Source organism: Lissotriton helveticus, chromosome 5_1, assembly GCF_964261635.1.
Source record: "Lissotriton helveticus chromosome 5_1, aLisHel1.1, whole genome shotgun sequence".
Taxonomy (NCBI): domain Eukaryota; kingdom Metazoa; phylum Chordata; class Amphibia; order Caudata; family Salamandridae; genus Lissotriton; species Lissotriton helveticus.
Genome location: NC_136065.1, coordinates 826064345 through 826208523, shown reverse-complemented (window position 1 = coordinate 826208523; position 144179 = coordinate 826064345).

Sequence of the window (144179 nt, the reverse complement as noted above, 5' to 3'; positions counted from 1 at the left end):
GGTATTTAATCCGGCCTGACTTCCGGTCACGTGTCCGTCTTCGATACACGGCACCGGGAAACCAAGAGAGGGAGAATTATACTGACTAGGTAAGCGAGCCCCGTTCTTACGAAACTCAAAGTTATGCCAGACGCTATCCGTCCTTTTTAACATGAAACCTCCATCCTACATATCCCGTTGGCTAATCATTGCCATTTTGTACACATTCAGGTGAAACCGCCTTGTGGACTTAACGGCGTACCCGCCCAACCACGAACTCTTTTCTCCTCCCGGTTTTCACTCGACTCGTGAATAATCGAGGTAGGTTCTCTTCTAGTTATTCTCTCTCCCCTGACGTATCACGTATTAAACAAGGAAGGACACTGTGTTTACGATTGTATGTACACCTTATATTTTCTGCAGATCCGGTACAGCCCGTGTCTACAACCTTTGGAAATCCGAATTTAGGATTCCACGCAACGCCCCGACGGGGTTTTTTTTACTCAAACGTATTTTTACCTGTAACGTTTTCTACGAGGGTGAGTGTCATGTAATTTCATTAACATCTCTTCAACCATGACCACCGTTACAATCAATAGCGGATAACTTTAACAGGAAAGCCCCCTCGTATAACCTAGTAATCCAGAGCACTTTTGTTAGCACCCAGCTGATTCTTTTAATTTACCTCCCTTGTCTTAATTCTCTTTCATTCTCCATTTACTCTTGTAGACACTCAACAGAGTCTACACACTGACCGGCCATCTCCCCCAATTTCTTTTTCACAAAACGATTAAGGATTAGATATCCGAATGAATGCATCCAATCCTAGAAGTATCCTAGAAGTATTTTATTCCAGGTACGATATCTACACAATAGAATTGTCATCTCACACTAAAGTGAGACAAAAGTTCTTGGAAATAAGTGCACAAGTTTTCAGAATATACCTTTTGATAAAAGTAAATTATTTATTAAACAATGTGCACAATGTCGGACGCGCAAATGTTGGAAATTGAAATTTATACTACCATTCTTCCCTTTGCTTTCAACAATATCACGTACAAGTCACTTGGGATGCCGTCTTTTTAAAAATACAACACTTTTTCACCTTGCCACTTCACCTTTCGTTCCGGCCAGTGTTTTTCGTCCTTTGTTTTTATTTAACCCATTCTCTATTCACATATGTCACCAAGTTAGTGATTTCTCATCACACTGACACAGAGTCACTCAAATGGCATGCTTTTTGTCACTCCGGTTGACACGATTAAGTCACTACCTTTATATGTTCATAAATAGAACATGTTCGCAAATATGTATTTTATGTTTCTATCCAGCCCTGAAGATTCGCAGTTTGATCCCCGCGATGAAACACGTGTTGGCTTGTGAAATGGAACAATAAACAGGCTTGTGAAATGGAACAATAAACAGAAGTGACTACACCAAGAACAGACTGATTTTCCACCCGTGCTTCTTCATTCATATATACTCATTCTCGGAGTTCTACTAAATCTTTAAATTTGTCCTAATAACCTCCACCATTTTCTTATACAAACTTACATCAGTACTATCCAATTATTTATTGTGTATAGCGCAGGGGCATTGTTGTTTTTTCTAATTGTGTGGATCGGCTTGCTGGTCCATTTTGGAGCGGTTGTGAGGGATTACCGCTCGCCTCATTGCCTACACTGATTACCGTTTGAACTTATTACCTTGCGGCCACCCAGGTAGTGCGCCTAGTTATTCTGGAATACTAAAAGATCTCTAAGCTGCTGATTGTAATAACTGATTTCCAGAGAGGGCTGCCCCCCGCCAAGACTCCTCACCTGCACATATACCCAAAGAATATACGAATCTAAACGTCTCTATCATAACATGGATAGAGACAAAATAGCCGCGGACCTCTTCGAGAATTTAGCCAAAGGCATGCCCACACATACAGCAGCGGCCAATTCTGGTCCCCCTCGGATTGAGGGTTTAAAAGATAAATTCAAAAAACTTGAAAGACTAAAAAAGCAAGAGAACTCACGATGGTGGGATGCTACCACTTTAAAGCAATACATGCGCTTGAAACAAATACCCAGAGGCTTGCGCTCTCAAATCTTTCCAACCTATGACAATCTTGATGTAGACCTAATGAAAAAATGGGAAGACTCTGTCAATAACAACTCTTTTGTTCTTATGGACATTTTAATAGAAAGCGCAGATCGCAAAACCATTAAACTACAGGGAGAAATTGCAATCATAGAGCAAGAAATAAAAGACCTTAACCTGCCAGAACCTACTGTGAAAAACTACACCATCCTGGATGAGGTCTTGCTCAAACACCAGGAAGAAATTAAAAATCGAAAAGCGAGACAAATAAAAAGAGATGATGGGGACTACCGCAATGGTAGAGTTTTCACTTACGATCGTAAATACGATGCAATGATTCCATCCAATAACCCCAAGAAATCCGGGGGCAACACATCTGCCCCTAGCTCCATTTCATCTAGTAACACATCCCTTAACACTGTGGGTACAAGCGAATCGGAACTAGAAATGGGAGATATCCTAGATGCCAATAGCACTCCTTTCTTAGTGGAAATGGAACGCATTCGCAAAGGAAACAGGGTGCAATCCCAAAGAGGTGCACAAACTCTAAAACCCACAGAGGGAGCAGGGGTGGGCAACGAAGATTATCGCAAAAAACTAAGATCCGGCATAACAAAGAAATAGAAAATGAGAGCAAAGAGGTTCAAGTAATTAACCTATCCTCTTTTCCACTCACTCCAGATATGACTAATCTACTCGCAAATGGGCCTTAGTTTCAATCCATACTCCACAGGCGACATCTGCCAAACTAAAATAGATCTCTTTAAGTTTGTCCGCAACTTGAAAATAAAAAGTACTTTGCAGGAAAAATACCTGTTAGAAAAAATGTCAGAAATATTCCTGATGTATTGGATAATGATGTACACACAATAAAGGATATACAAGCAATTCATTTACTGTTGTCAATTACTGAACGGGAAGATAGCCCTATGGAAATGGGGCAACTTCTAGAAGAACTCAATATAGACACAGATTTTGGGGTTGCCAGTGGTCTCAAATCCAAGTCCACATGGACACCTACATTACCGGGTGGCAACAGTATTGACAATTTTCACAGGCATGTTCTAGAAGATCTGAACAAAATCAACACCAAAAAATTAAATGAAACATTTACATTCAAAGACAATCTAACAAAAGGAGAGCGTAACGCCCTAACCACACTGACCCTGAATCCCTCCATCATTATTCGTGAGGCGGACAAGGGAGGAAATATTGTGGTTATGAACGCAGACGACTACAACAACGAGATACTGAATCAATTAGCAGACCTAACTTGTTATGAACCAATTGCACAAAACCCTATGGGTGTACTGACAACTAATATTAATGACCATCTACTTAAATGGAAAGAAGATGGTCTCCTGAACGAAGATGAGTACATGTATCTTAAAATATTCAAACCAACATACCCATGGCTCTACACACTTCCAAAAATCCATAAGGATCTCCCTTTTCCACCATGTAGACCGATAGTTTCTGGAATCGGAGGTCCAACTGAAAGACTGGCAGAATATGTGGATGTGTTCCTGGGCCCACTAGTCAGAAACTTACCCTCCTATATACAAGATTCGAAACACATTCTTAGCCTTTTGGGTGACTTAGAATGGCAACCGGGTACTACTTTAGTCACCATGGATGTTGTCGCTCTCTATACCAGCATCAATCCGAGACTAGGTATAGAAGCAATCACCCGTGTTCTGTCCAACCGGCCGGCATCGCTTTGGGCACACACACAAATGCTAATTTCGATGATGAACTTAATTTTGAATAACAACTTTTTTATCTTTCATAAACAGTGGTATCAACAAAAACGAGGAGTAGCCATGGGTTCGGAATTCTCACCCTCTTTCGCCAACCTTTTCATGGGTGCGTTCGAAGCAGATCACATTTGGGGTATACAAGGCAGCCGATATACTGACTCCATTCTTTTCTGGGGTCGGTATATAGATGACTGCATCTTACTATGGACTGGCACAGATGAATTGCTACAGAGTTTTTTTGACTACCTCAACTTGAACAATTGGGAACTGAGTTTCACCATGAAATACAGTAAATCACATATAGAATTTCTAGATTTGGAATTCTATGCAAAAGAAAACACTTTACAGAGCAAACTATACAGGAAACCTACATCCTGCAATGCCATTCTAAGAGCTGATAGCTTTCATCCTTTCCATCAGATCAGACCGATACCCTTTGGAGAATTTCTCCGTGCAAGACGTAATTGCAGTGATGATGACGAACTCAAAATTACATTAGAAGACATGAACATGAGATTTGAGAAACGGGGCTACCCAAAGACTATCCTGTCCGAAGCAAAAAGGAAATTAAATAAAATCAAGAGACTAGATACACTGAAAACTAAGGACAACCAGACGGCGAAAGATAAAACAGTGAGAATGATCACGGAATATAACGCTCTTCACCATTCGATCAGGAACAGCATGACTAAACACTGGGGTCTGCTAAGAGATGACTCTACACTAAAAGAAATGATCCCTACAACCCCTCAGATCACTTTTCGCAAAGGGAGAACATTGAGGAATAGGCTCAGTCCTACGGTCCCACGCATTGACATGACCCCTAAGTGGTTAACCCAACGCAGCAACGGGTTCTTTAAATGTGGCTTTTGCACAATGTGCAAGTGGGCCAAACATAAAACCAAGCACTTCAAGGGCCCTTCCGAAGAACTATATGACATCAGAGTGAATATCAACTGCACCACGAAATACGTGGTTTACATCATAGAATGCCAATGTGGCAAGAAATACGTTGGTAGTACAATAAGGACCTTGAAAGACAGAATATCAGAACACATGAGGGCCATTCAAAAACAGGACCCTAAATACCCAGTAGCTCTACATGTAGCTAAATGTCAAGCAAATGTAGAAGACTTCCAAGTATCATTTTTTGGAATCGAAACTGTGCCTATCCATGTGAGAGGGTGGGAATCGAGAGTTAGCTTTGAGACGTAAAGAAGCTACTTGGATCATGCGTCTTCGAAGCATTGAGTGTGGGTTAAATTATGACCCAGAACTGCAATTCTTTCTGGGGAATTAGACCCTACCACCCTCTGAATAGATTTTCTTTTTGGGTTTCTTTCTTTCCCCATTAAGGACAAAATCAAACCTCTATGTCATTTTAGCACTTCATGTTTAATCGCTGTATAAACAGATATGCATAACATATGTATGCAACATGTGTCTAAAAAAAAAAAAATAATAATAATAATTTTTCCTCCATTTTGTAACGTCTGTTTTTATCTGTGTTCATAACTAGACACTGTCCGTGTATATCCATGCCACTTACTTGGTGTCCTTTTAAGATAAACCCTCTTGCTTGCGTTTTTTAGGCATGAATTATCTATGAAATTACAATATATAAAACCAAACAGTTTTTCTCGTTCTACAAAAAAGAAAGAGGGAAAATATATAATAATACCGAACAACATACACATATAAGACTCATGATTTTGAACAACATACACATGTAAGACTCATGATTTTGCAGTCCTACATTAGGTCCAATGACCTTTAGTTAACATTCCCCAAAGGGGAAATTACCAAGTCATTATTTACCCTCTTGTCCCCTTCAATATTCCCTTGCTGGGTGTCATTTTGATACAAATGTGCTCTTTTTTTAACTCACTCATCTCTTCATATTTTCAACTACCTTATGTGTCAATACTTTTTCGACACTACACAAATATCCTGGTTCATAGAACACTAAACATAAGTCTCCTCTTTGTATTTGTCGCCCTATAAACGGCTAACCACTAACTGTGTACATATTTTCCAGTCACGGTTTCGCCTTTATATTCGTAAACAAGGGTTAGCACTTTCATAGAAATAATTTGAAAGTGAAATACCCAATAATATACTCAATACTCTAGTGAGTATAGTATTTCTTCTTTAGTTTGCCAATTCTGGAGAACATACAATTTAGCCAACGTTCTAGCCCTTTTTTAGCCAGAACACCGGTATTTAATCCGGCCTGACTTCCGGTCACGTGTCCGTCTTCGATACACGGCGCCGGGAAACCAAGAGAGGGAGAATTATACTGACTAGGTAAGCGAGCCCCGTTCTTACGAAACTCAAAGTTATGCCAGACGCTATCCGTCCTTTTTAACATGAAACCTCCATCCTACAAATCCCGTTGGCTAATCATTGCCATTTTGTACACATTCAGGTGAAACCGCCTCGTGGACTTAACGGCGTACCCGCCCAACCACAAACTCTTTTCTCCTCCCGGTTTTCACTCGACTCGTGAATAATCGAGGTAGGTTCTCTTCTAGTTATTCTCTCTCCCCTGACGTATCACGTATTAAACAAGGAAGGACACTGTGTTTACGATTGTATGTACACCTTATATTTTCTGCAGATCCGGTACAGCCCGAGTCTACAACCTTTGGAAATCCGAATTTAGGATTCCACGCAACGCCCCGACGGGGTTTTTTTTTTTTTAATCAAACGTATTTTTACCTGTAACGTTTTCTACGAGGGTGAGTGTCATGTAATTTCATTAACATCTCTTCAACCATGACCACCGTTACAATCAATAGCGGATAACTTTAACAGGAAAGCCCCCTCGTATAACCTAGTAATCCAGAGCACTTTTGTTAGCACCCAGCTGATTCTTTTAATTTACCTCCCTTGTCTTAATTCTCTTTCATTCTCCATTTCCTCTTGTAGACACTCAACAGAGTCTACACACTGACCGGCCTTCTCCCCCAATTTCTTTTTCACAAAACGATTAAGGATTAGATATCCGAATGAATGCATCCAATCCTAGAAGTATCCTAGAAGTATTTTATTCCAGGTAAGATATCTACACAATAGAATTGTCATCTCACACTAAAGTGAGACAAAAGTTCTTCGAAATAAGTGCACAAGTTTTCAGAATATACCTTTTGATAAAAGTCAATTATTTATTAAACAATGTGCACAATGTCGGACGCGCAAATGTTGGAAATTGAAATTTATACTACCATTCTTCCCTTTGCTTTCAACAATATCACGTACAAGTCACTTGGGATGCCGTCTTTTTAAAAATACAACACTTTTTCACCTTGCCACTTCACCTTTCGTTCCGGCCAGTGTTTTTCGTCCTTTGTTTTTATTTAACCCATTCTCTATTCACATATGTCACCAAGTTAGTGATTTCTCGTCACACTGACACAGAGTCACTCAAATGGCATGCTTTTTGTCACTCCGGTTGACACGATTAAGTCACTACCTTTATATGTTCATAAATAGAACATGTTCGCAAATATGTATTTTATGTTTCTATCCAGCCCTGAAGATTCGCAGTTTGTTCCCTGCGATGAAACACGTGTTGGCTTGTGAAATGGAACAATAAACAGGCTTGTGAAATGGAACAATAAACAGAAATGACTACACCAAGAACAGACTGATTTTCCACCCGTGCTTCTTCATTCATATATACTCATTCTCGGAGTTCTACTAAATCTTTAAATTTGTCCTAATAACCTCCACCATTTCCCTATACAAACTTACATCAGTACTATCCAATTATTTATTGTGTATAGGGCAGGGGCATTGTTGTTTTTTCTAATTGTGTGGATCGGCTTGCTGGTCCATTTTGGAGCGGTTGTGAGGGATTACCGCTCGCCTCATTGCCTACACTGATTACCGTTTGAACTTATTACCTTGCGGCCACCCAGGTAGTGCACCTAGTTATTCTGGAATACTAAAAGACCTCTAAGCTGCTGATTAGAAGTCTCAGCAAAGCCAGGTTAATATCCGATTACTGGTTCCCCTCAGTGGATCGTCTTATCAAGGAGAAGGTTAGAGATTGCCATGCCTGTAGCCTCAGTGACAAATCCAAAAGTCTGAGGCGCATCCCTCTCATTCCTGTTGAAGTTCCCACGGTTCCTTGGAACAAGTTGGGACTTGACATAGCAGGACCCATCTACGCCATGGGTCCACAGGACAAATACCTATTTGTCCTCATTGACTACTATTCCAGCTGGATCACACACAAGTTTGTTAACATGATCAGCACTAAGTCCCTCACAAATTTTTTAAGTGATGTGTTTTCAAAGGAGGGGATTCTGGCCACTATCATGGCGGACAATGGGGTCCAGATTGTTTCAGAGCGAAAAGATTTTTTTTGCAGACTTGCCCATTTCACATGTGCGTACACCACTATACTGTCCTAAGGCCAATTGAAAGGTAGAAAGAGCTAGTAGGTTGTGAAAAGGAGTCTATACAATTGGCTGTGGCTTCCGGCAAACCCAAAGAAACCGTTGTAAAAGACATGCTTTGTTAGTACCATACTACACCTAGTAGCACCACGGGTCTCTCTCCCTTTGAATTGTTGATAGGGAGGAAGGCAGGATCCAAATTGACTCCTAATTAGCTCTTCCAGAACATGGAGATTACCATTGACCCGGATGAGGTGGGGATAAGGAGAGGAGAAGACAAATTGAGTACAAAGAGGGGTATGACAAAAAGTGGGGTACCAAACACAAGTCCTGGAATCAGGGGCAATGGGTTCTTGTCAGAAAACCCTTTGTGGCAAGTAACAAAGGGGACAAATTCTATGCTCCTGAGAAGATCAAGGTATTTAAAAGAAATGTGGTTATTCTAGTAAATGGGAAAATGTGGAGTATGGACCGCATTTCCACATATCCTGGTAACTTGATTCCACGGGAAGGAAAGGTGGAAGGTACCAGAAATTCTCAGTTTGGTCAAGAGCATGGTAATTGGGGGAGAAAGACTCAAGCAACCTCCTTTTTGGCACAAAGATTACAAAATGTCGTAGTCATTTACTGTTGTTATGTATACATTGATTTTCCACTTGCCCTTTGGGGGGTTCCCCCCAAGTTCTGAGGACTGTTCCTTGGCTCTCTTCCCTTCTTTTGTTTTTCCATTGGCTCTTGCCAGTAGCCCTTCCTTTCCCCCTTTCTTCACATTTCCCCATGTCCTTCTCTTCTTTTCTACCTCCCGCTCTCTGTTTCCTTGGGGAGGGAGATGTGCTATATCCTTTGCCCCTTGGTTCACTCCTGTTCTCCCCTCACCCTTCTCCTTCCTTGGTTCTATCCTAGAATCCTCCTGCGAAGGCTGTTTAGAATGTTGAGTTTCTCTCAGAGAGGTAGCTTGAGAGGACTGGCAAGCTGAAGGTGTATGGTTCGTTACTTGATAATAAAGAATTGTGAACCTACTTCGCCCTGTGTGTTCTATGTATAGCGAACTGACACCTAAGGTGGGCAAGAGTCATGCAACATTGCACATTTAATTTTTTTTACAAACTTTTTATTATAATTATAATCAAGGCACAAGTTGATCAAATAGTACATACAGATAATACATCCAGACATCGTTAGCAGTTTGGCAATAGTCGCAATTATAGTACACACATCGTAGTAAAGGACAGTATTCCATCAATGACATTCACATCTCCCCGTTATTGTCATCTTCAGACTCCCCCTCTGCCTGTGCCCTTGGTGGCTCACAAATGTACCCCCTGAATTTAATCCAGGCCCCCCCAGTCCCTACTCTATTTCTGCGGACAGCCTTGATTGATAAACACTGCTTTTTTGACCACCATGGCTGTATCTAGATCCCCACACCATGCAGGGAGTGTTGGCGACTCTCCCGCACCCCATCTTTGTGCTATGTGGCGCTTCGCTACCATTATCCCCAGTGTGGCCCACGTCTGTGCCAGGCGTGTAAGATCGTTCGGCTCCCACACGTTTAGTAAGCATCTTCTGGGCTCCGGTGTTAACGACACCTCCACCATCTGTGATATGGTCCTCATTACTTTCACCCAGTACTCCATGATCCTCGGAAACTCCCACACTGTGTGGAAGAATGTACCCTCCTCCCCACATCGTCTTAGGCAGTACAGGTGCAACGCTGTTCCTATTTTGTGTAGGGTGTGTCTCGTATAGTAAGTTCTATGTAAAATATTGAGCTGTACTAGTTTGAGTCTTGGGGGGATGCCCACCTCTTGCGGGGAGGCCAGCGCCTCCTGCCATTAAGAGTCTTTGAAGTCACCCACGTCCTGGGACCACTTTTCTCTAAGTGGCACATTTGGGTCAGGTAAATTGTTTACTAATTTGTGGTAGGTGAGGGAAGTCGCCCACTTCTGCATACAATCTGTCAGCAGTCTATCCTCCAGGGGGGTGGCCTCTGGAATATTGAAGCAGGATGGTAAGGCCGCCTGCAGCGCATGTTTTATCTGCATATACCTAAAGATTTCAAAAGGCGCTAACTCATACTGCGTCTGGAGACGCTTAAATGTCGCCACCTCCCCCTTGTACCACATGTCACCCACCGTTGATATACCAATTGCGTCCCATTTGTCAAACCCTTTGTAATTCCGAAGGCCGCCCAAGCGTTGCATGTTGCATAGAGGGGTAAGGTGAGTTATTATTCCCTTCCAGCCTAACTTAGCGTGTGCTTCATGCCACAGGTGGACAGTCTGCCTTGAGGGACCGACTACCGCTGGTGCACGCCTCCTGTTATAGAGTGCAGACATCATGCCTTCAACCCCCAGTCCGCTCCTATCTGCCTTGAAAGCAGGATCTGCCTGCGGGGCATGTATCCACTGGTTGACTACCTTCAGTTGGGCCACCCAATAATATAGCTGTATGTCGGGGAGTGCGATGCCGCCATCATACCACCCTCTAGTCAATTTGTGCTGAGCTATGCGCGCAGGTCTATTCCCCACAGCAGCCCGGAGACCTGAGTCACTATCTCTTTAAAATAGGCCGATGGCACTGGGTACGGGGTATTTTCTAACACATACAGGAAACATGGCAGCGCCATCACTTTAAAAAGCGCCGCCTTTCCCAGCAACGTCAGCGGCAAAGTCACCCAATGAGTTGAATCCCTTTTAGATACTCCAGGGGAGGCGCTAGATTTCTTTTAACAAACTCACCCCGGTCCGCTGTGATATAGACACCAAGATACTCAAAAATGTCTTCAGAGACCTGCAGCGGGCAGTTCTTTGGGAGCTGCGGTTGTGGACCATGGAGCACAAAGAGTATCGATTTTGACCAGTTTATTGTGTACCCTGATGCTCACCCCAAAAGTTCACATACATTCAGGAGTACCAGAATGGACCACTTAGGGGAGGCCAGAAACAGTAAAATGTTGTCCGCAAGCAACGAGATGCGGTCTTCCCATTCTTCCGTCCACCTAATACCTCGGATCATTAGCTCCCATCTGATCCATGCCGCCAGCGGTTCCAACACTAGGGCAAAAAAGCAGCAGTGACAGTGGGCAGCCCTGACGCGTGCCCTGGGTCAATGGAAAGTCGTGGGATATATGACCATTAGCCGTCACGTGCGCCCGTGGTTTTGTATACTAGAGACGCACCAATGCGCAGAACCTAGGGCCGAAGCCCAAGTGCTGCAGCACAGCAAACAAGAAGGGCCACTCCACATATCGGATGCCATACGAGCATCCAACGACAGGAGAACAGCCGGTTCCTGGAGATAGGGTATGCTGACCATCACTCCATGCAAACGTCTTAAGTTCAACGCCGTGTTTCTATTGGGCATGAACCCGGACTGGTCCAGGTGAATCAGGGTTGTGAGGTGTGGGGTCAGTCTGATCGCAAAAAGCCTGTAACCCAAAGGATCTAATAAATTTGGCCAGCTGGAAGACATATAAATTAAAAAGTGTGGGCCTCAAGGAGGAGCCCTGAGGAACCCCACATGGAGTAGGTATGGGTTCAGAATAGAACTGGTCCACTACCACTGTCTATCATCTATCCATCAGAAAGGATGATAGGAGCTTCAGGGCTGAGTCTGTGATCCCGATTCCCTGCAGGCGGTCAACCAGCAGGCTGGGATAGATGGTGTCAAAGGCTGCGCATAGACCCAATAGTATCAGCACCGCAGCCTGTCCTACATCCACCATGGAACTGATCATATTGACCGCAGATAACAGTGCTGTCTCAGTCCCGTGGTTACTCCTAAATCCAAACTGAGAGATCTTAGTGGGAACTGGCAACAAAGTAATGGACTGCTAGTTTTTCAGGTCGGACTAGTTCCGGTTTGTTTCTTTTTAACTGGGGATAACAGCCAGAGGAGATAGTCTTATTAAGAGTTGAAGTAAGGTGAGGAATAATGGTGTCCGCTCCCAGCTGTCTCAATTTGGGAGAGCAGGGTTTGAGTGGAGAGCCTGGCTTTACCCTTAGCAGATATTGCTCAGTCAATTCTTGGGTCAAGGGGGAAAATCAGACAAGCAGGAGTCCCGACTCTTGGACTGTGACGGCTAGGTGCTACATGATCACGTACTTGAGCAGCAATAGAGGGTTCAGAGTTGAGACTGTCCAAAGTAGAATAGGAATAGATCTAAAAAAAATGGGTGTGAAAGAAGTTAGCCATATGATTAAAAAAGGCCTGTAAGCTCTCAGTACTGGGAGAAGCAGTGGGTACCGATAAGACATTAATCAGTTAAAAAAGATCTCTAAAGGAGTTGGCTTATACCATCATCTTATTACAGTAAAGAGATTTCTTTAGCCTAATGGCTGCTTTGTGTTCTGCCAGGATGGCCTTAAAGCTGGCTCCGTCGAGCGGTTCATTTACGCTATGCATGCTCTTGATGGCGGCAGGTCTATTTGAGTATTCTAAATTTCTCTGATAACCAATGAGAGGTAGGCCTCATCCTATGTACATAGAATTCTTTAAGCGGGGCAAGAGAGTTAATGGCTGACGTAAGCCAAGAATAAAGCTCTATGGCTGCCAGGTCAGTGTTCATTAATAGTTCTTTAGAGCCCATAAAAGGATGCCTTACTAATGCATTTCCAATTCCTTTTAAGCACCTTATTACTACCCCCGAGACAATCTTGTGAATAGTGGAATTCAAAGGGATAAGGGGACAGCGTGGTGGTCAGACCATATGAGAGGAAAGTGTTCATCAAGCTCAAGACAATGGTCATTAGAAAAAATACCATAAAGAAATCAAGAATATAGCTTGATTCTTGGGTAGATGTCCTTACTAATTGTGCAAGTCCACAAAATAACATTGTATCTTTGAAAACCTGTGAATCTTTACACACCTCACTGTGTAGATGGAAGTTAAAATCTACCTGAACGGTGAGGTGTGGCTTCCCAAGATAGGGTATTATTAGGTGAGCAAACATCAAAGTGAAAGCAGATCTAAGTCCAGGAGGCCGATAGACAAGAGTCCCAGTAAATGATTTAGTCGGGCATTGTCTTAGAGCAAACTATAGTAATTCACAGGTTGGAAAGTGGCTACATGAAACAAGTATAGAGAATTTTGTATATAATGGCTAGTCCCCCCCCCATCTCTACCAGTTCAATCAAGGAATGTAATAGTGTAGCCTAGAGGAATGGCATTGACCAAGTCAGGACCCAATCAGTCCTTAGCCCAGGTGTTCATTACAAAGACCCAGTCCAGTTCTTGGGAAGTGATGAAATCAGCCTCCTCAATTTGATTTTTAACCTACGATTTGGCATTAATAAGAAATCCAAGGTAAGTAGTGTCAGCAGGAAAAGAGGCGGGAGAAAGCTAAAGAGGGAGTGACCAGCAGCAATATTACCCTGTTTACGAACATTAGGGAACTGTTACCTGGAGTAGTTAAGAGTAGAGGTCTTTTCCCTGATTAATGGACCGGGGGTCCTGGCACAAGGCACAGTCCAGGCGCAGATGGGCTTGGCTTTGACGCACCTTCAGCACGCCCACTGCGCACCAATACCGGCATGTGGTTTTCTGGCCATTTCCCTTAACAACTGGAGAGCAATATGGCACCACTTCCCTCTGCACAATTGGCACAGAGCGCCACGGTGGACCAATGAAGGAGCACCAAGCCAAGTAAATCTATTTAAAGTAAACAACACTCAGAGTGATTTTTAAAAAAAATAACACGGCGTATTTGTGAATTTTAGATATCTGGGGCAGCTCTATTCAGAGCACGGAACACACAAGTACACAGAAGCAACCAACCTGCAGGCTAACTTCTGCGTGCCTGTCCCGGCATGTGTTTTTATGGCCGTGTCCCTTAACAACTAGCCTGCTAACACAGCAGGAAGCAATATGACTCAACTTCTCTCTGCACAATCAGCACAGGGCAGGAGCACCAAGTCAAGTGAACTTAATTAAAAGTAAATGACACTCAGTCATTTTAAAAATGACACAACACAATTGTGAATTTAAAACATCCGGGGCAGCTCTATTCACAGCACGGAACACACGAGTACACAGAAGCAGCCTACCATACAGGAGCTGATATCATATTTGGATAAACAATGGCCAAAAGGGAGAGTCGAGGACTCACTGAAAATGTACAAGGAGATTATGGAAGAATTGAGTGTGTTTAGCGGCATAATGAGGTGGGCCAATTTACTGGTGGTGTCTCATGGTGTATGAGCAAAGGTATTGGAATTGGCAGATGAAGGGCATGTAGGTATGAGAACAATGAAAAGGAGAGTCAGAGATACTTTTTGGTGGCCAGAATTGGACAGGGAGGTGGAGCACTGGGTAAGAGTGTGCTGCATGTGCTCTGAGTGATTAGTCACAAGTGAGAGTGCCAAGTCCTGTCGAAGCAGTGCCGGAGTCAGATAGACTGGGGATTAAACTAGGCATGGATATTATTGGACCCATGAACATTCTGAGGGAAAGCCATAGATAATTTGTCAGAACTATACATATGTCGGAGGTGGTAAAGTTTTTGCATGAACTATCCTTGCCGGAAGGCGCTCCAATTGAGTTGGTGATGGGCAATGGTGTACAGTTTACTTCTGAAGAATTTCGTAAATTTGTGAATAAGTGAGGTGTGAAACATGTAACAACCTCTCTGTACCATCCAAGGAGTAATGGTCTTGTGGAGAGGTGCAACCGAGTGATTATGAACAAGGCACAATTGTCATTGACAAATGGATTACATTGGAACAAGGAATTGGAGGGTTTAATATGGGCCTTTCACACTACAGCCAGTGCATCACCCAGTAGGTCCCTCTTTGCATTACTCAAAGGAAGGGTAGCTGGGAACAAACTGGTGCCTCCATGGATCAATGGATTGGAGGTGTTCGAGGAAAAGAAGGTATGTGTTGGAGCTAACTGGGAATGTGCACATGGAGAATATGTCTCCAAGAACAAATGGCGGCGATTGGGAGTCATGCAAGGAGATTGGGTCAGAGTTAGATTGCCTGGTATAATTGCCAAAGGTCCTTCAAATTTTTCTGATCCCCAAAAAGTAGTATCTTTAAAGAGTAATGTGGTCAGGTTGGAAGAATAAGGAAAAGCAGGCTATACAAAGAGGCCCAGAGTTACTCGTGTTGGTGAGCCAGCAATGCGGCAGAAGGCACTTGTTGATGTTTACAATGCCAAGAATCATCCAAACACAAGAACTCCTGTGGAAAGGAAGGCAGCGGTGTGGTTACATGATTATGTATTGTGAAACTGCTCACATGTTACCTTGAAAAATGTGTTAATGTTCTGTATTAATTTTATTTTGTTGTATGAGGGAAAGATGTCCTGGGTCTTAGCGTAAGGCAATGTAGAATGTAGGAAGGAATGTAGAGTGTTAAGGTTTTCTGTAGGGTGGGATGTATAATGTAATGTTTTGAATACCTGATCAGTTGCTTCTCTCATGGCTGTCCTGCTGGCTGTATTACTGATAGTGGAACAATTAAACCTACGACAAAACCAATCCTGCGTGCGTGAATTTCTAAAACTGACACTTTGCAACAGGGAAGGCGACCATGAAACATCTGCCACTGTACTTCTCAAATGTACTTTGCAATAGTGCAAAGACAGAAACTTTGCTTGGAACTGAATTTGCCTTGGCAAACTGCAGTCACCACAAGCTTTTCGAAAAACGGGCATTAGGGATGCTCTCCACTCAACTAGCATCAGTGGGTGTGAGGTATGCACCATCTGGTTAATTCCATTTCCTTTATATCTCGCCTCCCATTGCATTGTATATGCTGCCATTTGTATGCAGCAGCATCGCTTCAGGTTTAAAACGCAGCTTTGGCGTTATGTTTCTAGGTCTCTCTCATTCCCAAAAACACAACCAGCTTTTCGACCCAACCATGCATTTCATGAACTAACAAAATTACATCTTTGCCACTGACTACAAATGTAACTCCAAATACCTGGCTTATTGAACCAAGGAAAATTGCCAGTTCTGAGACCCCTACGGGTCATGGCAGGATAATCCCTAGACTAGGTCAGGATCTGAGCACACCCCATCCATCTGTTTCATAAATGCCAACGAGTAAAGTGCATTTTAATATGCTGTTTCCATACTTCAGACAAACTAGGAACTGCTGTGGTATGTGCCGGACAGCTCGCTAGGCAACGGGATGCTAAATTGATCCTGACAGCTGACAGTTTACCAGACAATAATAACGAGGTGGATGCATCAGGGAGAGGGGCTTGGTGTTTTATCTGCTATTTTAAGCCCGCTTGTCATAGCCTCATCACATAGCCTAATTCAATGAAATGCACCAATCTGGAATGGCATGGAACAGCAAAGCTTGGCTAATGAGGCGAGGAGACGCATGATCGTGATGCTCTTGGTGACCTGTAAAAGATTACTCCCTCATTTGATCATTCCGCCAGGCCTGCAGCAGCGCTCTTCAGAGGAGGGCGTAGGCGACGACCCCTGAACAGAAAAGACGAATCTGCTTGAACTGAGAGTGAACCTTCGGTAATTGCCTGTGCCCACACTTTCACAATCTACAGACACCTCTTAAAGAACACAACAAAACGTCACCACTGCAGCCAAGCCAAATGATTGACAACTTTTAGGAACATGCCTGGAAGATTAAAACTTCGGGCCTTTTTATCCCATGCCACAAACTGAACCCGAAAAAGTCATTTGTGAATGGTCAACTGGAATTTCCGCAAAGGATATTGTCAAATCGTAAAAAGTGGAGCCATTGAACATGGCCGTTCGTCACTGAACAGGCAATCAGAGTGTTTAACAGCGATTGCCAAATCTTCTGAGCGCTATGGGTTGGAAAACAAACATAACCCTTAGAATAAGCATCTAAGGTGTAGAAAGTAAAAAAAAAAAAAAGACTCTAAAGGCAAAACAGCATATCTTTAAACGTTTTCTAAACCTAGTGCGACTCCTCTCGGTGTAGATAGATAGATAGGGAATGCCAAGTTTTAGCAAAAGCCAAGGAGAATGCTTTGTTACCGAAGGGAACTTATTTGTGGCCTTGTGTATGAAAACATTTTCGCATAGACACAGAATGGGTAAAACCCATTGATACATCTGGCCCTTGGTTTAGTGTACTTTGAGGATAGAAAAGCTATCACACCACAACGAACGGATAGGAGGGTGTCATTTGAGCCAGGCGGCAATTAAGGTTGGGGAGTTCTGATATATGGCGTTATGGCTCATGGTCATATGTCATCGTTAGGTTGATTTGACCAATCAACCTGACGATGACATGGAACATAGGGATGGAAGGATTGGAGTGATCCATTCACCAAATCTCATCTAATTGGCAGGCTGCAGCATATTGGATTATTTTGGTGTAGTTACCAGTGTCCAAATGGAATTGAATGAATGTGTTGACTACTGGGATATGTAACTGATGCTCAATAAAGAGCAGGGTTCATTTTAGGGGTTTACGCTTTAAGAAGCATGCAGATGCCACTTTAGTGTGAAGGAAGTGGCCCAACTAGGGCCACCCGGGTCACTCTCGCCTTCCAAGAATGAAGAGTCGATGGCGCAGTAGAGAACACAAGCAAAATAGTTTATTCACAAATCGCACTTCATTGGAGTCCAGTCTGACCAGCCTCCTATGATGGCTGACGAGGAGCAGACTCTAACAAGCATAACGTTACATTATGTATGTTGCAGAGCCCACAAAGACCCTCCTACTACGGAAAAACACTGGTAGCTGCCGTAATACAATGGGGGTACAGAACATAAGTTTCGATTCTGAAGCCTGGCACAAGTTATCTACTACCCAAGGTAGTCTGGCTTATCCTCCTCACTAGACAGGTGGGAGAAGGCCTCTATGTAACAAAAAAGGCATGCGATAATGAGCAAGATTTCAGCATCTGAGAAACGAAACTTACCAAGGACCATTTCTTATAAATGATCAAGTAACAGTTTCGATTATAATTCAAAATGGCATCTTCGAGAGCAAAGATGGTGGCCCAGATGTCAACCTAACTAACATAACATCTGTACTTATTAGTTGTGTATGCATACAGCAAGAATATATTATGAAATAGCCAATAAATGCTAACATAATATCAAGTAAAATACGAGTAGTATGGCAGTAATACATTTCAATTCTATCAAGTGGTTTGAACATCAATCAAAAAAATTTTGGGTGACATGAATGCCTAGATTACACAGGCATTAGCCCATTTCAATTGGCCCTGTACTGCTATGTTTAAAATGTATATACATTATTCTTAATTGATTAATATGTTAAAATATTATTGCTTAACAATGTTATTTTTTAAATGTGTTATTATTTTAAAATTATTTCTTTCTTTTTTTGGCTTTTTTAAAATAATGAAAACAGTTAAATTGTAATTAAATAACCAGCTAATATTTTTTATATATTAACATATATTGTTAATTTGCTTTTTGGTATTGTAGGAGTGTGGGGGTTGAGTGATACTGTTTATTTTAAATGTTATTGAATTAATAAGCAAAAAGGAAAAAAACACATGTTGGCTTTTCACTTATTTTTTCGCGTTTCAATTATTTGAAATTTTTTCTAATAAATGAATCAACTGCTAGTCCAAAGTTTTAATACATTACATGGCTGTTAACAAATAGTCTAATTGTAGGGATTGTGAAACGAGTAAATCAAGGTTTTAGCATCAAAATATTAAACTACTGAATAAAATATTCCTTTGAGACATCAACATATCTTTTAAAGGGTAAATTGAGTGGTGTTAGTGAATTGAAACTACACTTTAAGGTCTACTTGCCGGTTGGACAGCAAGTGAGTGAGTGAGTGAGTGCTGGTATTTGTAAAGCGCACTAATGCCGAGGCGTCTTGGCGCTATGCAGGGTAACGTACTGAAGTACTTGCCACTATCCTATCTAGTAAAAAGCCATGTTTTAATTTCCTTCCTGAACCGCAGATGATTGGAAATTTGCCTTAGCTGTTGAGGTAATGCATTCCAAAGCCTAGAAGCCAGATGGGAGAAGCTCTTCCCTCCCCAAGGTTGTCTATTGATCTTAGACACCAAAGCCAGCCCGCGAGAGGCAGACCTCAGCGGGCGGGTTGGCATGTACCCTGAAAATAGATGTTGAAGATCGGAAGCCCCCTCTCCCGCCAGTGCTTTGTGCACTAAGCACAGTGCTTTAATGTCAATCATCCTCTGGACTGGGAGCCAGTGTAGCTGCCTGATGGCCTGTGAGGTGGAATGATATTTGGGCAGGCACAGTAGCAATCTGGCAGAGGCGAACCATCCCTCCATCCTTCTTTTCTTAAGTAGGCAGGCAAGTATGTGTGTACAGGAATGGCATCTATCGGTGTATGGAAAATCTTTGGTTGCATGGCTTGTCTGCTTGCATGCTTGTTTGTTTGGCAGCCTACGTTCAGCACTTTTGTTTTGTTGGTTCCCTTGGGTGTCTATTCAGGTTGATTTGATTAATCTCTTAGTCTTTCAGCTACTATCCTTCCCCTTTGCTCCATCTGCTGTATTTGGCAGCTTTCAGGCTTCCATCCCCGACTTTGTTCAGTTGGCCCTAGGTTTGCAGTGCCCTGCTGAAGGAAAGATGATGACTACAAACACCAATGAAGGAGAGATTGGGTTACAGGATTTTAAGTACTATATATAGCACATGCTTACCTGTGATAATTATATCTGTTAACAGTGAGAGATAAGTACTTGATACTCAGTGATACTGATGTAGTAACCAAACAAACTCTACATAGAGGAACTGCTGTGAGTCCAGCAGTGTCTCTCTCCTTCTCTCTCTGTCCCTCTCTCATTTTCTCTCTCTTTATCTCACTGTAATCCATTCACCTTTCCTCCGGCAACTGCATCTCTGTCAGCTTACATTAATTAAGAGTGTAGACACACATACCATGGAGTGAGGTGGATTATCATCAACTGACAGGATCCAGTAAGAGAGATGGTTTTGCCTGATCCACCGAGCTCACTGGACCAGCAGGGGAGGAATATTAGTTGAGTGTGGATTCTCTCTAGTGTCTACCTTGAATGGATAGTTGTTGTAGAGCTAAAGAAATAATAAACTTGCAAGGTGCTTAGTAAAGATCCACAGAGGTGAATCCATTCTGACTGACGATTGTGCATAGTTTCAAGAATCTAGGATTCCTACCCTGATGACTGAGAACAAGGCAACCACACCCCTGAGACTCGCCGGTAGGAAGTTATAGTTAGGACCAAGTTTCCATAGGAAAAGTGGTTTTTTACTTGCCTATATCTTTGGCGCCTTTTGACAAAACTTCACGAAATTTACCATAACAATAGCACCAGTGACTCTAGTTGTGCATGAAAAGTTTCAGGGTGAACTGTCAAGCGATGGCAAAAATAAGGGAGGGGGGTAAAGAAAAAGTGTACTCCCCATGTTAATTCTCATAGGAGTTTTGAACACAACCACAGCCCAAACTACTGAACAGAATTACACCAAATTTGGCAGAAAGTTTGCTTTTGGTACACAGATTGTGCATTTTGTGTAAATCCGTTCAGTAGTTTTAGAGAAATTAAAATAATGACGGGCTCTTGCAGGGAAATACAGAGTTCTGATTGGCTGCCAACACTTCTGCCAGGAAGTGTTGGCAGCCACCTTGGGGTCCCACAAGAAAATGTAAAAAAAAAGAAACAGGGTCTGGGTAGGAATACCCCGACCCCAAGCCTTGGTGTCTAAGAAGAAATCCCAACAGGGCAAAAAAGCATTAAAAAAATGTTGCTGGGAATTTGTAGCAAAAATAAAATAAAAAACAAGCACAGGCTCCCGCTCTTGTTTTCCAAAGGACCCCCGGGTGGGCTCAGTCCCAGGGTGCAGTTTCTAAAAACTAGAGAGTCGCACACAGGCTCCCCCTCCTCATGCTATTTGAGTCATGGGAACCACCACCTCCTTGGAACTTTTTATTAATATAAGGGGGGCCCCGCAGACCCCTTCCAAGGTCTTAAATGAGCCCCAGGGACCACCACTTCCCAGGGGCCTTACTTAAAAAAATTGTGCGGGGAGGCTGCATGGACCCCCCTGGTCCCAGGGACCACCACCTCCCCATCCTGGTCTTATGTTAATAGGGTGCATGGGGAATTGTGGACCCCCGTGTCCTGGGGACAACCACCTCCCCAGGGCTTTCTTGTTTTTATAAGAAGGAAGGAGGCTGTGCAGCCCTCCTCCAGGGCCATTCTCAGCCCTGGGGACCACCACCTTCACAGGGCAGCCTTTGCAACTAGAAGGAGGGGTGAGTCATACATGACCCTGGGGACCGCCACCTCATAGGGTCAGCTCCTGCTATGTCCAGGGGTGCCCACCCCCGGACATAGCTCCAGCCGAGCAAGATCAAAGACTCCGGTTCCAGCGGGAAGGAGCTGTCAAAGTGCTCCTGCCCACTAGAAGCAGAGGCTTCAGACATGCAGGCAGGGAAAGAGATTAAACGATTGCTCCTGAACGGAGGAGGCTGCCTTTCCAGCAGCTCCCTCCGTGCAGCAGCAATGCGGGCTCCTACAGGAAGCAAGGAGCCGGCTGGGCCCAGAGGGGCAGTGACGTTCCCTCCGCGGTGTCGGAGAAAAGAAGCACAATAAACGTGAGAAATGAGCAGAAAGAAGTAGAACAAAGGTCAGAAACAAGCAGAAAGAGGCAAAATAGAGGTCAGAAACAGCAAAAGGCAGAATAAAGGTCAGAAATGATCAGAAAACGGCAGAGTGAAGGTCAGAAACAAGCAGGACGAGGCTCATTAAAGTTCAGAAGAGAGCAGAAAGAGTCAGAATAAAGGTCAGAAACTAGCAGAAAGAGGCAAAAGAGAGGTCAGGATCAAGCAGAAAGAGGCAAAATAATGGGATGAATGAACAGAAAGAGGTAAAATAGAGGTCATAACTGACCAACAAGATGCAAAATAGAGGTCAGAAGTGAGCATTTAGAGGCACAATAAAGGTCAGGAGTGAGCAGAAAGAAGCAAAATAACGGGCAAAACTAACAGAAAGAGGCAAAATAGAGGGCAGGAGCGAGCAGAAAGAGGCAAAAGAATGGGCAGAAGCGAGCAGAGAAGAGGCAGAAAAACAAGCACAGGAGGCACAAAACCAAAGGCAGCAGAGATTAGCGGACTGCAGGCAAGTCGGACAGGAGGATCTTCAAAGGGGTACTTATTTTTTATCCATCCAGAAACTCACGCACCCACTCACAGACTCACTCGAACACTCACACCCATTCACAGACTCACTGATGTACCCACTCAGAGACTCATGCACCTACTGTCAGACACACTCAGACACTCATGCACCCACTCACATATCCATTCAAGCACTCATTCACACACACAGACCCACTGAAAGACTCAGACACATTCTCACAGACCCATTCAGACACTCACACACTCACTCAAACAATCATGCACCCACTCAAAGACGCACTCAAAGACCCACTCAAAGACTCACACACCCACTCACAGACCCACTCAGACACTCACAAACCCACTCATAGTCCATTCAGACAGTAATGCACCCACTCAAACTCCCACTCAGACCCTACTCAGACACTCATGAGTCAACTCACAGACCCATTTAGAGACTGATACGCCCACTCACAGACCCACTCAGTCACTCATGCACTCATTTACTCACAGACTGACTTACACCCTCATGGAGGCACTTGCAAACCACAGACTCTCACAAGTTCTCACAGACCCACTCAGACATGTGTACACTCACTCACAGACACACTCAGGCTGTCATGCACCCACTCACACACCCACTTAGAGATGCATGCACCCACTCAGACACTCACGCACCCAGTCACAGACCCCACTCAGACACTCAGACTGGGTCTGTGAGTGGATGTATTGGCATCTGACTGGATCTGTGAGAGGGTGTGTGAGTCTCTGAGTGGGTCTGTGAGTGGATGCCTCAGTTTTTCCTTAAACTTCTCAACAACCTCTGAACAGATTTACACCAAATAACAAAACGCACAATCTTTGGAGCAAAAGCTAGCTTTCTGCCAAATTTGGTGTACTTCCGTCCAGCAGATCAGACTGTAGGCATCTCTAAAAACTCTATGGAATAACATTGGAAGCGCACTTTTTTTAAACCCCCTTTTTCTCGGCTCCCACTTGATGGATCGTCTTGAAACTTCTCATGCACAACAAGATTCACCGGGGCACTTTTTTGGGAAACATTTGTGAAGATTTGTCAAATAGCTCCAAAGATATAGACCAGTCAAAAAATGCTTTTCCTATGGAAACATGGTCCTAACTATAGAATATGGTCTTAACTATAACTACCAACTGGCGATTGCCAGTAGGTAATCTATCTCTCTGTCTCTCTCTCTGTCTCTCTATGTCTCTGTCTCTCTGTCTCTCTCTGTCTCTCTGTCTCTCTCTATATATATATGATTGTTTGCCGACATTTTGCTGAAATTAAAAGACTACCGATTTGCAAAACTTGGAGTTCGTGTACTTACTGCTACTGATGGTGACGGTATTGTGAATTGATATATATGTACACATAAATATACACATGGCTGCTAGGATGACCATGTTGATCGAAACGCGTCTGGACTGCGGGCATTTATTTGCGCTGCTGCTGATAGTATATCTGGTCCAACAGTCTAGGGCGGCTCTGGCGCTCTCCCTTGTTTGGTGGTGCGAGAATCACATGGCTGGACCATGCTGCTCCAATATTTCCCAACTCTTTTACTCACGTAGCAAAAAGAGGAGTCGCACTCTCAATTGTAGGATTTTCTCCATTTCATTTATTAAAACAGAGTTGCTGACAAAATGCACAATGCGTTTCCGTCCCCCTGTACCTTGATCATGGGTTAATGCCTTGCTGCCTCGCTGTTCATGTCCCTTATTATCATATTTTCCCATCATTGCTCTTTCTCATTTTTCGGATTTGTAACTCAGTCCTTAAAGTGCTCTAACATATAGTGAAGAAATTTAATAAACATTATTTTATTAGTTAGAGTGATATCAATGTGCATGCAAAGTTTATGAGGACAGCCAATTCAATTAATTGCTTTCTCTTGTTTTCATCGCTTTGATCAATTCTTCAATGTGCATCACAAGCGCTGCTCATGTTCTTTGGTATTCTATTCATTTTCAATGGCCTCTAATGTTTCTTGACATTCAATAAGCCTTTGAAAAATTGAACTCCAACCAATCTTTTTTGCAGGTCATCATGTGGTTTTTGGTTGAGGATTACCCTGGAATTTCATGCTGGTAGTTGTAGTGATCTAAGTATCCAGCTTTCTACACAGTGCCATTTCCACTGTTTTTATTTTCAGTTTTGGACATTCTTTATGTTGTAGTTGTTAGCGTAAGTTTGTATGCATTTCTTGTGTCATGGTCCTGCATGTGGGGGTGGTATTTGGTACCGTGCTGCGGTGCCACCTCTGATAACCTACAAACCACAGACATTTTTGAAAACTAGACAACCAAGGGAGTCCAGGGTAGTATGTGCTGCATGGACCCTACAAGGTTTTCTGATCCACAGTGCTCTACAAACCCTAAAATTCTGACACACATCACACATTTACCTTCCATTTCTGTGATCAAAACTCCCAGAATCCACAAAATTCCTACCACTTGTGCCAATAAATATGCTGCCCCACATGTGTGGCTGGGCCTAGTACCCACTATAGGAACGGCTCAAACCAAGGTCAATGGGAGCCCTTGTTTACAGACTCCCATCATAGACCGTGGTTTGAACAGTTTCTGTCACGGGCACTAGGCCTACCCAAAAAAGTTAGAGTAGTGGGAGGATATTTCCTTGCACCGGAATGGGCTTGGTCTGCCTTGCACAATGCCGTCACCACCCCCTGCCAGGAAGCTGCACCAGTGAGGACAGAACTGGTTTTGGCTGGGTACAGATATTCTCTGCAAAGACTTCAAGTTCTTCTGCCCTCAGCACTGGGTACTGTGTGTTTTGTGCTGCAACAGAAGAAAAGCAACCCAACACCATCTACAACGCCACTGCCGACGGCGTATCCTGAAGGCACCACAGAGGGCACCACCGCAATGCCGCACCGCAACCCAGGTCTCACCGACGACGCCTGCTGATGCCGCCACTGAGCCGCTGCTTACACCGCGACCTGTGGGCACCGCACTCCACACCGCCTCGCTTCACCTCTTTGCCCTGGTATCCCGGATGACGCCCCTTCACGCTGTCATCGACGCCCCTGCTTGCACCGTGGTTCAAGGACACCGCTCGTAAAGTTACACAAGCACCATCCTCATCCCACACCGCAGCCTTGGCCTACCGATGCCGACACCATCGACTCCAGTTCGGTGGCCGATGACAGCGATTCAGCAACGACATTGCAGCTGCTTGTACTGTGACATGAGGTCACAGCACACCGCACCGCTGCACTTCGCTTGCCGGCGTTCCTGACTTCAACCGCGAGGAGTTCGTTCTGCTACGTGTGTGACTTCAAGGTCCTGACGACTCCTGCACCGACTTCCAGAACCGACCCCTCTGGACACAGTGCTTTCGGAGCTCAACGAGAGGTCGCCGCACCCTGCATTTCTAAAGGTACTGTTTTGCGGATCTTCCCGACACCGTGACTGGCCCGTGATGCCACGGTCAGCCAGAACTGTTTGGAATTTGTTGTTCACCACGCCTTAATAGCCCCAGGGGGAGCTATTGACTTCAAGGAACTTTATTTCAAGTTTATTTGGATAACTGAAGATTTCTAGTACTGTATTGTGAATTTTTATCGTTTTCGGTCTTGTCTTAACTATATAAAAATATTGGATATTTTTCTAAACTGGTGTGGTGTCCTTTTGTAGTGCTCACACTGTGTTACTGTTGGTAATGCGCAAATGCTTTACACACTGCTTCCAAGATAAGCCTGACTGCTCATGTCAAGCTACCATTGGGGTCAGCAGGGGTTATTTTAGGAGTGTAACTCCCTTATCCTGACTAGAAGGAAGGGTCCCTACTTGGACAAAGGTGCAAACCTTTGCCAACTAGAGACCCCCATTTCTAACAGTGTCTAAGACACATTTGTACATGGGTGTTTGCAGTTTCCTAATTGCGAATTGCAAAAATTTGCAATTAGGAAATTACAAACTGACTTTTTTATGCATCTGGCCCATAGTTGTTCAAAATATCGTTTTTTGATTATTTCAATGTGTTTTAGTGCATACATTAATTGTATGTGTTCTTATTGTGTATATAACTGTTATTATTTTTTTTAATATAGTTTGTAATTTTAAGTGATTTTATTTTTTTAATTGCTACTAGCAATTTATAGTGTTGTAGCAGGTTGATGGATTTGTAGGGAGATAGGGTGGGAAGTTAATTAAGCACATCAGCACCATTTGATTAAGTACTCTCCACGACCTTTCTTTCTTTTGGTGTAGAACCAACAATACACTCAAACTGTTACATGGATTCCTTTCTGCTGTAACACTTTTAACTGCAACTTCTTTTGTTTAACCCGTTCGGTGCTGATGACAGTAAACAGCGTTTACAACGCAACTTTTACCACGCACTACCTTTACCACGCAACTTTTACAACGAAATTCGTTACAACAAATTGCGCTGGGGGGCGCTGTAGGATAGGTAATAGTTTAATTTACTATCCAACACCTTCCCTACTATCCACGGGGACTGGAGTTGGAATAGTAAATTAAACTATTCACTATCCAGCGCCCCCCAACGCAAGTTGTTGTAACGACTTGCGTTGTAATACCTGCGTTGTAAAGGCATGCGTGGAAAAAGCATGCGTTGTAACGACATACATCTGCTGATGACGGCTCCCGGCCATTATGAGTTACGGTGGGCGTGTGCTGATGACAGCCTGGAGCCATCATGGCCACGCCCACGATCGGAATGTCCCGCACAAGCACGGAATTCCGGCCGCAGCCAGGGGGTTAAACATGTTACACTCACTTTCGTTTGGTAAAAAGAAATGGTCCTCCTTAGTATTCTATATGACTCACACATTTTAATGGCAACTTAGATTTGCCATTGTTTTATTGTCAGTGAACACTCATTGAAACTTTGCCACTCTAAGAGTATTAATACGAAAGCGAAATATTAACTGAAGTGGAATTTAGTCAGCCACTATATTGCTAGGTCCAGTAAAAGTTTTCGGTAATTTAAACCTGAGCTCAACCTATGGTGCCCATCGCACAGAGAAGACAGGCTTGAAACATTTAATAGTTCCAAAACAGTTAAAGAGACGAACACAGAACAGAATAAAGTTCCCACTCCAACTTATAGAAATAGATTACAATTTAATATACAAAATTAACCCAAACAACAAAAATCCAATAAGGTGAACTAGAGACATGGATTTTTAATGATGTAAGAGAAAAAGCGCCAAGGAATAGAAGAGAGGGATATCATGCATGATAAAAGGCTGGTAAGTCTGTAGAGCAAAAACAACGCTTTCCTTTGATTTAGTGTCATTTCTGTCTTGCAGAAAAATGGCAAGTGTGCAACTGAGACAAGAGATATGGTTAATGAGAAAAGCAAACTCTTTAGAATCTAATACAAAATGGACGACTTTCAGGTTGGCTACATCTGAGTTTCGTATCAAGGAGCACTATATGGAGCACTGGCGTCCTAGTCCATCAGGTGCAGCCAGGGCAACAATGTGACGACACATGTTCAGCTCAACGCCAGCTGTCCAGGAAAACTCCATTGATGCTCTGACACCTGAAGTCTGTTCCATATTTCTCTAAAGCAGGAAGGGTGAGACTTCATTTTATAGCTGGAGATTGCTGGCCATCTTTCCCTGACCCGGTGACCTGTCTAGACATCCTGTTGGAACCATATTTTGATCTTTTCATTCCCTTGTAGATACAGTTTTCTTATACAATTGATTGCATGGTTTTTTCCTGATAGAGTTCATCTATGAATGCATTAAAATCTGAGATACTGATAAGACATTATGAAGACTTTTTTCCACAAAACAAATCGGTAAAAGACAAGGCAATAATCTTCTGTCAATTAAATTAACAAGCACATTTAAAGTTGATTCCGAAATTATTTTTGTCATAAGTCAAATGTTTCTTTTCTACCTTAGGTAATTAAGTAAATCAACATCATGAAATTATAGTTGATCGCTACGAATGGGAATACAGGAATCCACAGCTACATTTCAAAATTAAAATAAAAAGAAAGGATATATTTGAGGGTAAGTTCAATAACTTAATTATGGCATACAAACATACTGCATACATGAGCCCACTGCCTCACAAACCAATAGTGGGTGGCAAATCAAGAGCACAAGATCCTAAAACACAGATCTTACTGTTTTTTTTAAGTTCAGAATAAAATTTATTGAAAATAAAAAGGTGTCAATACAGTAATACAAATAATATTGAAGAGGAGCAAAATAAGCTGGTGAATCTTTGCATACATAATCAAATAAAATAAAAAAATAAAAAAATACAATAAATATGTACATCAGTCGAAAATCAAGGTAAAGCAAATATTGGGAAAGAAAATAGAAAAAGAATAGTAAATCTGTCATACATGAAAATGATTAGGAACGAATAGGTCAATCAGGGAGGTTTGGGAACTTCTTGCTGAGTTGGTAACAAATGAAACGATTTTTTAGCCGAGGCGTCAAGGTACGATGTTATAGGGAGCCATAAAACAGTGCGTTTCATCGCCAATTGAGGAGGAAAAACAAAGGCAGTGTCTAATCTATGGTTGTGACAAACATTATACCACCATGCTTTAATCGATATCTTCGTAAAATCTTTCCAATTAGCAGTAATTTGTTGGAATGCAACTGCTATCAGTAAATCAATAATTCGTATATCAAAAGTAACCTGGTCCCAGCACGGAGAGAGACTACCAAGAAAAATATGAGTAAAAGTAAAAGGGATGTGGGTGTGAAAGATATCATTAATTTGGGACCAAACCCGCTTCCAGAAGTCCTGAATAATAGTGCAGGAAAAAAGCATGTGGAACAAAGTAGCAGTAGGAGTAGAACAAGACCAACAGAGATCAGGGACAGAGGAGAATCTGTTATGAAGTAGATGCGGTGTAAAAAGGAGTCTATTATAAATGAAAAATAGAGTTTGGGTGAGAGTGGCAGCTCTGGAGGACTTGCGAAGTTTTATCCACAGCTTGTCCCAAAGCGAAATGGGCCAAGAAGTAGCAACGTCGCTTTCCCATTGCTCCTCTACTTTAGATTTTGGGCGAGGAAGAGATTTGGAGCGCAGGAAAGCATAGATAAGGGAAGCTTTGGAGTGGGTGGTCAGGAAAGAGTGAAGTAGTGAGGTGGGAGTAGGAGATGGAGAGAGGTTAGGAGAGTGCAGAAACTGGGCATAGATAGGCAGGATTGCTTCTTTCAGTAAGAGATAATTACGAGCAGAGGAAGCAGGTAAATCAAAGGAAAGGCGTAGCAAGTGAAAAGATAGAAAAATGGACTGAGAGAAAAGTTGAGAAACCCAAATCAAACCCCTCTGTCGCCAGGATTTCCAATAGAAAGGTCTGCCTTTAATAAGGCTATTGTCATTATGCCAAATAGTGGAGGATAAAAAATCAGCAACAGAGGAGGGGACGGGTGGAGGAGAGGCTAGAAGTAACTTGGATGTGAATTTATGTATGGGATTAGATGATAACTGTGGTTTCCGAGTAAAAGAAAGAAATTCAGCAAAAGTAAAAGGTGAAAGAGAAAGACGTTCCACATTAACCCAGAGAGGACAGGGTTCTTCGGGGTCTTGCAGCCAAAAGGAAGCCTGGCGCAAAAGAAAAGCTTTATGGTAAGTAGGAAAATCAGGAAAATTGACACCTCCTTCCGATTTAGGTCGTGTTAATCGGTGAAGAGACATTCGAGGCTTTTTGCCAGACCAGAGAAAAGAAGCAAGAATAGAATTAATTTTTCTAAAGAATTTCATGGGAATAGAGACAGGAATATTAGAGATGGTATGTAAAACAATAGGGGATAGCATCATTTTAACAGTATCGAGGCGTCCCCACCAAGAGAGATAGAGTGGGTGCCACTTGGTGGATATAAACTAAACAATGACAAATGCGAAATTTTACCCCTCACTAAATTTACTTTCAAACCTGATTTTGCTGCATCCAATTTCACCTGGAGCTCCTCTCACATCAAGTATCTAGGTTTACATGTTACTTCCTCCATCACAGATACGATTTCCCTCTGTCTCAATAAATGTATCCAGAAATTAAGTGATCTAACCACAGATCTTACTGTTAACACTTTCACTCATACCTCTTGGTTCTTTTCAATTCTGGCAAATATCATGGACTAATAACTAGCAACATATGGATCCAAGAATTTAATGGGAAACCCAAAGTGCAGAATAGATCAGGGAAATTGCTACACTCAGAGAGAGTGTGCCCATAGGTTATGTGCCTCTTGAAATTGTAATTCATGGAAGGTGGTAGGACTTAGAGATAATGCTGGCTTTTCTATATGTGCTACATACACTGCACATGAACCACAACAGACATCACTGTAGGCAGTGGCCTACTTAGATCAGTGTACCTCCCCATAGGTCACCACTTTAAGTAGGCCCATCACAGCAGTGTATACCCATATTCAACTATAATAGTTATATTAGCTTATAAAAGTTCACCACCAGATAAATATGTAATGAGGTCTTCTAAGAGGTCACTGGCATCAACTTGGGATGACCATATCCCTTATCAGTTTCATAAGAAGGGATAGCATTCTCTCACTCTGAAGCAACCAGCATCTGCCTTGATGCTGGATTTATTAGCTAGGATAAAAGATAGCAGTCAGTAGACCTGCCTAACAGCTCACATTAAGATGTCATCTTCAGGTAAAATGGTGTACTTGAATTACAGGTTTCATGCATACTTCCAGTGAGCCTATGTAAATATCCTGGTGTCTGTTGGCTCAAGTTCTGGGGTCTTTAGCTGCCCAAAGATGGCTGGAATGCCAAAAAGAGTGTGGCATTCTGATTAGCCATGGGGGTAAATACACCATTCTTGAATGACGCCCTGAAGCTTAAGCCTTGGGTCATCGTTTCTTTTCTTTCTATGAAAGCATGTATCCAATTCTCCCATCTATTTCAACTGATTTACTGTGGAGTGGTCAAGTGATTGAGCATCACAATCAAAGCAGAGTCTGGCATCCTGGGTGATGAGCACTGAGGTGCCATAATCTCATAACACATGTAATAAGGTCTAAGTCACACAGATGAAGAAGCAGCTCTGTGCAGGAAAAATAAATACTAGGAATCAGTGGTTAAAGTTAAATGGTTTATTGCAAATTAATGATCAAACCAAAATATGCGAATATCAAATGAATATTAAAAAGATACAAGATTGCAGTTGAGAAACTGAAATCTCGTAGTAAGTTCAGCCTCAGAAGGTTAAGGTATGAAATAATCACATCCACAACAATACAGAGAACAAGAAACAGAAATAGATGTTCCATAAAGGAACTCTGATACTCCCTACTACACATGGATAAGTTCAATGGCCATCTAATTGAGGTTCTACGTTTAGAATAAGGATGGTTTCTTAAGTAAAGTTTCAAGGGAATTCGGAATTTTGAGAAGGTGTCAGTGTAGTGAATAGTCCAGTAAAAGTCTTCCAGAATGGGTTTTGCATAAAGCTTCACACTTGCAGGAATAAAGAATGCAGAGTGGTATGTACACCTCAAAGTCCAGGGAAAATCTGGTCCAACTCCTAACAGTGTGTGCATTAATTTAAACATACAAAGACAACAATAGTCATATTTCTTCCCACTCCTCCAGGAGCCTATCATCTCCAATCTCATGTTGCACATTTGAAACATTACAAGACTTTCCCATCCCACAGAACTTGGACAGTTATTGCAACCTAGAATATCCCTATGATACTGATACATGATGAATAGGAGGATACATCTGCTCATTAGGTCTCCATGTTCTTGCCAAGATTTCTCTGTCTTACTATAAAGAAACTAGTGCAGACAACAATACTCCTTTTCTCAAGCTAACGAAGTCTTGAGATGGTACCTGAAAAGGACAGGACACGCTGACCAAGCAAAGTACATTTTAAAAGCAAGGGCTTTAGTCAGGCTAACTTTATTTAAGCATTGAGGGCTAGATGTAGGTAATTCTATTTTACCACTTCTTAAATACCGAATTTTACCGATTCGGTATTTAAGAAGTGGTAAAATAGAGGGGGGGGGTGTAGGTATTTTTGAATCGGTAAATACCGAATCGTTAAGATTCGGTATTTACCGATTCTGTAAATACCGATTCGGTAATGCCCATTGATTCCTATGGGCACTGAAGCCCATAGGAATCAATGGCCATTACCGAATCGGTATTTACCGATTTGGTAAATACCGATTTCAGCAAGGGTGCAGGGGGTGTCACTTTGACACCCTCTAGCACCCCAAATACAGGCATGTGTGCCATGTGGCACACAGACATGCCCTAAGGGCATGTCTGTGTGTCACATGGCATAGGTGTGCATGCACACATGTGCATGCACACCTAGATTCGGTATTTTACCACCAAAATACCGAATCTGTAAGGCCTGTGGGACTCAGAAGAGTCCCACCTACATCTTGAAGTTACCGAATCGGTAAAAATACCGATTCGGTATTTTACCGAATCGGTAAATTTACTGAATCGGTAAAATAGGGCCCCTACATGCCAATTCTTAAATACCGGACGGTAACGGCCGAAATCGGCCATTACTGACCGGTATTTTGGCTCCTACATCTGGCTATGAATGTGCAATTCAATTTCATGGTTATACATGCACGCGTGTAACTGATAAACTGCAAAAGAATTCATGTTCTTAAGCAAATGTAACTTGAGGTATAAATGTAAAACGTGAGTAACGAATACATGATTAATGTTAATTTGAACATTAGTGCAATTGTTTATAAATCTCTAAGCTCTACAGTGAATACTTTTCAGCAGTGTATTTAAATGTGCTACCCACATTAATATTATTAAGGCACACAGTAAATATAATGCTGGGTGCATGTATAGGATTGCACTCCTTGTGACACAAAGGTGGAGCCTAAATTATGCTGCTTTAAATCCCCTGCTGATGGCGATGTTAGCCATCACAATAAAACACACATGTAGCCATATCAGGTGAGGTAAAGTTAAATCCTTGAAGTTTTCAACAACGTTCGTCTAGTATTTTCAGATGTTTCATCTCATCATAAAATCTACACTGATTCTCCTCCAGTTCTACATCCACTACCTTTCTCTTTATTCCCCTCCTCTTTTGTATTTCTCTTTTTGCTTTCATGTACTTGTACCCTTTAAAGATTAAAAACAGAGATATTGGACAAAGGGCAAATATCACAAGAGGTCTCAAAATTGAACCAAATATTCCACTGTAGCAAATCTGTTGCCAATTGCTTCCCATGCACCTGTAGCTTCCAAATCGTCATCTCTCCTCAGATCAGTAATGTTCTTATTTTATATTTTTAGGTCCATACTCTTGTCAGGATATAGGTACAGCATTGCTGAACCTTTAACATACAACAGACTCCACCCTCTTTCACGCAAAAGATGTCTAACGCAAGAAGATTTTGCAAAAATATGGGTTTCATAGCTACCATTTCAATATCTATAGCCAACAAGGAAATTGCTCTGCTTGAAGACAATTTATCTAGTACAGTGGACAATTTTCTAATCTTGAAATCATTCAAAATTATACCTACATATGTAGTTATTGCACAAAAAAATTCTCCCACAATTTCAGCACCACTACTACCTCATTAAGTTCTGGGTTTTGTCTTCCACACAGGCTCATTCACATTTTCCACATGATAAATCTTTGGAAAAGCTACACCTAAATAACTTGTGCCATACCATCCCTTCAGCAATATAAAATCTGCATCCTCCCCACATATAAAATAAACTCCAGGAATAAAAGGATTTTGTCCTCCATTAAACAGAAGCCAAACTCCTAGATACTCGAAAATATAATTACAATTACTTTTAACCATGTAAGTTGTGCTAAGAGAAGATGTATCCCTACCCACACATAACTTACCTTTGTGTTGCCAATCTATAAGTAATGCAGGCATAACTCCTAAATCTCGATGTTTTGCGTCTTCCGCGTCTCACTGTTCTTTATGCTTCTGATCCCCTTAGTTAAAGACCATGTTAAATTGTGTCTATGAACATAAATCGTGGCCAGTGTCACTTTTGGCCTAAGAAGACTGCAAACTATCTCCATTGTCTTAATGTGATAATGTCTATTCAAATGTCTGAGCAAAGGGACTTCAGAAAGTACCAAATCATTTTTCAAATAATAATATTGGAAATGTCCCGATACTTAAACCAGACATAACATAAGGATACACGTAACACTGTGCATACGAGAAATATGGTGATAGGTAATTCCCTATGTATACAGACATAACAGTCTCTTGCATCCATAGTGTTAACATATTCGTAAAGCAACTTAAAGTAGGCATTTTTAAGCATAATCTCCTCTAGAAGTGTCTACATGCAAAGCCTTACAATCAAGTGCGTGCAAAAAACGGTCAGTAGGATTCAGGTTTTTAGGGGCAGCAGTGGGCTTAAGCTTGGCTATTGTGGAAATTGTAGGTGAAGACAACTCTACAAGAAGGGTGATTAAAACTAAAGTCTCAACTATTAATACTCCTGTTAATATGAACCTACACCTGTTCTGTTCATCAGTTTCCATGACTTATCTATAATCAGACCGTTTAAACAAAAGGTTGCAGCAAGCAGATTTCCTCAGTGTGCTTTTTACATATGCAGATGACAAACAACATCCATAAATCATGTAATACAATTATTTACAAAGTCTTTGTGAGTCTCCTTAGCCCTAATCTGTGTTCTTCTACCCTTACGCTCCTTCTGCAGTCTGGGGCCTAGGTAATCTTCTTAACTCTTTTTAATAAAGTCCATTCAGTTGTCCCTCTTCAACAGTGCATTTTAAAGTTCAGTTCAGAATTCAAGTTATTGATAGTTCGTATCAATCTGTTCCGAGGCAAAGTAAAGTCAGAACACAGTTCAGCCACAGGTAAATATTCACGGAGGCTCAGCTGGCATTGCATTTTGATTCTCCAAATCCCAAGGTTCTCTCTCCTTCATTTGCAGCAAAGTATGTCCATTCTAGGAATGAGCACCTCCAACAGGGGACTCTAGCTCTTTTTAATCTGCTGAGTACAGGTTGTTCACTTTTGCTGTCACTCAAGCCATAATCCTTAGTATCCTCAGGGACTGTACACAGTTCTTGTTCCGCAGGCAATCTTACTCTCTCTCTTCCTTGCCTGCCCTGCCAACGGTCCTCAGTTTCTACTCAACGTGACACAACACTAGACCCTTCGTCGGGATCTAAGTCTGGCTCACGTAATGGTTCAGGCCAAGACCCTTCAACTGTCAGTTCATCAAACCACCTTCAGGCAATGAATGTGCTGTTACAGACTCCTGCTGAGTCTCAATGCTCTGTGCACCCTCTCCCTGCGGTCTCTCAGTTGTGGGTTTCACTTCAGTGAAAGGTACTGTCACATCATCAAGAGAACACTCCACTCTGCATGCCCAGCGTGGATTCAGTTGGGAAGACTTCCACATTTCACAGCAGTGCTTGTCTCTAAGATGACTTGGTATGGTCCACACCATTTAGGCTCCAAACACACTTTCTTCACAAAGACCCAGTTGCCGGGATTGAGGTCATGGCACTGCTCCAGACTTGGAGAGGTGATACAAGGGTCAACCTGGCAGGACACAGAATTAACCACTAACAAAGCAGAAACGTTAGTTCTCTCATCAGAAGCCGCAACGGAAATGTATGATTAATTCAAGAGGCCAGACAATTCAGTCCTCATGTATCCACTACAACGCAATTGTTAAAACAACTTGAGTTTTTAAGGGGGAAAGAAATCAACCAGAGACTACACGCTACAACATTGATACAGTGTCACCAAGCCAAAAGAATTCCACGAGGCCTGCACATTGCCCTTAAAACAATGTTGTGCAAAACTAACAAAGCTTTTATGGAGAAATGATATTTAATATTAAATAAATGCTCCTTGTATGTAATTTTGTTAATCATAGAAGAATTGTCTAATTTACAGAAAACACACAAGGAGGAGATCCTAAACTATCAGAGGAGAATTATCTAAACAAACTAAGCAAAATTAGGAAAACCTACTCGAGGATTTGAATCAGAGTTTGGATAAATATGCTAAAGAAATGAATGACCAGAAAATTAGAAAATTCTTCAGAGACACCATCAACTATAAACTAGACGAGGTGTACCCATGGGCTGAAGTGTACAGTCAAGGAAAATGGTAAAGGCAGCCTAATTCAGGTTCATCTCAAGAAAGTGTTGCCTCAGATTCGGACGCCGCTCAAAACAGACCACCTTTGGGTAGAGATGAAAGAGTACCAGCACAACCGTCCACAAGCGGGGGTGGTCAAAAACCATCAAAGGCAGCTTTTTTATCCACCAGCCCAGTAGTCAATTATCAACCAAACAAAAACATGGAAAAATGCGCAGGACCAAAGAAACTGACATGGACATGGAGAAAAGAACTCTACGCAGCAAGACGAAAACAACTTTGTGATCAACAAATCAAAATCACTTTGACCCAAGCGCAGATAGCCTTGTTAAACAAGGGAACATCTTTCATCCCAGTGTGCCACAGCAATGTTGCTGAAACTAAAATTTCCATTTTCAAATTCTCAAGGTCAATGAGGCTCAAATATTTATTTAGCACAATGGAACCACCTATGAATCCTCCAAAAGAAACAGAATATAAGGAATTTAAAACTAAGAGCACTTTTTGTTCCCCCATTTCATACAACCATTGATGCTTTAGAACGTCTCGTTAAGATTGATGTGAACAAGATTGAATTTCAGGGAACCAGAGCCACTAATCTGTCACTTAAAGAATGTAATGCATGGTCTTCTTTGGCCAACAATAAACAGGTGTTTTTTCAAAAAGCTGGTAGTAATGGACACCAAATTTTATGACTCTAGTGTGTTCGCACATGTTCAAGACACAAGCATTTATTTGCAGTTAGAACAAGAACCCACTAAGGAGTACCAACACATTCTCAAGCAAATACTAGAAAGAGCATTGAACATGGATTGGATCAATGAGAACACCTTGACGTTCTTATACACAGAGTATCCACACAGGCCGCAACTTTATATGTTGCCCAAGAGACATGAGAATTTGACTAATCCTCCTTTCAGACCAATCATATCAGTATGTGAATCCATCTCGGAACCAATCGGTAAATATTTGGACTTTTTTCTTCAACCCATCGTACAGCAATGGGAAACACACATCAAGGACACCACTGCATTTGTTAACATGTTCACTACGCTGAGTATTGAAGGTATAGAAAATTTGTGGTTATGCACCATTGATGTTACGGCACTATATACTTTGATACCTCACAATGAAGGTTTAGAAGCAATGGAATGGGTTCTTCTAAAACAAGAAACCATTGGAGCCAATACAATCTCTCTTTTAGAATTACTGCATTTTGCGTTATTTCACAGTTATTTCCAATGGAAAAGAACTTCTATGCCCGATGCAACGGAACGTCTATGGGTTTTGCTGGAGCACCATCTTACGCAATTATATATTCATGTCTAAATTTCACCATGATCATATACTACAAAAAGAAACATGGCAAGAACATTTGGTAACCTACAAAAGGTATATTGATGACATCTTTATCATTTGGAAAGGTGATCGGAAACTTCTACAAGATAAAAGCATGGAATTAAACCAGTCCCATGATCATATCAAATTCACATATCAGATCAACAACCATAAAACTGCATTTCTAGATGTGTTAGTACAAATAGTTTTGCAAGGCATCAAAACCAATGGGTACACCAAAGAAATGGACAGAAACAACTGTTTACATTTCAAAAGCTTTCACCAATACTCACTCAAGCGTCATTTACCATATTCCCAATTTATCAGGTTGAAAAGAATAACATCTGATCCTTCAGAAGCATTGGATACCATACAGAGTTTTGCAAAAAGATTTACACTACGCGGATATCTGTGGAATATCATTGAACAATCCATTAATCAAGTGTCAACATTGGTAAACTGTTGCTACAAAAAACTCAATCAAACAAAGACAGTTCTATTATTTGAATACTAAAACATTCCACTAAAGCTCATCAAATCAAATCAATCATCATGAAACATTGGGCCATCATCCAAACCGAACCTGATTTACAACATCTATTCAACCAAAAAACTACATTTGCTTTTCAACAATCCAGATATCTCAAAGATCTGTTGACAAAAAAGAAAAAAGCAGAAACCAGCAATCATAAAGGATTTTAACATCCACAGTGAGAATGCCTCTATTTCTGAGGCTACAGTTTGCCTAGAAGACCTTGCCACATTGGATCTCTTGAAGATCAACAACGCCCCACCCACTCTGCAGGACATACTCTAGATCTTACCTTAACCAATTCTCCCGACATCATCCGTGGCGATACCTGTATGCTGACTTGGTCCGACCACTTGCTGGTGAATTTCTAACTATGAGTCCCAGAAATCTCTCCACCCCCATATCTCACATTACACGCTAGTACAGACCTTGGCACAAATTGAAGCTTGACCAAGTTTTGACTCCTTTCTACTCTTGGAACATTGATACCACCTCTTATAGTGTAGAAGAACAGCTAGCACATTTGAATTCCATTGTACATGTTACCATAGATAATGTAGCCCCAATGAAACCACAGACCCACCCTCCTACACTCATTCCTACTAGCTGGTATTCTCCTACCCTCAGAACTGAAAAGAGGCAATGTAAAAAATTGGAACAGATATGGTAACACTCACATAGTGTACCCGACAAAAAGAAATACAAAGTCGCTCTGTCCTTTCACCATAAAAATCTAAAGTCCGAACGAGGCTACATATTGCAAATCAGCTAAGGCTTGCTGGGAACAATTCTAGGACCCTCTACCAGATCTTGAAGACCTACACAAACCCTAGGGCTTGCGACCCTGCTGAAACTCCCTCACAGTCGCTGTGTGATAATATAGCTTCCTTTCTAACCGAGAAAGTCAAAGCCATTTACCATAAAATTAAAATCTCTAATGGAATTCCATCTTATCATAATACAGGACACCCTGCCTCCCCTACCAACACATTGCATCTTCAATGCTTTCCACCACTCACCCCGGTAGAGGTTGAATGTCTCCTTACCAAAATGAAATCTGGTTCCCCCCTAGACGTAATCCCTGCTAAGATCTCTTCCAGACTATCTAAACAACTAGATATATGCATCTGTACCATTCTCAATAGTTCCCTAAAGGCTGGCAGACTCCCCCCAGAATGGAAATCACCTCAAGTTGTACCCATTCGTAAAAACCTCAAGGTCCCCACCGCCGAGCTGTCCAACTATTGCCCCATCTCGCTGCTCCCCCTTCAGAGTAAGCTTCTGGAAAAACATATAAACAGGCATCTGTCCGAATTTGTTGAACCCTCACAATGCCTTGATTTATCCCAGTCAGGTTTTCGGGCCAAGCACAGTACCAAGTCTGCTTTGATAGAGGTACCTGAAACATCAGAATGGCCCCGGACAATGGTCAGGCATTTGACACCATCTCGCACCATATCATACTGGAGAGGCTTTGGGGCATTGGCGTGCAGGGGGATGCACTAAAATGGTTAACTGACTTTCTAACAGACAGAACCCAAACAGTCACACTGGGCACCTTTAGATCTATAGCCACAAAAGTTACCAAGGGAGTACTGCAGGGCTCCTGTTTGAGCCCTACTCTCTTTAACATTTATGTTACTCCCTTGGCCAAACTAATGAGGAACTTAGAGTTTAGCCTCATTTCCTACGCAGACGACACACAACTCCTCCTCACCTTTGACAAATCAACCCCTGATATACAACTCATCTTTTCAGAGGGCATTAAGACCATTGCTGCCTGGATGAGGACCACCTTCCTGCAACTGAATGCCGAGAAATTGGGGGTCATGTTGTTTGGAGGAGCAGCCATTATCTGGTATCCTAGGGGGTGGCAGAGGTGTTGGGCACAGCCCCCTCTCCTAAAGAAGTGGTCAAGAATGTAGGAATCCGGATTGACCAGAATCCTACGCTAAAACTCACGCCGCTTTCACAGCCGGTACTTGCTTTCACACACTCAGCCTACTCAGAATAGTTTACCCTTTGTTACCCTCCTCTACACACAAGACACTGATGTAGGCCCTGGTGTTAAGACATCTGGACTATTGGAATGCACTGTTGGCCTCGGCCAACGAGGTTTCCTTAAGCAAGCTACAAGTAGTCCAGAATACGGCTGCCCGACTTGTCACCATTGCCCCGCCTAGAACAGACTCGATTTCACTTCTCAACAAACTCCACTGGCTCCCTGTAAGAAAGCGGGTGAAATTCAAGATCGGCTGCATTGTTTTCAAAGCCCTCAATGGTTTGAGGCCCTCCTACCTGTCCAACAAACTGACAAAGTACATTCCCCCTCGGCCCATCGAATCTGGATCCAAGTTTCTCCTCTGCACTCCAAGAATTAAAAAATCCCGTAGGAGTGGCAAAGCATTCACCCATCTTGCCCCGATTTTTTGGAATGAAGTCCCACTCCAGCTTCATGAATGCCAAAGTCTTCCTCAATTCAGGAAGCTTTTAAAAACTCATCTTTTCTGAGGTCCCCTGGTCTGGCTGTAGCACACCGTCCTAAGCACGGAGATATCCCTTTTGGGGTGATTCGGGCGCTATAGAAATTAATAAACATCAAATATCAAATGCATAGGTGTCCAAATGGTGTACATTGTAACAATGTAATCCCCGGTAATCATTTCACTCATCCTACCAAAGGTTCTGTAATTACATGACAACACTCTAGCTCATATGATACGTCCAATGTCGTATATGCCTTGAAATGCCCTTGTGGAAAACTCTATGTGGGGAGACCTGAGCGAAAGATTCAAATGGGGATATCAGAGCATAAAATTAACATCAGAACTCAAAATGTCAAGTTGACTGTGGCAATGCACTGGCAGTAAGCTGGACACAATGTAGCACAATTGCGTTTCACCATTTTGGAAGCCTTAAACCCTAGACTAGACGCAGACCACCAGGCTAGATCCGAATTCTTCTGGATCAAAAAACGTAATGCCACGCAACAACATGGGATGAACAGCAGACAGGAATTCATCTGTTTTCTTTAATTTGTTTCTTTAATTTTGTATCAATCATTACGCAGGAGGATACATATTTGATGTGATGGTATTATCAGCTAACTTATGTTTTGATAATTCTGCTATTTATCGTCTCACAATTGGTATTTTTTCACACATTTCTGTTTACATGCATTATGACCTGTCATTTGAAACTTTATTGACCCCTTGAAGATTCATATAGCTTTCACCCTGAGATCTGAATGTTGTTAGTTGAAGTTTTTTCTTTTTTATTCATGTAACACTCTGTAATTCTAAACTTATTGTTTCTTCCAATGGTAACACAGTTTTCACCCTGAGATTCATACACGGTTAGTTATCACTTTAAGAACGCACTGTCTATGTACTTCAAGACACAGACCATGTAGCATATACTTTAACAACTAACCAGCAGGTTTCAACAAGAATGTTTCCAGTTCCGTAGCAGGAACGCATTCAGCATTGGTTAACAGGGTAAGCGTATCAGCGTAGGACTTTTTGCACGTTAGTTATCTTATTATCATCACGGCATGAAATCACATAACTTACACTTTTTATATGTTAATTTCGGTTAAACTAGACAATAAAAGCTCACCAGCTGTTTTTGCGTAGCAGCCTTGTTGTCAACCACTCGATTACACGTTGCATGTTTGCGGGTTAGAGTGCACATGCACAGTAGTGGTTTGTTCGGTTAAACATTTGATCTTAGAACCTCAGGAGAATTTGGGCACATTCCCAAATAATTAGTCACTCACCATTTCTATGAACGGTTGCACGTCTTTCACAGGCATCATGACATAGTTAGTTTTTCCGTTGTAAAATTTCATCACATCAATCACCACTACAAGCAGACGCATGGTTTACGGTTCACATCACTATTTGGTGTCTTCCTTTTCTTTTCTTTTCTTTTGCTTAGCTATTATCTGGTGTTCTAGATGGATTGAGTTACGATCTAAGCATTATGGTGAATATTTGAATTTTTGATTACTGAGGCCTGGATTGAGCTGTCTTTTATGTCATTTCATTTGTAGACTGTATTGAGAGATCCCTGATGAAGGGTCTTGGATGACCCAAAATGCATTGGGTTGGGAAAGTACTACAGTTCGAACCATAACACATACAATGCAGAATTCCGAAATACAATGAATCATCATTAGCAAAGGATTAAAAGATATGACAAATGATATGTGACTCATAATTTATTGGAAATACTATTTAAATAACCTAAAGATTGGAAAAAAAACTTGACAGTTTTATAGTTAAGTACACCCATCAGCCAGGCAGTGGTTCATCCAAACCTGGCATTCTTGCTACGTTTATCACTTTAGCGCTTTCAGACACAGAGCTAATGACAGGGGCACACACTGAGTAAATCTCTTGAAAAAAAGTGTACATTGCTGGGAATCGGAGTGCATCGAGGTATTCATTTTTAAGGACACAGAATGGACCACATCAGCTAGTCCCTTGCAATAGTTAAGAACAATGTCATCTGTAATGTTCACAAGCCCATTAGCAGGCACAGCAGGAAATCTCATTGCTCACCCCATGATTATCTTGTGTGGGGATAAACAGTTTTTTTGGTCAGGAACACTGTGGAGACTCATCAGCACAGGAGGCCATTAACCTGTTCCACAGTGCCAGAAGCCTCTGGCTGACAACTGCAATGCAATCTCTGCTCCACTTGCAATGCTGCACAGAACATTTTCAGGACCTCATTATTGAAATGAGTCCCTGGGTCTGACGCCAGCAAAGGTGGGAAACCAAACCGAGGTATGAAGTCCGTCAACAACAATTTAGCAACTGTGAGACTGTCATTTCTTCTGGTTGGGGAGGCTTCAACCCAACCTGAGAAGATGCACATAATCACCAGGACATATCTCAGCCTGTTGCACATAGGCATCTCGATAAACTCCAACTGTATTCTGGTGAATGGCCCTCCTAGTCTTCTTATCTGGCTCAATTTCACTGGAGTTCTTTTCCCTACATTCATCTGCTGACACACAAGACATCAGTGGCACAATTAGATAGTCACCAATCTAAATCATGGATTAAACCAATGCAGTTTAAACAACCATACTTTGACATCCCTCCAAATATGTGCTGGTCCATGGAAATGCCTTGCCATTGGGGAGAACATGCTCTCTGGCAACACTGGTCTGCCATCTACAGAAACTCATGTATTATCATCTCTCTCCACACATCCTGCTCTGATCCAACTCTGCTGTTCTGCTTCTGACAGTTCCTCCTGTAATCTCTTTACTTCCTCCCAGGTACCATTTGTTGGCAACAAAAGGCTATAGTTGGTATCATCTTCAGGTTCATTCTCATATTTACCACTGAACATTCATGACCCATGTGCACAGTATCGTGCAACCTCATCAGTGTAGCATTTCCCTACTGTTGCATGATCATCACAAAAACGCCATTTTGGAGGCAAAAAAACAATTTTTCTTCAACAAGGTGTAAAACTGAAATAATAAAACTAAAGATATTTTTAAAACCGTACGGGAGCTATCGAACCCCGATCGTGTAACCCCGCCTATTACAGCCACACAGAAACTATGCAATGATCTAAGCAATTTTTTCTTAGGAAAAATTAAGATCCATAGATACCAAATCCATAGATACCAAACACAAGGAGGTGGAAAATCGGTCTGAAAATTCCAACGTTATCATCATGGCCACCCTTCCACGTCTAAGCCAAGTACAGATCTTGGAATATATAAACAAATTAAAATCAGACTCCCCAAATGACGCCTGTCTCCCTGAAATAAAAAATCTATTTTCAAAGTATTCCCAGAGACCATTCTCTCTCTTCTGAATCTTTCCTTAACCCAAGGGACAGTTCCATAAGCTTTAAAAGAAGCAGGGATTATTCCACTTCAGAAAAAACAAGATGTCGAACCTCAGAGGCTGGACAACTATAGGCCGATATCCCTCCTCCCCTTCTTGGCCAAAGTATTAGAGACACGTGTAGCAAAATTTCTAAGCACCTTTTTAGAAGACACCAACTTCTTAGACTCAGATCAAGCAGTGTTCTGCGCAGACCACTCTACCGAGTCCATTATCCTATCCGATATGGATGACCTAAAGGGAAAGGCTGATATAGACAGCACTCAAGCTTTGATTCTCCTGGACCTGTCTGCAGCATTCAATACTATCAACCATGACATCCTGGTGGACCACATTGCTACAGCAGGTCTCAATGGTACTGCCCTAAATTGGTTCCAATCCTTTCTAGAGGATAGGAAAAAGTCAGTGTGGCTCTCACCGTACACATGTGACATTGTAAACTTGAAATGTGGAGTACCACAGGGCTCAACCTTATCCCGCACCTCTTTAACATATATATATATCCGCCCCAACATTGTCACACTCTTCCAGAAGGGAGTTCAGATCTACATCTATGCTGACGATATGCTGCTGTTTTCTCCATCAATGACTCCACAGACTCCAAGGAGTTCCTCAAGAACTCCATGCTGATCATCATGAACTGGATGAATAAAAACCAACTACAACTAAACTCCAAAAAACCTGATATCATCAACCCTAACAATAAACTTCAGCACTAGACCCCTGCCCATCGGCCTGATGAGCTAGCCCCCCACCCCCCACCAAAGAACTCAATAAAACCCCTAGGCATACATATCGACTCAGATCTCAACATGGACACGCAGATTGGAGTGGTCACCTCCGCCTGTTTTTTTCAACTGCGGAAACTAAGGAAAATCAGAAGATTTTTCAGCAGAGAGGCTAGCATTCAAATCATCATCTTGATCTTATCAAAAATTGATTATGCCAACTCAATCTACCTAGGCCTCCAGCGCAACCAGATACATCATCTGCAGCTGATATAAAACCAGGCAGCTAGAATTATATACCAACAAGGCAGACTCTATCACATTAAGCCACTGCTAAAAGAGCTGCATTGACTCCCAGTGGAGCAGCGCTCCATTTTTAAAACAGGCTGTATCCTGTTCAGAGCCTTAGATGGGACTGGCCCAAAGTACATATCCTCAAAAATGCATAGGTACAACCCTCAGCACACCTTAAGATCCATGCACTTGAATCTACTGGTGGTTCCGAGCATTAGACGTAAATGAACGGGAGGGTCACGATTCTCAATACTAGGACCCAAAATTTGAAATGATCTGCCACCCCCACTGAGACTAGAGTCAGAACTCCTTCACTTCAGGAAGATTCTGAAGACCCGTCTTCACCCAAGCTTATAGCTAGACCCAGAACTTCTGATTAGTGACCTCAATGAAAAACACCAGCGCCAAGAAATCTGTTGGTGAACGTGTACTCTTTAAGTTCTGAATAACATAACATTACATTGCGATGAGCAGGGCACTTCACAAAGTAATGTTTGCAGGCAGCTATAGTACTTCAAGCAGTCTCATTACATGATTCCCATTATGAATCAAAGATCCAGATGAAGTCATAAATCCTCTATGTGACCATGACTGTCTGAAGTCATGAACAACACCAAAGCCATACTGACCATCGGTAAATATAGTCACTTTCAACAACACAATTTCAAAACTTTATTCGACAGAATGTCATAAAAGCAAGAGAAATACATCACATCACAAAACATTATAAATAATACATATCAAGTACAATTATTAAGAAGTTATTAAATTCCTACATTACTGTCGTTTACAGGATAAAAAAATTTTAAAAAATCATTTTAGATCAGATAAAAATTTCTACATAAAATTGTGGCCATTTTTTTGTAAGAAACATCTTAGAGTTCATTAGCTAACATCTAGTGACTGTAAAGTGCGAGTGCGTATGATCCAGACCCACCTTAAGAATTTAGCTACAGCAACCGCTATACAGGGTGAGCAATCTGACTCTAATATCCTTAAGGCCTCAATATACCTCCGGGTGCCCAAGTTAGTACATGTTGGTTTTAGCCACTTGCGACGAGGGACGACATAAAGGGGACATACAACCAATATATGAGCTATGGTCTCAACTAAATCTGTACAATTGTGGCATTTGTCATCCCTTGTTGATGTCCATTTACAAGTGAAGGCTTTTACTGAGAGGGTCCCAATCCTAAATTGAAAATACAATTTGCGGTCTAGCAGACTCTCTATGGTGTCCCAGTAAGCCTAACAAAGTGGACGCGATATATGTTCAAGGAAACGGCCAGTTAGATTGGTATTAGCACTATTTCTGTGGGAAGTTATCCAGACCATTTCCCAATACGTTTCTTTCAGGTGTTTTTTTGGTGGGAACCTTGATGAGTCAGGATCTTCCCATAACTGGCCGAGTTCCAACTTTTTTAGCAGTGCCCTTATCTCTTTAAGCCATGGAATAGTGTGGAAGCGATCTGCCTTAATTACGTCTTTTAGTGCATGGGCATAGTGAACTAATTCAGGAGTGGTCCAGGTTCGTCTCCAATACAGTAATGGCCGTAACCGCGCTAGGTCCTCGATGTTTTTCCTACCAAGATCATGTAAAAGCGGTACGGTAGGAGTACTTTGGGGAACACCAACTAGACACCGTAGAAATTTTTTCTCCGCCTTTGCTAGTTGGTTCAAATTAGTAAATCCCCAAAGTTCTGAACCATACAAAGTGGCACTTATAACCTTCATATTGTAGATCTCCAAGGCAGGTGTAATTGGCTTGGTAAAAGATGCATTATGTTTGGAGGATAAGGCACCTGCAAGCTGATGGAATTTTAAAACAGCCATGTCTATGTGACCTTTCCAACCCATATTACTCTGGAGAGAAATTCCTAGGTACGTGAATGCCTCCACCTGCTCTAGTGGCGTTCCATTTAAATTGATTTTACCTTTAAAGGTTTTCCGCTGATTCAGGGACATGAACTTGGTCTTTGAGGTGTTTATCTCAAGTCCACGCAGATGACAAAATTCCCCAAAAGCATTCACAGCCTTCTGAAGCCCACTCGAAGTCCGGGAGACAATCAGTGTATCGTCCGCGAACATGAGGACAAGTACGCGGGCCCCAGCTAAAACGGGGGCATCAGTGGGGGAACGGCTAATATGGTCCACAATACCGTCGATATATAATGAAAATAGCGTAGGGGCCAAAACGCACCCCTGCCGAACACCACGATCGACGGGGAATGAATCAGTCACCTCACCCTGTGCCCCCCATCTAATTCTAGCGAAGTTGTTCTCATGTAGGCGGACGAGGAGGGTCAATAGCTCTGGGGACATCCCTGCTTCAGCGAGAACCCTCCAGAGTTTGGAACGGGGGACTAAATCGAAAGCCGATTTCAGGTCTATAAAGACTGCATAAAGTGACCCATTAGTTAAAACAACATTCCTCCAATAAAGTGCTATGAAATAAAAGACCTGATCAATTGAACTGGTTCATGGGCGGAAGCCGGCTTGAAATGGAGACAAAATATTATGTTCTTCTATCCATATTTGCAATTTGTTTTGCACTAGTCGACCTATAAGTTTTTGGGCTGAGTCTATAAGACTAATAGGTCTATAATTACTTGGTAGGGATTTGTCCACCTTTTTAAAAACCGGGATTATTTCAGCATCTTTCCACGAATGTGGAATTATAGCACCCCTGGCCACCGAGTTTGCTAGCAATACAAAGTACTGACACCAGGACGATCTATCACTTAAAAACACGTCAGCCAGGATACCATCCATACCTGGAGCTCTGCCCCCAGTCATGCAATCTAACGCTGTACTAACATCTTCATTCAATTCACTCAGTCACTTTCAACTGTTCAGAGACACTGAGAGCACTAGTAACAGCTATGAGTGCAGTCACTTGTGCAGAGAAAATCTCACGAAGGCCAGAGATTTCAACTACTCCTGAGACTGTGCAAACCCAATGTGCAGCTCTTAAATTTCCTTAATTGTCTCTTAAACATGACATCCACAAACACTATTTTGTCATTTTCTACTAGTGGCTCATCTCCTATATCTTGTCTTGGCTTGGTGCATAGTCTAGTGACATCCAGTCAATCATGCTCTACTTCCCCCTCATCATTTTCATTCTCTGGGAAAGGCATTAACATGGCAGTATTCAAAGTAGCACATCATTTGAGGGTGACGTCGAGACCGCCATCATGATCTGTTCATTTTTGGTCAAGCACCTGTTTGTTAAGTACTGTGTGCGGGTACGTGTCAACAATATTTCAATTAAGTGGGGTACAAGAACAGTTAGGGGATGTCCCATCTCAATACTTTCACATCTTTTGATGCTGACACCAGCTGCTGACATGGCTTTAAGGAAACCAGGCAGCCCTCTGGTTACAGGATCAAGAGTAGCAGAAAAATAAGCCACAGGTCGTCTCACATTTTCCTGCATCTGTGTAAGCAATGAGAGAATGAAGCCAACCCTCTCACCGCAGAAAGCAGTAAAAGCTTTATTGTAATCAGGCATTCCCAGTGCTGATGCACCACATAGACTTTCTCTCAGCTCTAGGAAGGCAATCAAGCAGTAGATGTCCCATGGTATCGTATCAGACACATTCTTGTGTCAGCCTCCGTAAAGTCTTGACCACTAGGGAAAAGTTGGGTATCCTGTGGCAACAGTAGCCCACTATTCCCAATAACATCCTAACTTCTCTCTGGGTGGTCGGTGGTTTTATTCCAATAATCACTAAGAGTCTTTCTTGTGACACCTTTCTCAATGTGATGTCCAAGATACAGGACTTCTTTCTGACAATACTGCAACTTTCTTCGTAGGACACCTTGGGCCAGATGTACGACCATTTGATTTTGAGCCTCGAAATTTGCGACAAATTGCGAGTAACAAATTGCGAGGCGCAAAATCAAATGTATTAATTATAATAATGACCCTCTCACAATTTGCAAGCCCATTGGGAATGACAAGCCCTCCAAGGGATGGTGGCCTGCTGGGCTCAGCAAACCACTATGTCTGGGACTGCTTTTAAATAAAGCAGTTTTTTTTAAAATGCAGCACGTTTTCCTTAAAGGAAACGGGATGCATTTTTTTAAAAAAATGAAACGTTTTCATTTCATTTTTTAAGGGCAGGTAGTGGTCCCTTAAAAAATAATTGCTCATGCATTTGCAAAGGGGAAGGAGTCCCCTGGGGACTCCTTCCTATTTGCAAATGCATTACCATCTACTTGAAGTAGGTGGTAATTGCGAGTGTTTTGCAATCGCAAAACATTAGTACATGGGTTTGAGACTCGCTATTTGGAAGGGAACGCCCCTTTCAAATAGGGATTCTCTAAACACTTTTTTGCGAGTCGCAATTTATTTGCGAGTCTCGCAAAAATGTGTTGGTACATGGCCATGACAATTTTAGCATGTACAAACTGGCTGCTAACACTTTTGTGCATGCTAAAATTGTTCGTACATCTGGCCCTTTATGTCTATGGTCAGCTCAGTGGTTCAACAATGCAATGGTTTCTTGTATACAATCTTCCTGTGGATCTGATGCAACCAATAAACCATCTATTTACAGAACTACGACTGATTTACAGAGCATGGCTAGAGTCTCAAGATTCTTTTTGAGGATCTGATTACATATTTAGGCGCTCTCTGTGTATAACCTTGTGGGATTCGGCATCATGCCAAAACATGGTTCTGAAACCAGAAGGCGAAAAGGTACTGGCTGGCCTTTTGCAAGGGTAGAGAAGAGAAGACCTGACACAAATCAGTGACAGTGAACTACTCAGCCTCACATGTCATTTGAAACAAAATTAGAGCTGTATTCTCTACCATGGGACAACAGGGAACAACTATGATGTTAATCTATCTCAGGTCTTGCAGTATGCTTTACTTACCGCTAGGCTTCTGCAAGCCCATAATGGGTGAATTACATGGACTCTGCATTATCTCCTTCAAAATGCCTTGTTGTATCGGACTTGATCACTGGAGTAATCCCAGCAATGGTTTCAGGGTGAGATTATACTGCCAGATTTCTCAGGTATTCAGAATTTGGTTTACCAATTGTGTGGACAGGATAAACTCCTTTTATGAGACCAATATAGTTTCCTTGAACATCCCAAACTTCAGACTTCATTGTATCAATGACATCTGGTGGTAAATCGTCTTTAATCATCAAAGTGTACAAACCAATGGTTAGCCCTTGACTTGTCTATTTAAAGGCAACATCTTCAGCATGGGTTTGAAATTCCACACCTTTCGGAGTATAATAGATAGTGCAGTTCAATTTGCACTAGAATTGACACCCTAGTAACCTCACTGGACTCGAATTATACACCACAAACTGGAGATTCTCCTCAAAGAACCCTATTTTAACAGGTACTTCTTCTGTTACAGGATTAGTAATTTGCTTATTTGAGACTCCTACAATTTGGATCATTTTTCCCGATAGGGGTAGGTATGGAATTTCCACTGTTCTGACAGTAGAACAGGTAGCAACAGAATCAATCAACAATTATATGGGATGGCCATTCATCTCACCCTCTACGAATGGACCACTCTTGACTACACTCAAGACAGCCCCAAGTACCCAATCTTCCTCCCCCGCATGCACTGCCTTTGGGATTGGGCTGTAGCCTTAATATGCCTCAAACACAGGAAATTGCTGAAACATATGCTGGTTTTGAAAGGAATTCGGATTGAAGTTTGGGACTTGATTTGAATTAAATCAGGGACCATTCACATGTTGCTTTTGCATCAAGGCCGTGGTACCTACATTACTGGAGCTTGAGGCACACTAGAATTTTGCATCCTCTGTCACGGTACATTCTGTGTCTATACAGGATTATTACTCTGGGGCTGGGTAAAACACATATTCTGAACCTGGTTATCATTCGTCACTCTGTTGGTTTTAGGACATTGTAATAGTGATAAGGATTCAATCTTTTCCAAGTTACCACATTAATCCCAGTACACGGATCTATTGGAACACCACGACCTCTTCCTTGTTGCAGGAACCAATTTCCACTTTGCATCAGAGGAGCTTCCCTACAAAAGGTTGACTCTGAATTTCTCTTTGTGATGATTTCATCTGCTCCACCATCAATTTCTCCTTTAATTGTTCCTGGTTCATTTTCAATTCGTCACTACAATATTTTACATACCTTAGAATATCATCAACCAATTTAGTGTGCCAACAAATCAAATACTGCTGAATCATCAAACTAAGCTCAGGTCTCAATCTCATCACAAACCAAGACAAAACAATTCCCATGTCTTTATCTTCGAGAGTCGTCATTCACCATGCAGCTTAAACACCTCTCATAATAGGCCTGCACTGACTCTTTGGGCTCTTGAGTCATCCTGCCAGTCTTGACCCAATCAATGTCTTTTGTTGGTATTTTCCCTTTCAAAAAGGTCATCACCTGTTGATTCTTTTTCATCACCAGCGAGATGGGGAATGCGTTATCAATTTCTATGGGGGTCCTTCTCTGGCCATTCTATAGCCACTTTGCATTCTGCCCACAAATCACTCAGTACCACAGTGTCAAAGAAAGTATTCAAATCCGCTCATAAGACTTGTGAAATCTTCACAAATCTCTCAACCTGTGTATACCATTCCACTGGATTTTATCTCAATTTTGGGAAATCATTAGTGAATGACGCAAGATCATGCCTACTCCAAGACACATGGACATAACCTCCACCAAGCACTTCACTCAACGAAAAATTCAAAGCATTCTTTCCGTCCATGACAGACAGAGGCGGATCTCCCTTTGGTTTCTTTTGATCTTTCTTCTTCACCCATCTGCTTCCCATTTATCTAGCCCACTCTATTTTAGGATGCAACTAATTATTTCCTTAGTTTCCATGTTCATTACTGGTGTTCACATACTGCAAATATCATTCTCATCAAAACATACAAAGTACCTTTTCTGCAATTATTTTGTTCTGCCTAAATCTACATCATATGTCATAATCATAATTCAGACAATTTATCATGAGCATGTACTGCATGTTTACTGATTTCTTTACACATGAATACAAGTTTGTTCTCTTGATAGCTATTGAATTGGGAAAGATCAAGGGTTCCTAATATCGTCTCATCTAGTTCTAACTTTAGTTTGACCACATCCACTGCATTTTCCCTCACCGGGCTCTAGCTTGTTTCTTTGCCTGATCCTGAACCTCTACTTTCTCTTGGGGACCTTTTGAAAAATCTAACCAAATCATTTAGTTATTGGGATTTAATACCATTCTCTACTACAGAGGTATTGGAGGCTACCCCTTCCCTGGGACCCCTGTTGATGGCACTCTGAGGTGAATTCCAAAAAGACATGTGAAGGTTTTGCTATTTTTGAGTGGAATCTCCTATAAGAGAAAATCCTGTCCAACTCATGGTTGATGCTGTAGAGACATCACAAGAGGTATTCACCTGAGTCGGACTAAGGGAGTGCCTCCCATCTCTGAAACCACAGTAGAATTAGCTGATATATCTACTCCAGTAGGGACTGTCAAAGTATGTGTCGTGTTTCCTGTCGACTAGGGTTTATAAAAAAGGAACTGAGGCATCAATAGTGACCGGAACAGCAATTGCATCAGGCCTTGGGAACAGTGGAGTAAACAGGGACATTATCCCTGAACTCCCTCCCTTCCAATTCGTACTAGTGTTTACTGGTGTGGTAGCTATTCCAGAGTTTACACCCGTAAATGCTCCATTTGTTCTTGCAGGTTGGGCCACAGGATATGGAGATGGACATGTTGATTTTAATACATCTAGGAAATCATCGCTAGAATCACTACCATGGCCTTCCCATGTGCTCTCTAGGTGTTCTGTCTTATTCTCCTTCTTCTCCTCTTTTCTTTCTTTCCTTTTCTAAGGTTCCTCACTCATTAATGTGGGACACAGTCTAGTTCCCTCGATTATATCTGTTCTCCATTGGTGCTGCTCTGCATTCCACATACCTTTGACAAAGCTATGCACTGCCTTTCTGACTTTTCTCTGACATTTTTCCCTTTGCCTAACATGAGCTGCATGCTCCCAAGCAATAAGTGCTCGTACTGTGTAGGTCTAGGCGGTGTCTTCATTTCATACAATACCCTTCACAAATGTTCAATGATTGTCAAATGAAATGTGCCATAGCATGGCAACATCAATGCACCTTCTTTCTCAGTGTTCTTGTGCCATTGACTCAGCCAAATACATGGGTGTGTAGCCCCACAATAATGACCATATTATGACCTAAGTGGTACAAAAGGGGGTGGTGATGGACGGAGCATATGAACCACTCAAACACTCACACCCAGTCAACAGATCTGGGTTTAATCCATCACCGTTCTTTAGCCCACTCTGCCACCCCAGTTCAGACATTGCCATATGCAAATAAGTCTGACCCTGTGCCTTATGGGAACAGTCCAGCCCGAACTGCCAAGCCATGCCTTCCCTGGACCGGAAACAAGTTTCCTAGGACCGGTTTCTGGCATTCCAGCCGTCTTCAGCTAGGCTTGCTTGAATCCAGTGGCAAAGTGAGCAAGGGATTCATGTCTGAGCATACCCTGCCAACTTATGGCGAACAAAGCAGTACAAAAGGGGGTGGTGATGGACGGAGCATCTGAACCTATCAAACACTCACACCCAGTCAACAGATCTGGGTTTAATCCATCACCGTTCTTTAGCCCACTCTGCCACCCCAGTTCAGACATGGCCATATGCAAATCAGTCTGACCCTGTGCCTTATGGGAACAGTCCAGCCCGAACTGCCAAGCCATGCCTTCCCTGGACCGGAAACAAGTTTCCTAGGACCGGTTTCTGGCATTCCAGCCGTCTTCAGCTAGGCTTGCTTGAATCCAGTGGCAAAGTGAGCAAGGGACTCACGTCTGAGCATATCCTGCCAACTTATGGCGAACAAAGCGGTACAAAAGGGGGTGGTGATGGACGGTGATGGATTAAACCCAGATCTTGACTGGGTGTGAGTGTTTGGTTGGTTCAGATGCTCCGTCCATCACCCCCCCCTTTTGTACCATATTATGACCTGGCGCATCTTCGGGTGGTGCTTCTTTTCCCTCTCGAACAGATATTCTCACATCTCCCCTAATCAGATTTCGTGTGGCCTTGAAGAATTTTATTTTCCAACAATAATGTCAATACTCACAAACAGAGTTTAACTTCAAACATGAAATAATTTCTTTTTGCCCGCAATTCTTGTTCGAGGTTAACAGCCAATTACAGTGTGACACAACCCCCAACTGCCCAATCCCAGTGTAGCACTGTAAAACATAACAACCAATGACAGTGCAACACAAACGCCAACGAACCAATCTCAGCACAGCACACTGCGACGTCCTTCTCACTCCATGCACTCTCACCCTCTGTTACAATTCGCAAAGCGAATTCAACAACTTTGTCTACTCCACTTTATCCAAAGGTGGTACGAGGAAGGAGCATAGGTCGCTCACGGCTCCAGACGCATCATTTGGGCCCTTATCAAGGAAGCTCTTTCTTTCCTTGGAGTCGCCATTATATTTGTGACCTTCCGCTACTCTGACATGGTCCAGTCTCACAAGGAGACCATTTCTACTACGGATTTCAACGTCAACTCTTGATACAAACACACGCCCTGACGAAGTTCAATTCCTTTGAACGAAACGCGTTGGCTGAGGCTTATTGCACTTATTTGTTGGATCACAGAATAAAGAAAAATGTTCAAAAAAAGAAAACAGACCATTCGTTGCTACTGAAACAGTCGATTGGGGTAGTGCACCACTCCATTTGTTCACAATTTCTATATATCTGCTTGGCAGTTTGCACCTCTCAACAGCAGGTGCAGGAACAGTTTGTGCACACCAAATTGTGATTTCATCATTACTAACAACGGGAACGTAGCCAAGAGGTGCGGCCACTATAGTCCGCTGTTGACCCTCACTGTCAAGGTTTTATTCCAAACTCCCAGGATTGGCGTGTTGCTCAAATGGGTCCACTCCTCAAACGCTCCATCCTCTAATGCTATAACAGCGCAGAGGGTAGGAAGGATGAAACGAGGGAAGGAAAGGATGGGGACAGCGGGGAGGAAGACCTACAACACAAAGAACACAATTAATGGACTGATCTAATTTCTGTATCAAATACTCTGAGATGCTAAACATATACTAAAGCTGTAACTACATGTAAAGAAAAAGAACTTGCATTCCTCCCAATCAGTCTTTGATGTTGAGATCTTATCAGTGGAAGGCTCTTTATATGCAAAAAGAAGAAAATACGCCATTCCATAAGTATCGAACACACCATGGGCAAGCACAACACACAGACTTCTCTCATACCACACGTTACCCAACAAAATGTTTGAAGGAACTTGCCTCACAGGGGGGGTTGCTACCCGACACACCATAAGCCCCTGCTAGGAAGAAAGAATCACAAGAACCACATGAAGTCTTCAGGAATAAGTATCGCCATAAACGAATAAACTGCACTGGCATTAACCTCTCATGCCTTGCCCTTAATTAGCTGTTTACTCACAGCAATTGTCACGAGTGGAGAATCCCATAAGAAATCACATCTCTGCTTAATCGATATGTAACTGATATTACACACACTGGAAAACATTGGAGGTATGGGAGTTTCCCCACCTGGTTGTAAGATTCAAAATAAAGAGCAAATTGTTCCCAGATCGCTTTCATTTGAAGTACTATTACAAGCTCATGAGTGGTGGCAACGTCACCCTTACCGCACTAGTAGGGTGCATCCAAAATGGCAAGGATTACTTCCAGCTTTGCTCTCTCCCTCTCCGGCGTATACTACTCTAGAATTCGCAGCACCACAATACTGCCGCTGCCCGGATTAAGAGGCTTCTGGATAGGTGCGTCATCATTGCACACGCGCGCCTACCCAGAAGTAGGGATCATGGGAGTTGTAGTTCAGGCGTGAAACGAGACGCTTCAACCGCATTCGTTTCACGCCAGAGAATTATTTGGTGTTCCGATGCAGGGGAAGTGTGACAAGAACAATCAAACAATTCAATCTCTGTGAAGCCATTTGGCCACACAATAAGGACTAGGAATTGGTGGTTGAAGTTAAATGGTTTATTGCACATTAATGATCAAGCCAACATATGAATAACAAAAGAATATTAAAAATGATATAGGATTACAGTTGATAAACTCAAGTCTCATAGTAGGTTCAGTCTCAGAAGGTTACGGTATGAAATAATCACAGCCACAACAATACAGAGAACAAGAAATAGAAATTGATGTTCTATTCGATCACTCCACCTTCCAAGATACTCTCGCTACTACACGACCCACTTTGTCCTCTAAAATTGAGACATCTAGCGACAGTTTCGGAAAGTGGATTAACCAGGCCTTAGACAAGTGCATTCTAGCCAAATGAATTTATCCTAAGAAAGCTCAGTCTCATGATTGGTTTGATGAGTCACTTACAATAGATAGGAAAAACTGTAAAGTTCTAGAATGAACATGGAGATGTGCTTATAGGCCTACTGCCAAACTAGAATATAAAGTCTATCACAAACGGATTCGGAAAGCTCGAGCCACATATTTTGCCAATATGATTAACACCGGCAACAACCCCTCTAAAACCATCTTCTCCTTATTAAAGGACATGGTGAAATCACCAATGACAAATGTAAGCACTATCACCTCCAATGCCCAATGTGAAACTTTGGCAACCTATTTAATTAATAAGGTTGCGGGAATCTACGACAGCTTCCAACCGAAGAGTGATGCCTCATTCTCGATGAGGGAAGATCCCACCGATAGTGAGATCCACTCCTTCTCCGCCTTTCCAACAATTACAATGGATGGCCTCAAGGCCTTGTTCACCAAGATAAAATCAGGGTCTCCAGAAGACCATCTCATACCAGAACTCTTTGTTAAATTCCAAGATTGCCTTCTTCCTAGTTGTCTGGAACTTATCAACCTTTGCCTCTCCTCAGGGACCCCGGAAACCTGCCAAAATCCTTTACTAAAGAAGCCATTGTTATATGCATCTAGGCCGGAGAAGTATCGTCCGATTTCTCTCCCTCCGTTTTTGTCCAAAATAATGGAATCCTATGTGAATACCATTCTAACACAGTATTTGGAATCTTACTCCATAGTGGATTCATTGCAAAATGGCTTCCGATCGAGACATAGCACAGTGTCAGCCCTACTGGCAGTAACGGAGCAACTCAGAGCATCTATGAATGAGCGCAGTATATCGGCATTTATCCTGTTAGATCTCAGTGCCGCCTTTGATAAGGTCTCGCATAACATATTGCTCCTTCGGTTGCAGAAGATCAGTATCAATGGCAAAGCTCTCACTTGGTTTTCATCCTTTCTGTCCAATAGGTCTTTTCAGGTTATTTCCCCCTCCTTTCACTCACAGACACACTCACTTTGATGTGGTGTTCCTCAGGGACCGGCATTGAGTCCGACCCTGTTCAAAGTCTATGTTCGCCATTGACGGTGCTGGCAAAAACCCACAATATTTCCCTGGTGTCATATGCGGATGACACGCAGTTGGTCCTTTCCTTCATCAAGGACCCTAGCCGGGACACTGCTAGATTTCAGGAGGACCTGACCACCATAGCTGGTTGGATGGAGGCGATTTGTCTCCAGCTAAATTCATCAAAAACTGAGATCCTTCTATTAAACAAAGACTCTCATCTTTGGTGCAACAAATGGTGGCCGCCAGAGCTGGGCACCCCTCCTGTGCCAAAAGCAGTTGTAAAAAATCTCAGCATTCGGGTCCACAACGCCCTTTCTTTTGAGAATCATGCCAAGTCCATGGCAGGGACCTGCTTCGGCCTACTGCGTGGCCTCAAAACCATTTTGGGTCTGTTTGAACCCCATACTCACCAGCTGGTAGTCAAATCCACGTTTTTGGCCAGGTTGGACTACTGCAATAGTCTACTGCTCAGCTCAAATAAATCTGTGATTAATTGGCTACAGCGCACCATGAACCCGCTGGCTTGAATACTGTTTGCCCTACCGAAGTATAGTTCAGCCTCGGGTTTGCTGCGCCACCTTCACTGGCTGCTTATAGAGCAGAGAATCCAGTTCAAAGTGCTCTGTATCACACCTAAAATACTGGTGTGCTAAGGTCCAGCGATTCTCAGCAACCTGTGTCCCCCACTACATTCCAACCCGTACTCTCCACCCTGCTGACCTTCATCTGACGCGCGTGCATTGGTTCCGCAGATCCCGGGCTTGAAGGCGCTTACTTAAGGTGCTTGCACTGTCTCTTTGGCACTCATAACCGCTCTCTATCAGGAACATTTATAGCCTCCTGTCTTTTAGAAAGGCAGTGAAGACCTGGCTGTTTTAGTGATTGGTTGCCTCTCTTGCACCCTCTCCTTGGACAATTAGTGCTGGGACGTCCCTTTGTCGGGACAGCCATGTGCTTTATAACTTTCATGACATAACAAAGAAACTCTGGTATTCCCTACTAAACATGAATAAGTTCTAGGGTCATCTAATTGAGGTTATAAGTTTAGAATAAGGATGGTTTCTGAAGTAAGGTATCAAGGGAATTCAGAAATGAGAGAAGGTGTCAGTCTAGTGAAGGCTCCAGTAAAATTATTCCAGAATGGGAATAAGTGTTTTGCATAACGCTTCACACTTTCAGGAATAAAGGAAGCAGAGAGGTCTGAACCCTTCAAAGTCCAGGGAAAATCTGCTCTAACTCCTAATAGTGTGTGCATTATTTAAAGATACAAAGACTTCAACAACAGTTATATCTCTTCCCACCCCTCCGGGAGCCAACAATCTCCAACCTCACGTTGTACATTTAAACCATCACCAGACTTTCTGCAACCATGAATTTCCCTTCGTTCTTTATACACGATGAATAGGAGGCATCATCTGCTCATTAGGTCCCTTGCTCTTGCCAAGAAGGCCTAAACATTAAGAAGCTAGTACAGACGACAATACTCTACGCTAGTGGAATTGTATACACAGGTTGAGAGATTTTTTGAATATTCTCTAGCTAACGTAGGCTTGAGAACGCACCTGCAAAGGAAAGGTACGCTGACCAAGCAAAGTACATTTTAAAAGCAAGGCCTTTAGTCAGCCTAACTTTAACTAAGCATTAAGGAGCATATTTACAAAAGATTTGCATGGGTCAGTGCACCAAGTCTTTTTGCCGCACCGCCCGATGCCAATTTGTAATAGCAGGAATGGACCCTATTTGCGAAATACGGTGCATTCCTGTCTTTTTCTGATATCAGTACAGATGGGAGGAGGGCAGCCATAAGGAATGTATTGCAGTCCCAGCATCCTCCACTTCCATCATCAACTTTAGATTTCAAAGTGTAGTTTTATGTTTGAGAGCCCAGAGTTACACTAATATACATGGGTTATAAGGTCTGGCTTGAAAGTGCAACTGCTGCCTCAACGTATGTGATTACCAAAAAACAACTTTTAGAGTACCACTGAGAGAGGGGCTTAGGGTCCACCCACATGATGGTTATCCCGAGTACCGGATTTGATTTGGCTGAATATGTAGGCTTCCACTAAAAAGAGAGTGCTTGTATGGCACTTTTTTCTTGTGGTAAAAGGTTTACTCCATACAGCAGAGCTCAGTTGGTTATGGTGGCAAGATAAAGAACATGGCTCTAGGCCTGATCTGTTTATTATGACCTGTTATGATAAAGGCACTCGGCCTGGTATATTTATTGTGAAAAGCAGATGTAAAAGTCAATAGGCATTTAAGTGTGAATTGTTATTACTCTATATTAAAGCCAATGAAGGCTGGTATGCATGGGCAAAATGGGGGTGGTCCCACCATTCATGGGAGGAGAAGAAGGTTGGAAAAAACACATGGGCATCTTGCATAAAGTGCTGGCTGCTTTGTGATGCAGCAGGATGTAGATTGATGGGTTTGGTGTTTCAGTTGCGCAGGCCTGGGTCGAGCAAAGGTTCACTTGCCCTTTAAAAAAGGCGAGAGCACATACGTAAATAGTGGGGCGTGGTATTCTACATTGACGTGGAGAATGTATGCCTGGGGTGTTTAGCCCTTTGGCCCAGGGCAGAGTCAGTGTCAGATTAGCAGATAAGGTAAGCCACTAACCTTCCGTAACAATCCAGCAGGGGTGATGTCTAGATTCCCCACTCCCTCCTGCGCAGACCAGCAGGGAGAGCGAGTGTATGGAACTCCTACCGCTAGACCGCACACAGGGGAAAGGGGAAAAAGGGATAAAATAATAAGCAACGGAGGATGTCTCTCCTCTCTGATCACTCTGGTGTGTAAGCCTCGTCACTGGGAAGGATATATCAGCAGTCATGAGAAGGAAGAACAAGACAGGGCGATTAATCAGGCATCACGTGTAAGCAGACTGATACAAAATAGATCATTCATTCTTTCCCTGGACCCACTCACATCCGCTCTCTGTAAGGATAAGGCAAAGAACAATCCAAGAAATGAGTCATGAGGGAGCCAGACCCAGGAAGTCTTGTGATGTTTGGAAGGCCAAATGATAACTAAAATGCACCAAGCTATAACAAAAATGGACGGAACAAAAGAATAATATCCTGGGGCTCTGCCGCCCTTGCTATTACTCCACAGCCAAAGAGGCATATTCCCAATGCATCCAGGAAGGGCTGGTTGAAAACACCATAGGAAAGGCACGATCCACCAGAATCGGCAATCAATCAGCAAACATCGCAGTAGAACTGTACAAGTGGCGTTGAGCACCGCTGATGCGACTGCTCCCATGGAATTCACGGGAAAGAAAACAAGGTTGCTTAGGATTCCTTCCGTAGCGGTCCAGAAGCACCGCTGTCCTGAGGTTACAACGGCCCACACAAACAAAGGCTCTTGCCGTATCCACAGTGAAGCCCCGGTCCAGGAATTCCCACTCGGTACAGCTGTAGGATGAAGAGTGCGGAAAATGCCCGGTTACTCACCGGTAATATTCATTACTCCGAGTCCTGGTCTTCCCGTCCCATTCCTGAACAGTGAGCAGCTAGTCTGCTCCCCAGAAACCTAAAACCTAGCAGAGCTTTTCAGCACTTCTCCCAATATGGCGCCACCAATCCGGTGAGGATAAAGGGGAAGTGCGACATAGAACATCCTGAGAATACCAAAGAAAACCCAGAAAGCAAAACAATCACCAAAGACAAAAACCAGGGAGGAAGGGAAGGGCTCAGGAATGGGACGGGAAGACCAGGACTCGGAGTAATGAATATTACCGGTGAGTAACCGGGCATTACCTCCTCGTCCTGTCTTCCCGTCCCATTCCTGAACAGTGAGCCCATACCCAAGAACACGGTGATTGTAGGAACAAAGACCCGAATAGAAGCAAAACAGGTCAAGCAACTCAAATGAAAGCAGTACAAAACAAACATCATGTACAGCAGACAAAACATGAGAGCCAAAGGCCGCCAAGGCCGCCAACCCCAACTGAAGAGAAAAATGCACGGGGAGAGGCCCAAGAGACAGCATCACAAAAGCCACGCAAGGAGGGAGAAAACCCCTCCCAAGGCACCAGGAGAAGGCACTCCAACAACGATCAAAGACCACAAGGAGGAAGGGCGGACAGACAACCAGACACTCCGTGCCACTTCGACAGAACAACCCTGCTCCAACAAAGAGCAAGTGCCACACCCCCAGCCAGAGGCGGTGCAGAGAGAACACCCGGAGCAGAGGTGTCCGCAGAGGGGACGGCCACAGAGGAAACAGCCAAAAAGGGTAAACCGAGGACAACAGAAGGTGAACCAAGGCCGCCTGATCCAACCAAAGATCCCGGAGGACCCGGGGATCAAAGCAAAATGCGGTAAGGCAAGCAGAAGACCCAGGGGCCAAGGAACTGTGAAGGCGTTGAACGCCCAGGCTAGCCGAGAAGGAACCAGGCCGCAAAAAGGGAAAAAAGGGAAAAAGGGCCGACGCTCCAGAGGCAAACAGACCCAGCCCGGGAAGGCTGAACCGGAGGACAAACCAACGGAACAGAAGAGAGGACAGACACAGCGCCCCAGAGGAATAGAACACCCTACCCAGGGAGTCCGCAGGCCCATTCACCATCCCCGGAAGAGACACGGCCGACAGAGACAACAGACTGCGCACGGCCCAACGACTGACCGCCCTGGAGAGGAGCCACAGACCAGCACAAGCCCTCTAGGCAATTGACATAAGCCCGAACAACCTGGTAGACGGACTGCACTGAGACAGCACGACCCAGAAGAACAGGAGCAAACCACAGGAAAGCCAACCAAACCGCCCACAACTCCCTCCAGAACGATGAGTGGCAGTACACGAACATGGATCACAGACCCCAAGCCTCGGAAGGACCCAAGACCGCCTCCCAACCAACGGCACTGGCAACCACCAACAAAACAACCACAGCCGCAGGTGGAAGAATGTCGAAGCCCCAGGAGAGAGACTGAGGGGACAACCGCCACTGGAGGGCAACCCGAATCCCAGGGGTGACAGGGATAAGGAACCTCGTAATCCAGAGAGGCAGGATCCCAGTGGGCCAGAACGTGATGCAGGAGAGGTACAAAGGCAGCAGGGCCCAAGGGAGGAGACGCAAAGTGGAAGCCAACGTCCCCAGATCCCGTACCCAGAGCCGGGCAGACACCTGGGAATGAGGCAGAAACGAGGAAAGGCAACGGTACAAAGTCAACTGCCGTGCCCTGGAAAGGAACACCAACTCCAGATCCATGCGGAAAAGAGCTCCCAGGAACAACAGAGAACGGGAGGGCATCAGGGAGAACCACCGGAGGAGGACGAGGAACCCAAAGGATCCCAGAAGACGATACACCAGGCCACAACCAACCGTCATGATAGGGAAAAAATCCAAAGACCCCTGGAAAGGAGAAAAACCACCAGAGGGGCCAAGATAAAACAAAAAGCCCCGGTGGTGAAGAAAGGCTGAAAGGAAGCACCCGGAAATGGAAATGCCGGGAAACAACAGCAAATCGGAGAAACACCCGATCCACAGGACAGACGGGGACGTGCAGAAAAGCAGACATCAGGCCCAGGTATGCAAGGAAGCACCCCTGATGCACATCAGGGAAAGAAGAGAACAGACCTCCAGAGACCTAAAACAAGGCATAGAACTGAAGCATCCGGCCCGAAGACTAGAAAAAGAAACGAATAAAAACCCTCGCCCGAGTCCAGAGAAGGAATCCCCCATGACAGCCGCCTACCACAACAGAAGGCGCACACCTCCCAGCAAGGCCACCCCCGAAGAGGACGACGGGGCAGAGGGCCACCTAGAAGACTGGGGGGGGGGAGAGGTCCAAGACCTCACGGACACAGGATGCAAGGCCCAGGCAGTCGGAACCGGCAACCACCGGGGCAGGCAAAAAAACAAAGGCGACCACCAGCCGGGGTCCGACCCACCAGGACCCCACAAAGGGCCGCCGAAGGAGGACCGATGACCGAGAGGACCGAGCCAACCAAGAACGCATCCAGATAGGACACCAGGAAAAGAAGAGCCTGGGCCTGGAATCCGGTAGCAGGGACTGGACCACGTAGATGAAAAAGGACGCAGCCCAACTGCAACGAGGCAGTGCAGGAATGCTCCACCGCCCCCTCCACCCCCCGAGCCACAGCGTCAGAGGGAAGGGCACCATGGAGAATCCACTGTAGCAGTCCACAGGAATGCGTCTAAGAGACAACAGATGAGCCATCGTAACACAACTCAAAGGAACACATACAAATGACCCCAGACGGATGAAAGGCTGAGCGGACCCACCGTGAGCAGAAAAAATCCACAGCATCCGGCACACCCAGGCAGACTCCCAACCAGAGACCAGCAAGAGGCCTGAACCACTTGGCCACCGTGACATATGCAAATGAAAACAGGAGTTAACAGGGTGTAACGGCCGCAGCCCTGTGACCATGAGGCCCAAAACATAACATAACATGTGTATAAGTAAAGCGCACGTTCACCCATTGTACTCAAGGCGCTGAATAACATATGACCAAAGTCACCCAACTCAATTGTACTCACTCCATCGACCACAGGCGGATGAATGGCTGAGTGGACCGGCCGAGATTCGAACCAGAGACCGATTCGAACACAGGTCCCTGCAGTGGAGGCATTAGCCCACTGATCCATCAGAACCGCGCACAGCGTCCTGCAAGGGCAAGGTCCGGCACAGGAGGAGTGAAGTAAACCAGTCAGAGAGCACTCACAATCTGAAGAAAGCGCCACACCAACACCCCCTACGACCCCACCACAGCAGCAGAAGGGGCAGGCCAAACAAGAGGCCCACCAGGCACCATGGCCGGAGGGCCGACCACTTCCTGAGAACAGGAAGAAGGAGGTAGCAGTCAATGGAGGAGAAGCCGGGGACTGAACCCGGGGCCTCATACATGCAAAGCATGCCCTCTCCCACTGAGTCACTTACCCAAGGGGAGGCAATAAACCCAAAGGACGCTTCGCGCCGCAGGTAAAGAACAGAGGGCCCCCGCCCGCTAAAGCAGGGCGTGAAGGGACCCCCGTGAGAGGAGCGGCCGTCAAAGCAGGCCGTGCACAAGAAGACGAGGGGCCGGGAAAGGAACAAGCACAAACGGCCGCTACAGCAGGCCGCAAGAAGGCAAACAAACTAAAGTGCACATTTCCCAGCACCAAAACCCAAACATAAGCAAAACAGCGGCCACGACAGCAGGCTGCCAAGACAAAGAAAAACAGAAGGTACACTTACCCGACCCACAGCTCCGCTAGGAAAAAAGGCAACTGACGAAGGCAGAAAAAAATGAACAGGATGTTCTATGTCGCACTTCCCCCTTTATCCTCACCGGATTGGTGGCGCCATATTGGGAGAAGTGCTGAAAAGCTCTGCTACGTTTTAGGTTTCTGGGGAGCAGACTAGCTGCTCACTGTTCAGGAATGGGACGGGAAGACAGGACGAGGAGGTAATGAGTCTCAACTGCGGCCGGAAGAACGAGCACATTATCGCTCGTCGGCACCAAACCCAAAGATTCCAGAGAGTGCGTGAGATGCATGAAGACTGCAAGTCAGATTGACAAGCACCAGCTTGAGGAAGGGGAGTTGCTTAAGTAGTTCAAGCTCCTCCCTCCTGCTGATACGGTTTCCACCATGATGGTGACTTAAGGGGGATGTATGCCACCTGTTACATACACTAACCATTCACACGGGTGTGTAAGCGCGGAGAGGTTGCCTACAGTGTCCCTGCCCAATGAGAACCATGACAGTAAGCACTGCAGAGCACCATAGCAGCATGTATAAGCAAGGGGCAAGGCTCATACATGCTGTGAATGGTGATAGGCAGTGAGGTTGGATGTTGGGATGGGTTGGGGAGGAGTCAGCAGCAACCTTATTTCCGGACTTCCTTAGCGCAAACATGTGCAGGCAGTACCTGCTGGCACTTGGACTTTCAGAGGAGCACTCATTGAATAGCCGGTGAGTGTGCCCTTTCTGCCATACCACTGCCTTTCAGCTCCTGTTTATGGACCAGTGCAGTCCGTTTTTTTGCTTTAGGATTGAATTTGATTGAATTTGACGTTCGGACTGAAGATGTGTTATGGCCAAGATACCGATTTTGGAACTAAGAGCCAGTGTTGACGTCTGCTCTACAACCTTTTATCCTGGGCAAATCATGTAGGGCCTTATTACGAGTTCAGTGGTCCATAGGACTGCCGAACCAATGGTGGTGGTCCGACCGCAATATTATGAATGTGGCAGTCAGACCACCACAGGACTGCAGCAAGTGCAGGGGATCAAGGAACATGCTGCGGTCGGCCAGCAGTCAGGAACACTAATATCCTGGTGGTGCCGCTGTGGCACCGTCAAGCATATTAGGAGTAGCCTGCCCACTGCCCTTTACAGGGCGGTGAGCCCACCATGAAAAGGGTGGCGGAGAGGCAACTAGGGCCCTCGGGCGCTCCTTGGGCTGGGGATGCGTGCAGGGAGAGACACATGTAGTGCCCCCCTGGCTTTGAACTCCCGTTCCTGCATGTTGTGGCATGTATGCCACACTGTGCAGGAAGGTGTGGTTGGCGCTCTGTGAACAGCAGTCTGCATGTCAGGATCTTCAATGAGCCTTACAGATCGCCACCTTAGACCACTACAGCACCACCCGCCAGATCAGGATTTAACTCCTAAACTGGTGGGCGGCAGCACCACGGCTTTGGTGGTTTTGCAGCAGACGGTGTAGGACCGCCAAAGTCGTAATAAGGCTCTTAATCTCTCTTGTGCTTACAACGAAATGAACGTGTCCTTGCATAATGTAACTTGCATAATGTAACTGGTACTTATTTAAAGTGCTCCAATACCTTTGGGTCGAGATAGTGCAATATAAAAACTGCAAAGAAAGAAAAACCTAGCTAAAAAGAATATGGCAGCTCTAGATCCGCTGCCAATTGACCATGTCAGCATCAGAAACTCCTGCTGGAGAATATAGAGCCCTGTTATGGATACAGAGAACTTGATACAAGTGTCAGTAGAAATAGTGGAAACACTAGAGGCAAAGAGGGAACAGGAGATGTGGAGGAAGCAGTAGAGTGTCCCCAATTGTGTCTGTGACTCGCCCAGCCTGTCTCTCAGCATCCATTTAAAGTTTTACACACTGGGGCCATAAGCAGCCCCAGGCGACATGGGGCTTTGCTACACTAAGGCCATGATAGGCAACTAAGCTGCCTTACAGCACAACAACCAGTGTCAGATTTGAACAAGTGGCCTAAAAATGGCTTTGCTGCTGGGGCAAAGGGTGTGCACCAACAACAGGATGACATTTGTCTGAAGCTCCAAAAATCCTTGCCCCTCAGGTTGGACCCGGGGAAGCAATCCAGGCACATGATTCTGTTCTGCCAGCCTTTTTTGGAAAGAGACATTATATGCAATGCTCACGATTACAAAGAGGGGTGAACATTAATAGCTAAATAATACTTTTTTTAGAGACAAAAAGGAATCAAACAGATGCCTTGGAAAGGCATAGCAACGCCACCAGTAACATAAATCATGAAATGATCTTTTGGTGAGTTTCCGAAATAGTAAAATCTATAAAGAGTCATTGTCCAGTAAAGACCAGTCTGTGATCTCCAGAGTGGACTGTCCATCAACCCCTAATTCTTGCATTCTTGGGTCCATTGTGACGAAAGCACACTAGCCATCCTGTGCAGACATAGAACCAGCCCTGGTAAAGAAAGACATTATTGAACTTTAATATGAAAAGTTCTAGCACAATAATACACAATCACAGTGCTGGCATATAGTATTGGATCTTTCAAACACCACCTTTAACTGACAGAGACATCCCTGCGTATAGGATACCATTGTTCTTTAGGGTGAGAAACTGACCTATGGAGTGTAGGATGGAAGAAATCTGCATAGTTCAGGGATGTTTGTCACTTCCTTGGTCATTTGTTTTAGACCAAATGTGAAGGGGAGACATATTCTAGCATAATTTTGTTTGTACGAGGTCCAAAATATACCATTGAAGCCCATGTTTTTCAACATTTCTTGTATGGGATAATGCCCTTCCCACACCTCCTTTTCAGTTTAGGCTTGCTCACATTTTCAACTCGTAACTCATCTTTATGCCCAACCACCTTTAAAAACCACCAGCCGGCACTTATTAAAGCCTACTAATAGGTATTTTGTTACAAATTTTCTCCATAGTATTACCGCTGCTGTCCCCAATCTGTTATGAGGTATGATCAATTTCTCCTCTTTGGATACTTTACCCTTAACTTTGAGGATCAATCTGACACTGTGAATGTCTAGCTCAAGTATGAGCTACAGATCTTACAACTAACACAAAATATATTTGGTCTCACTCACATTGCTGCCCATACTTTAGATTTACCGTTTACTAACACATACACTATGGGAATACATTGGTCAATCCTGTTACCTGGTCGGGACCTATTTCTATAACTTCGGAAAATGGCTGGTCAAACAGCTGCAGGCCACTACCATGGTCAACTTTAGATCCTGGAAGACTGTTAACTGCCAGCTGTGGTAGAGACCACCTCTGTTAATAGTGCAGTCTCCAATTTTTCTTGTGCAGTTTCCGAGGCAATTGCTATCTGTGCCCCTCTGAAGATGGCAAACTCTTCCAGACATCTAGTCTCGACTAAATGGTACTCTGCGCAGTTAAGAGACTATCAAAGGAAGTGCAAGCAGAAAGAGTTACGTTGGCGCTCCATTAAACCTAATGAAGACAGAGGCTCTCAAGGATTAACACAGACAACAGTATTTTGCTAGGAGAATTAAGGAAAATAGTGGTTCCTCCAGGGAATTGTTTAAAATTGTCAAAGAACTAGCCAACCCTACTGAGATGACTCAGCTGGCCTAGGTTTCCGCATCACTTAGGGCCAGATGAAGGAGCCCTAATACCGGTCAGAAACGGACGATTTCGGCCGTTTCCGACCGGTATGAGGGTTTTCAGATGTAGGGGCATGTTATTTTAAGAATCGGTAATTTTACCGATTCGGTAAATATACCGATTCAGTAAAATACTGAATCGGTTTATTTACCGAAACGGTAAATCCATATGTAGCTGACACTCTTAAGAGTGCCACAAGCCCTTAAGAGTCGGTATTTTACCACACAATCCTATTGTGTGGTAAAATACCGATTTCAGGTGTGCATGCACATCTGTGCATGCACACCTGTGCCATGTGACACACAGACATGCCCTTAGGGCATGTATGTGTGCCCCATCTCACACAAGCCTGTACTTGGGGTGCTAGAGGGTGTCAAAGTGAAACCCCCTGCACCCTTACAGGAGTCGGTTTTTACCGATTCCGTAAATACCGAAGCGGTATTTCCCCTTGATTCCTATGGGCTTCAAGGCCCATAGGAATCAATGGGAAATACCGATTCGGTATTTACGGTACATACAGAATCGGAAAATACCGACTCTTACAGTATCGGTAATTGTAATATTAAAATTACCTACATCTGCCTCCTTCCAATTTACCTACTCTTAAATACTGATTCGGTATGAGTCGGTATTTAAGAGTAGGTAAATCGGAATTACCTACATCTGGCCCTAAGTGAGGATTTGGCCTTATTTATCTGCAATAAAATCTCTAAAATTCACTTGAGTTTTTCACCCCAGCCACTTGCTGAGGTGAGCTCTTTTAGTATGAAAATTCCACATCCCTCATCCACAGCTAATTGGGACTTTTTTGATAAATTAACTAATTCAGTAGTAGAAGAATAAATGTTGAAAGTGAGTTTTGGTTCCCCTTTAGATCCCTGTCCACACTTTATTTATTCTTGTCTCACCTCCAATCTTAGTCCATATCTAACAGAACATTTGAATGAATCCCTTAGTGAGCCAAAGTACCCATCAGATTGGCAGCATTCTTTAGTATTGCCTCTGCTGAAAAAACATGGTGCTGACACATCACATTTGGAAAACTGTTGTCCTACCTCCCTTCTTCCCCGCCCTGCAAAGGTTCTGGAAAAATTAGTTAATTCCCAGCTCACTCCCCATTTGGAAAACAACAATTTGCTGGGTTTTTCCCCAAACCGGTTTTATAGTTGATAATAGCACAGAATCAGCTCTGCTAGCAATATCGGACAACATTAGGCTGATGATGGAGGAGGGTAAATCTGCTGTCCTCATCCTCTTGGACCTGGCTGCTGCTTTTGATAAAGTTTTCCATTATCTACTGCTACTAAGTCGCAATGAGATCAGACTCCACTCCGTCACTCTGAAATTGTTTTGCTCTTTTTTGAGCAATCGGTTTTAGTCTGTCCAGCTACCTCCATTCAGATCTAAGCCTGCGGCGGTCAGCTGTGGTGTTCCCCCGGGTTCTTCTCTGAGTCCTATGCTTTTTAATATCCCAGAGCATGGGGGTTCGAGATTGCCTCATATGTTGATGACACCCAGTTATTCTTCACTATTGACGAGAGCAGTGAAGATACTAGGGGGACTCTTGTGAAATGTCTCCCAGAAGTGGCTTACTGGATGCGCTCTCATTGTCTAAAGCTCAATGGGTAGAAAACAGAGATCCTATTATTCAGGAAAGCCTACAGTCCTTAGAATGATTCATGGTGGCCAACGTTACTGGGCCCAGTTCCGAAGCCGAAAAAGCAGTTAAGAACTCCATTGCGCCGTCAAAACGTCATTTTTTGTGACCTTACCTGGCACAGGAGCCAGCTGCATATTTACGAGGCAGCACTAAGCCACTTTTTTGGACTAAATGCTGACTCGTAAATATTGTCCCCTTTAATGCAGTTTTCTGCATTAAAGGGGCATGCAATGGGTGTTGCTGGGGGCTTTCCCAGCAACATCCATGGCATTTTGAAACAGCCCCAGAGTTACGAAAAATCGTAAATTTGAAGCAGCGTCAAATACTTACGCCCCCCCAGGGGCGGTTTTAGGAAGGCACAACAAGGAGAAATATGCGTGCTGCAGAATGCAGCACACATAGAAAAAGGAAAAAGCCTCTTGTGATGCAGGCACCCTTGCACCATGGTGCAAAGGTGCCTGCGTTTGCTCACGGCAGCCCATTGTGCGCTGGCACAGGGGAAAAGTACAGGAATGCGTCGTATCTCATAGATACGGTGCAATCCTGCCCTTTTCTTTTACCGTAGGGTAGTGCCGCAGGGAGGTCTAAGGCACTACCCTACGATAAAACCTCATAAATGAGGCCCTTAGACTTTCTGACTGACAATTCTCTTTCTATGAAGGATTATGTCAATACTGTGAGCGGGAGCTGTTTCGGTTTTCTATGTTCACTCTGCAGGATTATCTACTGGATTGCAACCTGCTGGTGCAAGACTATCATACATAGTCAACAGGATTATGGCAATGCTCTGTATGTAGGAATGGCCGAATATCTATTTACTTTGCAATTTTATGACAATGCCTAATGGTTTCATTGTTGGAAAGCTTACACTCACTACAGTAGGCCTGAGTTGATTATGGTGACAAGCCAAAGATAGCAACTAAAGGCTTGATTGGTGTGCAGGGAGCTGTAAATCCAGATCCCATAGGCCTGGCCTGCTTTATAAATAGGAAATACATAGGCAGTAGGCCTGGCTTATTTATCGCTAAAAGCATATGGTAAATCCAAAAGGCATCTAACGGTGGGTTGTTGTCACATTATGTTACAGACAATAGAAAGGTTTTTAGTTACATGTAATCTCAGAGATTACCATATTAGGTAAGGGTTTTGGCATTGGGCATTTACTTCGTAATACTGGAAGAAGAATTTCTCTGTAATGATTCTTGTTAGGTCTATTGAGGTAAGTTTATACACACTTCAATAGGCATGTGTTACATACAGTCTCAAGGCATTGGTAAAGGCTACAGGCCTTATCAGTATACTGGGGAAATCTCTGTTGGGCTCCTTAGGTGTGATCTGTTTATAAGGAAACGGTATGACAAACAAATTGGGCCTCACTTTCTTATTGGGAAAAGCATGCGTACTACTTATTGTGAAAAGCATGTGTGAAACGTTTATAGGCTTTTAAGGGTGAATTGTTAATGCAAACTGCTAAAGCCTGCAGGCAGATATTTTGTTTCATGGAAACTCGCAGATTACCTTAATAGGCAACAATTTTGGTGTTTGCGACCCACCCAAACAAACCATGGGGATAGATGATTTGCACTATAGGAATCCATATTAGGCTCTATTAGTAGGGATTTTCTGTTGTTTTTGATAACTGCATTGCGTACATATTTGTAATATTATTATGGTATACCTGGTGGTTGCCTTGTGGAAGGCTTATAACCAACACAGCAGGTTTGCGTTGATTATGGTGACAAGCCAACGATAACAGCTAAAAGCCTTATTGGTTCACATGAAAACTTATTTCCAATGCCATAGGTCTGATCTGTTTATAATGAAAAGTAGTTGTGATAAACACAGTAGGCCTGACATATTGATTATAAAAAACATATGTTAAAATCAATGGGCATTTAAATGTGTAACCCTATGTTTCCGTATTAAAAACTACAGATATGTATTTTATTAAATGAAATGTCACTGATTACCTTTGTAGGGAAGGATTTTGGTGTTGATTACCACCTCTGTGTCGTGGTCCCTCGGAGGCCTCTCAGGATCGGCTCGTTGCTTAATGGGGTCCACCTATTGACAACCTCAATTCCGAATTGCGGTAATGGCAAGGAAGATCAAGGGGGTCAATCGGGGGAAGGAAATGATGGGAACAGCAGGGAGGGAGACCTGTAAATGAAAAAAGGTTATTTAGACACACTGCACTAACAGTCACAGTGGCCAATTCAAGCTATCTGGATTTTCTTCTATCACAAGTCTACCTGTAAATATAAAGTAACTCAGTTCTGATAACCGCAAGAAGAAGGACGATTGGCAATCATCAAGACCTTCTCTTGGGCTACCCTGTATTGGATTAGTCTCAGGGCAGACTCATATGGGTGCAGGTGGAGCACTGGAAACAAAGGAACAAGGAAACATAAAACAGTGCACAAGGGAAGATGACATATGCACCTCTGTAACCACTATACTACATACAGTACCCACCAGTCAGTGTATGGGTGCGGGCCTCACAAGGGAAGAAGGATATGCTTATGTGGCAGCTACCTCTCTGCGTCTCTTGCTAGAAGATAAGCACAAACACACACTTATTGCACATTAAACATCTTTGCCAATACAGTTAACCGCTTTTATCCAGTTTCAAACCGTGGTACCCGTAGCAATATTCCAAGTGCTATCAATACCAGTAGAATGTCCCGGAATGTTGAGGAAATGTTAGCGCTCACTTAGCGCAATTGCTTTTCACAGAGAAATGACTTGTGGCGGTGTCACCGACACCCAGGAAAGCTAGCACTTGCTAGCGCAACAAAGTATCACAGACAAATGACTCGTGGCGGTGTCACCGACACCCAGGAAAAGCTAGCACTTGCTAGCGCAACACAGTATCACAGAGAAATGACTCGTGGCGGTGTCACCGACACCCAGGAAAGCTAGCACTTGCTAGCGTAACAAAGTATCACAGATAAATGACTCATGGCGGTGTCACCGACACCCTTACCCACCGGGAATGGTAGAAGCCCAAAACTCCGTCTACTGCGTCTTACAGCTAAGCCGGGATAATATTTTTGTCCACCCTAAGCGTGGAAGGGTATACTCAGATGTGAGTCCCTTGCTCATTGCACCATCAGGATTCAAGCAAGCCGGGCCGAAGACGGCTGAAATGCCAGAAACCGGTCCCCGGAAGCTTGTTTCCTTCCCAGTGTAAGAATTGGCTTTTGTAGTCTGGTCTGCCCTGTTCCCATGATGCACTGGGCCAGGGACAGACTAATTTGCATACAGCCAGATTCTGAAACTGGGATGGTGCAATGAGCTAAAAACGGTGTTGGATCTAGCCCTGATCTCTTGACTGGGTGAGAGTATTCTGCTTAATTCAGAGACTCTGTCCATCACCACCCCTTGTTGTAAATATTTTTGTCCACCCTAAGCGTGGAAGGGTATACTCAGATGTGAGTCCCTTGCTCATTGCACCATCAGGATTCAAGCAAGCCGGGCCGAAGACGGCTGAAATGCCAGAAACCGGTCCCCGGAAGCTTGTTTCCTTCCCAGTGTAAGAATTGGCTTTTGTAATCTGGTCTGCCCTGTTCCCATGATGCACTGGGCCAGGGACAGACTAATTTGCATACAGCCAGGTTCTGAAACTGGGATGGTGCAATGAGCTAAAAAACGGTGTTGGATCTAGCCCTGATCTCTTGACTGGGTGAGAGTATTCTGCTTAATTCAGAGACTCTGTCCATCACCACCCCTTGTTGTAAATATTTTTGTCCACCCTAAGCGTGGAAGGGTATACTCAGATGTGAGTCCCATGCTCATTGCACCATCAGGATTCTAGCAAGCCGGGCCGAAGATGGCTGAAATGCCAGAAACCGGTCCCCGGAAGCTTGTTTCCTTCCCAGTGTAAGAATTGGCTTTTGTAGTCTGGTCTGCCCTGTTCCCATGATGCACTGGGTCAGGGACAGACTAATTTGCATACAGCCAGATTCTGAAACTGGGATGGTGCAATGAGCTAAAAAACGGTGTTGGATCTAGCCCTGATCTCTTGACTGGGTGAGAGTATTCTGCTTAATTCAGAGACTCTGTCCATCACCACCCCTTGTTGTAAATATTTTTGTCCACCCTAAGCGTGGAAGGGTATACTCAGATGTGAGTCCCTTGCTCATTGCACCATCAGGATTCAAGCAAGCCGGGCCGAAGACGGCTGAAATGCCAGAAACCGGTCCCCGGAAGCTTGTTTCCTTCCCAGTGTAAGAATTGGCTTTTGTAATCTGGTCTGCCCTGTTCCCATGATGCACTGGGCCAGGGACAGACTAATTTGCATACAGCCAGGTTCTGAAACTGGGATGGTGCAATGAGCTAAAAAACGGTGTTGGATCTAGCCCTGATCTCTTGACTGGGTGAGAGTATTCTGCTTAATTCAGAGACTCTGTCCATCACCACCCCTTGTTGTAAATATTTTTGTCCACCCTAAGCGTGGAAGGGTATACTCAGATGTGAGTCCCATGCTCATTGCACCATCAGGATTCTAGCAAGCCGGGCCGAAGATGGCTGAAATGCCAGAAACCGGTCCCCGGAAGCTTGTTTCCTTCCCAGTGTAAGAATTGGCTTTTGTAGTCTGGTCTGCCCTGTTCCCATGATGCACTGGGCCAGGGACAGACTAATTTGCATACAGCCAGGTTCTGAAACTGGGATGGTGCAATGAGCTAAAAAACGGTGTTGGATCTAGCCCTGATCTCTTGACTGGGTGAGAGTATTCTGCTTAATTCAGAGACTCTGTCCATCACCACCCCTTGTTGTAAATATAGGGATAATCTGCAAGCTGTCTCTGTTCGGCTCCAGTTTACGTAGCCGGCCGGAAGCTTATTGACGCATTACATCCTGTGCGCGTTTCTCTTTACCCGCACAGGGAGCTGGGAAGTGTGGTTCGGGATCTCCGGCCTTCCAAAGGTCACGCATCTCGCGGAAAATGACGGCAGCCCTGGTCCACAGGTCCCGTCTTTCGTACTGGCCAGGAGGACGTGCAGCGGTCGAGGCTGTGCACGTAACACTCTGACAAACTCTTGGGGGAGAAGATTTGCACTGTAATAATTTGTATATGATAATGGTACATTTTCCCAGAATATTACTCATATGGTGTGCTGTATGTCACCCTCAATTTGTATATCCAAATCATATAATCTATCTGGTGGGCCTATGCACCGATTTGGGGTTTCAACTGTAATATATTCACCAGTTGCATTCGCCGCCAGAAACTCCTGGTGATTCTGGCGCATTATAGTGATCTGTGCCTTGCAGTCAAGGAGAGCCACTGCACACCTCCTGTTCAGAAGGAGAGTTGTCAGTGCTAGTAGCATATTTTGTGGTTAGAACCATGACTTTCTTTTTCTAAAATTGGGGTTTAAACTGAGGAAGTTTCTCTTTCCGATAATTGTCACATCAGATGAGCAATGTGAGTCCTTTTTCGGTTTCACGTACTCCTCATGTCTGTGCTCAGAGCGCCCACCTCTCTCATATTGTTTATCTGGTGAGTCCTGAAAGTAATGAGAAGGACGAGTATCAGAAAACTGATACCTATCAGGTGGCTCCAACTATGTGCAAGCACGCAAATTATAGCGTGTTTCAGAGGACTCCTGTTGCGAAGAGCTTCCTCGAGACCAAGCTTTCTCTTTAGATTTGGGTTTGTCACATTGTTTTTTCACTAAACTCTGGGTTCTTCTCTGCATTGTCCTTGTCTGAACTAGGTTTGCTAAGATGTGGTCTATTTGGCTTGGAACTCCAAATTATAGCGACTTATAGAGGTGTACACCTCAGCATTAATAATATGTAGCTCAGATTTCTGGTCAACTGGTGCAACTGGTGCAACCAGTGCAAGCTGTTGGCTTATAGTCAAAGATACGGATTTGCCTTTGATGTTGGCTAGAATCACTGAGGAGACCGTGGGAAAATGTCCCATTCATTTCATCCCCAAGTCCAGGGCAGCTGCCAATTGACCCTGTCAGCATCAGAAACTCCTGCTGGAGAATATAGAGCCCTGTTATGGATACAGAGAACTTGATACAAGTGTCAGTAGAAATAGTGGAAACACTAGAGGCAAAGAGGGAACAGGAGATGTGGAGGAAGCAGTAGAGTGTCCCCAATTGTGTCTGTGACTCGCCCAGCCTGTCTCTCAGCATCCATTTAAAGTTTTACACACTGGGGCCATAAGCAGCCCCAGGCGACATGGGGCTTTGCTACACTAAGGCCATGATAGGCAACTAAGCTGCCTTACAGCACAACAACCAGTGTCAGATTTGAACAAGTGGCCTAAAAATGGCTTTGCTGCTGGGGCAAAGGGTGTGCACCAACAACAGGATGACATTTGTCTGAAGCTCCAAAAATCCTTGCCCCTCAGGTTGGACCTGGGGAAGCAATCCAGGCACATGATTCTGTTCTGCCAGCCTTTCTTGGAAAGAGACATTATATGCAATGCTCACGATTACAAAGAGGGGTGAACATTAATAGCTAAATAATACTTTTTTTAGAGACAAAAAGGAATCAAACAGATGCCTTGGAAAGGCATAGCAACGCCACCAGTAACATAAATCATGAAATGATCTTTTGGTGAGTTTCCGAAATAGTAAAATCTATAAAGAGTCATTGTCCAGTAAAGACCAGTCTGTGATCTCCAGAGTGGACTGTCCATCAACCCCTAATTCTTGCATTCTTGGGTCCATTGTGACGAAAGCACACTAGCCATCCTGTGCAGACATAGAACCAGCCCAGGTAAAGAAAGACATTATTGAACTTTAATATGAAAAGTTCTAGCACAATAATACACAATCACAGTGCTGGCATATAGTATTGGATCTTTCAAACACCACCTTTAACTGACAGAGACATCCCCGCGTATAGGATACCATTGTTCTTTAGGGTGAGAAACTGACCTATGGAGTGTAGGATGGAAGAAATCTGCATAGTTCAGGGATGTTTGTCACTTCCTTGGTCATTTGTTTTATACCAAATGTGAAGGGGAGACATATTCTAGCATAATTTTGTTTGTACGAGGTCCAAAATATACCATTGAAGCCCATGTTTTTCAACATTTCTTGTATGGGATAATGCCCTTCCCACACCTCCTTTTCAGTTTAGGCTTGCTCACATTTTCAGCTCGTAACTCATCTTTATGCCCAACCACCTTTAAAATCCACCAGCCGGCACTTATTAAAGCCTACTAATAGGTATTTTGTTACAAATTTTCTCCATAGTATTACCGCTGCTGTCCCCAATCTGTTATGAGGTATGATCAATTTCTCCTCTTTGGATACTTTACCGTTAACTTTGAGGATCAATCTGACACTGTGAATGTCTAGCTCAAGTATGAGCTACAGATCTTACAACTAACACAAAATATAATTGGTCTCACTCACATTGCTGCCCATACTTTAGATTTACCGTTTACTAACACATATACTATGAGAATACATTGGTCAATCCTGTTACCTGGTCGGGACCTTTTTCTATAACTCCGGAAAATGGCTGGTCAAACAGCTGCAGGCCACTACCATGGTCAACTTTAGATCCTGGAAGACTGTTAACTGCCAGCTGTGGTAGAGACCACCTCTGTTAATAGTGCAGTCTCCAATTTTTTTTGTGCAGTGTCCGAGGCAATTGCTATCTGTGCCCCTCTGCAGATGGCAAACTCTTCCAGACATCTAGTCTCGACTAAATGGTACTCTGCGCAGTTAAGAGACTATCAAAGGAAGTGCAAGCAGAAAGAGTTGCGTTGGCGCTCCATTAAACCTAATGAAGACAGAGGCTCTCAAGGATTAACACAGACAACAGTATTTTGCTAGGAGAATTAAGGAAAATAGTGGTTCCTCCAGGGAATTGTTTAAAATTGTCAAAGAACTAGCCAACCCTACTGAGATGACTCAGCTGGCCTAGGTTTCCGCATCACTTAGGGCCAGATGAAGGAGCCCTAATACCGGTCGGAAACGGCAGATTTCGGCAGTTTCCGACCGGTATTAGGGTTTTCAGATGTAGGGGCATGTTATTTTAAGAATCGGTAATTTTACCGATTCGGTAAATATACCGATTCAGTAAAATACAGAATCGGTTTATTTACCGAAACGGTAAATCCATATGTAGCTGACACTCTTAAGAGTGCCACAAGCCCTTAAGAGTCGGTATTTTACCACACAATCCTATTGTGTGGTAAAATACCGATTTCAGGTGTGCATGCACATCTGTGCATGCACACCTGTGCCATGTGACACACAGACATGCCCTTAGGGCATGTATGTGTGCCCCATGTCACACAAGCCTGTACTTGGGGTGCTAGAGGGTGTCAAAGTGAAACCCCCTGCACCCTTGCAGGAGTCGGTTTTTACCGATTCCGTAAATACCGAATCAGTATTTCCCCTTGATTCCTATGGGCTTCAAGGCCCATAGGAATCAATGGGAAATACCGATTCGGTATTTACGGTACATACAGAACCGGTAAATACCGACTCTTACAGAATCGGTAATTGTAATATTAAAATTACCTACATCTGCCTCCTTCCAATTTACCTACTCTTAAATACCGATTCGGTATGAGTCGGTATTTAAGAGTAGGTAAATCGGAATTACCTACATCTGGCCCTAAGTGAGGATTTGGCCTTATTTATCAGCAATAAAATCTCTAAAATTCACTTGAGTTTTTCACCCCAGCCACTTGCTGAGGTGAGCTCTTTTAGTATGAAAATTCCACATCCCTCATCCACAGCTAATTGGGACTTTTTTGATAAATTAACTAATTCAGTAGTAGAAGAATAAATTTTGAAAGTGAGTTTTGGTTCCCCTTTAGATCCCTGTCCACACTTTATTTATTCTTGTCTCACCTCCATTCTTAGTCCATATCTAACAGAACATTTGAATGAATCCCTTAGTGAGCCAGAGTACCCATCAGATTGGCAGCATTCTTTAGTATTGCCTCTGCTGAAAAAACATGGTGCTGACACATCACATTTGGCAAACTGTTGTCCTACCTCCCTTCTTCCCCGCCCTGCAAAGGTTCTGGAAAAATTAGTTAATTCCCAGATCACTCCCCATTTGGAAAACAACAATTTGCTGGGTTTTTCCCCAAACCGGTTTTATAGTTGATAATAGCAGAGATTCAGCTCTGCTAGCAATCTCGGACAACATTAGGCTGATGATGGAGGAGGGTAAATCTGCTGTCCTCATCCTCTTGGACCTGGCTGCTGCTTTTGATAAAGTTTTCCATTATCTACTGCTACTAAGTCGCAATGAGATCAGACTCCACTCCGTCACTCTGAAATTGTTTTGCTCTTTTTTGAGCAATCGGTTTTAGTCTGTCCAGCTACCTCCATTCAGATCTAAGCCTGCGGCGGTCAGCTGTGGTGTTCCCCCGGGTTCTTCTCTGCGTCCTATGCTTTTTAATATCCCAGAGCATGGGGGTTCGAGATTGCCTCATATGTTGATGACACCCAGTTATTCTTCACTATTGACGAGAGCAGTGAAGATACTAGGGGGACTCTTGTGAAATGTCTCCCAGAAGTGGCTTACTGGATGCGCTCTCATTGTCTAAAGCTCAATGGGTAGAAAACAGAGATCCTATTATTCAGGAAAGCCTACAGTCCTTAGAATGATTCATGGTGGCCAACGTTACTGGGCCCAGTTCCGAAGCCCAAAAAGCAGTTAAGAACTCCATTGCGCCGTCAAAACGTCATTTTTTGTGACGTTACGTGGCACAGGAGCCAGCTGCATATTTACGAGGCAGCACTAAGCCACTTTTTTGGACTAAATGCTGACTCGTAAATATTGTCCCCTTTAATGCAGTTTTCTGCGTTAAAGGGGCATGCAATGGGTGTTGCTGGGGGCTTTCCCAGCAACATCCATGGCATTTTGAAACAGCCCCAGAGTTACGAAAAATCGTAAATTTGAAGCAGCGTCAAATACTTACGCCCCCCCAGGGGAGGTTTTAGGAAGGCACAACGAGGAGAAATATGCGTGCTGCAGAATGCAGCACACATAGAAAAAGGAAAAAGCCTCTTGTGATGCAGGCACCCTTGCACCATGGTGCAAAGGTGCCCGCGTTTGCTCACGGCAGCCATTTGTGCACTGGCACAGGGGAAAAGTACAGGAATGCGTCGTATCTCATAGATACGGTGCAATCCTGCCCTTTTCTTTTACCGTAGGGTAGTGCCGCAGGGAGGTCTAAGGCACTACCCTACGATAAAACCTCATAAATGAGGCCCTTAGACTTTCTGACTGAAAGTTCTCTTTCTATGAAGGATTATGTCAATACTGTGTGCGGGAGCTGTTTCGGTTTTCTATGTTCACTCTGCAGGATTATCTACTGGATTGCAACCTGCTGGTGCAAGACTATCATACATAGTCAACAGGATTATGGCAATGCTCTGTATGTAGGAATGGCCGAATATCTATTTACTTTGCAATTTTATGACAATGCCTAATGGTTTCATTGTTGGAAAGCTTACACTCACTACAGTAGGCCTGAGTTGATTATGGTGACAAGCCAAAGATAGCAACTAAAGGCTTGATTGGTGTGCAGGGAGCTGTAAATCCAGATCCCATAGGCCTGGCCTGCTTTATAAATAGGAAATACATAGGCAGTAGGCCTGGCTTATTTATCGCTAAAAGCATATGGTAAATCCAAAAGGCATCTAACGGTGGGTTGTTGTCACATTATGTTACAGACAATAGAAAGGTTTTTAGTTACATGTAATCTCAGAGATTACCATATTAGGTAAGGGTTTTGGCATTGGGCCTGCACTTCGTAATACTGGAAGAAGAATTTCTCTGTAATGATTCTTGTTAGGTCTATTGAGGTAAGTTTATACACACTTCAATAGGCATGTGTTACATACAGTCTCAAGGCATTGGTAAAGGCTACAGGCCTTATCAGTATACTGGGGAAAGCTCTGTTGGGTTCCTTAGGTGTGATCTGTTTATAAGGAAATGGTATGACAAACAAATTGGGCCTCACTTTCTTATTGTGAAAAGCATGCGTACTACTTATTGTGAAAAGCATGTGTGAAACGTTTATAGGCTTTTAAGGGTGAATTGTTAATGCAAACTGCTAAAGCCTGCAGGCAGATATTTTGTTTCATGGAAACTTGCAGATTACCTTAATAGGCAACAATTTTGGTGTTGGCGACCCACCCAAACAAACCATGGGGATAGATGATTTGCACTATAGGAATCCATATTAGGCTCTATTAGTAGGGATTTTCTGTTGTTTTTGATAACTGCATTGCGTACATATTTGTAATATTATTATGGTATACCTGGTGGTTGCCTTGTGGAAGGCTTATAACCAACACAGCAGGTTTGCGTTGATTATGGTGACAAGCCAACGATAACAGCTAAAAGCCTTATTGGTTCACACGAAAACTTATTTCCAATGCCATAGGTCTGATCTGTTTATAATGAAAAGTAGTTGTGATAAACACAGTAGGCCTGACATATTGATTATAAAAAACATATGTTAAAATCAATGGGCATTTAAAGGTGTAACCCTATGTTTCCGTATTAAAAACTACAGATATGTATTTTATTAAATGAAATGTCACTGATTACCTTTGTAGGGAAGGATTTTGGTGTTGATAACCACCTCTGTGTCGTGGTCCCTCGGAGGGCTCTCAGGATCGGCTCGTTGCTCAATGGGGTCCACCTATTGACAACCTCAATTCCGAATTGCCGTAATGGCAAGGAAGATCAAGGGGGTCAATCGGGGGAAGGAAATGATGGGAACAGCAGGGAGGGAGACCTGTAAATGAAAAAAGGTTATTTAGACACACTACACTAACAGTCACAATGGCCAATTCAAGCTATCTGGATTTTCTTCTATCACATGTCTACCTGTAAATAAAAAGTAACTCAGTTCTGATAACCGCAAGAAGAAGGACGATTGGCAATCATCAAGACCTTCTCTTGGGCTACCCTGTATTGGATTAGTCCCAGGGCAGACTCATATGGGTGCAGGTGGAGCACTGGAAACAAAGGAACAAGGAAACATAAAACAGTGCACAAGGGAAGATGACAAATGCACCTCTGTAACCACTATACTACATACAGTACCCACCAGCCAGTGTATGGGTGCGGGCCTCACAAGGGAAGAAGGATATGCTTATGTGGCAGCTACCTCTCTACGTCTCTTGCTAGAAGATAAGCACAAACACACACTTATTGCACATTAAACATCTTTGCCAATACAGTTAACCGCTTTTATCCAGTTTCAAACCGTGGTACCCATAGCAATATTCCAAGTGCTGTACCACGTAGTGGAAAGAAAAAAGAAATATACCACCTGGCATCAATACCAGTAGAATGTCCCGGAATGTTGAGGAAATGTTAGCGCTCACTTAGCGCAATTGCTTTTCACAGAGAAATGACTTGTGGCGGTGTCACCGACACCCAGGAAAGCTAGCACTTGCTAGCGCAACAAAGTATCACAGACAAATGACTCGTGGCGGTGTCACCGACACCCAGGAAAAGCTAGCACTTGCTAGCGCAACATAGTATCACAGAGAAATGACTCGTGGCGGTGTCACCGACACCCAGGAAAGCTAGCACTTGCTAGCGTAACAAAGTATCACAGATAAATGACTCATGGCGGTGTCACCGACACCCTTACCCACCGGGAATGGTAGAAGCCCAAAACTCCGTCTACTGCGTCTTACAGCCAAGCCGGGATAATCTGCAAGCTGTCTCTGTTCGGCTCCAGCTTACATAGCCGCCGGAAGCTTATTGACGCATCACATCCAGTGCGCGTTTCTCTTTACCCGCACAGGGAGCTGGGAAGTGTGGTCGGGATCTCCGGCCTTCCAAAGGTCACGCATCTCGCGGAAAATGACGGCAGCCCTGGTCCACAGGCCCCGTCTTTCGTACTGGCCAGGAGGACGTGCAGCGGTCGAGGCTGTGCACGTAACACTCTGACAAACTCTTGGGGGAGAAGATTTGCACTGTAATAATTTGTATATGATAATGGTACATTTTCCCAGAATATTACTCATATGGTGTGCTGTATGTCACCCTCAATTTGTATATCCAAATCATATAATCTATCTGGTGGGCCTATGCACCGATTTGGGGTTTCAACTGTAATATATTCACCAGTTGCATTCGCCGCCAGAAACTTGAGGAAAATGATATTTTGCCTGACCAAATATGTCCACTACATAAACCACTTTCTGAATTAATGTTTTCATGACTCTTGGCATACTGAGCTGCAGTCACGTCAGCAAGAAGTCTGCCAAGACAGTATTATGAATAACAGTTATCCGTCTGCTGTACAGAGTGGCATCCCTGCCCGGTGAGGAAAAGTAAACAGAACCCGTCCGATAGCCATTCTGTCTCCATTTAAGTGAATTACAGTGCTTGCACCCATAGAAAGCTCATGCAATGAACGAATAAATATGCCCTCTCTGTCTTTTAGTGACGAACAACCTTTTCTTCAGATAATACATCCCCTGACTCTAGATATCAGTTGTACTAGACGTGCTCAAGTCGCCTTGACACAAGAGATCTCTCTACTAGGCTGAAAGTCAGCTCTCCTCCCAGTTACACGTCAATTGCACGTCATGCTCAAAGTTGCACAAGTAGGGCAGAGTTCCAGCTGGTCATGCAAACTCCTCCTAAGTACCCACCCACCTATGACACCCACCTATGACACCTACCTATCACCTACCTATGACTCATCAAAGTACACACCCTCATGTACACCCACATGTTCTTATCTCATTTTCGTCCTTGCTCTGCTTAGCCTATGTACAAGAAATGTATATATACTATGTTCAGTAAATAATTGTTAGAAGACTCTTCCTGAACCTCAGAGGTGATGGAACATATTCTCCCTTTGACTCGAGTTATTGGAATAAAGCCCATTTTAACTCAGATACCACGGACTCTGCTTCTCACTTGATGCATGATACTTTGTTAATGCCTAGAAATTCTGCCAGGGTAATTATTTATTTACCACATAATTTGGCGCCCTTACAGGGACATATCCCTTTCCCCACTCGCCGGAGTTGTGGGTCTAGTCTTTGCCCCCTTCTACAGCCGTGACGGACTTCAAAGTGCGCACGCCATCGGGATTTCCCGCTACTCCCTCAGGCCCAGGAGGAGGACGGACTGCGACCAGGCATCCATGTGAGGCGGTGAGGAACGCGGATCGTCTCAACCAGAGGCCCAGCCTGTGAGAGAGCAAGGTCCGAGGTCTCCAGAGGTCCACCTGTTCCAAGGCTCAAGCGTAGTCAAGTCAAGTTTCCGAGGCCTTCAAGTTTCAAGTTCTGCTTTCCCGGTGAGTACCACTATGGGGAATGTATCAAGTTTCAAGACGGGCTCATTTTAAATGAGAACGGTCAAGACGGGCCCACGGCAAAACGTGGGAATGGTCAAGACGGGTCCACGGTTAAACGTGGGCCCGGTAAAGACGTGTCTCATTTCTGGGACCGGTATGGTTGTACTGTATTTTCAGTGCACAAACTGTTTTTCAAGTACATGTTTAACTCTCTGTATCAGTTTAGGTTGTATCTGTATCTGTTTCAGTGTTTAAATTGTTTAGTGTGAATGATTGTTGATTGTTACAGTCTATTTTTTGTGTATTGTGTTTCCATTGTGTTGATTTCAAACATGCCACTGTTTTCAAAGTTACGTCAGATAGGGACCAGAAAAGGTATACTAGAATAGACAGTTAATATCCGGCCTAGAGACACACCTGGTCATGATATGTGTTAAAAGGTCAAGACCCTCTCAGAAAGACGCTATTGAGTTATGGCGCAAAGAGTGACACAGGAGATCAGAGAAAGAATTCAATAAAGCAGAGAGAACTAAAACAAGCAGAGAAAAAATAAAGCCAAAGAAAAAGATCTACGGGATAAGGGGGAACAGGTCAAGACAGAACAGACTGTTAGAGAAAGAAATTCCGTCATTACTGGTATTTATCCCACCCTGTCAGAAGAACTAGTTCAAGTGACCACCTCAGAAAGACCCAGTAGGTAGAGAACGCCACCACCTGTACCCTTTAGAGTATGTAAAATAAGTCGACAGCATCTGAAGAGTTCATTTCCTTGTATCTAGACGAGTCCCTTCTGAACTTCGAAAGTGCCTTGTGAGTAACTAGTTGGTTTATTTGTAAATAGCGCCTTGTGATTAAGACTTGTGAGTAGTTTGTTGAATTTTCTTAAGTATAGCTCCTTGTAAATATGCCTTGTGAATAGCGTGTCATTTTTGTGACTTGTTGAGTTTCTTGTAAATATGGCTTGTGAATAGCGCCATGTGGTTATGTTTTGTGCAGAGCATGTTATCATCAGGTCCCTAGCCATTACGTTAGGCAGGAGAGAGCTGGATCTCTTTCAAGTGCTTGGAGAAAATGTTTTGAAGATGTGCGTATGTGTTATGTGATAACGTGGAGAAATGAGTTCATGACTTTCCCATGTACTGCAGTCATTGGGGAAAGATTGTGCTTCAGCTGCCGAAGAGTTAATATCTTGTACTGAGTAGGCAGTATTTGTTTTAACATGCTGATCAACAAGGTGTTGAGGGATTTTGGCGTTTTTTTTCTGTTTGCGGGGGGGCGTGTTTTTGAGCGGAAATTCGTACCCGTTCCAGTGGAGGGATTTGGTTGCTTTTTGGTGAGGATTTAGGGAATAGCTTGGACTACTGTGATGCCAAATTTGAAAAGGATCCGAGCTGTGGAAGTGGTGGAAAAAGCATGTTTTGTGTGGAGGTGCGATTTGCCATGTTATCCAATGGGCGTATTTCTGAAATGTGAGATAAGGGTTTGCACAAAGAGTGCTTCAATGTTTTCACGGTTGGAAAGAAAATATGAAACAGACCCATTAGAGAATGTGCTTTAAATTAGTGTAATGCAACAGTGTTTTTTGTTTAAATAGGAATGTTCCTACAGAATATTTTTCCCAATGCAAGCTGCCCTTTAGAATAGCGTTGTGACAGTTAATAGACTCAATTAGAAAACATGGGGTTTTTTTTGTTTGAAAAATTATGAATCTGGCCCTTTTGATAGGTAGAATAGAAGAGCTTGCACACTTGCTTAGGATAAATGGCTATTTGTAAATTAATGAACGTGGCCCTTTTTGATAGCTACAATACACTACCATCTTAATGCATTGCTAAGAGTCCCCTACATTAGTTTGATTTGCATTCATTTAGTTTCAAGGCTCACCTATGTACTTTGACAGGCTGCTGATAGAAAGGTATAATCTTGCACGGTAAAAGCAGTGTTCATTAAACAAGACTTGGAAAATAGGATTTATTATGTCTGATTCAGGGCTACAATACTTACACAGATGGTTTCAGATCAACATTTAGTGGAGAGGCTCAATTGATATATGCAGAGAACAGTCCCAACGCAACAGTCCATGATAATTCGTTTTTTTTTCTCTCAACAGCAAAGTGCTTAGCATTGTGTGCAGAAGCAAATTGTCCCTTTCCTTTTATGTGTGCTAATTTGCATGCTAAACAAATGCCCATGTTTCAAATGTCTTGCCTTCTAGCTGAATTAGTTAGACAAAAGTGTTTTTTAGAAAGTGGAGCTTTTAAGTAGCAGTACAGAATTATTTTAAAATGCTAGCATGTCACTCAGTTACAGAAAAATACATGTCTTTATTAATTTACTTTTTAACACGTTTTAAATTCGCTTCAGTTAGTTAGAGAATAATGGTTCTGGCCTGGGAAGAGATATGTTATGACGTACAAGGAATGTGTTTTTTAACCTTGAGACAGTCCGTCCGAGACCGAGATGGCCTGGCTCCCAGTAAATGTTTATGTAAAGGGAGGGCTACTCCCTCTTGGAGCGAGCAGTGCCTGTCTTGTTGATATTGGCCATACTCCAATTCTTTCCGCGATCCCTTTGTTTATGTAAAGGGAGGGCTACTCATCAGACTTACACTAGCTTCCTTCGAATGTGGAGGGAGGAGGCTTGCAGCTCACTCTTTCAGAAACTTGGCAGACGCTTGACTCTTTCAATGAGCTCAGCGTTGGCAGCGACCCAATTTTAGAGAAGCAGAGACGAGTGAGAGGCTTGTCTCCTCTTAGTGATGTTTGACACTGAGCCAGTTCCTGGCTCTGAGAGGAGGGGGAGGTGAGCAAGGAGTGAGTTTGTAGCGAAGTTACCTCCCCAGCCCCTCTGGCTTGTGTACAGAAAAATTGTTCTTCCTTACAGTCAACACTAAAAGCTTCATTGACTTCAGATAAATTCACGCTTGCAAATGAATAAGTTTTTCCTTCAATAGTGTAAACTGCAGAGCTTTTGGAACGAGGCTCCACTTAACTTAGAGGTTAACAGAGGTTTGTGGGCGTCTGTTTGAGGTTCCCCCAAAATAAAAATTGTGGTTTTGGATTGGAAATTCATTTTCATTTATTTCTTTATTATTATGTAATTCATTTTTGCTGGATTGATGACATAGGGTCCTAGCATTTGCAGTCAAGCATTAAAGCGACAGCTAGTCAGTGTTTACATGCCTACCTGCACAGCGCTGATACAGTACATAAACTACATTCTAATTACAGCAAGATCAGAACCAGACTGTGACATTGCATCTCTGACAGTCTTACACTTTCTGTGAAAAGCAAGTGGTGTACAACACTTGCTTTCCAAGGAGGGTACACCAGGTATACAGCTAACATAACCATTTATTGGCCTTACTCCTTACTGTAGGCAATGGATTCCCCAGTATGCATATCTAGCCAAACCACTCATACAGTTAACTACACAGGAGGCAGCCATTTTGACTGTACTCCCTAGGACACAAGAACACACCTTGGCATTTGAGGAATTAAAAAGAGCATTATGTCAAGCGCCAGTTTTAAGCGACTCCATGTTACAGTAAACATTTTATGCTTTTTTATGCTTTTTTATTTTTATTTATTTTTACATTTGACTGTAGCGAGACTGACAGGATATGGACTGACATTATTTCAACCACACATAGAGATCAGACGTTGTAATATTCTGAATCCTGCAACACTTTTGCCCTCAAGTACAGTAAATGCACCACCACATGACTGTGTGGAAGTTATGAATATAGTGACAAGACCAAGACAAGACCTGACAGATATTGTACTCCCAGACCCTGACCTGACACTCTATGTGGATGGTTCATGCATGAGAACAAGTGCAGGAGAATCAGTAGCAGCCTATGCTGTGACCACAGGAAATAGACACACTGTCTGCACAAGCAGCAGAGCTCATTGCTCTGACACAAGCCTGCATAAGAGCTAAGCACTTGAAAGTAAACATTTATACTGACTCACAATACGCTTTTGACGTTGTTCATGATTTCGGGGTTCTGAGGAGAAAGAGAGAGGTTTCTTGAGACCTCCCATCGGACCAAGATTCAGCACAGCCAGCTTATTCAGGCCCTGTTAGAGGCCATACATTTACCTACAGCCATTTCTATCCTGAAATGCAAAGCTCATACCAAAGTTACAGACACCAACAGACACGACAAGGACAGAGGTACCATTACTGACATAAAGTATGACAGTCAGGGATCCTACACAAGATGTACTCGACATACAGACATATGCCACCACAGATGAGATAAAGAAATGGACTGAACAAGGAGGGGTCCAGACTAACCAAGGTTGGATGACTAAGGGAAAAAGCACATGGTTTCAGATTCTATGGTACAAGTAATCATACATACAACACATAGTCCCGCACACTTAGGAGAGAAGGCAATGCTAGACAGCTTACAGAACATTTGGTTTAACAAGCAGCGAACATGTATGATCTATTACCAGTTCAATCCAGGTAAAGGCATTCCGGTGGAACAAGGCGGATTTCATCCTCCTGACCACCCTTTTGAAGTTCTCCAGATGGATTATATCCAAATGGACAGATGTAGAGGTTTAACAAGTATGTCCTAGTAGTTGTGTGTGCACTGTCTAGATGGACAGAAGCATATCCAGTTCCAGATTATACTGCTGTTACAACAGCCAGACAATTAGTGCGCAGTACTTCCCCAGCTATGAATCACCTCATGTGATCTACCTCATGTGATCTATTCAGATAACGATCAGCCATTCTCCTTTAAATTAATGAAACAAGTGTCCCTTCTGTTAGGTTACACATGGAAATTCCATTGTGTCAGACACCCAGAAGCCGCAGGCCTTGTAGAAAGACATAATCAGACAATTAAGACAAAGTTGCTGAGATCTGTACAGACAAAGGCGTGGATTGGATGGTGGCCTTGCCGGTTGCCCTCTTTTACATGCGTATGGTAGCTCATTCCAGAACAGGCCTATCTCCTTATGAAGTGGTTTTCAGTAGACCAATGAAAGAATTGGCTAGGCACACCGTTTCTATCTATACACACTGATTATGCAATATTTGTACTATTTAACACATGCGTGCTGCTTAGGTGAGCACAGTGTCCATACTGTGCTTTCAATGAACAGAAATACTACAAGCGAAACCGCTTGTCCTAATACGCACAGTTGCTTATCCAGCTGGATTGCTGCTATTTACATAAACTTTCCTATTCAACTGATATTATTTAACAATGCATTATTCAATCAACTTTAATCATGTAGAAATAAAACAAAAGTGTTTTCAAAGAGACTTTTCAATTCAGTTCTTTATGCTTTAGGCAATAAGGTTCACATAAAATACACCAATTGTATGCATCATTGGGTTATATTAACATTATCTCAGTTCACATTTACTATACATATACATTTCTATGTATTTCTATGTAGTGCCCTATGCATTTCGGGCCCTTGGCCCTTCTTCGGGGGCAGAATCTGAAAAAAACCCAAAAACAGTTGCATTTTATTTAATTCTGCTCGATTGCAGTGAGGGATAAACAGTCATGTACATTAATTCAACTTAAATATTGGTTGCCTTAACATTTACACATGCGTTGTTGAGAGTCCTAGTGTTAACTTTAATAAGGTGACAGGTCAACAAAGAAGAAGATGCTGTGAAGAACTCAGGAGAAACCCAGAGAATGTGCCGAGGAGATGAAGAAGCGAGAAGTGAAAAAACAGGAAAATAAACGACCGTCTGTCTTAGTGAGTCTGTACTCTAAGCCGCCTCTTAGTGAACAATGGTGCAGCCAAAGCTTATGCGCCCAAAGTGAAAAGTGAAAAGTGAAAAACAATCTAGTAATATCCTGGTCACTGACCTTGTGATCTCTAGTTTTTACATCGGATCATTACAAGAAGCTTTCATTTGTATACTGCGTGAAAGCTGAAACAATACAAGCTAAGTATTACCAAGCCTTACTTCTAACCTAGTCCACAGCGTTTATTGAAAAACGGTACTGACTCCTACCTCACAGGATTGTTGTGAAGTCGTCGCGTGGTTTTAAATGGATAAAAACTTCAACCGAGTAAGTTCTGCTGTTAAAGAGACAAAACGAGCGGGGCTATTTAGTACTAGAGAACGGAGGCATACTGAAGAGCAAACAAGGCTCTTGCTGTTAAAGTAGAAACACGGAATTACCTCGCACGGGCTTAATGTCCGCTATGATACTTCTCCAGGGGGTACGGCTGGTCTCTATGGTGCGGGATACCGCGCATGCGTATGGCCGATTTAAAAAGAAAAAGTGCTAGAAAACGGACTGGCTTAGTAAAGGGACGTTAAATTGCGGATAGATGGCGGCCATTACTAGAAGGCTACGAAGCTGAACGCACAAGTAAAAAAACTTAAATAGTGTAAAAGAGAGACAGAGTCAGTATACGGGTGAAAGGATGATTAGAAAATTTGTGATATAATAATTCCTAGTTCAACAATATTCATAACAGGAAATGATATTTTTAGGCATTTATACATGGCATGTCAATGCTGGTGTGTAACAGATTCATTACTAAACTAAGATCTGAACTCTAAGATCACACGCAGACGGTGGGGCAAGATCATAAATAACACCCTAAATCTGCTCTATCATTGATCCCTTTGGGATCTTGTGTATCAAGTCTTTTTATCCAAAAGGTTTCGCGTTGGAGTAATTTTTTGGTAGTATCTTTCCCAGGAGTGGATTTGACTACTTCGAGAACCTGGAACTTGAGCTGTGCTATCGTGTGTCTATTTGTGGTCCAATGTGTTGCCAAACTGCTGTGCGGGTTGTTATTACGAATAGTGCTTTTGTGCTCTGATATTCGTGTCTTGATTTTGCGTTCAGTTTTGCCTACATACAGTAGGCCACATGGGCATTTTATGGCATAGATGAGATGGGTGGAGTTACAATCTGCATTGTGCTTGGTTTTGAAGGTTTCTCCAGTATATGGGTGTTTGATGTTATCACTAACTATGACATTATTGCATTGAACACAGTTTAGACATTTTCTGGTGCCACGGTACACTACTTGTGTGCTTGCTGGTGGTGCTTTCAACATTTCCTTAACATTTCTAGACCTTTTATAGGCAAAAATTGGTTTGTCTTTAAACAGCTCTTGGAAGTCGTTTTCATTACTGAGAAGGTCCCAGTGTTGAATAATGCTCTTCTTGATTTCTCTGGAACTTGTCGAGTATTTAGACACAAATACTTGGCGGCTCTTCTCTTTTTTCATTTTGGTTGCTAGCAGTGACGCCCGATCCTTTCCTGCCACTCTCAATTTGGTGTTGTCTAATAAAACCTGTGGGTATTTCTTCTCCAAATATTTGTTAGCAATAATTCCAATATTGCGTTCTAATGTGACAGTTTCTGTGCATATCCTTTTTGCTCTCAACATCTGCGAATATGGTAAATTCACAATCAAATTTTTTGGATGGAAACTGTTAAACATTAACGCTGTGTTCTTGTCTGTAGCTTTGTGGTATATCTCAGTTTGAATTTCATGATCTTCTAGTTTCACTAGTACATCCAGAAAAGGAATTTCTCTGGGCTCTATTGTGCTGGTAAACTGGAGATGTTCATCAAGTGTATTTAGTTGGGTTATTTTCTCTTCGAGCTTTGCCCTGGTATTCTGCCATATGAGAAAGATGTCGTCTATATAACGACAATACATGATTGCATTGTCATGCCATTCAGGATCAGTTAGTAAATGCTCTTCCTCAAATTTCGCCATATACGTATTGGCGTATGCCGGTGCTCCCGAAAATCCCATTGATGTCCCTTTGTTCTGTAGAAAGAACTCATTTTTGTGTTTAAAATATCCATGATGGAGACAAAAATGTAGTAATTCTAGTAGAAATACCTTATCAGCTCTCATAGTTTCTTGTTTCAAGAGGGCCCACTCAACAGCTTCAATCCCTCCGCTATGGGGAATGGATGTATACAAAGCTTTTACATCAAGAGTGCATAATAGAAGTCCTTCCTTGAACTGGACTGTAGTCAGTTTTTGTAGAAAATGTGTTGTATCCTTGGTATATGAGTACCAGGTTTGTACGAATGGTTGCAAGAAATGGTCTAGGTATTTGCCCAGGGGTTCGAAGATCGTTCCACATCCTGCAACTATTGGGCGAAAAGGAGGTTTCTGAAGGTCTTTATGGAGCTTGGGTAGCATGTAGATGTTTGGTTGTTTGGGGTGCTGTACTGTAAGAAATTGTCTTGTCTTCGTAGAGATCCATTTCATGTTCTCTGCATGGTCTAACAATTGATTCAAAGTTTTCACAAGATCCTCGGTGGGATCTTTATCCAGTTTCAGATAAATTTCGGTGTCATTTACGTGAGCTTGTACACTCTCTTCGTAAAATTGTTGATCCATAATTACAATGGCTCCGCCTTTATCAGCTCTCTCAATGTGAATATAAGGATTTTCAGCTAATTCTTTCAGTGCTTGTCTTTCATGTATGGAAAAGTTTGTGGTTCTCTTTTTCGAAGTGTTGATTTTCTTAATATCATTAAGTACTAGCTTCTCAAATGCATCCAGAATCTTATGTGAAATTGGGGCCATGAAAGAAGACTTAGGTTTGAACTCCTCAAATTCAGTGTGAGTCAAGGTGGATCCAGTATCTGGAATGTTTTTGAAAAAGTATTTCAAGCGCAAGATTCTCATGAACTTAAAGAAATCGATTTCTGTCTCAAGTTGGTTGGTGTTATAAGTGGGCACGAAGTTGAAACCTTTGTTTAATACTTTGGCTTGCAGGTCGGTGATGGCTTGAGCTGAAATGTTCACCACTATGTTTGTTTTGTGCTCCTCAGATTTGGTTTTGTTGTTTCTTTTCCCTCTCCGGGTTTTCCTTTTTGCTTGCCTGGTGGTTGGCTTGTGTCTCCGTCCTGTGGAGAAAAAGACGTTTTAGCGCCTGTCGCTCCTCCAGTGCTTACTGCTCCTGATGTTCCTGCAGCCGTTTGTATGATAGGAGGTGTTCTGTTCGGGTTTGTCTCACTCTCAGAGGTAACACTCTCTTGAGATGAAGTGTTGGTGGTCTTTTTGAAGTATGTTCTCCTCTGGGCGTATACTTCAGCCCAGGTATATACCTCGTTCAGCTTATAGTCCAAGGTGTCCCGTTTGTATTTCCTTCTTGACTTACTTCTACTATTGATAGAAGAATTAGCGGTAGTGATAAAAGAAATCACAGAGGAGATTGATCTAATAGAAGCAGATTTAGAAAGCCGCATGGATTCCACTGATTGGACCCAATTTTTGGAAGAAATGAATAAGAAGTTAGATGTATACACCAAAGACATACAAGAGGGTAAACTAAGGAAATACAAACGGGACACCTTGGACTATAAGCTGAACGAGGTATATACCTGGGCTGAAGTATACGCCCAGAGGAGAACATACTTCAAAAAGACCACCAACACTTCATCTCAAGAGAGTGTTACCTCTGAGAGTGAGACAAACCCGAACAGAACACCTCCTATCATACAAACGGCTGCAGGAACATCAGGAGCAGTAAGCACTGGAGGAGCGACAGGCGCTAAAACGTCTTTTTCTCCACAGGACGGAGACACAAGCCAACCACCAGGCAAGCAAAAAGGAAAACCCGGAGAGGGAAAAGAAACAACAAAACCAAATCTGAGGAGCACAAAACAAACATAGTGGTGAACATTTCAGCTCAAGCCATCACCGACCTGCAAGCCAAAGTATTAAACAAAGGTTTCAACTTCGTGCCCACTTATAACACCAACCAACTTGAGACAGAAATCGATTTCTTTAAGTTCATGAGAATCTTGCGCTTGAAATACTTTTTCAAAAACATTCCAGATACTGGATCCACCTTGACTCACACTGAATTTGAGGAGTTCAAACCTAAGTCTTCTTTCATGGCCCCAATTTCACATAAGATTCTGGATGCATTTGAGAAGCTAGTACTTAATGATATTAAGAAAATCAACACTTCGAAAAAGAGAACCACAAACTTTTCCATACATGAAAGACAAGCACTGAAAGAATTAGCTGAAAATCCTTATATTCACATTGAGAGAGCTGATAAAGGCGGAGCCATTGTAATTATGGATCAACAATTTTACGAAGAGAGTGTACAAGCTCACGTAAATGACACCGAAATTTATCTGAAACTGGATAAAGATCCCACCGAGGATCTTGTGAAAACTTTGAATCAATTGTTAGACCATGCAGAGAACATGAAATGGATCTCTACGAAGACAAGACAATTTCTTACAGTACAGCACCCCAAACAACCAAACATCTACATGCTACCCAAGCTCCATAAAGACCTTCAGAAACCTCCTTTTCGCCCAATAGTTGCAGGATGTGGAACGATCTTCGAACCCCTGGGCAAATACCTAGACCATTTCTTGCAACCATTCGTACAAACCTGGTACTCATATACCAAGGATACAACACATTTTCTACAAAAACTGACTACAGTCCAGTTCAAGGAAGGACTTCTATTATGCACTCTTGATGTAAAAGCTTTGTATACATCCATTCCCCATAGCGGAGGGATTGAAGCTGTTGAGTGGGCCCTCTTGAAACAAGAAACTATGAGAGCTGATAAGGTATTTCTACTAGAATTACTACATTTTTGTCTCCATCATGGATATTTTAAACACAAAAATGAGTTCTTTCTACAGAACAAAGGGACATCAATGGGATTTTCGGGAGCACCGGCATACGCCAATACGTATATGGCGAAATTTGAGGAAGAGCATTTACTAACTGATCCTGAATGGCATGACAATGCAATCATGTATTGTCGTTATATAGACGACATCTTTCTCATATGGCAGAATACCAGGGCAAAGCTCGAAGAGAAAATAACCCAACTAAATACACTTGATGAACATCTCCAGTTTACCAGCACAATAGAGCCCAGAGAAATTCCTTTTCTGGATGTACTAGTGAAACTAGAAGATCATGAAATTCAAACTGAGATATACCACAAAGCTACAGACAAGAACACAGCGTTAATGTTTAACAGTTTCCATCCAAAAAATTTGATTGTGAATTTACCATATTCGCAGATGTTGAGAGCAAAAAGGATATGCACAGAAACTGTCACATTAGAACGCAATATTGGAATTATTGCTAACAAATATTTGGAGAAGAAATACCCACAGGTTTTATTAGACAACACCAAATTGAGAGTGGCAGGAAAGGATCGGGCGTCACTGCTAGCAACCAAAATGAAAAAAGAGAAGAGCCGCCAAGTATTTGTGTCTAAATACTCGACAAGTTCCAGAGAAATCAAGAAGAGCATTATTCAACACTGGGACCTTCTCAGTAATGAAAACGACTTCCAAGAGCTGTTTAAAGACAAACCAATTTTTGCCTATAAAAGGTCTAGAAATGTTAAGGAAATGTTGAAAGCACCACCAGCAAGCACACAAGTAGTGTACCGTGGCACCAGAAAATGTCTAAACTGTGTTCAATGCAATAATGTCATAGTTAGTGATAACATCAAACACCCATATACTGGAGAAACCTTCAAAACCAAGCACAATGCAGATTGTAACTCCACCCATCTCATCTATGCCATAAAATGCCCATGTGGCCTACTGTATGTAGGCAAAACTGAACGCAAAATCAAGACACGAATATCAGAGCACAAAAGCACTATTCGTAATAACAACCCGCACAGCAGTTTGGCAACACATTGGACCACAAATAGACACACGATAGCACAGCTCAAGTTCCAGGTTCTCGAAGTAGTCAAATCCACTCCTGGGAAAGATACTACCAAAAAATTACTCCAACGCGAAACCTTTTGGATAAAAAGACTTGATACACAAGATCCCAAAGGGATCAATGATAGAGCAGATTTAGGGTGTTATTTATGATCTTGCCCCACCGTCTGCGTGTGATCTTAGAGTTCAGATCTTAGTTTAGTAATGAATCTGTTACACACCAGCATTGACATGCCATGTATAAATGCCTAAAAATATCATTTCCTGTTATGAATATTGTTGAACTAGGAATTATTATATCACAAATTTTCTAATCATCCTTTCACCCGTATACTGACTCTGTCTCTCTTTTACACTATTTAAGTTTTTTTACTTGTGCGTTCAGCTTCGTAGCCTTCTAGTAATGGCCGCCATCTATCCGCAATTTAACGTCCCTTTACTAAGCCAGTCCGTTTTCTAGCACTTTTTCTTTTTAAATCGGCCATACGCATGCGCGGTATCCCGCACCATAGAGACCAGCCGTACCCCCTGGAGAAGTATCATAGCGGACATTAAGCCCGTGCGAGGTAATTCCGTGTTTCTACTTTAACAGCAAGAGCCTTGTTTGCTCTTCAGTATGCCTCCGTTCTCTAGTACTAAATAGCCCCGCTCGTTTTGTCTCTTTAACAGCAGAACTTACTCGGTTGAAGTTTTTATCCATTTAAAACCACGCGACGACTTCACAACAATCCTGTGAGGTAGGAGTCAGTACCGTTTTTCAATAAACGCTGTGGACTAGGTTAGAAGTAAGGCTTGGTAATACTTAGCTTGTATTGTTTCAGCTTTCACGCAGTATACAAATGAAAGCTTCTTGTAATGATCCGATGTAAAAACTAGAGATCACAAGGTCAGTGACCAGGATATTACTAGATTGTTTTTCACTTTTCACTTTTCACTTTGGGCGCATAAGCTTTGGCTGCACCATTGTTCACTAAGAGGCGGCTTAGAGTACAGACTCACTAAGACAGACGGTCGTTTATTTTCCTGTTTTTTCACTTCTCGCTTCTTCATCTCCTCGGCACATTCTCTGGGTTTCTCCTGAGTTCTTCACAGCATCTTCTTCTTTGTTGACCTGTCACCTTATTAAAGTTAACACTAGGACTCTCAACAACGCATGTGTAAATGTTAAGGCAACCAATATTTAAGTTGAATTAATGTACATGACTGTTTATCCCTCACTGCAATCGAGCAGAATTAAATAAAATGCAACTGTTTTTGGGTTTTTTTCAGATTCTGCCCCCGAAGAAGGGCCAAGGGCCCGAAATGCATAGGGCACTACATAGAAATACATAGAAATGTATATGTATAGTAAATGTGAACTGAGATAATGTTAATATAACCCAATGATGCATACAATTGGTGTATTTTATGTGAACCTTATTGCCTAAAGCATAAAGAACTGAATTGAAAAGTCTCTTTGAAAACACTTTTGTTTTATTTCTACATGATTAAAGTTGATTGAATAATGCATTGTTAAATAATATCAGTTGAATAGGAAAGTTTATGTAAATAGCAGCAATCCAGCTGGATAAGCAACTGTGCGTATTAGGACAAGCGGTTTCGCTTGTAGTATTTCTGTTTTCAGTAGACCGCCAAATATGTGGGGTACGCCTATGCCAAAGAAAATAACTGATGTTGACAGTAACATGCTGACAGATTACCTGGCTTCCTTGATTTCTGCACTACTCTCTTGTTGTTCACAGGTTGCTGCTGCCTTCCCTGACAACACCCAGGTCAAGGAACATGCCATAGCACCAGAGGATTCTATACTTGTGTCCGGATTTTTGATCGTTCAAGTCCCCTTGAGCCACGTTGGAAGACGCCGAAGTTGGTGGAAGGACGTAAAGGCCGAACTCACCTTCATCACTATTTGGAACTTTGGAACTTTGGAACTTTTATAAAGAACACTGACCTTTGCTAGAAAATACCCCTCAGCAAGAGTATAGGTCTAGATTAAGAACTAGCAAGTCAGATGTAGTTTAATTGTTTAAGCCCACCCGGTGGTGAATCGGTTAGACTCGATTCTGACATGTATAAGATCACATATGAGAATAGCAAGAAGAGAGATAAGAAGGAAAAGTACTGCAAGCTATTACGCAGTAGATGTATAGTTACTTTGATCATCCTTTTTATTCTGTGCATTGTTATAATTGGTGTTAGTTTATTGCTACATGTTTTCTTTCCCATTTCCTCACATATACATTCTTCCAGTAACAGTACCATAGAGCATACATTTAGTGAACTGCCGCCTCATGAATTGTCATATCGACTTGCACTGCGTAACAATACTTTTATTCGAATGTTACACCATTCTCATCAGACCAGCAATGCGACCGATTGCTGGGTATGTGGCCAAATGCCACCTTATCAAGAGACGAAGGGAGTCTTGCCCTTCTACCCTTTACCGTTCTCACACAATGGTTCGTGTGGAGAATGGTTTGCCTTAATGACCTCAATAGATAGAAGGTACATAGCTTATCCAGGTGGCTGGATATATGGAAACCTGAATAAAGTAATGAATGAAGCATGCTTTCCAGACAAAGACGGATTCCCCCAAAGAAAGGGATCCGATTTAGAGAATGAAGAGTACGAACAGGGAAATGCATCTGTTAATTCTATAATGTTAAACGTTCAGCCCAAGCAAAACACAGGTCCTCCGTTTATATCAGTCCTGCCAGCAAAAGGTGATTTATGTGTTAGTAAGAAAGGCTCAGTACATATGGGACACAGCAAGTGTAACACTGTAGTAGAGTTTGATGATAACGGACTTTCTTCTTTCAAAACATCACGCCATACCTATTTCATTTGTGGTCAGACAGCCTATGTACATCTGCCCTTAGACTGGGGTGGGACTTGTTATATAGCATTCTTATTGCCACCCGTTTTTCTTGCCCCATCAAATTATCATAGAGATTCACAACTAGAACATGTTAGACAAAAGAGAGAGACAGATTCCGCAGGGATCGATCAGACTGAAACAGCTTGGGAGCAATATACAGATTTCAACAGAGGATTCTTTTTCTTCATAGGTCCCGTCCAAAACAGTAAACTGATACGCAGGTTAACAAGGACTCTTGAAACAGTTGTAAATGTAACTGCATCTGCCCTGGCGAACTTGACCCAGGAACAGTCTGCTATTAGACTTGTCGTTCTTCAAAACCGCCTCGTTCTAGACGTCATCTTGGCGGATAGGGGCGGAGCTTGTAGAGTCATCCGATCTAGTTGTTGCATTTTCATCCCAGATAATGCACCATCTGTGTACGAAGCAATAACAAGGCTCCACAAGATTGCTCATGCCATACATCAAGATCCAGGCACATGGACTTGGTCCAGTTGGTTCTGGGGTGTAATATCTGCATGGGGATGGAAAGTTATGTCCTTCCTAGGAATGGCCCTACTTATGGTATTTGGTTGCTGTCTCTGTCTGCAGTGTGGTCCGGCGATTTGCGCCTGTGTGCCACTGCCTGTGTTCCCCATCCACGTAAACAAAGAGTTAAAGATGAACAAATGGAAGGAGGAGCCTAGCTCGCGACCGAGATGGTCGCGCTTTAGCTCGGCTCCGTTCGCCCGCCTGTGTTTTTCACATTTATCCTGCATTTATCCTGCCCCGGGAAGCCCTCCTTGCTGTGTGGTACTACTACGACGCACTGCAGGCACTTACCGCTTGTTCCGGTTGTCCTGGCTGCTGTGGGTCCGGTGCAGTGCCCCCGACCATTCCCGGGACTCGAGAGCGGACTGGCCTGGTTCTTCGTCCCAGCTCCTGGGCCGGATGCAGCCTGCGGGCTTGCCCTTCGGGGCGCACTTGAGGTGATCGGAGGGCCGCTGTTCGTGTGAGCCGGAGGTTCCTGGCTGAGAGACTCCTGTGTGGCGGCGGCCTTGGATGGTGACGCTGCCCTTCATTATTGGGGTTCCTCGTGTGTTCAGCTTCCTCCCCCTTTGTTCTCCGGTCCGGCCATTTTGTTCTTTGCCGCCCGGACTCGGAGATCGGGACTGGCGACATTGGGGGGCCGGCGAATCCCCTTCTTCTGGTGGCCCCCCTTCCTGTCCGGGGTGTTCTTCTGCCTGTCGGCGGGACTTCATCTGCTTGACTGCCGCCCCGGCGGAGGTTGTTGGCCGTGCGGCCTGTTCGGGCTCTCAAGATGGCGACCAACCCCATTTGTTTGGGCCGGGCCCGGACGAGCACTGGGGGCCCGCCGCAAGGCCCGGGTGTCGGATACTGTGAAGGTTTTCCTGCACTTAAGGGGATCTTCAACATCCTGCTATCCTGGCGGCTCTCGGTGGCCGCGCCACTCCTGGCTCTGGAGTCGGTTCCTCACTGCGGGCCTCCCGGGCCCCCACGACCGGATGAGGCATTGATATCGCGGGGTGTGGCTGGTACTCTCCTGGCGGACTCGGTCCCGGCTGCCGCCCCGGAGGTGCGTAACCTGCTGGCGCCTTCTCCTCCTGTGCTGCCTCCTCTGCCCTTGGCCCGGGAGCTGGATTTTGCTTTGCCGGACTTTCATGATTCTCCTGGTCCCTCTCAATCACCACTGCCCGATGACGTCTCCTGTGCCGGCCCGGATGGGTCGGTTTTTATGGATATATCCTTGGAACTGTGCCTGCATCGTTTGCTACATTCTGTGATTTTCCTGGATCTTCCGTGCTTTTCTTCCTGTGACTTTTTTGGACTGCCGTTGGACTCTCCTGCTGCCTGCCTTTTGTTCTTTCTGGCAGGGTCCTCGTTGGATCGGACCCTTATTGCTTTGGATAAAAAGGGTCAGGGCTGATGAAAACTGACTCTTATATGCGGTAGCTCATGAACGGCTTGGATGATCTCTGTGTCCTGATATGGTTCTGTGTAACTGGTTAGTGCTCCTGGACTTTGGCCTGATACTCTTTGGCTTCCCGAGGACTTGGACCTTTAACCCGGGCGGGTGGATGGGTGCGTTTACTCCTGTCTTTGGCCCTCCCCCGTGTGTATGTTTGTATGTCTTTACTCCCTTCTTTCCTTCCCTTCCTTCCCCCCCCCCTTTTTTTGTCTTTTAATTCCAACTTTTCTTGCTCCACTATATTTCGGGTTCTACTTAGGGCGACAGGCACGCTGCGGGGGGGGTAGGCCGTAGCCTTCTGCAGGGGTGCAGGGTGGGCTTAAGGGTGGGTGGGGGGGGTCTGTTTGTGTCGGGGGGTCTTTTTCCCCCCTTATTTTCCCCTTTTTTGTTCTATGGCTCTTGTGTATTTACTTTTTCGGGACTCTGTCACCTCGTATCTCCCCCGGGGGTTTTCTGTCCTTCTTCCGGTGTGTGGCTGATTGTGGTTCGCTGCCTATTCTGGTATCGTGTTTCTGTTACATCGCATGCCGGTTTTATTGTCCTGTTTTTCCCCCTGGGGGTGCATGATCTGGCGGGTGTTCCTTTTGTTGTCTTTTTCTCCCTCTTTCCCTTCCTCCTTTATGGAGGTTCCCTTTTTCCGTTGGGGTGCGTATAGTGTAGTCTTTGTGATGGGGCTTTTTGACCACGTCTTTTTTGTTCGGGTAGGGGCGGAGGTGAGTGAGCTCGATTGACTGTTGCCACTGTCGCTATTTGATGGTCTGATTCTGTTTCTGTCCTTTGCTAGATTTGATTATATGGTTTCATTTTCTTACGTTGTGTCTATAAAATGGCGGCTTGCCACGGTCCCTCCCTTGTACTCTCATATACGGCCCGTTATTTCTTTGGTCCCCTCCCCGTGCTAGAAAATTAACCTTTATTATCCTGCTCTTGCTGAACGCTCGATGGTTTTTATTGCTTCACCAGTGCTCCTGATGTTATATCCTGTGCAGAACTTCTTTTTTATGCTGGTTATTTGACCATTCTGTTCTGGCCAGCCCGTGGGGTTGTAGGCCAGTATTTGTGAGCTTTCGTTGTTCAATAAAGGTTTTAAAAAAAAAAAAAAAAAGATGAACAAATGATTCTGTATGATGAACTATACGGTCTCATGAATATAGATGTATCCTAAAGGGTTATGTAGGGGACAAGGAGGGAATGAGGAAAATGATATTTTGCCTGACCAAATATGTCCACTACATATACCCTATGTTACATGTCATGTGCATGTCATCCATGCATATTTCCCGTAGTGGCCTGAATCACTAGGCCTCTGCAAACATGTCCACCAAGTCAAGTCATCAAGTCTCCCAAACGTTAAGCTAAAATGAAGGCCCATGTATTTGCATTTTGCATTGTGCTCTTTAAAATAAATATCGTACTGGTTGAGCCTGAAACCACTTTCTGAATTAATGTTTTCATGACTCTTGGCATACTGAGCTGCAGTCACGTCAGCAAGAAGTCTGCCAAGACAGTATTATGAATAACAGTTATCCGTCTGCTGTACAGAGTGGCATCCCTGCCCGGGGAGGAAAAGTAAACAGAACCCGTCCGATAGCCATTCTGTCTCCATTTAAGTGAATTACAGTGCTTGCACCCATAGAAAGCTCATGCAATGAACGAATAAATATGCCCTCTCTGTCTTTTAGTGACGAACAACCTTTTCTTCAGATAATACATCCCCTGACTCTAGATATCAGTTGTACTAGACATGCTCAAGTCGCCTTGACACAAGAGATCTCTCTACTAGGTTGAAAGTCAGCTCTCCTCCCAGTTACACGTCAATTGCACGTCATGCTCAAAGTTGCACAAGTAGGGCAGAGTTCCAGCTGGTCATGCAAACTCCTCCTAAGTACCCACCCACCTATGACACCCACCTATGACACCTACCTATCACCTACCTATGACTCATCAAAGTACACACCCTCATGTACACCCACATGTTCTTATCTCATTTTCTTCCTTGCTCTGCTTAGCCTATGTACAAGAAATGTATATATACTATGTTCAGTAAATAATTGTTAGAAGACTCTTCCTGAACCTCAGAGGTGATGGAACATATTCTCCCTTTGACTCAAGTTATTGGAATAAAGCCCATTTTAACTCAGATACCACGGACTCTGCTTCTCACTTGATGCATGATACTTTGTTAATGCCTAGAAATTCTGCCAGGGTAATTATTTATTTACCACAAACTCCTGGTGATTCTGGCGCATTATAGTGATCTGTGCCTTGCAGTCAAGGAGAGCCACTGCACACCTCCTGTTCAGAAGGAGAGTTGTCAGTGCTAGTAGCATATTTTGCGGTTAGAACCATTACTTTCTTTTTCTAAAATTGGGGTTTAAACTGAGGAAGTTTCTCTTTCCGATAATTGTCACATCAGATGAGCAATGTGAGTCCTTTTTCGGTTTCACGTACTCCTCATGTCTGTGCTCAGAGCGCCCACCTCTCTCATATTGTTTATCTGGTGAGTCCTGAAAGTAATGAGAAGGACGAGTATCAGAAAACTGATACCTATCAGGTGGCTCCAACTATGTGCAAGCACGCAAATTATAGCGTGTTTCAGAGGACTCCTGTTGCGAAGAGCTTCCTCGAGACCAAGCTTTCTCTTTAGATTTGGGTTTGTCACATTGTTTTTTCACCAAACTCTGGGTTCTTCTCTGCATTGTCCTTGTCTGAACTAGGTTTTCTAAGATGTGGTCTATTTGGCTTGGAACTCCAAATTACCGCGACTTATAGAGGTGTACACCTCAGCATTAATATTATGTAGCTCAGATTTCTGGTCAACTGGTGCAACTGGTGCAACCAGCGCAAGCTGTTGGCTTATAGTCAAAGATACGGATTTGCCTTTGATGTTGGCTAGAATCACTGAGGAGACCGTGGGAAAATGTCCCATTCATTTCATCCCCAAGTCCAGGGCAGCTGCCAATTGACCATGTCAGCATCAGAAACTCCTGCTGGAGAATATAGAGCCCTGTTATGGATACAGAGAACTTGATACAAGTGTCAGTAGAAATAGTGGAAACACTAGAGGCAAAGAGGGAACAGGAGATGTGGAGGAAGCAGTAGAGTGTCCCCAATTGTGTCTGTGACTCGCCCAGCCTGTCTCTCAGCATCCATTTAAAGTTTTACACCCTGGGGCCATAAGCAGCCCCAGGCGACATGGGGCTTTGCTACACTAAGGCCATGATAGGCAACTAAGCTGCCTTACAGCACAACAACCAGTGTCAGATTTGAACAAGTGGCCTAAAAATGGCTTTGCTGCTGGGGCAAAGGGTGTGCACCAACAACAGGATGACATTTGTCTGAAGCTCCAAAAATCCTTGCCCCTCAGGTTGGACCCAGGGAAGCAATCCAGGCACATGATTCTGTTCTGCCAGCCTTTCTTGGAAAGAGACATTATATGCAATGCTCACGATTACAAAGAGGGGTGAACATTAATAGCTAAATAATACTTTTTTTAGAGACAAAAAGGAATCAAACAGATGCCTTGGAAAGGCATAGCAACGCCACCAGTAACATAAATCATGAAATGATCTTTTGGTGAGTTTCCGAAATAGTAAAATCTATAAAGAGTCATTGTCCAGTAAAGACCAGTCTGTGATCTCCAGAGTGGACTGTCCATCAACCCCTAATTCTTGCATTCTTGGATCCATTGTGACGAAAGCACACTAGCCATCCTGTGCAGACATAGAACCAGCCCTGGTAAAGAAAGACATTATTGAACTTTAATATGAAAAGTTCTATCACAATAATACACAATCACAGTGCTGGCATATAGTATTGGATCTTTCAAACACCACCTTTAACTAACAGAGACATCCCTGCGTATAGGATACCATTGTTCTTTAGGGTGAGAAACTGACCTATGGAGTGTAGGATGGAAGAAATCTGCATAGTTCAGGGATGTTTGTTACATCCTTGGTCATTTGTTTTATACCAAATGAGAAGGGGAGACATATTCTAGCATAATTTTGTTTGTACGAGGTCCTAAATATACCATTGAAGCCCATGTTTTTCAACATTTCTTGTATGGGATAATGCCCTTTCCACAACTCCTTTTCAGTTTAGGCTTGCTCACATTTTCAGCTCGTAACTCATCTTTATGCCCAACCACCTTTAAAATCCATCAGCCGGCACTTATTAAAGCCTACTAATAGGTATTTTGTTACAAATTTTCTCCATAGTATTACCGCTGCTGTCCCCAATCTGTTATGAGGTATGATCAATTTCTCCTCTTTGGATACTTTACCCTTAACTTTGAGGATCAATCTGACACTGTGAATGTCTAGCTCAAGTATGAGCTACAGATCTTACAACTAACACAAAATATAATTGGTCTCACTCACATTGCTGCCCATACTTTAGATTTACCGTTTACTAACACATATACTATGAGAATACATTGGTCAATCCTGTTACCTGGTCGGGACCTTTTTCTATAACTCCGGAAAATGGCTGGTCAAACAGCTGCAGGCCACTACCATGGTCAACTTTAGATCCTGGAAGACTGTTAACTGCCAGCTGTGGTAGAGACCACCTCTGTTAATAGTGCAGTCTCTAATTTTTCTTGTGCAGTGTCCGAGGCAATTGCTATCTGTGCCCCTCTGAAGATGGCAAACTCTTCCAGACATCTAGTCTCGACTAAATGGTACTCTGCGCAGTTAAGAGACTATCAAAGGAAGTGCAAGCAGAAAGAGTTGCGTTGGCGCTCCATTAAACCTAATGAAGACAGAGGCTCTCAAGGATTAACACAGACAACAGTATTTTGCTAGGAGAATTAAGGAAAATAGTGGTTCCTCCAGGGAATTGTTTAAAATTGTCAAAGAACTAGCCAACCCTACTGAGATGACTCAGCTGGCCTAGGTTTCCGCATCACTTAGGGCCAGATGAAGGAGCCCTAATACCGGTCGGAAACTGCCATTTTCGGCCGTTTCCAACCGGTATTAGGGTTTTCAGATGTAGGGGCATGTTATTTTAAGAATCGGTAATTTTACCGATTTGCGAAATATACCGATTCAGTAAAATACCGAATCGGTTTATTTACCGAATCTGTAAATCCATATGTAGCTGACACTCTTAAGAGTGCCACAAGCCCTTAAGAGTCGGTATTTTGCCACACAATCCTATTGTGTGGTAAAATACCGATTTCAGGTGTGCATGCACATCTGTGCATGCACACCTGTGCCATGTGACACACAGACATGCCCTTAGGGCATGTATGTGTGCCCCATGTCACACAAGCCTGTACTTGGGGTGCTAGAGGGTGTCAAAGTGACACCCCCTGCACCCTTGCAGGAGTCGGTTTTTACCGATTCCGTAAATACCGAATCGGTATTTCCCCTTGATTCCTATGGGCTTCAAGGCCCATAGGAATCAATGGGAAATACCGATTCGGTATTTACGGTACATACAGAATCGGTAAATACCGACTCTTACAGAATCAGTAATTGTAATATTAAAATTACCTACATCTGCCTCCTTCCAAATTACCTACTCTTAAATACCGATTCGGTATGAGTCGGTATTTAAGAGTAGGTAAATCGGAATTACCTACATCTGGCCCTAAGTGAGGATTTGGCCTTATTTATCAGCAATAAAATCTCTAAAATTCACTTGAGTTTTTCACCCCAGCCACTTGCTGAGGTGAGCTCTTTTAGTATGAAAATTCCACATCCCTCATCCACAGCTAATTGGGACTTTTTTGATAAATTAACTAATTCAGTAGTAGAAGAAAAAATGTTGAAAGTGAGTTTTGGTTCCCCTTTAGATCCCTGTCCACACTTTATTTATTCTTGTCTCACCTCCATTCTTAGTCCATATCTAACAGAACATTTGAATGAATCCCTTAGTGAGCCAGAGTACCCATCAGATTGGCAGCATTCTTTAGTATTGCCTCTGCTGAAAAAACATGGTGCTGACACATCACATTTGGCAAACTGTTGTCCTACCTCCCTTCTTCCCCGCCCTGCAAAGGTTCTGGAAAAATTAGTTAATTCCCAGCTCACTCCCCATTTGGAAAACAACAATTTGCTGGATTTTTCCCCGAACGGGTTTTATAGTTGATAATAGCACAGAATCAGCTCTGCTAGCAATATCGGACAACATTAGGCTGATGATGAAGCAGGGTAAATCTGCTGTCCTCATCCTCTTGGATCTGGCTGCTGCTTTTGATAAAGTTTTCCATTATCTACTGCTACTAAGTCGCAATGAGATCAGACTCCACTCCGTCACTCTGAAATTGTTTTGCTCTTTTTTGAGCCATCTGTTTTAGTCTGTCCAGCTACCTCCATTCAGATCTAAGCCTGCGGCGGTCAGCTGTGGTGTTCCCACGGGTTCGTCTCTGAGTCCTATGCTTTTTAATATCCCAGAGCATGGGGGTTCGAGATTGCCTCATATGTTGATGACACCCAGTTATTCTTCACTATTGACGAGAGCAGTGAAGATACTAGGGGGACTCTTGTGAAATGTCTCCCAGAAGTGGCTTACTGGATGCGCTCTCATTGTCTAAAGCTCAATGGGTAGAAAACAGAGATCCTATTATTCAGGAAAGCCTACAGTCCTTAGAATGATTCATGGTGGCCAACGTTACTGGGCCCAGTTCCGAAGCCCAAAAAGCAGTTAAGAACTCCATTGCGCCGTCAAAACGTCATTTTTTGTGACGTTACGTGGCACAGGAGCCAGCTGCATATTTACGAGGCAGCACTAAGCCACTTTTTGGACTAAATGCTGACTCGTAAATATTGTCCCCTTTAATGCAGTTTTCTGCGTTAAAGGGGCATGCAATGGGTGTTGCTGGGGGCTTTCCCAGCAACATCCATGGCATTTTGAAACAGCCCCAGAGTTACGAAAAATCGTAAATTTGAAGCAGCGTCAAATACTTACGCCCCCCCAGGGGCGGTTTTAGGAAGGCACAACGAGGAGAAATATGCGTGCTGCAGAATGCAGCACACATAGAAAAAGGAAAAAGCCTCTTGTGATGCAGGCACCCTTGCACCATGGTGCAAAGGTGCCTGCGTTTGCTCACGGCAGCCCATTGTGCGCTGGCACAGGGGAAAAGTACAGGAATGCGTCGTATCTCATAGATACGGTGCAATTCTGCCCTTTTCTTTTACCGTAGGATAGTGCCGCAGGGAGGTCTAAGGCACTACCCTACGATAAAACCTCATAAATGAGGCCCTTAGACTTTCTGACTGACAATTCTCTTTCTATGAAGGATTATGTCAATACTGTGTGCGGGAGCTGTTTCGGTTTTCTATGTTCACTCTGCAGGATTATCTACTTGATTGCAACCTGCTGGTGCAAGACTATCATACATAGTCAACTGGATTATGGCAATGCTCTGTATGTAGGAATGGCCGAATATCTATTTACTTTGTAATTTTATGACAATGCCTAATGGTTTCATTGTTGGAAAGCTTACACTCACTACAGTAGGCCTGAGTTGATTATGGTGACAAGCCAAAGATAGCAACTAAAGGCTTGATTGGTGTGCAGGGAGCTGTAAATCCAGATCCCATAGGCCTGGCCTGCTTTATAAATAGGAAATACATAGGCAGTAGGCCTGGCTTATTTATCGCTAAAAGCATATGGTAAATCCAAAAGGCATCTAACGGTGGGTTGTTGTCACATTATGTTACAGACAATAGAAAGGTTTTTAGTTACATGTAATCTCAGAGATTACCATATTAGGTAAGGGTTTTGGCATTGGGCATGCACTTCGTAATACTGGAAGAAGAATTTCTCTGTAATGATTCTTGTTAGGTCTATTGAGGTAAGTTTATACACACTTCAATAGGCATGTGTTACATACAGTCTAAAGGCATTGGTAAAGGCTACAGGCCTTATCAGTATACTGGGGAAATCTCTGTTGGGTTCCTTAGGTGTGATCTGTTTATAAGGAAACGGTATGACAAACAAATGGGGCCTCACTTTCTTATTGTGAAAAGCATGCGTACTACTTATTGTGAAAAGCATGTGTGAAACGTTTATAGGCTTTTAAGGGTGAATTGTTAATGCAAACTGCTAAAGCCTGCAGGCAGATATTTTGTTTCATGGAAACTCGCAGATTACCTTAATAGGCAACAATTTTGCTGTTGGCGACTCACCCAAACAAACCATGGGGATAGATGATTTGCACTATAGGAATCCATATTAGGCTCTATTAGTAGGGATTTTCTGTTGTTTTTGATAACTGCATTGCGTACATATTTGTAATATTATTATGGTATACCTGGTGGTTGGCTTGTGGAAGGCTTATAACCAACACAGCAGGTTTGCTTTGATTATGGTGACAAGCCAACGATAACAGCTAAAAGCCTTATTGGTTCACACGAAAACTTATTTCCAATGCCATAGGTCTGATCTGTTTATAATGAAAAGTAGTTGTGATAAACACAGTAGGCCTGACATATTGATTATAAAAAAACATATGTTAAAATCAATGGGCATTTAAAGGTGTAACCCTATGTTTCCGTATTAAAAACTACAGATATGTATTTTATTAAATGAAATGTCACTGATTATCTTTGTAGGGAAGGATTTTGGTGTTGATTACCACCTTTGTGCCGTGGTCCCTCGGAGGCCTCTCAGGATCGGCTCGTTGCTCAATGGGGTCCACCTATTGACAACCTCAATTCCGAATTGCCGTAATGGCACGGAAGATCAAGGGGGTCAATCGGGGGAAGGAAATGATGGGAACAGCAGGGAGGGAGACCTGTAAATGAAAAAAGGTTATTTAGACACACTGCACTAACAGTCACAATGGCCAATTCAAGCTATCTGGATTTTCTTCTATCACAAGTCTACCTGTAAATAAAAAGTAACTCAGTTCTGATAACCGCAAGAAGAAGGACGATTGGCAATCATCAAGACCTTCTCTTGGGCTACCCTGTATTGGATTAGTCCCAGGGCAGACTCATATGGGTGCAGGTGGAGCACTGGAAACAAAGGAACAAGGAAACAAAGGAACAAGGAAACATAAAACAGTGCACAAGGGAAGATGACAAATGCACCTCTGTAACCACTATACTACATACAGTACCCACCAGTCAGTGTATGGGTGCGGGCCTCACAAGGGAAGAAGGATATGCTTATGTGGCAGCTACCTCTCTACGTCTCTTGCTAGAAGATAAGCACAAACACACACTTATTGCACATTAACCATCTTTGCCAATACAGTTAACCGCTTTTATCCAGTTTCAAACCGTGGTACCCATAGCAATATTCCAAGTGCTGTACCACGTAGTGGAAAGAAAAAAGAAATATACCACCTGGCATCAATACCAGTAGAATGTCCCGGAATGTCGAGGAAATGTTAGCGCTCAGTTAGCGCAATTGCTTTTCACAGAGAAATGACTTGGGGCGGTGTCACCGACACCCAGGAAAGCTAGCAATTGCTAGCGCAACACAGTATCACAGAGAAATGACTTGTGGCGGTGTCACCGACACCCAGGAAAGCTAGCACTTGCTAGCGTAACAAAGTATCACAGATAAATGACTCATGGCGGTGTCACCGACACCCTTACCCACCGGGAATGGTAGAAGCCCAAAACTCCGTCTACTGCGTCTTACAGCTAAGCCGGGATAATCTGCAAGCTGTCTCTGTTCGGCTCCAGCTTACGTAGCCGGCCGGAAGCTTATTGACGCATCACATCCTGTGCGCGTTTCTCTTTACCCGCACAGGGAGCTGGGAAGTGTGGTTCGGGATCTCCGGCCTTCCAAAGATCACGCATCTCGCGGAAAATTACGGCAGCCCCGACATTTTCCCCCGACAGGTCCCGTCTTTCGTACTGGCCAGGAGGACGTGCAGCGGTCGAGGCTGTGCACGTAACACTGTGACAAACTCTTGGGGGAGAAGATTTGCACTGTAATAATTTGTATATGATAATGGTACATTTTCCCAGAATATTACTCATATGGTGTGCTGTATGTCACCCTCAATTTGTATATCCAAATCATATAATCTATCTGGTGGGCCTATGCACCGATTTGGGGTTTCAACTGTAATATATTCACCAGTTGCATTCGCCGCCAGAAACTCCTGGTGATTCTGGCGCATTATAGTGATCTGTGCCTTGCAGTCAAGGAGAGCCACTGCACACCTCCTGTTCAGAAGGAGAGTTGTCAGTGCTAGTAGCATATTTTGCGGTTAGAACCATGACTTTCTTTTTCTAAAATTGGGGTTTAAACTGAGGAAGTTTCTCTTTCCGATAATTGTCACATCAGATGAGCAATGTGAGTCCTTTTTCGGTTTCACGTACTCCTCATGTCTGTGCTCAGAGCGCCCACCTCTCTCATATTGTTTATCTGGTGAGTCCTGAAAGTAATGAGAAGGACGAGTATCAGAAAACTGATACCTATCAGGTGGCTCCAACTATGTGCAAGCACGCAAATTATAGCGTGTTTCAGAGGACTCCTGTTGCGAAGAGCTTCCTCGAGACCAAGCTTTCTCTTTAGATTTGGGTTTGTCACATTGTTTTTTCACCAAACTCTGGGTTCTTCTCTGCATTGTCCTTGTCTGAACTAGGTTTGCTAAGATGTGGTCTATTTGGCTTGGAACTCCAAATTACCGCGACTTATAGAGGTGTACACCTCAGCATTAATAATATGTAGCTCAGATTTCTGGTCAACTGGTGCAACTGGTGCAACCAGCGCAAGCTGTTGGCTTATAGTCAAAGATACGGATTTGCCTTTGATGTTGGCTAGAATCACTGAGGAGACCGTGGGAAAATGTCCCATTCATTTCATCCCCAAGTCCAGGGCAGCTGCCAATTGACCATGTCAGCATCAGAAACTCCTGCTGGAGAATACAGAGCCCTGTTATGGATACAGAGAACTTGATACAAGTGTCAGTAGAAATAGTGGAAACACTAGAGGCAAAGAGGGAACAGGAGATGTGGAGGAAGCAGTAGAGTGTCCCCAATTGTGTCTGTGACTCGCCCAGCCTGTCTCTCAGCATCCATTTAAAGTTTTACACACTGGGGCCATAAGCAGCCCCAGGCGACATGGGGCTTTGCTACACTAAGGCCATGATAGGCAACTAAGCTGCCTTACAGCACAACAACCAGTGTCAGATTTGAACAAGTGGCCTAAAAATGGCTTTGCTGCTGGGGCAAAGGGTGTGCACCAACAACAGGATGACATTTGTCTGAAGCTCCAAAAATCCTTGTCCCTCAGGTTGGACCCGGGGAAGCAATCCAGGCACATGATTCTGTTCTGCCAGCCTTTCTTGGAAAGAGACATTATATGCAATGCTCACGATTACAAAGAGGGGTGAACATTAATAGCTAAATAATACTTTTTTTAGAGACAAAAAGGAATCAAACAGATGCCTTGGAAAGGCATAGCAACGCCACCAGTAACATAAATCATGAAATGATCTTTTGGTGAGTTTCCGAAATAGTAAAATCTATAAAGAGTCATTGTCCAGTAAAGACCAGTCTGTGATCTCCAGAGTGGACTGTCCATCAACCCCTAACTCTTGCATTCTTGGGTCCATTGTGACGAAAGCACACTAGCCATCCTGTGCAGACATAGAACCAGCCCTGGTAAAGAAAGACATTATTGAACTTTAATATGAAACGTTCTAGCACAATAATACACAATCACAGTGCTGGCATATAGTATTGGATCTTTCAAACACCACCTTTAACTGACAGAAACATCCCTGCGTATATGATACCATTGTTCTTTAGGGTGAGAAACTGACCTATGGAGTGTAGGATGGAAGAAATCTGCATAGTTCAGGGATGTTTGTCACTTCCTTGGTCATTTGTTTTATACCAAATGTGAAGGGGAGACATATTCTAGCATAATTTTGTTTGTACGAGGTCCAAAATATACCATTGAAGCCCATGTTTTTCAACATTTCTTGTATGGGATAATGCCCTTCCCACACCTCCTTTTCAGTTTAAGCTTGCTCACATTTTCAACTCGTAACTCATCTTTATGCCCAACCACCTTTAAAATCCACCAGCCGGCACTTATTAAAGCCTACTAATAGGTATTTTGTTACAAATTTTCTCCATAGTATTACCGCTGCTGTCCCCAATCTGTTATGAGGTATGATCAATTTCTCCTCTTTGGATACTTTACCCTTAACTTTGAGGATCAATCTGACACTGTGAATGTCTAGCTCAAGTATGAGCTACAGATCTTACAACTAACACAAAATATAATTGGTCTCACTCACATTGCTGCCCATACTTTAGATTTACCGTTTACTAACACATATACTATGAGAATACATTGGTCAATCCTGTTACCTGGTCGGGACCTTTTTCTATAACTCCGGAAAATGGCTGGTCAAACAGCTGCAGGCCACTACCATGGTCAACTTTAGATCCTGGAAGACTGTTAACTGCCAGCTGTGGTAGAGACCACCTCTGTTAATAGTGCAGTCTCCAATTTTTCTTGTGCAGTGTCCGAGGCAATTGCTATCTGTGCCCCTCTGAAGATGGCAAACTCTTCCAGACATCTAGTCTCGACTAAATGGTACTCTGCGCAGTTAAGAGACTATCAAAGGAAGTGCAAGCAGAAAGAGTTGCGTTGGCGCTCCATTAAATCTAATGAAGACAGAGGCTCTCAAGGATTAACACAGACAACAGTATTTTGCTAGGAGAATTAAGGAAAATAGTGGTTCCTCCAGGGAATTGTTTAAAATTGTCAAAGAACTAGCCAACCCTACTGAGATGACTCAGCTGGCCTAGGTTTCCGCATCACTTAGGGCCAGATGAAGGAGCCCTAATACCGGTCGGAAACGGCCGATTTCGGCCGTTTCCGACCGGTATTAGGGTTTTCAGATGTAGGGGCATGTTATTTTAAGAATCGGTAATTTTACCGATTCGGTAAATATACCGATTCAGTAAAATACAGAATCGGTTTATTTACCGAAACGGTAAATCCATATGTAGCTGACACTCTTAAGAGTGCCACAAGCCCTTAAGAGTCGGTATTTTACCACACAATCCTATTGTGTGGTAAAATACCGATTTCAGGTGTGCATGCACATCTGTGCATGCACACCTGTGCCATGTGACACACAGACATGCCCTTAGGGCATGTATGTGTGCCCCATGTCACAAACGCCTGTACTTGGGGTGCTAGAGGGTGTCAAAGTGACACCCCCTGCACCCTTGCAGGAGTCGGTTTTTACCGATTCCGTAAATACCGAATCGGTATTTCCCCTTGATTCCTATGGGCTTCAAGGCCCATAGGAATCAATGGAAAATACCGATTCGGTATTTACGGTACATACAGAATCGGTAAATACTGACTCTTACAGAATCGGTAATTGTAATATTAAGATTACCTACATCTGCCTCCTTCCAATTTACCTACTCTTAAATACCGATTCGGTATGAATCGGTATTTAAGAGTAGGTAAATCGGAATTACCTACATCTGGCCCTAAGTGAGGATTTGGCCTTATTTATCAGCAATAAAATCTCTAAAATTCACTTGAGTTTTTCACCCCAGCCACTTGCTGAGGTGAGCTCTTTTAGTATGAAAATTCCACATCCCTCATCCACAGCTAATTGGGACTTTTTTGATAAATTAACTAATTCAGTAGTAGAAGAATAAATGTTGAAAGTAAGTTTTGGTTCCCCTTTAGATCCCTGTCCACACTTTATTTATTCTTGTCTCACCTCTATTCTTAGTCCATATCTAACAGAACATTTGAATGAATCCCTTAGTGAGCCAGAGTACCCATCAGATTGGCAGCATTCTTTAGTATTGCCTCTGCTGAAAAAACATGGTGCTGACACATCACATTTGGCAAACTGTTGTCCTACCTCCCTTCTTCCCCGCCCTGCAAAGGTTCTGGAAAAATTTGTTAATTCCCAGCTCACTCCCCATTTGGAAAACAACAATTTGCTGGGTTTTTCCCCAAACCGGTTTTATAGTTGATAATAGCACAGAATCAGCTCTGCTAGCAATATCGGACAACATTAGGCTGATGATGGAGGAGGGTAAATCTGCTGTCCTCATCCTCTTGGACCTGGCTGCTGCTTTTGATAACGTTTTCCATTATCTACTGCTACTAAGTCGCAATGAGATCAGACTCCAATCCGTCACTCTGAAATTGTTTTGCTCTTTTTTGAGCAATCGGTTTTAGTCTGTCCAGCTACCTCCATTCAGATCTAAGCCTGCGGCGGTCAGCTGTGGTGTTCTCCCGGGTCCTTCTCTGAGTCCTATGCTTTTTAATATCCCAGAGCATGGGGGTTCGAGATTGCCTCATATGTTGATGACACCCAGTTATTCTTCACTATTGACGAGAGCAGTGAAGAACTAGGGGGACTCTTGTGAAATGTCTCCCAGAAGTGGCTTACTGGATGCGCTCTCATTGTCTAAAGCTCAATGGGTAGAAAACAGAGATCCTATTATTCAGGAAAGCCTACAGTCCTTAGAATGATTCATGGTGGCCAACGTTACTGGGCCCAGTTCCGAAGCCCAAAAAGCAGTTAAGAACTCCATTGCGCCGTCAAAACGTCATTTTTTGTGACGTTACGTGGCACAGGAGCCAGCTGCATATTTACGAGGCAGCACTAAGCCACTTTTTTGGACTAAATGCTGACTCGTAAATATTGTCCCCTTTAATGCAGTTTTCTGCGTTAAAGGGGCATGCAATGGGTGTTGCTGGGAGCTTTCCCAGCAACATCCATGGCATTTTGAAACAGCCCCAGAGTTACGAAAAATCGTAAATTTGAAGCAGCGTCAAATACTTACGCCCCCCCAGGGGCGGTTTTAGGAAGGCACAATGAGGAGAAATATGCGTGCTGCAGAATGAGGCACACATAGAAAAAGGGAAAAGCCTCTTTTGATGCAGGCACCCTTGCACCATGGTGCAAAGGTGCCTGCATTTGCTCACGGCAGCCCATTGTGCGCTGGCACAGGGGAAAAGTACAGGAATGCGTCGTATCTCATAGATACGGTGCAATCCTGCCCTTTTCTTTTACCGTAGGGTAGTGCCGCAGGGAGGTCTAAGGCACTACCCTACGATAAAACCTCATAAATGAGGCCCTTAGACTTTCTGACTGACAATTCTCTTTCTATGAAGGATTATGTCAATACTGTGTGCGGGAGCTGTTTCGGTTTTCTATGTTCACTCTGCAGGATTATCTACTGGATTGCAACCTGCTGGTGCAAGACTATCATACATAGTCAACTGGATTATGGCAATGCTCTGTATGTAGGAATGGCCGAATATCTATTTACTTTGCAATTTTATGACAATGCCTAATGGTTTCATTGTTGGAAAGCTTACACTCACTACAGTAGGCCTGAGTTGATTATGGTGACAAGCCAAAGATAGCAACTAAAGGCTTGATTGGTGTGCAGGGAGCTGTAAATCCAGATCCCATATACCTGGCCTGCTTTATAAATAGGAAATACATAGGCAGTAGGCCTGGCTTATTTATCGCTAAAAGCATATGGTAAATCCAAAAGGCATCTAACGGTGGGTTGTTGTCACATTATGTTACAGACAATAGAAAGGTTTTTAGTTACATGTAATCTCAGAGATTACCATATTAGGTAAGGGTTTTGGCATTGGGCATGCACTTCGTAATACTGGAAGAAGAATTTCTCTGTAATGATTCTTGTTAGGTCTATTGAGGTAAGTTTATACACACTTCAATAGGCATGTGTTACATACAGTCTCAAGGGGTATACAACTGTTACCACGCATTTTTTACAACGCAATACCATAACCACGCATCTTTTACAACGCAAGTACTTTTACCACGCATACATTTACAACGCATACTTTTACAACGCATGTACTTTTACAACGCATGTACTTTTACAACGCATTTTGTATGTTTTTTGTTTCTTAATGTAGTGTTAATTTAAAAGTAATTTATTTATAATTATTTATGTCTTATTGGTATTTTTTTAAATTACAATTTAAAATATTTGAGTATTTTGCGTTTATAAGATTAATTTTTTAAGTTATGCAAAGTAATATTTAAAAGAAATTATATGAGTATCTATGTATTGTCATTTGGTATATTAATTAATACTTTTATTATTTTTTTAAACATTTAATTAATTATTGATTAGAAATTATGTTATAATATAATATACAAAATTATTAATTGTGAAATATTTTAATTACTTTTTAATTATTACTTCTTTAAAAATAAAAATATTATTGTTTGTAAAGTATGTTTTAATATATGAATACATGAATTAAAAAAAATATATTTTGAAAATGAATGCTAAGTAATATTTTTTTTTAAATATATGTGTATCTATATATTGGTATTTACTATTTGTTTTAATTATATATATTATTTTTAAAACATGTAAATTATTATTTTATGGAAATTATATTGTAATAAATTTTTGAAGATTATTTTAATTTAAAATTGTATTACATTAATTATTTGATTTATAAATATTTAAATAAAAATAATATATAATTTAAATATTTTATATGACTTTTTAAAGTATTTTAAAAATAATTATAATAGACATAACATTATTGTAAGTTTTGGTTCCCACGGTTTTACATTGATTTCTATGGATAAAATTGTCCTTCATTTATTTTCATGACATTGGATATGGGTTCCGCGATACAGTAAAAGAATGAAGTACAGAAGAAGATAGAATTAGAAAAGAAGGGAGATGAATCAAGAAAACAGGTAAGGAGACAAAATAGTTAATTTATAAAACATATATTTAATTAAAAATATAACGATTAAATAAATGTACACAATATATTGTTGATAAAATTTTATTGCAAATTTTATTAATTATAAAAAATTTATTAAAAAAAGAAGGTATTTTTTACAATTTATTACATATTGTTCTCGTTTTTTTAATTATTGTATCATATTTTAATAAATAATGTAATACTTTAACTTTTTATTAAATAAATTTGTCCCTTTTTCATCGTTGCAGCAATCTATGACGTGAAGACGTAAACGTGTGCGTAAGCGGCCATTTTGAAGAGCATCGTAGGAGGAAGCAGCTGGAAGCTGATCTGCGTCCAGGTAGGAAACATTTTATGCTTTATTTTTAAGAAAATTTGTTAAAAAGGTATACATTTATTGTAAGGAAAGTATAAGTAGAGGTTGCTCTAAAAGTAAATGTTTTAAAGTACGTAGAAATGTATGTCGCTACTCATATATCTAGAATATGCCTTTGTCGGGTTTGTGGTGAAAAAAGAAAGAAAAGTTTATTTCGTTTCAAAAAAGTTGTATTATATTACAAATATGTAACAATTTAATCATGTTTATGATAAATGTTATTTTTTGGAAAGGTTTGGTTAAAAATGCAATTTTGAATGTATCGAACGATTTGGGAAAAGAAAAGAGAGAGAAAAACGTGGTTAGATAATTGTTGTAAAAAGCTTCTTAGGAAATAAACAATTGATTTTTCATTGTTTTAGGCAAATGGATTGTGTTTTTGGAGATTGTTTGTTTTATTTGAGAAAAAAAAGAGTTTACGTACTTTAATTGGAATTGGTCGGTTTTTCAGATTTTAGGTTAAAAATTAAAGATGTTTTCTGTTTATTTTGGATACATTTTGGTCAGCGAATCTGATATATCTGGTAATATTTGAGGAAATATTTCTATTTTTTATTGTTTTTGAAATATGTTGTATTGGAAAAAAACATTTCAAGAATATACAAGATTATTTGTGAACTTTAATACATGGAGAGCAATGAAAAAAAATTTGGGGGAAAAATCTTAATTGAAAATGCTTAGTATTATAATTACCATTTTTCTTAAAAATAGTTTATATTTTAAATACTCAAAAAAAATAACAAATGATTTTTTAAAAATGCCAAATTGGTTTGGGCTAATTAAAAATATCCAATCTGATAACAAAATGTATTTTTAACACGTTTTTGAAATTGAAAATTTAAAAAAAATTCTACCATTTGCCAAGGGATAAGGATGGCTGAAGAAGCTTTTCAAAACAATTTTATGGGGAAAAGTGAAGAGCAGAAGAGTTTTATAATTTTTCATAAATGCATTTTTAAAACTTTCCATTCTTTATAGAACTTTAAAAAAAAATTAGAAAAATATGGCTTTTGATACTGATTTGCTACAAAGAGAACAAAAAATAGTTGCATCATGGAGTGATAAAAAAAAGAACATTTAAGATAAGGAGACCCGACTATTTTTAAGGATAAATTTGATTTTGAAAAATAATAGCCAATTTAATTATAGAGAGGATTTATTTTTTGAGCAAAGCAGGAAAGTAATGTGAAGGTGAAATTTTAAAAAGAGAGAATGTTAGCAAGATTTTCTAGGTAATCTAGAGCCACGCACAACGTAAACTGTTGTAATAGTGCCAATAGTCGTTCTGACATTTCTTTTGTTTTTTTGAGTAATTCGTGAGTTTAGACTACCTGTTAGAGTTTGAGAAATTCTCATTTCCTGAAAACTTTGCTCCTTCTTCAAAGTTTCCAAAAAAGAATAGAAATTTGGGTGGTGTTTTCCAATTACATGGTAGAAGGAGTTATGCCATCCCTCTATGGCATTATTTGTTTTAGCCTCTCCCTGTAAGCAACTCGAATAGCAGTTCCACCACCCCACATGGAAACGTGGCTTCCTCCTGCGACCCGATCTGCTTAGGTGTCAAATCCATGTGTCTTCCATATAATTTAGAATGGGTGCCAATTTTTCTTCATTTGTAATGTAATAATCTGATTCTGTAATGGCAGTGTAGTATTCGTCTACACTTATGGGAGGGACAAAACAAAGAGCAGTTAATTTTTTTAATTCAACTTGTAGTTTGCTGTCTGACGAATATTCTATAACAAGGGGTGTTTTTTGTACTTTACGCCAGAATGCCTGGGAAAAATCGAAAAAACACCCCTGAATTTGGGTATCCGTGTACGTTTTGGTGATCACATTGATCATGCTCAATTCAAAATCCATAATTATTTTCCTAGGGCTTTGGTTAGTTTTTGATTTAATAACAGACAAAAATTCTGTGTATGTTGCAGAAGTTTTATCAGGCAGCAAACTATATACTAGGGGGATTACACTATTGTTAATTTTAGCATGTATTGTATAAATTTGGGTGAATGGATGAGGTGTGCTTTTAAATGTCCCATCCATCATCCAAATTTCACTACTTTCAAGTTTTACAAGGTTGCGGGGTGTACTAAAAATTAAAATACGTTTTTGAGGGTTTTCATTATCATGCAGAAGGAAAGGTTCATTAGAAAAAGAAATTGTAAGTTCATGAGGTATAACTATGTCAGAAAAGGTATGCGGTGTATTAGTTTGTGTATTACTTGCCTGCTTTTGACGTTGAATAATTCTACGCAAATTATGGATGGTAGGCATATTACTAGCTATATGTGTAGGGACATGCTGAGCAACCTCTCTTAAAATGGATCCTGTAGAATCATTTGAGGTGCTTGCAATTACTTTCATCTTGTTAACTGTTTCTCTTACATCAACCTCCATTGCAGAGGCAGAGTGGTTATGGTCAGTTGTTCTTACAATATTATCATCAACCGTAACCGCTCTGCCGCTGCAACGGGTTGAAAAGTAATTCACGCACCTCCAATGATTCCTTGTTAAACTTATCCTTTCCTTACAATAAATGTAACCTGCATGATTCAGTAATCGGTTTCCCTTTCTGGACTTAATATAATTCGCAGTTGGATGAGTAGACATGTTCTAAAAAGAAAGAAAATAGGCTTCGTCTGGGGCGCGGATCATTCAGACCGCATAGCTCTATACGCGGATGATGTGCTATTTTTCATGACTGACCTACAGCGTACGGGTCCTCGTGTCCTGGAATTGATGCAGGAGTTTGGTCGGGCATCGGGGCTCTTCCTTAACCCGCGCAAATCGACCATGTGGGTGCTGGGGGGTGCCGCGGTGGCCTGCCCTTGGGCTGCATCCCTTCAGATGGCTGTGGAGGGTGTGAAGTACCTGGGTGTCTTCCTCTCTGCCTCGCCTGCAGTGGCATGGGACCGGAACATCCTGCCGGTATGGGATCGGGTCCAACTGGACGTCAAGACATGGACGCGCATGCCTCTTAATATCTACGGCCGGTCGGCCATCTTCAAGATGGTGGCTTTGCCCCGTCTATTATATCAACTGCAGAACCATCCCTTCCAGGTTGATCCGCAGTGGTTCCGTACTGTTAATTCTGTGCTGGGCCGGTTTCTGTGGGCTGGCGGTGCCGCCAGGGTAGCGCTGCGCACATGCTTCCTCTCTACCTACTGCGGCGGTTTGGCGGCCGCGGATATGTTGTCTTACTATCAGGCCTCCCATCTCCTTGTGCTTAACGAGTGGTGGTATGGGGACCGTAGTGATCCGGCTTATGCCCTTGAGCACTCACTGATGGGTGGCGCCTCCCTTCACACCCTGCTGTACTCGGCTCGGCGAAGGCGACTGCTTCCGCAAGTCACCCAAGTGGTCTTCGCTGTCTGGCGGCGGGCCCTGCACCGGGTGGGTTGGTGGGGTCGGCTTACAGCTGAAACCCCGTTGTGGCGCAATGGCCTGTTACCGGCACTGGCGTCTCTGTCCGGATTTGACGGCTGGGATGCAATTGGGATCTCGTCCCTAGGTCATGTCCTCTCGGGTACTACTCTAAAGTCCTTTCGGGATCTTAGCTCCGAATTTAGCATGCCCAAGACCCAGTTTTTCCGCTACCTTCAATTTCGCCACGCTCTTACTCCTAGCCTGGTGGGCCTGGAACAGCTCCCTGATTTTAGTCCTATCGAGGCTAAGCTGTTTATGGGAGACCTAGGTGACAAGAAGGTCTCGCAGATATATCGCTCTCTGGTCACCCACTGTTCCCCTTCACTCGCGGCGCTGAGAGCCTCTTGGGAGGGTGATGTTGGTCCATTGGATGATGACGACTGGCGTGAGGCCTTGGAATCTCCCCGTGGTGCTGCTATAGCCATCCGCCTTCGCTTCATCCAGTTCAAATACCTCCACCGGGCTTATTATACCAGACACCGCCTATGGCGGGCGGGCCTTGTTGCGACTCCGGAATGCCTGAGGTGTGGTTCTGAGGAGGGCACCCTGTTTCATACGGTATGGTCCTGTGAGAGACTGACTCGATTCTGGGCTGGGGTTTGGGACTGCCTGTCAGAGGTGTTGGGTTGGGACCTGCCCCGTACCCCCAGGCTGGGCCTTCTTCATGTTCTGGAGAACGTTGGGGGCAATATTTACAAACGCCATTTGCTGTTGCTGGGGCTGGTGGTGGCGAAGAGAGACCTGGCACAGGCCTGGAAGAGCGAGCGCGCCCCCCCAATCGGGGCTTGGAGGGCGGGCCTGGACTTCCTCATGGGACTAGAGCAGCCTGTTTTTGAAGCCCGGGGATGTCCCCGCAAACACTACAAAATCTGGAAACGGTGGGCGGAATACCGGGGCCTGCTCCTTGACCCCCCCGTGGACATTGATGATGCATTACAGCTGGATGTGGATCCCGCACTCTAGGCTGCTGGCCGGCTCCACCTTTGTAGGTTATATCATGTTGCTGGACTGTGATCACGTGCTCTGGGTTAGGGTGGGATAAGGGGTGGATAGCTGCGGGCGGGGCTGGTTGGTGTTTTTGGGGTTGGGTGGGTGGGGTAGTTCGCTGTCATTCACTATATAACGCTGGGTTCGATGCTGTACTAATGATGTGTCTCTTTCTATCTGTCGTTGACAGTCTCCTCCTGACTGTGGAGGGCTGTGTTGAGCTTTGCTTGAACTCATAATAAAATTGGTTATGAAAAAAAAAAAGAAAGAAAATAGGATATTTAGTTATTTTTCTGTGTTTTTAAAAATTATCTTTAAAAAAAGAAACAGTTTTCTTAATGTAGCAATTTTCAGAAGAAGGAATAGTAAGTAATATCTATATACTATCCAGCACTTACCCTAATGTAGCACTTAACTTGTTTTGGAATAGTACTTACTTGGAGTTGGAATAGTAAGTAATACCCCTACACTATCCAGCACTTTCTCTACTGCTGCATTTACTCAGAGTTGGAATAGTAAGTAATACCCCTATACTATCCAGCACTTTATCCACTGCAGCACTTTCCTGGATTAAGAATAGTAAGTAATACCCCTACACTATCCAGGACTTAATCTACTGCAGCACTTACTTGGAGTTGGAATAGTAAGTAATACCCCTACACTATCCAGCACTTTCCTTACTGCAGCACTTACTTGGAGCTGGAATAGTAAGTAATCACCCTACACTATCCAGCATTTTACCTACTGCAGCACTTACCCGGAGTTGGAATAGTAAGTAATACCCCTACACTATCCAGCACTTTCCCTACTGCAGCACTTAACCGGAGTTGGAATAGTAAGTAATACCCTTACACTATCCAGCACTTTCTCTACTGCAGCACTTACCAAGAGTTGGAATAGTAATTAATACCTTTACACTATCCAGCACTTTATCCACTCCAGCACTTTCTTGGTGTTGGAATTGTGAGTTTTATCCCTACACTATCTAACACTGAAATTAGAAACAAAAATCATATGTCTACAATTTTCAGCTTTTTATCTACTTGAGTTTTTTAATGGGTACGAATAGAAATGTTTTTCATGTCTCATGGTATTTATTTACCTTTTAGATTGCTGCTTGTATTTGTGGACTATTGTTGTTAGCTTGTTTTTCAGTTTGATGGTTTCTTTCGATGTAGAATGTTTTTGAAGAAATATTGGTTTGTATTTCTAAAAAAAGGAAAAAGAAATGTTAATGTTTATTGTGCTTTTCGTTTGGTGTGAATACATTTTTTACTGAAAATTTTACACTGAAAACATATGTCATTGTAATTATAGTTGTCCTTTATCTGAGTGTGAAAAGAGAATTGACATGTTCAAACTATCCAGCACTTTCCTTAAAGCAGCACTTACTTGGAGTTGGAATAGTAACTAATACCCTTACACTATCCAGCACTTTCCCTACTGCAGCACTTACTCGGAGTTGGAATAGTAAGTAATACCCCTACACTATCCAGCACTTTATCCACTGCAGCACTCTCCTGGATTAAGAATAGTAAGTAATACCCCTACACTATCCAGCACTTTCCCTACTGCAGCACTTACCTGGAGTTGGAATAGTAATTAATACCCTTACACTATCCAGCACTTTCCCTACTGCAGCACTTACCTGGAGTTGGAATAGTAAATAATACCCCTACACTATTAAACACTTTATCTAATGTAGCAATTATTTGGAGTTGGAATAGTAAGTAATACCCCTACACTATCCAGCACTTTCCCTACTGCAGCACTTACCTGGAGTTGGAATAGTAAGTAATACCCCTACACTATCCAGCACTTTCCCTACTGCAGCTCTTACCCGGAGTTGGAATAGTAAGTAATACCCCTACACTATCCAGCACTTTCTGTACTGCAGCACTTACCCGGAGTTGGAATAGTAAGTAATACCCCTACACTATCCAGCACTTTCCCTACTGCAGCACTTAACCGGAGTTGGAATAGTAAGTAATACCCTTACACTATCCAGCACTTTCTTTACTGCAGCACTTACCAAGAGTTGGAATAGTAATTTATACCTTTACACTATCCAGCACTTTATCCACTCTAGCACTTTCTTGGTGTTGGAATTGTGAGTTTTATCCCTACACTATCTAACACTGAAATTAGAAAAAAAAATCATATGTCTACAAATTTTCAGCTTTTTATCTACTTGAGTTTTTTAATGGGTACGAATAGAAATCTTTTTCATGTCTCATGGTATTTATTTACCTTTTAGATTGCTGCTTGTATTTGTGGACTATTGTTGTTAGCTTGTTTTTCAGTTTGATGGTTTCTTTGGATGTAGAATGTTTTTTTGAAGAAATATTGTTTTGTATTTCTAAAAAAAGGAAAAAGAAATGTTAATGTTTATTGTGCTTTTCGTTTGGTGTGAATACATTTTTTACTGAAAATTTTACACTGAAAACATATTTGTCATTGTAATTATAGTTGTCCTTTATCTGAGTGTGAAAAGAGAATTGACATGTTTACACTATCCAGCACTTTCCTTAAAGCAGCACTTACTTGGAGTTGGAATAGTAACTAATACCCTTACGCTATCCAGCACTTTCCCTACTGCAGCACTTACTCGGAGTTGGAATAGTAAGTAATACCCCTACACTATCCAGCACTTTATCCACTGCAGCACTTTCCTGGATTAAGAATAGTAAGTAATACCCCTACACTATCCAGCACTTTCCCTACTGCAGCACTTACCTGGAGTTGGAATAGTAATTAATACCCTTACACTATCCAGCACTTTCCCTACTGCAGCACTTACCTGGAGTTGGAATAGTAAATAATACCCCTACACTATCCAACACTTTATCTAATGTAGCAATTATTTGGAGTTGGAATAGTAAGTAATAAACCTACACTATCCAGCACTTTATCCACTGCAGCACTTACCCAGAGTTGGAATAGTAACTAATACCCTTACACTATCCAACACTTTCCCTACTGCAGCACTTACTCGGAGTTGGAATAGTAAGTAATACCACTACACTATCCAGCACTTTATCCACTGCAGCACTTTCCTGGATTAAGAATAGTAAGTAATACCCCTACACTATCCAGCACTTAATCTACTGCAGCACTTAAATGGAGTTGGAATAGTAAGTAATACCCCTACACTATCCAGCACTTTCCCTACTGCAGCACTTACCTGGAGTTGGAATAGTAAGTAATACCCCTACACTATCCATCACTTTTACCTACTGCAGCACTTAATCGGAGTTGGAATAGTAATTAATACCCTTACACTATCCAGCACTTTTCTTACTGCAGCACTTAACTGGAGTTGGAATAGTAAGTAATACCCCTACACTATCCAGCACTTTCCCTACTGCAGCACTTAACCGGAGTTGGAATAGTAAGTAATACCCTTACACTATCCAGCACTTTCTTTACAGCAGCACTTACCAAGAGTTGGAATAGTAATTAATACCTTTACACTATCCAGCACTTTACTTACTGCAGCACTTACTCAGAGTTGGAATAGTAAGTAATAACCCTACACTATCCAGCACTTTCTCTACTGCTGCATTTACCCAGAGTTGGAATAGTAACTAATACCCTTACACTAATCAGCACTTTCCCTACTGCAGCACTTACTCGGAGTTGGAATAGTAATTAATACCCTTACACTATCCAGCACTTTCCCTACTGCAGCACTTACCTGGAGTTGGATTAGTAAATAATACCCCTACACTATCCAACACTTTATCTAATGTAGCAATTATTTGGAGTTGGAATAGTAAGTAATAACCCTACACTATCCAGCACTTTCTCCACTGCAGCACTTACCCAGAGTTGGAATAGTAGCTAATACCCTTACACTATCCAACACATTCCCTACTGCAGCACTTACTCGGAGTTGGAATAGTAAGTTATACCACTACACTATCCAGCACTTTATCCACTGCAGCACTTTCCTGGATTAAGAATAGTAAGTAATACCCCTACACTATCCAGCACTTAATCTACTGCAGCACTTACCTGGAGTTGGAATAGTAAGTAATACCCCTACACTGTCCAGCACTTTCCCTACTGCAGCACTTACCTGGAGTTGGAATAGTAAGTAATACCCCTACACTATCCAGCACTTTCCTTACTGCAGAACTTACTACGAGTTGGATTAGTAACTAATACCCCTATACTATCCAGCACTTTCTCCACTGCAGCACTTACACAGAGTTGGAATAGTAAGTAATACCCCTAAACTATCCAGCACTTTCTCTACTGCTGCACTTAACCGGAGTTGGAATAGTAAGTAATACCCTTACACTATCCAGCACTTTCTCTACTGCAGCACTTACCAAGAGTTGGAATAGTAATTAATACCTTTACACTATCCAACACATTCCCTACTGCAGCACTTACTCGGAGTTGGAATAGTAAGTTATACCACTACACTATCCAGCACTTTATCTAATGTAGCAATTATTTGGAGTTGGAATAGTAAGTAATAACCCTACACTATCCAGCACTTTCTCCACTGCAGCACTTACCCAGAGTTGGAATAGTAGCTAATACCCTTACACTATCCAACACATTCCCTACTGCAGCACTTACTCGGAGTTGGAATAGTAAGTTATACCACTACACTATCCAGCACTTTATCCACTGCAGCACTTTCCTGAATTAAGAATAGTAAGTAATACCCCTACACTATCCAGCACTTAATCTACTGCAGCACTTACCTGGAGTTGGAATAGTAAGTAATACCCCTACACTGTCCAGCACTTTCCCTACTGCAGCACTTACCTGGAGTTGGAATAGTAAGTAATACCCCTACACTATCCAGCACTTTCCCTACTGCAGCACTTAATCGGAGTTGGAATAGTAATTAATACCCTTACACTATCCAGCACTTTTCCTACTGCAGCACTTAACTGGAGTTGGAATAGTAAGTAATACCCCTACACCCTCCAGCACTTTCCTTACTGCAGAAGTTACTACGAGTTGGATTAGTAACTAATACCCCTATACTATCCAGCACTTTCTCCACTGCAGCACTTACACAGAGTTGGAATAGTAAGTAATACCCCTAAACTATCCAGCACTTTCTCTACTGCTGCACTTAACCGGAGTTGGAATAGTAAGTAATACCCTTACACTATCCAGCACTTTCTCTACTGCAGCACTTACCAAGAGTTGGAATAGTAATTAATACCTTTACACTATCCAGCACTTTATCCACTCCAGCACTTTCTTGGTGTTGGAATTGTGAGTTTTATCCCTACACTATCTAACACTGAAATTAGAAAAGAAAATCATATGTCTACAATTTTCAGCTTTTTATCTACTTGAGTTTTTTAATGGGTACGAATAGAAATGTTTTTCATGTCTCATGGTATTTATTTACCTTTTAAATTGCTGCTTGTATTTGTGGATTATTGTTGTTAGCTTGTTTTTCAGTTTGATGGTTTCTTTGGATGTAGAATGTTTTTTTGAAGAAATATTGTTTTGTATTTCTAAAAAAGGAAAAAGAAATGTTAATGTTTATTGTGCTTTTCGTTTGGTGTGAATACATTTTTTACTGAAAATTTTACACTGAAAACATATTTGACATTGTAATTATAGTTGTCCTTTATCTGAGTGTGAAAAGAGAATTGACATGTTTACACTATCCAGCACTTTCCTTAAAGCAGCCCTTACTTGGAGTTGGAATAGTAACTAATACCCTTACACTATCCAGCACTTAACCTACTGCAGCACTTACCTGGAGTTGGAATAGTAATTAATACCCTTACAATATCCAGCACTTTCCCTACTGCAGCACTTACCCGGAGTTGGAATATTAAGTAATACCCCTACACTATCCAGCACTATCCCTACTGCAGCACTTACTCGGAGTTGGAATAGTAAGTAATACCCCTACACTATCCAGCACTTTCCTTACTGCAGCACTTACTTGGAGTTGGAATAGTAAGTAATAACCCTACACTATCCAGCACTTTCTCTACTGCAGCACTTAACTGGAGTTGGAATAGTAAGTAATACCCCTATACTATCCAGCACTTTCCCTACTGCAGCACTTAATCGGAGTTGGAATAGTAATTAATACCCTTACACTATCCAGCACTTTTCCTACTGCAGCACTTAACTGGAGTTGGAATAGTAAGTAATAACCCTACACTATCCAGCACTTTCTCTACTGCAGCACTTAACTGGAGTTGGAATAGTAAGTAATACCCCTATACTACCCAGCACTTTCCCTACTGCAGCACTTAATCGGAGTTGGAATAGTAATTAATACCCTTACACTATCCAGCACTTTTCCTACTGCAGCACTTAACTGGAGTTGGAATAGTAAGTAATACCCCTACACTATCCAGCACTTTCCTCACTGCAGAACTTACTACGAGTTGGATTAGTAACTAATACCCCTATACTATCCAGCACTTTCTCTACTGCAGCACTTACACAGAGTTGGAATAGTAAGTAATACCCCTAAACTATCCAGCACTTTCTCTACTGCTGCACTTAACCGGAGTTGGAATAGTAAGTAATACCCTTACACTATCCAGCACTTTCTCAACTGCAGCACTTACCAAGAGTTGGAATAGTAATTAATACCTTTACACTATCCAGCACTTTATCCACTCTAGCACTTTCTTGGTGTTGGAATTGTGAGTTTTATCCCTACACTATCTAACACTGAAATTAGAAAAGAAAATCATATGTCTACAATTTTCAGCTTTTTATCTACTTGAGTTTTTTAATGGGTACGAATAGAAATGTTTTTCATGTCTCATGGTATTTATTTACCTTTTAGATTGCTGCTTGTATTTGTGGACTATTGTTGTTAGCTTGTTTTTCAGTTTGATGGTTTCTTTGGATGTAGAATGTTTTTTTTGAAGAAATATTGTTTTGTATTTCTAAAAAAGGGAAAAAGAAATGTTAATGTTTATTGTGCTTTTCGTTTGGTGTGAATACATTTTTTACTGGAAATTTTACACTGAAAACATATTTGTCATTATAATTATAGTTGTCCTTTATCTGAGTGTGAAAAGAGAATTGACATGTTTACACTATCCAGCACTTTCCTTAAAGCAGCACTTACTTGGAGTTGGAATAGTAACTAATACCCTTACACTATCCAGCACTTTCCCTACTGCAGCACTTACTCGGAGTTGGAATAGTAAGTAATACCCCTACACTATCCAGCACTTTATCCACTGCAGCACTTTCCTGGATTAAGAATAGTAAGTAATACCCCTACACTATCCAGCACTTAATCTACTGCAGCACTTACTTGGAGTTGGAATAGTAAGTAATACCCCTACACTATCCAGCACTTTCCCTACTGCAGCACTTACGTGGAGTTGGAATAGTAATTAATACTCTTACACTATCCAGCACTTTTCCTACTGCAGCACTTACCTGGAGTTTGAATAGTAAGTTATAGCCCTACAATATCCAGCACTTTATCTACTGTAGCACTTATTTAGAGTTGGAATAGTAAGTAATAAACCTACACTATCCAGCACTTTATCCACTGCAGCACTTACCCAGATTTGGAATAGTAATTAATATCCTTACACTATCCAGCACTTTCCCTACTACAGCACTTATCTGGAATTGGAATAGTAAGTAAAACCCCTACAATATCCAGCACTTTTTCTACTGCAGCACTTACTTGGAGTTGAAATACTAAGTAATTCCCCTGTACTATCCAACACTTTCTCTACAGTAGCAATTACCTAGATTTGGAATAGTAAGTAATGTCTCTACAATATTCAGCACTTTCTCTACTGCAGCATTTGCGTAAAATGTGTTTTACGTGCAATTTTAGTTTTTTACCTTTCAGAATGAAGCTTTGATTTCAGATTTTGTTTTTCTTGGCTGGACTTTGTTTCATCAATTTCAAAGTTCAATTTGAGTTCCTAATAGATGGAAATAAATAATGTAAATTTTTACTATGTTGCTTTTAAGTATTTTCTGTTGTAGATTTACACGAGATTACACTGTTTATTTATGTATAAGTAAATAGGAATGGAAATGTTTTTAAAATTTTACTGTATATATTTCCTACATTTTTCATTACCATATTTGGAAAAATAGACTAGGAAATAATTTTTGGGTAATTAATATACTGTAATGTCTAAAAAATATATATTATATTACCTTTTTTTGTGATGACGTTGAAATTCTCGAGGTCGGTAAAATTTAGTATTTATTCTAAAGTGAGGTCTCCTGATAAAAGTAGAAAAAATATGTCTATTAATTTATTTATTTACGTTTGATATGTTTAGAAATCTTGTATAAAAAGTCTGAAATGTACCTTCAAATTATTTTTGCACAGTAGGTTTGGCAAATTAAGGTTGTTTAATTTATTGGATAAACGTATTTTGCGTCAAAGCTTGCAGTTGTTCGACTATTAAAAAAAATATATATAGACATATTATATCAAAATATTTAACTTTAATAAATTATTTTCATTTTATTTAAATAAATCCATTTTTGAATTGGTATTTCTCGGTTTAATAAATGTCGGGTTTTCTTAATATGTATAAACGTATCTTTAATTCTAATATGTGTTTTGGGAAAAATATATATTTTCAAATAATATTACATATATTTTTGATAATTTATTAATGAATTAGTTTAAAATGTCGTTATATATTTAAGTTACTTACTTGTAATACGTTAAATAATTCTCCGAAGTTTTGATTTTGCTTTTATAAAGGTGATAAGGTCAGAGAGTCAGGTTTGGCGTCTGGTCACTCTGGTAGTTGAGGATCAACTGCCTTTAAAATGGTGTCAGTCTCGTATTTATATGTTTGGGTTACTGCTTCAGTTTTTTTCAAAAAAGATAGCGTTGGTATGTACATTTTATATATGTTTTATTTCTGTGTAAACTTATATTTTAAAACTTTGTTGAAAGATATGTAAATAGCTTTTTTCGTTCTGTTTTGGCATCCATTTTGTAAGTAGTGTTGTGGTATTATTTGATTGAAATAGTTGTAGGACTATCGTTTGACTTACTTATTAAAAATGGCGATTGTTTCACAGTACGTTTCTTATTGAATTTGATGGCTTTAAATTATTAATTATAATTTTTTCAATATATATGAAATTAAAAAAAAATCTGGATTTGTTGTGTATGTAATAAGTTCCATTTTTATGAAAATTTGAGTATTTATTTAAATACTCGAGTATTAATTTGAATACTCGAGTATTAATTTTATTTAAAAAGTCGGATATTTGGTAATTACGTTGTAGTTTTATTTACATTTTTTAATACACTTCCCCACCCAAAACCCCTATTTTCCCTGCACCCCGTTCCAGGTTTTATTGTACAAAATAAAAAATATATACATTTGATTTGCGTTGTAATGGTATGCGTGGTAAATGTTTTCGTTGTAATAGTACTTTTCTATTTATTCTGCTATATTGCGTTGTAATAGTACTCGTTGTAACAACATGCGTTGTAATAGTAATTGCGTGGTAAAAAATGCGTTGTAAAAGTATGCGTTGTAAAAGTACGCGTGGTAACGTCATATATCCAATACTTTAATAGGAGTTACTTGTGTTCAATGAAAACCACCTAGAGCTACTAGTATTAGTGTTGTAGTGTTGTGATAGTGACCACAGACAAGATTACTTTAGGGGCGTCCCTCTACAAGGCTAGCACCAGCGATCACCTCCGTGCACCAGGCAGGGTTTCTAGTAGTAAATAACAAGCATTGACATAGCCAATAGGTCTTGCCTTTGGGACCTTATAAGTGTTGAGCCAGAGCTATTGACTTTCCCAATGCCTTTAAGCTATGTTGAATAGTTATAATAAAGTGTTATAAGCATTATTGTTATCGCATATAAAACCAAGAATACATTATGTACAACTGAACAATCCTATTAATAAAGAATTAACATAAAAAATACCTTCTAGTTTTTTTGCCCTTGCAATCTGGCAACTTATTCCTGCCTCTACTAATGCTTGTTTGTTGTAGTTTTTTCTTGTTAATGGGGTAAATAAACAATGGGGGGGGTGGAAGTTGGGAAAGGTGAAAGTGGAGAGAGAAGGCTGAAAGGGATGAGGGATGAGAGGGGCTAAGAAGACACAGGGTCATGAGGATTAAACATATTATAAGGCAGAGTCTGTAGAATACAGAGAAAGGGGTGAGTGTGAGGGAAAGTAAAATGAAGATAAAGGTGCGGAGACAAGGAGATAGGGGTGGATGATAAAGGTGAAAATAAGAGAAAGCAGAAAGTGAAAGAAATGAATTGAGAGAAGTAGAGGAAGGGGAGAGGCGAGGCGAAGTTACGGGAAGAGAAAGAACAGAATAGTGAGCACAAGATAGTCTAAAAAAGGAAGGGGCATCAGAAGAGAAAGCGAAGAGATGGTTAGACAGCAAAAGAGAAAAGAAGGGAACAGCAAGGAATCGAAAAATGATGAATAATATACCCAGATTATTAAAATGGCGTAGACGGAACACAACCACAGAGTCGGCGGGAAAGCGAGAGAGAAAGTGGTGCTCAGGTGAGGGAGACAGCGAACAACAAAGGGGCACCAAGGAGGGGGTTGAAATGAAGGTGAGGAGAAACAGGGGATTCACGTTTTCAAGCGCTAGACTCGACCTAAAAATGAATCTGAGTGGTTTGCAGTGAGTTCACCGGAGTCCGACATACCTGCCAGGGGCGAGAGAGGATGGCAAAGCGGGTAGGGTTTTGCAAACATCTGCCACCGGTTGCGTTTCCAAAGTGTTATTCCAGATTTGTGCTTGTAACTTTGATACTGTTTATTTACACCCTGGTTCTGGTTTGAAAAGTTGACAGGGAATCCTGACTGGAAACCTTCTGAAGAGAGCCATCAACTCAAGCAACCAGTCCATTCACCATCCATCCACCCATTCATTCATGTATACAGCTCACTCACTAGTTTTACCATTTTTATCAAGATGGTTGGGACATTACAATTATTGTTTACTTTATAGCTTTCCATAGATTGAGAAGTTTGCCAGAGCTAAGTAGCGCCTCTTACCGCATGACAGCACCAATGCATTTAGCGCTACTTAAAAAAGTACACAGGCTAATAATTACTTACAAAAACAATTGACACGTTCAGTTAGAAGACAGTAGTAAGCCCATCTCCGCTGCGATTCGAAATATAAATAAACCGGGTAAGTCTGTGGTGACCTGTTGTTCGAATATTTCTCGCATTCACGTGCAATATTCTAAACCAAGATAATGCTGCCACATCTAATTAATTGTTTTTGATACACAGGGAGGAGCAGTCACAGAAGGGTTTAAGGTAACAACACATGCATGCTGGAAGTTAGTTTAGCTCCTGGGGAACTTTGTTAGAACTTTCGAGCAGCGAAAAATTGCAATTGAATATTCTGTGTGTATGTCAAACAGGATAAAAGTCTCCGTAAAATAAACACCTTAACATATATTAATCGTGTACACACAGGTGGTCAGATGGAGCACGTGACTAACATTGTTTACCAACAGCTCTTACCCATGGGTGATAGATATATGTTTTGCAGTTTATTTTTATTTCTGGCTTCATGTACGCTTCACTTTTTGCTTATATCATTGAATAACATATACATTTATAGACAACAAAGAGGCACCAAGGAGGGGATTGAAGTGATGGTGAGGAGAAACGGGGATTCACATTTGCGGGTTGCACAGCAACACACAGTAATCTCTGTCTGCAGGATACACAGCTTTCTGTGAGGGCTGCGTAAGTTAACCAGCTGAAGCAGCCCACATCGTGCCTGCAAGTCGTAGAGAAACTCATTAAATAAAAGAGTAAGAGTGCTCACAGACTTCACAAGCACAAAACAAGTGCGGCCGCTAAAGTGAAAGCGATTGCGCTATGTTAAATTAGTAACCTGATCCACGACCAGCTGCCAGCCTGCGCGCCGCTGCTCACTCCTGAGACCCAAAGGCAATGAAAGTGAACGTTTAGAGGAAATGCGGGACATGCACCCTTCTTTGGCCGTTTGCGTGCTTTCATTATTAAAATCCACACGCAAAGGCCAATGGAATGTGTGGGAGGAGTCCGACCCACACGCAGAAGTCTCTGGGAAGTCTGGAGTGATTCCAAGAGGCCCTCTCCTAGAGCAGCATATGCGCGCTGTGCTAGGCGTGACCTAAAAAGGGATTTGTCAGTTTGGAATGTCTTTACATGGGAAATACACAAAGGTCAGAGCTGCAACGCCCCTGCACCAAGGCAATACCAGTAGTAATACTTTTCCCCAACACCAAAGGATTTGTCTCTCAAATATCAGCTTTAAATATATTTTAGAAATACAACCATTTTTTTCTCCAACCAGCAGCTTAGGAGTTCTAAAGATACACTCATTTCGTCTCAAATATACACTTTTTGATTTTTGTATATGTATATTAATTTAGCCAATCAAAAGCTTGCAACACACGAGAGCTACTTATATCTAGATGGAGCTGCTCATTGGAGAAGCCTGCTACAGTCAAACTGTGTACCTTTAGAAGAATGTATTTCCATTAAGAAATAGCCGTTGGAACAACATTGCATGTTACACTATCATGTAAGTGTCTTCTTGGGAGGAACGGTAAGATTCAAGACATCAGACTTTTAAAAAAAGAAGTAGTTTCCAGATGATTCTTGTCTCTAAGTGCTCTCTTGATACAACTGTTGGTTTGAGAACAGCATCTGTGGCTCAACATGAATTTGCAACAAATAATGAAAAAAATATATTTTAATGACAGAAAGAATTAGCATTCCCACTCTTTCATTTCATTTTAATATCACAGTGTTTGTTCCAGGCTTCGAACAAAAGCCCTTGCTTAATCCATAAGCATCGGTCATTGATTCTGTCTACTATTTGTACAAAAAATTCCGATCCAATCGAACAATAAACAAAATGTAATTCTGGTTGCAGTTCATCTACCATGTGACTATTGAGTAACAGCCATCAAGCGGAACCTTCCATCTGCTGGAGCAGTTTCATTCTTGTCCTTCCTCTTCACAAAGAGTAAATCTTGTCCTAAGTGAAACTGTTCCCACACCCTCTTGTGAGAAAAGAAAAAAAATATTTAAATAGCACTCAAAGTCAAAGTCAAATGTATTCAAGTGTTCGGTCTTTTAAAACCATGACACTATATAGTATCATTACATTACTTAAAAAATCCAATATAACATCCAATATATATAAAAATAGAATCTTCGTTCATGATTCTACACTTCGTAAAAGCAAAGACCTATTTAAAAAATGCTGCACCACAACATCATCCTCATCATCTTAAAAACCATCATCATAAAACTGTATATTAAATTGTTTGGTTTTCTTCCACAATTCTTTCTAATTCCTTTAGATACAAATTCATGAATTTTACTCAGGCTGTGCGGAGGCTGCAATGCGTTATTTAGAGTCTAGAACATGGTCGTATTTGACCCATCAGCAAAATTGGGTGCATGCTGGTGGTTGCTGTGCCATGTCGACAGGGCAGGTGGTGTCAATGGGTCTGCTGAGGAGACAAAATGGAGACAGGCTTCTGGTGTGAGTCTAACCGAGGGGACTACTTCGTTGGGGCTCAGCAGTGGAAGTACCACGTGAATGGGCAGCCACTTTGTTGATCTGCATAAGAGCTCATTGGGAGGTGAAACAAGGCCCTACACATGTATGATTAGAGTGGTGTATTCACCTGGCTATGTGGATCTGCACCTGGGCTCGCCACCTGGGCAGAGTGGTGCGTTGTGCGCCAATAGCTGGCATATACTTGCAAGTACATATATGAATTAAACTAATTGGCTTGGAGTGGTGTGTATAGACAGCAGAGCACTGGGACGTTCTTGCTTCTATGGTAGACGAACATGATGACACAGCAAAGTGTTCATGCACTTCCACACATGTGAGTACATCAAGCCCAAGGGAGGCCTGGCATGGCTGGAAAGGGGGGTCATAGTCTGAGAGACTATATGTACTTTCAGTGATTGCCTCTCCACCAGCATTGGCAAAGGTGATTAGAGTCAGGTCAAACTAAATGTTGACCCCAAAAGACTTTCTGATATCAGATGAGGGCGACTATGGTCAGGGGTCTAAAACTTCTCCTGAGGATGATGTAATGCGCTACCTTGTTACTTGAAGGAAAGGCAGTTTAAAACTATTGATGGAAAGATCTAGTTCTTGCAGCTGAATAATATGAAAGAGCACTATATAAACATGCTTTAAGACTTAACAAGCTGATCATCATATATCAAATCTAGAAGACTCTTCCAAAATCTTCAATGAAATGTTTCTCGGTATAGAGAAACTTCTGCAAGCCGTGCAAAACAAAAATGAAGATCTTGAAGCCAGCTCATGGCAAAGTAATGTTTGCATTGTGGCTTTGTGGAATCAACTTCCATTGGAAGGGCACATTTTTTTAAATAGAAATGCTACTATTGGATGTCACAGAAAAGGATAACCTTTCCCCTCTGTGGTCGCATGGATACACAGGACACTCAGGTCCATCCTCTCATGGGTGCCTCTCCTAGACCGATCACTGCCTGCGTGCTGAACTATTGTGATCATTACACCATCTTAAGGATGACTATAGAGAAGCGACATAAGATATATCGTAAGATAAGTCTGTCTTTCCAGACTTCACCTCTGCCATAAAGAGCTATTTCTGAGGCTTTAGGAGACGTCACAAAAACACCTGTATGGGAAAGGGATGCAATATGCCATGTTATGTCCCACTCGACTGACGATAACATATAATGGCAAATGAAATGCTGGTAGCACCCCTTCTAAAGTGGTTAAATATATCAAAAATAAACCTTAGAAGAAAAATGCAGAAAAGGATGAAGGGGTTGAGACACAGAATGCTGCAACAATGGACCGTCATGGCATATGCAACATAGAATAGGTTAGGCTCCGATAGGAATATCGCTTTACAACTGCAGGGACCAAGACATTTACTGGCTGTCCAGAGCTTGTTGGAAATTTAACTTTTGGGACTTGATATGCAATGCATGACAAATAAAACATATTTTCCAAGTCAAACCGGAGATAATTTAGCTATAAATATTACCTCTAAAATATAGTCACTTTGAGTTTGGGCTTCTGCCTCTGTGTGTAACACTTTGGACTAAAACAGCGTTTTGTCTAGATATGTTGGGTTCATTGGGATACGCTTGTGGGATATCAGTGTAGGTGAGGGGATTGCGGAGGTTGGAGTATTTTACCATGCTGACACCATGATAGACCAGGTATATCTATGGTGAGTTGGCCATGAGATTCGTGTTACCCAACAATGCAACGGTTGTCTGTCCCGAACTGATTATTGATTGACATCCAGAACAGCCACTCGCTGGTCAGGTGGCACATTGTACATTGCCAAACCACTCTCCTGTCGAGAAGTGTCTGATGGTGACTCTTAAAACGTGATGTGGCCTTCACGGCACTGCATTCAAGGCTGAAGTCCATGCTGCTGTTTAAAAAAGAAAAGCACCATCCCTGTTTCAAGGTTTTGAGTCCTTAATACAGATTTGTTCCTATTAGAAAGCATTAAACATCCCATAAACACCATAAAAATGAGAGTCGCGCACTTTCAGGTGCAAATTGCTCACCTGGCAATACCAGCACCACAGGGCGTAGTACCTACCGGGTGTGCAATTCATGCAGTACTCTGAGTATTGGACCTCGGAGCAGTAATGAATGCGTCTTCCCCATCCCCTGGTGTTCAAGCTCGTATTTCTTGCAATTTGCCTGCACAATATCCACCACAAAACCCTCGGCGGCAATGAGCACCCGAGTTGGAGTCCTGTTAAACTCAAATGTGGATTTTCCCAGTCCTTGGAATGAGGACCAAAGGTGGTGGAGAAACGTTTTCCAACTTGCTTCAAGGACAAGGTACTGACTGTAACGATAAGGACCACAAGACAGGTATTGCATCCTGGGAGGTTTTAGACTTTCTAAATATACATGGCATAATATAACATGACTGCACAAGCCACTAGCAGCAGTGGCGTAAAGCAAAATGAAAGGTCACTGCTATAGAATAGATACGCCCATACGTCACAGATATCCACACTCGATGCTGACAGGGGGCGCCTGAAGAGTGGGCTCGGGCGCACTTTTAGGATGTAACGGCCTATTTTAGCCCCTTGACTATCCGTGGCCTTACATTTTTGGTTTGTGATGTTGACATTGTTGAGTGTCACTATAGCAAGGTCAACAACATCAATAGACATGCATAATTCATTCAATACATCACCTAACATTACAAAGTAAAGTAAATATATACTTACTTTTCTTAACTCCACCTGATTGTACATAGTCTTCCAATGCGCATTAGTGATTAGGTCGGTGTGGTAGTTGTGACATTTTGTCTTGGAATATATTGCCTGCTTATAGTTAGTGACCCTTGGTACTCGATGCTTGCCATGTAACTTCACCTAACAAAGCAATAGTAAACGCCCTCTTCCAGGAGACGTGAAGGAGCGCTTTTCTTTCCTGCAATCTCCACAGGAAATAAACAGCCCTAATCACTTATGCCCCCCACGTTTTCTCTCCCAAGGGACGCCTACGACCATGTTTACTCGCATGTACAAGAGCTTTCAGGCTCTCTTGAGTTCAATATATTGAAGGCGGCCCACAAAAACGTGCTGGCGGATATTACACTTTCTTAATCAAGACAGCGCTCTGCAAAATGTACTTTCATTTCCGTATTGTTCATCCAATGAAAAGCATGGTGCAAGCTTGGCACGTGCAGTAGAGGCACACACAATCCAATTCGACTATTGACTAAAAATTTTTGCCACCACGTCCTATTACTCGCTAAGTTTTCTTTAGAAAAGGCGTTGTTTCGTAATTCGCATACCCAGCTGTACTAAGGACAGAGCTGATACATCCTCAGGATTAGTCCTCCTGTCTCTGCACAAAAGCTTTGCATCTCCCAAGGTTTGTTTTTAGGAGAAGATTGCCTTCGCCACTTTCCCCTCGTGGCTTTTAAACATTTGTCAGCACGTGCGCTGCCCTTAATAATAGGGGCAGCTTTATTTAACTGTGTAATAGTGACAACCTGCATACAGCTTCATTCTGCACTACAGGAAATAGTCATAGGGACATTCTCAAAATCCATCTCTTCTAATTCCTGATTTGGCCATGAACTCCCTTACTGGAAACCTGGGATTTCTCAGGACTCTGCTCCAATTCAGGAAAGAGCTGAATGAAGGTGCACCTCTGTAAAGTAAGCTACATTATGACGTAGTGACAGTCTACCAACCAGCTACCTCTTGCCTTTGACCGTGTACTGCGCTCTGCTACCTTTTGACTAAGTTTGTGCTATAAAAATACTGCATACATACATACATCATGCATACATACAGGTTTGCATGTGTGGATGGAATATGATGCCATTAACATTCATTTGTCTAGCCTGAAGTCACAGATACATAGATGCCTACATAGCGATGCAGATGAGAACTGCTGGACACTTCCAGAAAATCTGCTTCCCTGGTAGGTTTATCGCCAGCTCTAAGGATGAAAGCACCTGAGCTGAGGGAACATCTGTGGCATCCTGCCTTTTTTGTCACTTTTCAGACCTCCGTGTCTGTTTTCCATCAGAAGCCTCGATATCTTCAACCTCCCATCATGTGATTCACATTGTTATTCGTACTCCGCCGGTGAAGCTCTCAGCTGCGGCCTATGCAGGTATGAGCGGTGGGCCAGGTGTTTTTTTTTCCGACAGACGGCGACGGGGGAAAATTGATTATTTATTTAATTTTCCCTCGTCATTCTCTGTAGAATTCCCCCCACACCCCCCCAACCCTCTGGCCCCGCCGCTCTTACCTGCACAGGCTGCGGCTGGAGGCTCTTTTCAACTGGGGTTTGGTCTCAATGGGTGACCAAACCCAAAATAGACAGTGTCAGTGGCATAACAAGGTCGTCATGGGCCCTGGTGCAAGCAAAGAAAATGCCCCCACACTTACAATTGAAGAATGGGTAGTAAACTTTGGGTTTAGCGGGATCCCCAGACTCTGGGCACCAGTGCCACTGTACACGCTGCACCCCTGTTACGCTCTATATAAAAACTGGGCACTGATATCAGCAGATGTCACACTGTAGGTCTAACATCTTAAAGAAATTAAATAACATTTAAATAGACAGCATGCTGTGATGTATTCCTATAGGTTCTGTATCGATCCCCCTATTCCTGACCCTGTTCTGGTTAACAAGTTAACTAGCAGCCATCCCATGATGCAGAAACCGTTATCTGATTAAGCCACACCACGGCACAGGAACGTGTTATCTGATTAGGTCATAACGCTTGCCATCTAATTAGACAAGCGATATTCCTCCAGCCCCTGATAAGGCATACGGAGTTCCCAAAACAAATCAAACCTATGACAACCTGGGAAAAACCCTGCGGCCATTGTCTTGATTTCATCGAGAACTTCAGCAAAAGAATGTGCTAACGACCAAGTCGTATGACATCCTTATTGACGTATCTATGTCCATCCTTACGTCAATCTCGGCCCTTACAGGTATAAATATTACCGGTATTGCCTTAAGCAAACACACGCGGTGGTGACGAGATCGGAGCAGCCAGACTTGCCGAAGCCCAGAGCAGAGCAGACCGCGCTGGCGCAGCCCCGCCTTCCTGACGCGCTGAGAACGAGACGCTACTTTCTCCTGCCGAGAAATCCAGCTCCGGCGCTTCCGGGTAGCCCTCGCAGGCAGCCTGGAATATCGAGACCAGAGACGAGAGATACCATCCCTCAACCATCCTAGATTCAAGGTACAGAACTGAATAACCCCTTGCAGAGAATTCTTGAGTCAGTCACTTGGCAAAACAAACTTAACTTAAACTGCTACTTTCTATTCCCGCCCACGTATTAGGCTTAGGTCAGGTACACCGGGGTAGGCGTAGTTAGAAACACCAGTTGAGTACGATTAGTCAAATGTATATGTGTATGTATCTATTTTATCCATTTTAAGACACCTTATGGCTTAGAAACCATATAAATGTTTTTACAGTATTATTTTATACTTCTGCTTTTATTGTATGCACTTTACTTAACCATAAGTATTGCGATAATATCGATCCATTTCTCTTGTATGAGAAAAGAGACTGATCAATAAATACCATCTTTTATTGAACACGCCCGTCTCTTCCTTTTCTCTACAATCTGGTGAGACTAAGAATGCACGTACTGACTGAGTAAAATAAGTTGTCTTTTGTTTTCACACGACTCTAGAGATACACTCTTGATTAGCGGAGAGCAAAGTTGTCATGTTCTATGGTTGTCAGAAACTAAATCCCTTCTTGTCTATCCAGGGAGGTTCAACTCCTCCTTGCCTATTCGAGAAAGTTTCTAGTGAACTCTGAGCTAGCTGGCAAACCCAAAACTTTAAGTCTAATATCGACAGTAGAAGACCTAGTTAACGTCTGGTCTAGGCCTATACTATTGAAGGTATTATTCCAATGCGCAGAGCCTATTGGGATAATAGGAACTACACTACAATGCTTTTCTAGGCACAGTATTTCGTTCTCATTTACAGTTGAGGGGAGAGAGGAAAGAAACCGCCGAGGCTCTTGCCTTTCCAAATCCAGAACTACAGACCATAAATGAACAGCTAGGCTTGTCAGGACCACTACGGTGCAAACTCAAGCCGAGCAATCGGGGAAATGAAAGCCCTCACCCATATAAAATGTGGCATGCTTCATCATCTGGCTTACAAATTGAGTCCAAATTGGGCTCTATCACATCACATTCTTTAAATGAACCCTCCAAAGAGCTGTCAGCAGTCGGAGTAAAACCTGCTTTAACTATCTAAAACTATCCTAATTATATTTATTTGTGGATGCCCTGATAGAGTAAACAAGCATTTGCAATCAGCCGCGGCCGGCAGTGGGAGTAAATGCAAGGCGGTGATGTGGGGAGGGGGACGGGCAGGGTGGGGGGTAGTAATGTATGGTTTACGGAGTTTTACAGGTAAGTAAACATTTAAATAAATAAATAATACGAATTTCGTTGAGTACACTGCATCCCAAAATGCAATGCAGTGCGCGCAACAAAATTCCATCGAACCAGGCCGGAGATAGTGTGTCACCGTATCTTTCCCCGTTTTCCAAAAGAAAACCCACTGCAAGAATGAACTGAACTTCTCAAACAGCGCACATGATATGGAGCAGCCCATGGGTAACGCCTTATCCACAAAAATGTTGCTGTCGACTTGAATGCCTAGCAACTGGAAGTCCTCTGGGTGTACTGGCAAGAGCAAGAAAGTGGCCTTAATGTCGCATTTTGCCATTTCAGCCCTTTTTCCTACCCTTTCCACCAGGGCCCTAGGTACGTCCACTGAAGAGTACGAGACTGACGTCAAGTCACCAGGAATTAAATCATTTACAGACCCCGCTTGCAGCCATGACAAGTGTTGGATCAGACAACACTGTCCTCTCTCCTTTTTTGGAACTACCCCAGGGAAATAATCAAATCCCTGATCGGGCTAGTTGCAAATGGCCCCTTCATGCACCCTTCCCGTACCTCTTTTTACAATTTCTTTCAAACAACTGGTTTGTGAGATGCCACTGATTTCAGGTTCTCCGCACATCGTGCTAAACTCAGTCCTTCGTAACCCAATCTAATACCCTCTCTGAAACCTTCACTGAGAATTTGAGCATCCTGTTTTTTTGTCTAATGTGCGAGTCGGGGTTCTAAGCAATCCAGTTTAATGGGTGTATGAGCCTTTGCCCATATTTCCCTGCACCCCTCTACCTCCCCAGCCTCCCATCTCCTGCTTCCCACTGCTGACATTCTGCTGCTGCTGCCCCTGCCCCCCCAGAGTGACCTTGTCCTGCGTATCCTGGCACGCAAAGCACTGTACCGGAGGGTGTCTTCCAGCGCATTTTGAGCACTCGTGCTGAAATCTGCAGTAGTCCTGTGCGCACGTGCCCTTGTTATAATAGGGCCAACATGCCCCTTGACCTCCCCCTGTGGGCTTTGGTGTGTTTCCCACCCCGCCCCTGGGTGGGACGGTTTTGAAAGGGGCGATAGACCAACGGCAACCCGCTGGTCGTGTAAGTTGTCTTCCCAAACTTCACCACCCCCATAGTCTGCTGGTAGAGATCTGAATCGATCTCCCCCCATTTTGCCTCAGGGTCCCAAGCGAGCCTGGCATGAAACTCCTCATCATAGTGTGACCACGTGTAACCCACGTACGTCAGATGTGCCCTCCTAACTACATCCATGTATTTAAACAAAGCCAAGGACCTATCTGGGTACTTCTCACAGTACACACTTTCAAAAATTAAAAAGGCTGCCATCCAGTTCTTTATAGTCATGGGTACCTTGGGTCACCGGGATAACTCCAGCTCCTCTTCTTTTGATCCCTCCTTGGATCGCAATTCCCTGTGCAGCAACTTCAACATATCTACATATTCGCCCTTCCATATTTTCTCCTTCGTGGCTAACAATGGTTTTGTCACCCCCATGTATGGCGATTTTGGCAATCTGATCTCCTTGCTTTCCTTGCCTTCCGTCAACTGACCAGCACCCCTTCACTTTTGTCACCTGTACACTTAGCCGCTTCTGAGTCCTTCTGCGCCGTTTCGTCCGTCATCCCCCCTGACCCCCCATTTTTGCCTCCTTGACCATCGTCTGCCCTTCAGTACCCACCCCGTGTCTTTAACTTACCTACCCTTGCATAGATTGAGTCCACTGTCCCCCTCATCCCCCTTGCATCCGGCCCGGTGGACACCCTCCG